This window comes from Bos grunniens, chromosome 9, assembly GCF_055505025.1.
Source record: "Bos grunniens cultivar Pamir isolate PY7600 chromosome 9, Bosgru_T2T1.0, whole genome shotgun sequence".
NCBI lineage: Eukaryota > Metazoa > Chordata > Mammalia > Artiodactyla > Bovidae > Bos > Bos grunniens.
Genome location: NC_141173.1, coordinates 102,938,154 through 103,079,298, shown reverse-complemented (window position 1 = coordinate 103,079,298; position 141,145 = coordinate 102,938,154). Strand labels below are relative to the sequence as shown.

The 141,145-nt window shown below is 52.9% G+C and overlaps 3 protein-coding genes and 1 long non-coding RNA gene across 25 annotated transcripts; 3 read left to right on the top strand and 1 right to left on the bottom strand.

Annotated features, from left to right (window-relative positions):
• Positions 1-28,584: 28,584 nt before the first annotated feature.
• On the top strand, positions 28,585-39,913 carry LOC147366495 (uncharacterized). Of its 2 annotated transcripts, none has more exons than XR_015132505.1 (3): positions 28,585-29,984; positions 31,866-31,974; positions 38,191-39,913. It is a non-coding gene; the product is annotated as an uncharacterized LOC147366495 (long non-coding RNA). The 2 variants fall into 2 exon arrangements; XR_015132504.1 differs by having other exon boundaries at positions 28,586-29,984; positions 32,347-39,913.
• A 36,200-nt stretch (positions 39,914-76,113) lies between these two features.
• UNC93A (unc-93 homolog A) lies at positions 76,114-111,604 on the top strand. Of its 21 annotated transcripts, none has more exons than XM_086316694.1 (10): positions 76,114-76,393; positions 82,792-82,895; positions 90,108-90,237; positions 94,761-94,942; positions 95,976-96,205; positions 98,111-98,236; positions 100,137-100,351; positions 104,226-104,361; positions 105,372-105,503; positions 110,858-111,604. In XM_086316694.1, exons 3-10 carry the CDS (start codon positions 90,151-90,153, stop codon positions 111,121-111,123), a joined length of 1,374 nt encoding a protein of 457 aa, XP_086172820.1. In that variant the 5' UTR covers positions 76,114-76,393; positions 82,792-82,895; positions 90,108-90,150; the 3' UTR covers positions 111,124-111,604. The 21 variants fall into 21 exon arrangements, with proteins under 21 accessions (XP_086172820.1, XP_086172829.1, XP_086172826.1 ...); XM_086316702.1 differs by having other exon boundaries at positions 76,163-76,393; positions 94,766-94,942; positions 96,145-96,205; XM_086316699.1 differs by having other exon boundaries at positions 76,163-76,393; positions 94,766-94,942.
• A 7,867-nt stretch (positions 111,605-119,471) lies between these two features.
• TTLL2 (tubulin tyrosine ligase like 2) lies at positions 119,472-129,740 on the top strand. The gene is made up of 2 exons (XM_086316692.1): positions 119,472-119,543; positions 127,202-129,740. Exons 1-2 carry the CDS (start codon positions 119,472-119,474, stop codon positions 128,804-128,806), a joined length of 1,677 nt encoding a protein of 558 aa, XP_086172818.1. The 3' UTR covers positions 128,807-129,740.
• Positions 129,741-134,682: 4,942 nt separating this feature from the next.
• Positions 134,683-136,608, bottom strand: LOC147366492 (centrosomal P4.1-associated protein-like). Its single transcript, XM_086316729.1, has 3 exons — positions 136,605-136,608; positions 136,313-136,430; positions 134,683-135,056 (listed from the first exon to the last, which is right to left on the bottom strand). Exons 1-3 carry the CDS (start codon positions 136,606-136,608, stop codon positions 134,867-134,869), a joined length of 312 nt encoding a protein of 103 aa, XP_086172855.1. The 3' UTR covers positions 134,683-134,866.
• Between the last annotated feature and the right edge of the window lie 4,537 nt (positions 136,609-141,145).

Genomic DNA, 141,145 nt, shown 5'->3' with positions numbered 1-141,145 from the left:
GAACAGGTGTGACGACACGAAGGCAGGCGTGAGTCAGACCCAGGCTCCGTTTCCCAGGTTTTACGCCATCGTCCCATGTCCAGGTCCCTTTCCTCTTGTGTTGAGAGGTGTGCCCCGGAATGTCTCATTCTTTTTTGCCACCACGGCCATGGGTCACAGTCCACCGTTCCCGTTTTCCTGGCAGATTGCTGGGCACAATGGTAACACCATGTCTCACCCACTTGAAGACATACATTTCCCTCAACTCTACTGTCTCCAAAATTGGATGTGTCTTATAGTCGATGGAGAGGCATTATTTAACTGACCCTTATTTTTTCCTTTCTTAGCGGTGCCCCAAATAATGGTGAGTCATGGAGCTGACAGCTGCCCGAGATCCAGAAAAACTGTTACTCATGCTTGCTGAGCGTCTATCACACATCGGCCATGGGTCTTCGTGTTCTAACCGCTGGACTCCTCCTAGCAAGCCTGCATCCCACATTCGGTTACTGTCCCGGCCCTGTAGACAGTCCCAGGCAGGGAGGGGAGAAGGAAATTCCTGTCTTCACAGGTCCCCAAGCTGGGACGTGTCAGGGCCAAGATTTGAACCTAAGCCATCAGGTACCAGACTGTAAGTAGTGGTTTTATTCAAAGCCACCTCACAAGGGTTTTTCTCAGGACTTTTTTGCATCCATGGCCTCACCCATCATGTTGCAATGTTGCCTAGGCTCGATAGTGAAGTGAGAAAAAAAATGCAGGTGCAACTCGGATGCAGCGAGATATTCTGCAAGTGTGTAGCTGGATTGTAAGCCTGTGCTCAGAAAACTTTGTGAGATCCAAGTCAGATGTTGAGATGGTACGGCATGCCTTGGGCTGTTCCTAAGGTGAGACAGAAGCCCCGTGGAGCTGGCAGGGAGCTGCCCTAGAAGCCGGGCTTGCCCGGATTGCAGGAGGAAGGTTCAGATTCCTGCGTGCAGGAAGCGTGAGGTCTCAGGGGCCTCGGGGAGCCTCACCCCATGTGACGTAGCTGCCGCGGATGTCACGGTGCCCTTGGTGACCATGTTTGCAGGCTCCGGGGGAACGAGCCGGGAGACCCAGGGCCGCATGGTGGCTAAGCGCCTGGACTCAGGCAGCCTGGATCCAAACCCCAAGTCTGCCGTCTGTTCCCGCACGCTTCTGAGAGGATGTTGGGCCTCTCTCTGTGCCTGGTTCTCTGGGCCTGTACAGTGGGAGTGACCATGATGTCTTCCTCAAGGTCGCGGTGAGAATTCAGTGGTAAATACACCCACCGTCCTTGACTGGTCCTGGTCCAACAACATCCGCACGGCCGTGATCACCACCGCCCAGCCTGAACTGTGGCTCCTGCTGCCTCTCACAACATCTGCACGGCCGTGACCATCACCGCCCAGCCTGAACTGTGGCTCCTGCTGCCTCTCACAACATCTGCACGGCCATGATCACCACCGCCCAGCCTGAACTGTGGTTCCTGCTGCCTCTCACAACATCTGCACAGCCATGATCACCACCGCCCAGCCTGAACTGTGGTTCCTGCTGCCTCTCAGACGGGAACCAACACTGTGCCGAGCCCGCCCCTGACGTCCTCAAACTCCTCGCTGGTTATCGGGTCATCTCTGTCTCCCCCTCGACCTCCTCACCGACCCCTACACCCATCCATCACTGCCGAGGGAGGGGGTGGGCATTTTCCCGATCACAGTGGGCTCTGTGGGCTAAGATAAATCCATGACATGGTGTGGTTTGGTGTTAATTTCAGGTCCAGGTCCCACTCTGAGAGCTTCAATCCCAGATGATGGTTTAGTTTAACTGGGAAGAGAAGCTGCTTTTTGTTCTTACCCTCAGCAGGTGGGACATGAACGCTGCAAAAAGCAAGAACTGACTGTGTGTGTGGACAGCAGGCAGTGATGCTGTTTACAGACTGTCTTTTATCCACTGTCTTTTATCTGTGGGCAACAAGCCCGTGTGGAAGGCAGCCCCAAGGGGGTCATAAGGGCTCTGCTTTCTGGAAATCCAAGCCCTCCTGCCACTGTATCGGGGCTGTTCTGCGTGGTCAAGGGCAGCAGGGAGACAGGTGTGCCTGAACGCGGAGGAGCCCCCACTTTGGGCTCCTGGATCAGGTGTCCAGGGAAAGCAGATGCCATGCACAAGGCATACAGTACTGAGAACAGCACCCAGACAGCTGCTGAGGTGGACAGACAGCCCCGCTTGCCGGCGATGAGAGGAGAGGAAATGTGTGCCAGGCTCCCTCCCCGACCCCGACAAGAGGCTCCGGAAACTCTCCGGACTTCCCGAGTGATAAGAACAGAGGGGACCTCTTCTGTTCTCATACTTGATCTTTGACCCCAGCCCCTACACAGAATTTCTAAGCCTCTTAGAATTTCCTGGGCGATGGGCGTGTCCTTTGGTCTAGGGAGGTGGCTCCAGGTGGGCATGTGGGTGGAGGCTGGTCACCAGAAAGACCCAGCCCAGACGAGAAGCTGGGAATTTTCAGCTCCCCCAACTCCTTCCCTAGAGAAGGGCTGAGAACAGAGCTTGTGATCCATCGTGCCTGAGTGATGAAGCCTCCCCAAATCCCAGAAGCAGAGGGGTCAGAGAGCCCCCAAGCTGGTGAGCACGTGGAGATGTGGGGCGCAGCCCCCGGGGAAGATGTGGGACTCTGGGCCCTTCCACACCTGCCCCACACACCTCTTCCATCCAGACGCTTCTCTGTGTCCTTATCACGTCTCTCTATAATAAACTAGGAAAGGAAGCAAATCTTTCTGGGTTCTGTGAGCTGCTTTAGAAATCAATCAGACCCAAGGTGGGGGGTGTTGGACCCTCCTGCCTAGAGCGGGTCAGTGAGAATCGCAGGCAACTGGCATCTGAAGCGGGGATGGGGGCGTGTGGCAGGGGGGTAGTCTGCAGGACGAGGACCTTCCCCTCGGGGTCTGCTGTGCTCCAGGCCATGTCAGAATCGAGTTAAACTCGGGACACCCAGCTGGTGCCAGAGACTGGCTCCTTGTTGTCGTGGGGGGAAAACCCTGCATGTGCACACACACACACGCACACACACGTGCACACACATGCATCACACACACACGCACACGCGTGCACGCATGCACACACACATCACATACACTCACACACATGCACACATGCACACGCACGTACACACATCACACACGCACACACACACGCACGTGCACGCATGCACACACATGCACACACATCACATACACGCACACACATGCACACACGCACACATGCATCACATACACACATCACATACACGCACACACACACGCACACACACGCATATCTCACACACACATGCACGCATACATGCATGCACACACATCACACACACGCACACACATCACATACATGCATGCACACACGCACATGCACACGCACGCACGCGCACATGCACGTGCACACACACACACACGAGAACTGGTCACAGAACCCATCCTGGGAGAGGGGCTCCCAGCCCCAAACAGCCCGTCAGATGACTACAGCCCCGCAAGCCTGAGATGAGCGCCCCCAGTACAGGGCCAGGCTGCTGCTGCTGGACTTCTGACTCATAGAAACTAGAGACGGTGTTTGTTTCAGTTCAGTTCAGTCGCTCAGTTCTATCTGACTCTTTGCGGTCCCGTGGACTGCAGCACGTCAGGCCTCCCTGTCTATCACCAGCTCCCAGAGTTTGCTGAAACTCATGTCCATTGAGTCAGTGATGCCATCCAACCATCCCATCCTCTGTCATCCCCTTCTCTTCCTGCCTTCAATCTTTCCCAGCATCAGGGGCTTTTCCAATGAGTCAGTTCATTGTATCAGGGGGCCAAAGTATTGGAGTTTCAGCTTCAACATCAGTCCTTCCAATAAATATTCAGGACTGATCTCCTTTAGGATGGACTGGTTGGATCTTCTTGCTGTCCAGGGGATGCTCAAGAGCTTTCTCATTTATCCCTAGAGAAATGCAAATCAAAACTTTAGTGAGATGGTCTTTCATGAACCACCAGAATGGCTTAAAAAACAAAATCAAAACCAAATGTGGCTGAAGATGTGGAGAAACAGAAAGCTCCCTCGCTGGAGGCAGGAATGTAAACAACACAGCCACTTTGGAAAACAGTTTGGCAGTTTAACAGTTAAACATAAAGTTCCTACGTGCCTGAGTGTCTCCACGCTCAGGTATCGACCCAACAGAAAGGAAAACACTGCCATTAGCCATCAAGAGTGATGGATAAACAAGATTCGATGTAGTCATACAATGAACTATTGCTCAGCAATAAAAAGGATTGAGTATCTGATACATGTTATCACACGAACAAACCTCAAACATGAGGCCAAGTGAAAGCAGCCAGACACAAGACCCCACGCACTGCAGCTCCATTTAGATGAATTGTCCTGAAAAGGCAAGGGAGGTGGATGGGGGTTAACTATAAATGTATGTGAGGAATCTCGCTGGGCGATAGACAGGTTCTAAAACTAATTTATGGCAACAGCTGCATAACTTAGCAAAGTGACTCAAAAATTACTGAATCACACACTGGAAATAAGTGGATTTTATAATGTGTAGAACATGCCTTAGTAAAGTCACTGTAAGAATCTGTTCAGGGATGTCCCTGGCGGTCCAGTGGTTAAGAATCTGTCTGCGGGGGACACGGGTTCCATCCCTGGTCCAGGAACTAAGATCCCACGTACCGCAGGGCAACTAAGCTCGAACCCGGCAAGTACCGAGTCCCACCCATTCTGGAGCCCTCGGGCCGCAGCAGGAACGCCACGGGCGCTGAGAAGCCCTCACGTGGCAGCTAGAGAAAGCTCGCGAGCCGCGACGAAGGGTCAGTGCAGCCAGTGAACAAATAAATAAAATGGAAGAAACTGTTTTAAAAAGACTGGTCCCAGGGATTATGTTTCCCACTAAAAGAAGTTCAACCTAGGATCTGATCATTTCCTCCTCATTTGTGAGTACATCATGTGACATGTTGCTGCTAAGTCACTTCAGTCGTGTCCGACTCTGTGTGACCCCATAGACGGCAGCCCACCAGGCTTCCCCGCCCCTGGGATTCTCCAGGCAAGAACACTGGAGTGGGTTGCCATTTCCTTCTCCAATGTGACATGTTAGTCATCATTAAAAGTAAAAACAGGAAAAAAAAAAAGCAGTGGGCTTCCACACCAGGTAAGTGCCCAGTGACTCCAGGGCCTCTGTTGTCTTTGGCTGCAGGTTGGGCGGGGCCTCCAGGTGTCGGAGGGGAGCTTGGGGCCGGCTGCTCCCGGAGAACACAGATCAGGCTCCCCAGACCCGCCTTCCCTGCGGACCCCTCTGCTGGGAACTCTGGAGCCTGGAGGGTCGGGGCAGGAAGGGGGCCTTCCAGAGGGAGGGCTGTCCCCAGGCGGGTGGTGGAGACCCCGCTGGGCTGGACACCCTGCCCCTCCCCGGGTCGTACCCCAGCAGCTCGGTCTCGTCACGGGGACCTGAGCAGAAGTGTGGTGTTAAAGAAGCAGCAGGCTGGCCTGCAAGGTTAGAGCAGCGCCTTGCCCGCTTCCCGGGGGAGTGAGGAGGGATGCAGGCCTGGGGTTCGGGCTTCCCCGCCACGTGTGTTAAAACTCAGGTCTCGAGGCTCCAGTCCGTGGTTTGTCTTTGTTCATCGTCAGATCAGAAAAATGCGGGGTTTCTGCGCCAGGCAAGGTGTGGAGGTCCTGCCCTGGGCCCCGGGCCCCCACCGCCCTGTGCCTCAGGCTCTGCTGCAAGGAGACTCTGGGGGGCAGACCCCTGGCCTTTGTCTTGGGGTCAGGGCTGTCTATGCAGGTCTGTGCCTGTGAGGGGGCTCCCCTCACAGGGGGAGGGCTCCCCTCCCCCTCCTGCCAGGACCCACCCACCCACGGGCTGGGGATAGCGGTGACCCTGAGCTCAGAGCTCTTCACAGCCCACATCACAGCCGGGCCAGCGAGGCCCAGGACAGGGGCCTGCAGGACCCTGACGGCTGTCACTTCTCCCAGGCTGGTGAAACCTCTGCTTGGTTCAGGCTGAGGTCGAGAGCCTCGTCTCTGGGGCAGAGGCGTCCTCTGTTATAAATCCTGGGGAAATGGCTGCTGATGCGGGGTGGGAAACTCGATGACACATAGGCCAATGCAACACCAGGCTCCTGCAGCTCTGTGGGGCCGGGGTGGTTCCCGCCGGCTTCCCAAGGCCGGAGCCCCCTCTCACAGCCCTCTGAGGGCAGAGCCCAGACTCGCCGAGGCCCGAAGCCCCCTTCAGGCCCAGACGCTCTTCCTGCTGCAGGGGCAGTGGGGCCCCGAGAGCCGTCCATCTAACGCGGGCACCGTGCAGAGGGCTCCCTGTCACCGTGGGACGGCTCGGGCTGCCTGGCAGAGTGAAAACCAATCGTAAACCAGGAGACCCACTGTCGTGAGGAACCGCAGGCCAGCCGCCCGCCTGCCTGTCCATTCGGGGGAGGGTGGCCTCCTGCCTTCAGCGCCCCTCCCGCCCTGGAGGCCCGTCTGACCCTTCGGCACCAGAGCCCATGGCTCCTGTCCTCCCAGGCCTGGCTCCGGCAGCCGCGCCTGCCTGACCCGAGTTTCTGAAGCGCTTTCTGGGCTCTGGGCCCCTGATGGCCACTCTGTGCTCACCCAACTCTCCCTACCCCATCAGCTGCCCTGGGCCCCGCAACTGCACCCGCATCCACCCGGATCCACTCAGATCCAGCCTGCGTGTTGTGGGCAGCCCAGACCCGAGAAGCAGCCTTTCTCAGGAAGAGCGTCCAGGGCCTGCACGGAGGGAGGGAGGGCCCCCAGCTTCGCAGGCAGGCAACCCTGGGCTCTGGGGCTTCCTGCGGGACCCCAGCCCCGACTCCTGTTCTTGAAACCAAGCCCCCAGGGACCCCCGAGGGACCCCTGGCCAGCATTATACCTACTTCGTCACTAAACCATTTGCCTAAGTTGAAATTCTTGACCTCAAAGAAAAGTGTAGGACACGTTCTCCTTTTCCTTTACTGAGAACCAAACCCAGAGCCTGCAGAACCTTCTTAGGGGCCAGTTTGCAAACTGCATGGGCAGCACCCCTGGAGACAGAGCTTCCAGCAGCAACGTGATCTTTTCTCAGTGACGGATCTAATGACCAGCATGTTGTCCTTCAGAAATAACCGATTTGGGAAAATCTGTGGGTTATAAAAAGAAAGTGGGAGCCCCACCAGAACAAGGACTGGGAGCAGAGCCGGCCAAAGTGCCGCTCAGGTGGAAGCTGCCACTCGCTTGAGCTGACGCTTAATTAAATGGACGCAACAGCTCGGGGCTAGGTTGATGGCCCTCGTTCGTAGAGCTGCGTCGGGACAAAAATGTAAGAAGCACTAACACGCTAAGCCTTCCCAGTAAGACCACCTGCATTTTTGATCCGAAAGGAGACGGATGGAATGAGCGGGTGTCCAGGACGCAGACCCGTCACCTCTGGCTGCAGCCTGTGCCATTTCTGTGGATTTCAGAATGCCCGTGTCCTTGATGACGAGACCGCTCAGCCCAGGTCTTCAAGCTCCAGCTTTAATAGCATGGGCTGAATCCCGGCAAGGGAGGGCTGGAGGCTGAGTCCCACCCTGAGCCTTGCGAAGTGTAAATCCATCTTTCAGATCCAATGGCTCTGAGGCTTCCCAGATGGCATAGAGATCTGATCATCTCCAGAAACAGCAGTCCAAGGAGACCGCAGGGCGCTGAGTGACGAGGGCCTGGACACCCGGCTGGTCTCCCAGACTCGCCTAGAGCATCTGTACACACACTTAACTGGCTGCCGGAAACATTCTCTTGGATTTGCAGGGATTTCAGGCAGGACTAAACCCCATGAGAGCTAGGTAAGGCCGGGGTGGAGGGGAACAGAGGTGACAGGCTAGCTCCTGGGAGCTCCACCCAGGGACTCCCCCCGACCCCTTACCTGTGGGACACTTGCAGAGAGCTGGAAGGAAGCAAAGATTAGAGGAAAAGACTTGTGGGAAATCCCCCAACAGTTACCAAGCTGACCCAGACCAGTAAACACGGGAATCAACAGGCGCTCCTGGGCCCCGCCCCCACCCCCGCTCCCACCCGCAGTGGCTCATGCAGGCGTATGTGCGGGGGTCAAGCCGTGCCAGGCGCAGGGCACCGCTGCCTCCCACAGGGGGCCCAGCCATGCCAGACGCGGGCACCTCTCTCTCCCATGGGGGTCCAGCCGTACCAGACGTAGGGCACCTCTCTCCCACTGGGACCCACCTGTGCCAGACGCAGGGCACCTCTCTCTCCCACGGGGGCCCCCCTGTGCCAGACTCGGGGCACTGCTGTCTCCTGCTTCCTCAGCCTACCCTGGCCCATCCTCACCTGGCTGGCGGGTATACAGTTGCCCAGGTAAGAACATGAGTACCTGACTTCTGGTCTGCTGAGCCCATCACCCTGGTGTGTAAAGATGTGTCAAGCTCCAGAAACACTGTTAAGTGCAAATAACTATTTTTGGCTCAAGGCTGGGAAAATCTGTCATGCACGATGAACTCCCCTAAGCATGACATCACAGGGTCACTTCAGACACGTGCCAGGGTGTGGATCCCACGCCCCACTTTTGGGTGCATGGCAGACACCCCTGCTCCCCTGACAGCGCTCTCTGCAGCGACAGCCCATCAGATGCAGACCTGAGAGGTAAGGCCTCCGGCAAATAGACGCCCAGAGTCAGGCCGCACAGCTGAGCCCTGCAGGGCAAGCACCATGGGCTCCCCGGAGTCTGGGCCATGGCAGGAGAGAGCATTCAGAGGGAAGCAGCCAGGGTGTCCCGCCCCGCTGGCAGGTGTGACGTGAGGAGCTACACAGGCCCCTGCAGCCTTCTGGACGATTCTGTGCCCACTGGTCTGCAGCCGTCCCAAGTCTCCAGAGAGCACTGAGCAAGTACCCCGCCTGGAAGTGGGAGCAGGGGGACTCATCCCTGCGCTTCCTGCCATTGCCTGCCCTGCTACAGAGACAAAGACGTGCAGGTCCCGTCCGCCCAAAGCAGGGACACACACCCTGGCTGGGAGGGCGACGTCTGCGCGGGGTGGGAGTGGGCACAGCGGCAGGCCAGGCCGTCGGTGGGGACCTTGAGCCTCTGAGCTGAATCGCAGAGAATGGGCTCAAGGGGCCCCATGTGGGATCGCAGCCACTTTCCAAAATGAAAAGGTGTGTGTGTGTGTGTGTGTGTGTGAGTGTCTGTACACCCTCGCCTGCCTGGAAGCAGAGCAGCTGGCAAAGCACATGCCTTGGGGACCGGGGAGTGAGTGGTACCCTTTGTCCGTCGTCAAGCTTTGCTCACAGGAGGCACTGATTCAAGCGGCCTGGCTCATCTTGACCTTCCTGTTGCCATTTCAGAGGACTTCTAAGGAACTGGGTATGTTTTTAAAAGTGTGTGTGTGTGTTTCTTATTAAGAACTCATAAAATGAGTAATTTTTTTCCCAAAAAGTAAGCACTGGACCAGCCTGTGATCACTTCTGGGCTGATTCCTGAATGTGGCTCCAGCTCAGAGCCGAGTGTCTGTGAACTTAGCCTCAAAGGGCAGGTGTGCATGCTCAGTGTCCGACTGTTTGCAATCCCATGGATTTTAGCTCACCAGGCTCCTCTGCCCATGGGGTTCTCCAGGCAAGAATACTGGAGTGGTTTGCATGCCCTGACCCAGGGATTGACTTGTGTCTCTTACATCTCCTGCATTGGCAGGCAGGTTCTTTTACTCAGGCAGCCCAAAGTGCAGGAAACACCCAGAACTGCCTTCTGCAAAAGGCCACCACTACAGGAGGGATACAGTTCATGCTGGTTAACCAGCAGTTGAATTAAAATCTTCCCTCCTACTCCCTTATTAGGGAAAAGAAAGTTTTCGAAAATATTAAGTTTTACTGATAGCCCAGAGCAGGCAGACTCTCAAGGATCCCATGGTCAGGTTTTCAGACATCTGGAGACATCTGCGGGTGTTTTCACAATAATGGGGGTGAGGCAGCCCTGGGGACCCTGGATCTCCTGCAGAGAGGGGCATGCTGCAGAGGGACGGGTGGGCCTGCCAAACGCCCACGGAGCTCCTGATGAAAAACACCAGCATTTCATTGAAAAAAGGAGTAAGGCAGAACAACAACAGCAACAACAAAACCAAAAAAGAAAGAAACCGTCGTCTTTCTTTCTCAGCACAGGAAGCCCTGGCAGTGAAACCGTCGTCCTTCTTTCTCAGCACAAGGAAGCCCTGGCAGTGGGAGCCCTGGCAGTGGGCAAGGCCACCGTCCTCTCTGATGGGCCTGGGCTGGATTTCCCCTTCCCCACCCTTCCTGTTGGGAGCCCCGTGACAGCGCCACTGTGCGGCCACCTTCACCCGGGACACGAAAGCTCGGCCGCAGCCACTGGTGACGGCCGCAGCGACACAGCTGGACGCGAGCTGTCCTAGGAGAGCCGAGGAGACTCCGCTTCTACCCGCTCCGCTCCACCAAGGCTGCAGCTGAGCTGGGAACGGCGACGGGTGGTGCAGGCCCCGCAACCAAGCTCCTCCCGTGAGAAGGTGGACGGTCCCGAGCAGCCTGCTCAGCAGGTGTTCAGAGGGACGGGAGGAAGCGCAGAGAGGAGGCAGAGAGGAGCGATCTGTAGAGAAGACGAGGGAACCGGGCGTAAAAGGAACGAAACGATGCTGTTTGCAGCAACATGGGCAGACCCCGAGACCATCACAGGAAGCGAAGGACGTCAGACGGAGGGGAGGACTATCGCTGCGTGCCGCTTACATGCGGAACAAAAAACGACACAGAGGAACTCATTTTCAAAACAGAAATAGATCCGCAGACTCGGAAAACAAACAGGATTGCCAAAAGGGAAGGGAGGGAGGGATACATTAGAAGCTTGGGATTAACACATGTGCACTACTGGATATGAAAGAATCAACAAGGACCCAGTGTATAACACAGGAAACTGTAGTCAGTGTCGTGTAATAGTCTGTAAGAGGAAAGAATCTGGAAATAGATACACGTTGGCATGTATAACTGAGTGATTTGCTGTACGGCTGAAACTAACGCAGCATTATACATCAGCTGCACTTCAATTTAGAAAGCAGACGGTGGACTGCTGACCTGTGACAGCACAGAGCGGGTGCTGCACGAGGGTGTCCTCACAGGGGAGAGGCAGTGCCCGAGGAGAGCTCCCAGTCAGGGCGGGTCCTGGACGCCCGAGGGTTTGCTCCAAGCAATGTCCGTGGGCCGTGAGTTGTGGGCAGAATGACGGCCCCGAGGAGACCAACACTCCAACCCTGAACCTGTGGCTCTGGGACCTCACCAGGCAAAGTGGGGTTTGCAGATGTAGTTAGGTCAAGGCCCCTGAGGTGGAGACATCGTCCTGGATTATCTAGAAGGGCCCATTGCCATCAAAAGGGTCCCTGTAAGCGGTGGGGAGGGTTAGAGCGAAAGGAAAAGCGCAGTGTTGGACGTGAGGAGGCGGAAGGACATCATGGTCTGTGAGCCAAGGAGTGCAGGCGACCTTCAGAAGCTGGAAAGGCAAGCCCTGCTGAAATCAAGTGCAACTCCACGCGGGAGGCTCCTTCCTAACAGGAGTGTCAGCGCTGCCCCGGAGATGAACACCGGAGAGGACATAAACGTCAGGATCTCAGTTCCCACGACTCGCGCGCCCCCAGCCCCCACCCCACCCCGCCAGTCGTTGCTGCTGTTGTGACCTCTCCCAGACACGCTTTTACTTTCTCATTTGGAAACAGTAACCAGAGGCTAGTGAATAATCCAATCGCGTCCACGAATCAGCGCTTAACGGGTTCCGGGCCAGATGCCCCTCACTCCAGGGTTTGCAAGGATCTCATCCTTTGTCTCCACGGAGTGCAGCCTGCGAGCCCAGCTCTGTACAGAGCTGCAGGTCTGTAAAAGGAGGAAGCGTGTCCTGCCCTCGGTGTCCGATCAATCGACCAGCTGAGAAGCAGAGCAGGGTGGGGTGAGGACTCAGCCAAGCGTCCTCCCGGGGTGCAGAGCTGGGGGAGAGGCAGACGCTGGAGGAGGAGGATGGTGTGAGCCGTGCAGGCAGAGGCAGCCCGACTGGGGCACAAGGGAAGCAGCAGAGGTCATCCTGGGTGGGAAGGGCTGGAGGACCCAGCCCGAGGGCAGCTCGCGGGGAGCCCATGGGGACAGTCCTGGGCTCCTAGGAAAGGATGTTCTGTTTCTCTGGCTTCCATAAACAATTGAGGCTGGTGCCTGCTGACTTGGGAGCACCCAGGAGCCTAGGACAACGCCCTTCAGAGGCTCACGTGCCACTGGATCACCAGAGATCTAGGTAGAATCCAGCTGGCCTGGAGATTCTGCCTCCAACAGCATCTCGAGGCCGAGGCGGCTGATCTGTGACCCCAGAGAGTAGCCAGCCCATCGTGGCAGCCTGCTCCATGTGTCAACAAGACACTGAAGCAGGAGAAACTTCAGCCATGAGACTAAGCCACCAGAACCACCCGAGATCCCTTGAGACCCACACTTCCCGCCTCTCCGTTGGAAGTCCCCGTTGGTGGAAGCCCCTGACCGGTGACACAGGGCCCCTTCTCGGCTCAACTCCCAAGCCTCCAAATCGCTTGAGATCCTACCCCCTGCCCCGCCCCCGCATAAGCCTCACTGCTCTTAGGAATCAACTTCTGAGAAATTGAAAATACTAGGGAGATGTCATTTCCAGAGTTAATACACCATAGCAGCAATCAGGACTTCTCAGCCTTGGCTCCTTGCCTAGAGTCCAGTGAAATTCACGTATTTCCTTTCTTTAATTAAGAAACTTCTAGAACTCTACAGATGAGTGCCCCGGAGGCGAACTCCAAAGGAAACACCTCTTTTGCAAAAGTAGCCGAGAGCCAGTTCGGAAGCCTGCTAGGGAGGAGGAGACACAGAGGAGGGGCTTGGAGGAGATGAGGGGCCATCTTCGTCCCCCCAGTCCCCCCTGAGTATCCTCCTGCCTCCCGCCCAGCCCACAGGGCCTTTCTGGCCAGGCCGGGCATGCAGCTGCCGCCGAGTGGCCTCTCCATGAGTCCTTGCCCACCTGTGGACAGCTCCCTCTCCCTGTTCCGCACATTAACGTGGGGTCCTGGATTTAGGTCCACCTGGGCTTCGAGCTGTGTGACCACAAGCAAAGTGCTGAACGTCTCTGAGCCTCTGTTTCCTCACTTGGAAAACGGACCTAATTTTATTCCATGCTTCATAGGATTACTGAGGGGCTTCCCTGGTAGCTCAGCTGGTGAAGAATCTGCCTGCAACGCAGGAGACCTAGTTTGATCCCTGGGTCACGAAGATCCCCTGGAGAAGGGCATGGGGACCCACTGCAGTATTCATGCCTGGAGAGCCCCGTGGACAGAGGAGCCTGGCAGGCTACAGTCATGGGGTAACAAAGAGTCAGACACGACTGACTTAGCACAAGCACAGGCTTACTGAGAGAATGAAACTCCAGTGGAATTTAGAGGAAGCAGAGTCCTTGATCTGAGGCTAACTTTCAAGGCTTTGAGGCTCTCTGAGTCTACAGGGCAGCTAAGCTCAGCTCATTCCGTATGGAGCTTGTGACTCTCGGAGGCTCCCGTAGTGGGACCAAGAAAAGACAAACCAGAACTGGGTCCTTATACAAGGTTTCCAATATCTCTGCACTGCCATGATGGGTTTTGAGAATTCTACCTTGGAACTCAAAAACAAAGAAATTATTTCAAGTGGATCTGCCCCATAAGAGAATTATTGAGAGAAAAGATTAATGTTCTGCAGCCATCCAAAGTTATCCACCTAAAGGCTAGCAAAAAATGAAAACCGGCAGTTGAGTCAATGCGTGGTTGAAATTTATTCTTGTCAGCTCATTAGCTTAGGTTAAACATGTGTTTGGTAGATTCAGATCTTGGTGCCCAATTTGTAAAGAATGTGTACAGTTCATAAATGGCTTTTTTTTTTTTTTTTTCTTTTTACAGGACTTAGAGCCCTGGGATTTTAAATGGTGGCAAAGACTTCACAGCTTTTACCTCTTCGCCTGTTTGTTCTATTATTCGTCCTGGTCACACGTTTTGATGGTGAAGGCATAGAGAGCAGAGCCAACCCCAATTATAATTGGGTCCCGGTGGGAAAACACACCCGTCGCTGTGCTCTGCTTCATAATGAGGATTTCATTAACAGATTTGGGAATCCTGAAGCCTGTCTGGTGGAAACCAGGCCAGAGAGCCCCTCCCGCCAAATCACTGTTTTCCTGCGGTCTGGCGGGCTGGCTGTAGTGCAAAGAGCCACACCCTTTCTCTTCCCTAGTCTGCACCCCCGCCTCCCTGCACATCCTTGTCTGCCCCTAGATAGATGCTTGAGTAGGGTCAACCCAGCCGCCCTGGGCGAGTTGGTAAGATCCACTCCTTCAGCACCCAGGGGAGAGGGAGGCTCTGCAGAAAACAGGCTTTGTTCTTTTAACAAAAAGCAGCAGCAAAGAATCAGTCATGAGACTGTCTGGATAACACCCCACCTCCCAGCGCCTTCCTCCTGGAACCCGCTCACCCTCAGCCCAGAACCACAGCCCAGATCCACAGTGGAGCAGGCTTCCAGGAGCCCGCTCACCCTTAGCTCAGACCTTCAGCTCAGACTCACAGCAGAGGAGGCCTGCCACCCTCCACAGACCTATAGCGGAGCAGGCTTCCTGGAGCCCACTCACCCTCAGCTCAGATCCACAGCGGAGCAGGCATCCTGGAGCCCAGTCAAGCTCAGCTCAGACCCTCAGCTCAGATCCACAGTGGAGCAAGCCTCCTGGAGCCCGCTCACCCTCAGCCCAGATCCACAGCTCAGACTCACAGCAGAGGAGGCCTGCCACCCTCCACAGACCTATAGTGGAGCAGGCTTCCTGGAGCTCATGCACACTCAGCCCAGAACCACAGCCCCGATCCACAGCGGAGCAGATCTGGAGCCCGCTCACCCTCAGCTCAGACCCACAGCAGAGCAGGCCTGGAGCCCACTCACCCTCAGCTCAGACCCACAGCGGAGCAGGCCTGGAGCCCACTCACCCTCAGCTCAGACCCACAGTGGAGCAGATCTGGAGCCCGCTCACACTCAGCTCAGACCCACAGCGGAGCAGGCCTGGAGCCCACTCATACTCAGCCTGGATTCACAGTGGAGCAGGCCTCCTGGAGCCCAGTCAAGCTCAGCTCAGACCCACAGCGGAGCAGGCCTGGAGCCCACTCATACTCAGCCTGGATTCACAGTGGAGCAGATCTGGAGCCCGCTCACCCTCAGCTCAGACCCACAGCGGAGCAGGCCTGGAGCCTGCTCATACTCAGCCTGGATTCACAGTGGAGCAGGCCTGGAGCCCGCTCACCCTCAGCTCAGACCCACAGCAGAGCAGGCCTGGAGCCCGCTCATACTCAGCTCAGACCCACAGCGGAGCAGATCTGGAGCCCGCTCACCCTCAGCTCAGACCCACAGCGGAGTAGGCCTAGAGCCCGCTCATACTCAGCCTGGATTCACAGTGGAGCAGGCCTGGAGCCCGCTCACCCTCAGCCTGGATTGACAGCAGAGCAGAAGACTGCTTGCCCTAAAGCTGGCGTCAGCTGCCAAACACGATGTTAGGACCAAGAGCACAGACATACAGGTGCTTCTAAAGCCAGCTTTTGCTCTTGAAAGAAGCCTTCTCTCATGCCATATAAAGTACTCAAGATGGTTCCGGAAAACAGGCTTCAAGAGTTCAGCCGTGGCCCGAAAGGGGAGCCTTCCATCTCCGAGGATTGCCTCTCCCATTGCCAACAGCGAGCAGCCTCTGCCGTGGCCCTCTCGTCCACCAAAGGCAGCTGGGCCTCCCAGCCGCTCAGACTCGTTCGGCTTGTTCCCTCGTTGAGCGGACAGTGCATCAGTGTGAGCCGTTAAACCACGCATCACTCTTCGTGGCTGGCTGACTGTCCGTCCCCACCTCCCTCCGTCCATCCAACCAGCGCGTCACCCGTTTTCCCGTCCATCCCTTCCTCCTCTGCACCTTTCTCCCCCTCCCCACCCTGCCTCGTCCTTCCATCACCCCTCCCTCCATCCTTCGGTCTGTCTATACATCCATCCGTCCATCCATCCTCTCCATTATTCCAGTAAAAACTCAAGCCGGCCTGCCAGTGTTGCTAGACCTGTTCAGACACTTGGAGAGAGGCAGAGAAAGAAGATAACAAAAGGGCAGGGAAAAGGAAACTGGAAGAGGAAATAAAGAAAAGATCAGTGAGTTTACGCCGGTTATTTTATTAGAAATTTTACTATGGTGCAGAGCATAGCAGTGAAAATCAACGAGCAAAGATCAGATGGTCCAAAAGATAGCTCTTCATATTTGTGAAATAAATCTAAGCTTGTTTTGTTTGTTGTTTAATCGCTAAGTCAGGTCCGACACTGCGACCCCATGGCCTCTGACCCCAGGCTCCTCTGTCTGTGGGATTTCCCAGGCAGGAATATTAGAGTGGGTTGCCATTTCCTTCTCCAGGGGATCTTCCCAACCCAGGGATCGAACCCACTTCTCCTGCACTGGCAGGCGGATTCTTTACCACTGCGTCAGCAGGGAATGATGTAAGCTACAGCTTCCCTGAGATAACACAGCCGGTGACCGTGGCGCGTTAGAAGGAGCAAGCAGCAGTGCGGACCTGTAGGAATCACTGGCAGAGGTGAGCCGGCCTTGTGTCTGCACAAGGCCCCAGCTGGTGTGCTGGGTGGGGTCTCTGCTGCAACCCCCAGCCTCTCTAGCCGCCCGAGCCCGTCTGGGGAACCATCGTCTGGGAGGGCAGGGCCGTGTCCCCCCAGCTCTGGGAGTGGACACACCGCCCACCTGCTCTGTGTGTCCTCCACCCCCAGCCTCGTGCGCGGGTGGCAAACGGTCACGTGACTGAGCCGTGCAATCCGCTTTCGCCTCGGGCCTTTGTCTGGAGCCGCCAGGAAGGAGATGAGGGAGGAGCCTGGAGTCCAGGAGGGCATCCTGCGGAGGTAAGTTACTCAAGAAGAAGGAGAAACAGACCACTGGGTCATAAAGACGTCATCTGAGCTTCTGGACCCAAATTCGTCCAGACTCTCAGCTATGGAGCTGAGGTCTCCCGCTCCCTTTGCTGACGTCAGCTAAGCCGGGCCTCAGCAGCTGGCAGTCCGGGTTGGTTCACACAGTGAAGGGGGGCTCCCTTGCCTTTGTCTGAGGGGGTCCCTCAGCAGTGGGGAGGGGTGCAGAGGAGGGCAGCTCTTGTCCCCCACTGCTCTGATGCAAGCCTCTGAGGTCAAATCCAGGGGTGCCCACGCCTCTAGAGAAGGGCCCTGGGACAGGAGCCCGACCACACCTAACCAGCAGGGCTTGCCACCCTCAGAGGCACCTGCTGAGCCCTTCAGTCGCTGGTACTTTTGTGGGAGTCTCATTTGGTGCCTAAGGGACACCTGCTATTTTGTAGCCAAGCATAGTTCCAGCCCCTTAAGGTAAAAATGTCAGAGGTTAAAAAATTCACAAACCCACAAGTAAGCATGTCTCATATCTTAGCTCTGGAAGTCTTAACTGTTTGACAGCCTAGAAAACTCCACCTCCACAGAAATAATGTTTCCAGTGTGCTCTTAAGCCAACGATCGATGGTAGGACTAACTGCCCTCCAGAACAGGAGAGACGGTTTTGTTTTATTTTTGGAAGCAAGATATCAGGGATTATATATACTTTATCTTAGTCACAGTGATTTAAGCAGCAATGAAACATTAATTTAATAAATAATGGAAATCCTATTTTTTACTTCCCTTTTATTCAATAGGCTGTCTAAAGTCTCTGAAAAATGTCTTCTTGGAATCTTCTCAAACTTTGTGAAATATAGCACCAACATTTTCAGAGCATTTTTCAACGTGCCAGGCATTATACTAGGCCCTTGGATTCCAATGAAAATATTGCCACTGTCTCTGCCTCCAAGGGGAAAACAGCTTAGCAGGAAAGGGGGTGGGAGGGGGCTGGACATAACGGATGTCAGTCGCTGCAGGATGGAGTGGTGGACGTCAGGGCGCAGGTGGGAAGGCAGACTGTGGAGCCGGGCCATCAGGGACCTTCTGCTAAACCAGAGCCCCTCCGGTGGGACTCTTGACACAAAGTGTTCAACAACACAGGGCTGAGAAGCTTGTACTGAAGACTCTGAGGTCCTGGCCCCAGTTTTCTGAATCTCAGCATCTCGGGGTGTGGGGTATCACGCCTGGGGGCACCAGCCCACACGATCATCGGGTGACACTTGGTGTCTGCAGCCCAGTGAGTCAGCCAGGACCAGCCAGTGCCCGTATGAATGCCTCTGAGTCCAGAAAAGGTGATTTTTATTTCTCTCAGCTGTTAACTGAAGCTCTTCGCCTACCAGGAGGGGCCGACAATGGAGGAGTGTCCAGTTACCACCCTGGGCAGGCAACTTCCCCATCACACCTCTGCTCTGAGCTCCTGGAGAAAAGCAACTTCCTTATTTTCTGTGCCGACAGCGGGAGGCTCTGGGGGACGCGTCTGAGGGCTTTCTGGGGTGGTGAGGTAGGGGTAGGGGACTAGAGGGCATGTATTAAAGCACCTTCGAGCCTTTGAACACAGCTGCATCTTCAAAGGCACCTGCCGAGGATCAGGGGCCCAGAACAACCACAGCTTCCCGCTGAGGAGAGAAACCCTCTTTGTACTAAAATCTACGGAGGCAGTTTCTGTGTGCCCCAAGGTGTTTCTTTCGGTGGTCCTCCTAAGTCTGGCTCTAGGATGTCTGTTTTGTGTAATAGATGATAGATTCCCCAAGTTAAAAATAAATCTAGCCTTGATCCGTTAAAAGAGGGAATTCTTTCCTAAAGTGTCCAATTCTCTTACATCCAATTTTCAGAACTGACAGCTTCAAAATCACAGCAGCAGAGCTTTGTAAAGTTGTCGACTGACATTTACGAATGGAATATTTCCGAGCTGATCACGTTCTTCCTTTGAGTTCCGAATCCTTTCTCCCACACTCAGTAAGCAATCATCGGCGGGCATTCTGACTACTTGTCAACTGCATTTCCTCTTTGGTGGAGCAGCGGGAAATCGTCACCAAGCAAAAGAGATCCGTCCTCACGTTAATTCACGTTGGAACTGAGTCATACACAGCTTTCCGAAGAAAATTCTGGAAATAGCTTCACTTTCATTAATTTTTATTTCAGAGAGTAATTGATTTCCAACGCGTGTTACTTTCAGGTATACAGCAAAGTGATTCAGCTACACACGCGCTTATCCATTCTTCTTCAGATTCTTTTCCTGTAGGTTATGACGGAATATTGAGCGGAGTTCCCCGCGCTGTACAGTAGGTCCTTGTTGATTATTACTTCACATATAGTAGCGAGCACCTGTTAATCCCAAACTCCTACTTTACCCCTCCCTCGCTTTTAAATAATAATATTTATTTTAAAATCCAAAGTAGCATTAAAGAGAAGTTTGTAATCTGCACGATTATTGCAAGGAAGCATGGAAAGGGCTCGAGCGGCGTGATCTGCTTTCTTTCCTTTACAACCAGAAGGGGGCATTCAGAGGGAATGTAAATTGGAAAGCCTTCTGGGTTTGCCTTGGGGTCACTTCTTATTCACCGTTGTTCCACTCTTAGCATCTACGCAGTTGACGTGCAGTAGCTTCAGGAATTAATGAATGAATGAGCCGCTCCAGAGAGGAGCAGACGAGAAATGTCAGCAAACAGAAGGCGGGCTCAGAGCGCGAGGGCAGGGCTTTAACAAGGAAGTGGCGGACTAGCTCCCGACTCTGAGACCAGAGGTAGTCAAACTGCTGTAGAGAAGACTCGATACTTACACACCAACGGGGAGAAGCCGGGGGACCTGTATGACGCAGGGTCCGACAGCTTGATGGAGAAGGACGTTTTGGCTCATGGTCATTCACCACATCACAGCTAATGGTATGTCCGACTCTGTGACCCCATGGACTGTAGCCCTCCAGGCTCCTCTGTCCAAGGGCTTCTCCAGGCAAGAATCCTGGAGTGGGTTGCGATGCCCTTCTCCAGGGGATCTTCCCGACTCAGTGACCGAACGCATGTCTCTTTTGTCTCTGGCGTTGGCAGGCGGGTTCCTTAGCGCCGGTGCCCCCTGGGAAGCCCCGACAGCTAATGGTGGTGGTCATTAGGTGCTTATTTTTACACCAGATGTTAAAAATGCAAAACAAAGTAATTTTGAATTTCTGATGGATAAGACATTTTCCCTAAATGGAGTCTTACATTTAGACTGTGATTGTTGAATATCATTGAGAAAGAAATATTAGCTGCCAGGCAATGGCACCCCACTCCAGTACTCTTGCCTGGAAAATCCCATGGACAGAGGAGCCTGATAGGCTGCAGTCCATGGGGTCGTGAAGGTCAGACGCGACTGAGCGACTTCCCTTTCACTTTTCACTTTCATGCATTGGAGAAGGAAATGGCAACCCACTCCAGTGTTCTTGCCTAGAGAATCCCAGGGACGGGGGAGACTGGTGGGCTGCCGTCTATGGGGTCACACAGAGTCGGACACGACTGAAGTGACTTAGCAGCAGCAAAACCTTACAGGTCTTATGAGTGAAACAGAATAATGAATTCCTGTACAGTAAGCAAGGACTCGCTGCCCATGGGCTGGCTGCTAGCTGCAGATCTAGGACGAGCACATGTGGGAAGTATTAGAAACTGGGGTGGAGACGAGTCATGGAGAAGAAGGAACATGCTGGAGGAGAATCCATGATCCACTCACTTCCTGGTCCCGGGCAGTGCAGGTACCACGCCCTGGGTTTTTGGAAGTTTTCCTTTAATGAGGATTAATCAGAGCCAAGGGGGAAGGAAAAGATTCATTTGATTTTGTCACCAAAAGATGTTTACATGAAATGTTAAACATTTGAAAATAAAAGCTCACCAACGTATTATCAGATTATCAACAGATTATCAGACCTGGGATCATCTCTACTCCCTGGAGAGATAGTGGGGAGTTCAGTGGCAATAAGGGGAGGCCCAGAAGTGTTGTGCTGGGGTGTTTTCTCCAAAGACCCTGAGAAATGGATGCACTGCATTTTAGAACTCAAATGGGTGACAAGAATGAGAAACACTTCTTCATAAAATAACTGTGATATGCTTGACTTTTCTCGTGCTACTTGGAGGATTTGTGATGGTGGGTGGAGCTGAAAATGTGAACAGATGTTTACTCAATGGAGACACTGATGGTCACTGCCTTTCTAATGCGTCCATCCATTCAACCATCCACCCATTCATTAATTCATTCACCCATGCATTCACCATCCATCCATTGATTCATTCAATAGACATCAAGCACCTATTAGGAAGGACGGGCAGGTGCCTTCATTTCGGGCTTTGTCACTCTCAGCTGAGCTGACTTTAACTGATTGACCCTGACACAGGGTGCAGCCCACCTCCCCCAGCATCACAGCTGCTGCTGCTGCTGCTGCTAAGTCACTTCAGTCGTGTCTGACTCTGTGCGACCCCATGGACCGCAGCCCATCAGGCTTCCCTGTCCCTGGCAAGAACACTGGAGTGGGTTGCCATTTCCTTCTCCAATGCATGAAAGTAAAAAGTGAAAGTGAAGTCGCTCAGTCATGTCCGACTCTTAGCGACCCCATGGACTGCAGCCTATCAGGCTCCTCTGTCCATGGGATTTTCCAGGCAAGAGTACTGGAGTGGGGTGCCATTGCCTTCTCCGAGCATCACAGCAGCAGAGAGCATTGGCAGCCAGGTAAAGGGAAAGGATGCCCCCAAAGGAGTCCCTTCTTTTCTTCTGCTGGAGCCGCAGGCTAATCCCTGGGGGCAGTGTTTGCAGAAAGGGCTCCTGGCCTCCCTGTGGAAGGGTCACTTCGGGGTCCAGTGGGAGCTGTGCTCTTCCTCACTTTGACTTTTTTGTTCATTCATTCATTCATCCGTTCATTCATTCCACAAATGTTTACTAAGTCCACAACACTGTGATTTTATTTGCTGAAAATGCCAAAGTTAATAGCAATACGTTAGTTTAAAAATAGCCCATAGCAGCTCCTGAGCAGAAGAGAGAGGCCCTGTGTGCTGAGCTAGTCAGTGTTTGGTGGACCTGGTTGGCTGGCTTATTACAGCAACCCTAGGCAACCGGAGTCCTTCTGGAACCTCGGCCGCCCTGTGCGTGGCTCGGGGGACAGGGGGACGGACAGGTCTCCTGGGGAGGGTGGGAAGGGGTCACTGCTGGCGCCGTGCCGACGTCTACCTCTGCTCGGGAGACGGGGGGCCGCTGAGAGCCAGCACCCACCACCCAGGTGACATCCGAGGAGAAAAGCCACGGTCCCGGAACGTGCTGGGAGCTCCGAGGCAGGGCTGGGGTGGAAGGAGTTTGAGGAAGGAACAGGGCTTGAAGGATCAGTTCTTTGTGTCAAGGACAGAGAACATCCGTGCTTTCTCTCATGTTCGGAGATTCTTCCTCTGGTCAGGGTTTCCAGAGAAAATACAAGACACCCAGCCAAGTGTGGATTTCAGACGGACAAGACGTAAGTGTGCACCAAACAGCCCCAAGGACATGTTCACACCAGACGTGCATTTGTTGCTTATCTGAAACTCACATTTAACTGCGCGTCCCGTATTTTTCATGTGCTAAATCTGGCAGCCCCACCCTTGGTTTCACATTTATTCGACGAGTGAGAAATGCAGGCACTAGGAGAATAGGAATCAGGCGGGGGGTTTTCCTGGAGGTGATTCACCATATTGTGTGGGGTTGTATTTAATTTCTGTGAGCTTTGATTTTTCAATAAATGGAAAATGGAGGCACAAAAACACGTGCCTCTAAGAAGCTCCTAAATCCATCACGAGGATGAATAGAAACAAGGTGGGTTGCGGTTCTCTGAGCACTCAGGGAAATCGCATCTTGTAATCAGAGGTGTTTGTGCCAGGAATGCCTGCAGACGCCGCGTCCCTGGAGTGTTGGCTGGCATTTTCAGCCGCCACTGCAACCACGCAGCCCTGGGAGAGCGGTTATGCCCTAACCTCCCACCCCAGGGACCGGAGCTCAGGCTCTGCTTCTGTCTGCCTTCCCCCTCGGCCCCCGGCTTTCTCCCTCTCCTCACCAGTGTGTATTTAACACTTTCATACATTGAAGGAAATCCTTGAACAAGCTGGGGAGAGACGCCACGTCAGAAGATTTAATGTCACGCTGATGTTGCTCATCCGCGTGCACTCAGAAATGTTCAGTTCCTTGTATCCAACCACCTATTACACGTCCGTGTTTTTATGTTTCGACTCGGAGAGAATTTAATAAAAACGGCTAGTTTGGTGGACAAGTGTTCAGCTCCCTTGCTACGACTGATTCCCTCGAGGGAAGGGGCCCGTGGGCTTTGGTTGTCCGAAGCCCCTTGTTACGACTGATTCCCTCGAGGGAAGGGGCCCGTGGGCTTTGGTTGTCTGAAGCCCCTTGCTCTGGCATCTTTCTTCTCAGCTCTGTCTATCCACAGGACCTGAATTTAATCAAAGGTGGTGAGCAACAGTGGTTTCTGGTTCTCAAAGCTCAGGAAATGTATTTCATTTCCTTTGGAGGTAGATCAGTCTTACCAAAACAAGGGGTGGCTTTATGATCACCAGCCAAGCTCAGCAGTGGAATCTTAAACAAACAAGAACCTAATACGCTATGGGTCACACGGCCCACTTTTTAAAGAAGGCATTGCGGTTACAATTTTTTAAAAAGCAACTGGAAGTTTTATGGTCCTTTATTCAAAACAGTAGTTACATCACCATGTCCCCTATCTGCTATTTCTTGAAGACATTTATAAGACAGTGATGAAACAGGTGATCCAACTTCTCACACAGGAGATCAGATCACATGTAGACTTTGAGTGGCAAAATTGTAAAAAACCTTAGCGATGATCACAGATAGAGGCTACATAATTAAATCCCAGTTTCTGCTGGGATTGGTATTTAATAAGTCAACTAAAAAGTAATAATCATCGTTACTAAAACACTTTTTAGAATTACTTGTCCTTTTTTATAAAACAAATTCAAATAGACTCACTTGCCCCTCCTCCAAATTTTTTTAGTAGTGTATATCCTTTGGTTATTTTACTTATATTTCTTCACTTCCTTCCATAGAAACAAATTTCTTGTTTAAACACCTCCATTGTTAGTAGCGACCTTTATTTCACATGTTCCAACAGTCGTTGCTGTGTTTTTGCCATTCTGAAAAATAAACCCAGAATTCCAGGAAATCAGCAGAGAAGAGAAGCCCTTCCATGCATGCAGGTCGACCTCGTTGCAGGAGGGTCTGGTTCTATACTTACAAGCTCCCAAATTTCCCTCTTTTCTTTGTAAATCAAATGATATTTTGCATATAAAGAGGTTCAGTTCTGTTCAGTCGCTCAGTTGTGTCCGACTCCTTGTTGTAAAAACCTGTAGAGGATTCTTTGGAAGAGCAAATACTCTTTTTTTTTTTTTTTAATGTGGATTTAATGTTGTTGCTGTTGTTATTCAGTCGCTCAGTCGTGTCCAGCTCTTTGTGACCCCTTGGTCTGCAGCACGCCGGGCTCCCCTGTCCTTCACTATCTCCCAGAGTTTGCTCAGATTCATGTCCTTTGAGTCAGTGATGCCACCCAACCATCTCATCCTCTGTCACCTTCTTCTCCTCCCGCCCTCAGTCTTTCCCAACATCGGGGTCTTTTCCAATAAGTCAATTCTTCGAATCAGGTGGCCTAGGTTTTGGAGCTTCGGCTTTAGCATCACTGATTGGAAGAATATTCATTCTTCCAATGAATATTCAGGGTTGATCTCCTTTAGGATGGACTGGTTGGATCTCCATGCAGTCCAAGCGACTCTCAAGAGTCTTCTCCAGCACCACAGTTCAGAAGCATTCCAGGTGCTGAGCTTTCTTTGTGACCCAGTAAAGCCGCCTCTTCATTCGCCTGTGCGTGCCCTTCTGTGACGTTTCTCGTGCTCTCTGGGAAAGGAGGCACCCGTGCTGGGCTTGTCCTCCTCCGTTTCCATCATCAGATGCTTCCACCAGGCAACGGTATCTTTTACAGATGCTCTTCCAAGAGTATAGTGTCCAAACCCCAAACTCCAGACTTGTGTTCGAGGATTGGTCTGAAAATAAACCAAATATTTAAAATCCAGAGGAGCTGGGATGTGAATCTCCACAAATACAGCCACAGGTGTTGCTACCTCGGGGTGAAGCATCAAGCGTAAGGTGAAGTGGTCTCAGTTTCAATGCAGTGGGAATTCTACCCTGAGACTGCGTCCCCTGAGTGTCCCACCAAACTTCTGCCCGTATTCCGTGATTTCTGAAACAGACTATGCTATGCAAAGTCACTTCAGTCGTGTCTGACTCTGTGCGACCCCATAAACGGCAGCCCACCAGGCTCCCCCGTCCCTGGGATTCTCCAGGCAAGAACATTGGAGTGGGTTGCCATTTCCTTCTCCAATGCATGAAAGTGAAAAGTGAAAGTGAAGTCGCTCAGTCCTGTCCGACCCTCAGCGACCCCATGGACTGCAGGCTTCCAGGCTCCTCCATCCATGGGACTCTCCAGGCAAGAGTACTGGAGTGGGGTGCCATCGCCTTCTCCGCTGAAACAGACTAGAGGTTCTTACTGTCACACAGTAGGCGAACGTGGTTTCTGGACAGACGTTTCTGCAGCCCATCTTTTTTGTTCTCTGGTCCCGCTGCGTCTCCTTGATTTCCATCTGGGTTCCTTGTCCTGCTCTAGCCATCATCTCTGGGGAAGCGAGGGTGTGATTGCTGACTGCTCCACGAAGCTGCAGGACGGACAGTCCCTCCCTACACAAGCCCGGGGGCCTCATGGACTTTCAGACGTTGAGAAAGCGCCTGGTATTCTTACTCGATCTGCCAAGGTCAGACCGATTCTCCTTGTGTTCTCCAAGATAAATAACCGAGGCACGACAGGTAAGCAACCTGCTCCATAAATCAGGGCTCGTTGCTGATCAATACTCTTGTTGATGCAGAATCCAGACCATCAGAAAGAGAGGGGGCGTGGCTAACTGCGGTACAAAGATGATGGTGTCGGTGAGGAGGCCCCAGAGCCGTCTTGCCGTGAAGCTGGCAGGGAGGGCTTGGCCACATCCGCCTGTGGGTCTTCACAGAGCTGGCCGGACAGAAGCCTCGGGCATATACACTGCACTGAGGTACATTTTTGAGATTGTGATGATGTTTCTGAATCATCGAATTCTATGAGATTAAACAATTTTTAGTGTCTTATTAGAGTATTTAACAAATCCTTACAGCTTAATTACAATGCAGGAGACCCAGGTTCGATCCCTGGGTCGGGAAGGTCCCCTGGAGAAGGAAATGGCAATCCACTCCAGTACCATTGCCTGGAAAATCCCACGGACAAAGGAGCCTGGTAGGCTACAGTCCATGGGGTCGCAAAGAGTCGGTCACGACTGAGCGACGTCACTTTCACTTCCACTTTACAGCTTCATAGTTGGGGACCCTTGCAGCATTTAGGATGACTTTTTACTCAACACCAAACTTGTTGATGCAAAATTTAACAAGGATTCAAATGAGATTTTTTTTCACTACAGGAATTACATGAACATTCAAGTCTTAAGACTCTCAGGAGTTGTCTTTAATCCACAACTCTCCCCCACAAAAATAATTTATTTCTGAATTGAAGGAAGCTCAGTGACATTTTTGCACTTCAATCATGGTCCACTAACTGCATCTCAAGAACACGGATGCCCGCTGAGCCCGATGGCGCCTTAAGTGTGGCTGCGTTCTTTCACGTTTATGACTTGGGATGATCCTGGATAGATCAGTTATAATGATACCCAGAAAGTAGGTGCATTTATTTTGGAAACAAAATCAGTGACTCCAGATAGAACATTTACTAATTTTGACTGTCTCAAACAGAAACAAAAATTATGGGTCACCTTTAGGGTATTTTTATTGCAGCGAAACTGACCCATGAAATTGTTCGTTCAAATTACTTTATGTGTGCTGTAGAAGGGGCTTCCCAGGTGGTACTCGTGGTAAAGAACTCACCTGCCAATGCCGGAGACGTAAAAAGACACAGGTTCGATCCCTGGGTTGACAACATTCTCTGGAGGAGGGCACAGCAAATCACTCCAGTATTATTGCCTGGAGAATCCCACGGACACAGGAGCCTGGTGGTCTGCAGTCCATGGGGTCACAAAGAGCTGGATGCGACTGAGCGCAGCACAGCACGCAGTGCAGGGGACGGAATGAAAGGAGACTGTTTATGAACGAGGGCCTCATCTCAGGTTCAGAATCTCTGACAGCGATGATCTGGACACATTTCCCGGGCTGGAGGTGGGACGAGGATTCAGTAGGAGGCAGCTGGACCCCCGTGGGGCGTGGACACTGAGAAAGCTCAGAAGTCACTGCTAAGCCTCCTCTTTGCTATGGTTACAGAAAATAAGAGCCTATTTTGAGAATTACAGTAATTTGGGGGAAATGTTTAAGGTAAAGGGAAATAAATTGCCCTTCTAAAAAAAGAATCTTACAGCGAATCAGGAACCAATTTACAAACCATCATAGCAGCTAACACCCAAGAGAACTTCCTCCAGCAGCGCAGCTCCATCTAAGTAGACAGAGTCATCCCGTGGGCCGGAGTCCCGAGAGAAGGTTCGGGGAGGCTGAGCCGGGCTGCGAGGGGAGAGACGAGGAAGGCAGAGAGCTGAGAAATACAGGAGAGACGTAACCTGGGCAGAGGCTGAGAACGAGGGGGGCCCACTGACCTGAAAAGTCAGGTTTCTGGAGGAAGTTTGCAATGTAACACTGGAAATGGCAATTCTCCTAAAATCCATCTATCATTTTAATGAAAACCCAAGCAAACTCCCACCGGGGTATTTTGTGGGTCTTTACAAGCTGTTTCTAAGAAAAAAGAATTATGAAATATTAAAGGTCCAGGAATAGTCAACACATGCAGGGAGAGGGGCCCCGACTACCAGACACCAGTATTTATTATGAAGCTGATGAAAGGACACGACTCAGAGACTGACCGACATTGTGGGGAAGACAGTGTGGAAACTGGAAATCCACAGCTATAGGAGCTTAGGGTCCTCGTGGTTCAGAGAAAGAAGAGAGTCCCGAGCAGAGATTATTCAGGTGGAAAAACTAATGACCTTGGATCCCTAGTTTACAGGGTCTATAAAGCAATTCCAGGTGGGTTTAGGACACGTCTAGAGCAAATCCTTTAAGGCTTTCGTGCAACATACAGGTGTATTTCTTTCTTCCTATCCTGGGGGTAAGGAAGAAATTCTTATATAAGACTCAACAACAACAACAAAATATATTTGATTATATGAAAATTGGAAGGTCTGTTCATCTTAAAGCCACATCGAGAAAGAACACACAGACTACAAAGGAAGAAAATATTCTCTGTGCACTTGAACTGAGAATCAGTGTCAAGAATATATAAAGAACTAAAAGCAATAGTAAAATGATAACCCAGTAGGAAAAAAGTAGTGGCAAAGCTCTGCCAAGCATTTCAGAGCAGAGACAACACAACATTCATCGAGGACATTGAGAGGTCGCCGCCCTCATTAGTGGTCAGAGAACCACACACCACAGTGTCTGATTCATGGGTGGGTGGAGGGGCAGGGGAGGGACTGCTCGAGAATTTTTGTGAGTTGCATGAGTTCCAGGTTCTCAGCTGCTGCAGTTTAGAGACTAAACTCTAGTAAGGAGTGACTTAAAAACTTGAAACATAAAGAACACAGGCAACAAAATCGGAACCAAACATTCCTCCTCAGACACACACACACACACACACACACACACATCCTGCTAACGCTGTTGGATGAACACATCAGGAGAACCACAGACAAGACTCAGGACAGCCTTGCCTGTAGCTGGGCAGCTGGGGTGGAGAGCAGAGGGGTGGGGATGGGGGAACACAGATGTGAGCTGCAGTGTGGCAGTCCTCTGCTCCAGTCGTATATGTCTTGGGTGTTAATCAAATAACTAACACCAAATGAATAAATAAAATACAAGACGGCTGGAGAGACAAGCGTGAACGGAAGGCAGGAAAATGTCATGACTCAGGGGGAACGGTTAGTTCCATTGTATGAACTTGAATTCTGCTTAAAAACACACCAAAGAAACAAAAACACATTGATGCCAGAATTGACAGCACGTGAAGACGTCTGCTGGCTCTCGGCAGGGTCTTGGGGAGCCAGTTCCAAGCTGGAGGCATCCAGGAACCCTGCTGGGAGATGCTGGGAGAAGCAGAGGCAAAGGCGTTTTGTATGAGCCCGGCCTGCCGTCCATCCAAGGCAAGTCACCACCCTGATCCAGTAAGGCTGATGCCCCTATGAAAGTGGATGTCTGGACGCAGGGGGAGGACGGTGAGAAGACCCTGGGCTCTTGGACTCCAGGCCTGCAGGCTGGGAGAAGAGACATTTCAGTGTTTGAGCCCCTCCCATCCGTAGCATTTTGTCAGGCAGCAGCAGCATCCTGAGCTGACTTACACGGTCACACCTCGTGACGTCACCACAGGGGCGGGGCCTTACAGCTGGTAGTGTGAGCTCCCTGCCACCGCCCCCTGGTGACTGAAGGTGGAAGTTACCTCTTTTCAGGGATGTCAGCCCTGCGGTTTGCAGGCTGGGCCCCAGGCCACGCTGGGGCTAAGTGTCACATGGGGATCTGAGCCGGGTCTGCACCTCCAGGTCCCAGCTGGCTTCGCTCCGACAGTCTGGGGTTGTTTCCTGAGACCGGCGGGGAAGTGCTGGTGCCTGTGGGGGCAGGGGGAGGGCAGTGGGGGAGGGACGCAGAGGCAAGGCTGAGGTTCTCCTCCAGGCCCTGGTGGTCTCTCTCAGCCCAGCCACGGCTTCTGGACCCTCTGGATCCCAATTCAGAGTCCACTGCTGGTGGTCTCTGCCCCTCTCCCCCACGGCTCATCCTGGGAACCCTGTTCAGATGGACCCAAACTTCCAGGGACGGTCAGGGCCAGCTGGACCTCCGACTGTTCCCTCGGGCGGGTGAGCACAGCCTGTGACCTGTGACCTGTGACCGTAGGAGCTTCCTCCCACACCGGGAAGCCCGCCTTGCTTTCCGCAGTGGAAGTTTATCTCTCCAGACCTTCTCTCTCAAGCTCGAGTCTCCAGACTACAATCCCCATCTCCAGGAGGGTGAGTTAATTTAGCCTGACGCTCTCTTTTTACCTTCCTTTTTTGGTTGGCTAACTTTTTCAACTAGGTCACTGCCTCAGAAGTCATCGGGCGGATCAAATGCAGCAAAAGCCAGCAATTAGTCAGGAGCTTAACCACTGTCCTGTGAATTGTGCTAAAAATCCATTGCTTCCTTCACTGTTTTGAAGACTCTGTGTTGCTGACAATGATGTGCTCGTTGTCATCCAAGCCTGTGCTGAAAGTATATCTGAAAAAAGGTTTTCGTTTGTACTAGCTTTGTTTATATAGCCCAGACGCTAAATAAAACTTTAGACTTGAAAGATCTACGTTTTTCAGTGACTTGCATATCGTGTTCTGGAATATCTTTGAATTGGCTCCAACCACCTTTCTGTGGACTTTGTAACTTAGCCGTGTTTGTTCATGGAATTCTTCTCTTAACTAAATTCCCCAAACCCTGGCCCTCCTCTCAAAACTGCATTTTTCCTCCTTTTGGGGCTTTAAAACACGCATCATAGCTCTGAACAGATTTTCCCTAATACCTGTAAGAACTGCTATTTTCGCAGCAGGAGGAGCCTGGACTTGGCTTCACACTCCAGCAGAGCAGGCTCCATTCCTTTCTGCCTGCTGGGCCACCTCCTCCCTGGCCTCACCCTCTGCCTTTGAACTCCAGACGTCCTTCTGCGGCTTGGCCTCCCCGGCTGAGCCTGGGCTTCCGGTCAGGGAAGTGCAGAGCCGCACCCTTTGTGTATTTACTGCAATTCTGGTTACAAGCACAAAGAGCTAGGAAAGCCTCGGCTCCGAGCCTGAGCCACGTCTTTGTACTTTGCTGGGTCTCGAATCCCTGTTACTTAGAACGGCAAGCATTTTGCTGTGAGGAACCAGCCTTCCCCTATTTAACGAGCAACGAGATGCTTCCCGGGTGGGTCAGGTGTTAAAGAATCTGCCTGCAGTGCGAGAGACCTGGGCTCGATCCCTGGGTCACGAAGATCCCCTGTAGAAGGGAATGGCCACCCACTGCAGTATTCTCGCCTGGAGAATCCCATGGACAGAGGAGCTTGGAGGGCTATGATCCATGGGGTCACAAACAGCTGGACACACGACATGAAAATAGGAATTTCTGACCTTTGCTAACATTGAACAGATGGTGCGTTCCAAAGTGAGATGACTGGGTACAGAGAAGGATGAACAAGAAAGGCAGCCAGGGGTCAGGAGTGGGGCGCCCTCCTCCTTGGGGGGAGGGTGCATCCCCTCCAGCTTCGTCCAAGGACAGCCTTAGGGAGGACCACGTATTCCTTGACAGGTCACTGGGCCTCGTGTCTGATCCCATCTGGGAACTTAGGACGAGGCCAGGCAGGGCAGCAAACCTGAATGGGGGTGAAGTCACGGTTCTCGGGACAGCAGCCTTCCTGGGGCCAGCTGAGCTTTTGAGGTGCAGACTCCGGGACGCTGGGTGTGTGCTCGTGTGTCGTGCATGCCCGCGTGCAAGTGCACGCTCACATGTGTCAGTGAGGAGGGCACAGGGGTGGGAGATAGGCTCGTGGACAGGACACGGCCGCGTGACTGTGGGCCTTCCCAGCTCCCATCCAGCGTGACTGCTACAGGGGCCCCGGGGCAGCCACAGAAGTGACCACCGTGGCGTCTTGCCACACAGTCACACCCCCCACGTCTCTGGAGGCCAGAAGTCTGAAGCCAGGGGGTGAGCAGGGCCGAGCTCCCTCCAGAGGCCCTGTGGAGGAGCCCTCTGCCTCTTGCAGGCCCTGGCGGTGGCCGCAGTCCCCGACCCAGGACGCACCCCACCCATCCCTGTCTGCATCTCCACACACTATCTTCCCTGTGCCCCTGTGGCTTGAACTCTCCTCTCCTTTTTTTTTTTTTTAACAGCCACCAGCTGCTGGATTAAGAGCCCACCCAAATCCAGGACTTCCTCTCGACATCCCTAACTTAGTGACCTCAGTGAGGGCGCCATCTCCAACTGAGGTCAGAGTCACAGGTACTGGGAGTTAAGACCTGGGCACATCTTTGGGGGAGCACGAGCCGACCTGCCGCGAATGCCTGGGGCTGAGCAAGAGGGGCGGACGAGGTCCCGGTAACTCAGGGTGGGGAACTGCCAGAGTCCGTGTGTCGCAGTGCTCAGCGCTCTGACAGCGAATCCCGTTAGTGGGCTCACAGTGGGCCCCAGGACCTGGGGGTGAGGAGGGGCCTACAGCAGCAGGTGGGGGAGGACCGAACACGGGACCCTTGGGACGCGGCCACTCCCGTGGACGCAGGGCCGCAGCTGGAGTCCCGGGGCGCCGTGTTGTGCCTCCCGTGGCGGGGCCCCCCGTTCTTCCTGACTGTCTGCATCTCCACCCCTTCCTCCTAGCGCCGGCTCCCTGCTCCTGGCAGGGACTCCGCTGGGGATTCCAGTCTGAGGAAGTCACCTGGTTTTCAGGGGAAGATACACTTTGTATTCTAAACCTCAGCAGCGGCCGGACCTCACTCGGGACACCCTGGTCCTGCAGGAGCACGTGCTGCCGAGATGCCATCAGGGGCCCTGCCCTGGGACCGTGCGCCTTCTGCTGCCACCGTGCAGGGCGTGGAGGGCTGTTCTCAAGGGGAGGGTCTGGAACGCTGCCCTTGGCCGTGTGCTCATCCGCGTCTTCTCCTTCGGTCGTCCTCAGAGCAGGACACGACTGGATTCAACACGCCGCGTCTCTGTCGGCTGCCAGGGCTCTGGGGGTGTGGAGGGTGAGCACTCACGCCCAGGGTAGAAGGCACTCGCAGCGCCAGATGGGCTCTGGGCCAAGTGCCCGCTTCTGCTCTGATCCCCCCTTCTCCAGGTCGGATGACGAGACACCAGTCCTCAGTGGGCCGGCCTTCCGGCAGGCTTGGTCACAAGAGAGTCACGGGTCTGCCAGGTTTCGCTGGCTTCGGGTCTCACAGAGTGCGGTCTCCTTTTCCTGCAGACACGCCAGGGCTCTCTGTCCCCACTGCTGTCGTCTGGGGGTGGCAGTGACCCATCTGTGGGGCTGGGTCTGTGCTTTTCCCAAAGTGCTTTCCCACAGAGTTCCCCAAATAACCCTCGACTGCCCTGTGAGTGCGTTAGAGCTCCTAGTGTGTTTACTTCAGTATGTAGATGTTAGAGTTCCATCCCTGGGAAGATCCCCTGGAGTAGGAAATGGCAACCCACTCCAGTGTTCTTGCCTGGAGGAGCCCGTGGATGGAGGAGCCTGGCAGGGTACGGACGCGATTGAAGCAACTTTGCACAGATGTTAGAAACTTGCTTAAATTTCCCTAGATTTCCACAGAAGTCATTCTGTTGGTCCCAGAAGCTGGGTGGATTTATTTCTGAAAAACCGGTGAATTCCTGTAACGTGAGACCTTTGTACATTTCGTTTCCTTACCGGCAGTCGTAGGAGGGGAGGAAGGCACGCTGTCGCGTGGTCACGTGACGTAACCTCAGAGGAAGTGGCTCCTCCCCTGCGCAGGCTGGTGTGGGGAGCGTTTCCTGCCCCTGCGGCAGTGCCGTGAGCCACGCAGGCTGTGGTGTTATCAGCCCCGGTTCTATTAGCTGCGCCTCTAATAGAACTCAGGGAGAGAGGCGATTTGGGTTCCCATCTGTGCTGTGAAGTTAGCAGCTCTCGCGGCCATGTGTTACACTATGCTCTTTTCTCCTGTGAATATATGTTCACAGATACATGTGTATGTGTGTGCATGTGTATCTACACGAACACACACATTTTCTTTCCTCAGCTTTACCACTTTCTGCTCTTTTCTTATAAAAGTTGCAATCGCTTACTGATAACGAGTCCTTTCTCTGTGAGATCTGTTCTGCGTGCTGTGTGCTTAACACGCACGCCGTCAGAACCAGTCATTTCTTTTACGCGTGATTCCACTGATCACAGCTAGGGCTGCAGGCTGCCCAAGAACATCGCAAAGTTTCCCAAGATGATAAAGCTCAGGCAGTCGAATGACCAGCCAGGGACTCCTTTCCTTGGCCCTTGCAGGGCTGGCTTCAGTTCTACACAGCCCTGCGTTCCAAGGCGTGTGCTGTGACCTCGCCTGGGTATCACGCTGACCCACAGATCCAGCTTTCCCCAGAGACCTCCTACCTCTTTCCACGTCCCGCTCCCCCCGACCCCCGGCCTACCTCCTTCTCGGCAAAGTGCTGCTCTGCACGAGGACCCACGTGCCATCCCCGTGGGGGTCTCAGGGCAGGTGTGCTTGGCCTGGAACCACCAGGCCCTTCTGTTGAGATCTGGATGCCGCAGGAGGGTGTTGACTTGGAAACTCTTCTCTTAAGGCCAATCTGGTTTTTTCGTGCCTGACGATCACCGGGCCGGCTTCTCCTGCACCGGCTCAGGGATCATCATCAACAGAGCAGGGTTGGAGCGCACTCCTGGATTGCTGAGATTCTAGGAAAATGCGGGATTTGCCCATGCAATGCAATTAGTAATTCCACAGAATGATGAAAGCTGCATGAGGAAAAAGAGAACCACCAATAATTATGGTCCGAGCTGTAATCTTCAAAGATGTTGAATGGAAGCTGAAGGAAAATATCTAAGACAGCGTGTGCAGAGCAGTGAATCACAGCTGGTAGTTGGGGAAATCGTGGTAAAATATTTAAAACCAAAAGTCCCCGGGGAGCCTGTGGTCATCTAAGACACTTTGTTAAAAGCCAGTGGAAGCAACACAATACATCTAAGTACCACGTGAAGGTCCAGCTAATTTTTTTATAGGTGTGTGCCACAGAGAAGGAAACCGAACAAAATCTACCCTCAGGTTGTACAGGAGGAAAATTCGCAGAGCTTTTTTCTTCAAACACGTGCCAGCACTTCTCACGTTCCAGGCTCTGTGCTGGCTGCTGGCATTAAGTCCATCCTCCGAGCCAGCCATGGTCTCTGCACCTGTGAGTCCTGGATCCCACGGAGAAGATTCACCAGAAACACACGTGGAGAGGAACCCACACCATGGAGGAGGTGGCACGCTGCTGAGAGGTGGAGAAGAGGGTCGTTGCGGATGGGGGGATGGTGGAGGGGAGGGCAAGAGTGAGCAGATTCCTGAGCTCTGGAGTGAGCCCAAAGTGAAGAGAAGCTGGTTTTCTGGATACAGACAGAATGCGGGGTTTACGTTCACGACGGGAGAGGTGCGCTGTCAGAGCCTGACTGACACAGACAGCGTAAGACAGCCACGTGGCTCCTGGCCCTCGGGAGACACCCCACGGACTGAAGAGCTGAATCCTTGAACAGGGTCAGGAAGGACTAAGAAGAACTCGTTAGCAATAGATTTATGACGACCTACCGATGATGCTGGAGAGAGCCTGGCAGCTCAGGCCCAGCTCCTGAGGTCAGGGTCACGGGCCCCAAGCTTGTCCTCCCCTGTGGGGCCTTAAGAGCAGGGCTCTTGGCCTCGAAGGGGGACTTGACTCTCTGCGGAGCTGGGTCTGCCTGCGGCCCTGTAGGACGGGACATGGCTGCCCTCCCGCCTGGCGAGATCCAGCACTGCCCTCTGCCTCACCATCTGGTCAAGAACTCCCAACCACTCCACAGGCATCATGCTGCCTCAGGCAAGAGCGTGGGGCTGGTTTCAGGATCCGGTGTCCTTTGAGTGCCCGGAGGTGAGGCGATAGCTGGAAAGAGCAGAGTCTGGAAGAAGAATCCCAGCAATACTTTTGCAGGACAGATACTAACGGAGTTTACTCTGTGCTAGGCTGGGTGTGTAATTGTTTCCAGGCCCAAGACCATCCTCCTGCTGATCACACAACAGGCCGGTCAACAAAGACACAGGCGGTCGAGGCGAGAAATAGCAACTTCATTCGGAAAGCCAGCAGAGCAGACTGAGAAGATGGTGGACCTGTGTCCTGAAGATCCACCCTGCCTCTTTTATACTAAAAGAAGAGGGAGTTAAGTCCTGGTTCTGGGCAGCCCCTGGAGGGAATGTGTTATTAATAATTTCTTCTTCCTTCAGCTATTCACAGGTGGGCTGGTCAGGAAATTTCCTGTGAGCTAAATAAAGATATTTTACTTCAACACCCAGGTATTGGAAGCAAGGTTCCCAGAGATGGGCCATTATGTAAAAGTTAAGCTTATAGACAGCATCTGTTGAGTGTTCCCTGATGGCTCAGTGGCAAAGACTCTGACTTCAGTGCAGGAGATGCAGGAGACACTGGTTCAGTCCCTGGGTCAGGAAGATCCCCTGGAGAAGGAAATGACAACCCACTCCAGTACTCTTGCCTGGGAAATCCCATGGCCAGAGGACCCTGGAAGGCTGCAGTCCATAGTACCACAGAGTCGGACACGACTGAAGGGACTTAGCCCGAGGATGGTGTGGAGCCTCCTGCAGGCTTGAGCTGGGGTGCGTGCGGGACATGATTTCTTTGTCCTTCTGTCGACATGAGGTGCAGGGATTGTTGACAGAACGCAAGCCCTTTCCCCCCAGTGAAAATCCATCTTTCAGATTATAACAATTTTCTACCTGGTAACAAAAACGTCCACGTGCCTCAAAACACGTAATGTGTATGTTTCCTGAGCTGTTGCTTTTGTTTTTAGTCGCTCCTTCGTGTCCAACTCCTTTCGACCCACAGACTGCAGCCCGCCAGGCTCCTCTGTCCATGGGAGCTCCCAGGCAGGGATCCTGCAGTGGGTTGCCACTTCCTCCGCCAGGCGCCTGCATTAGAGGGGTGCAGAATGACTCCCCCAGCCCTTTTCTCTGACTCACTTCGTGGAGCAGACAGCCTGGTCCTCTCCTCCCCGGGGCTCAGTCAGCTATTGTTTCCCTGTCCTGAAAACACTCCCACCCCAGGCGCCGAGGGTTCCAGGCCAGGCAGGAAATAATTCATTGTCTGGTGCCTCAAAGCCACAATAATCCAAAACATGACTTGCTTTTCAATACCGACTCCGCGCCTGTCAGGAGTCGCTGTGCGTTTGGGCGCAGAGGCTGTCGGGAGGGAAGGCGGCGATGCAGGCGGGATCCTGCGTCAGGAGGTGGAGTGACGACGCAGGAAACGTGCAAGGGGCCTTCTGTCCCCCGGGGGGGTGGGGTGGGGGGCAGGGCTGGCAGACACAGCGGCACAGTGGTTTCTGTCTGAGCGTCAGCTCTTAAACCCTCCACGAGGCACCCGGTGGATGCCCAGCTTCTTACCTTGCTCAACACGTATTTCCCATTTGTGTTTGTACAGCGCATATGCTTAGCTGCTGGTGGGACCCCATGACTGCATGCCATGTTTTTTTTTCCATTTATCTCACAGGCAGATTTCATGTTTTTGAAGGACTCTGCTTCCCTGTCAATTTTAACGATGTTATTGCTTCAGTCCACCGTAGCTGGTGAATCTGCAATGACTCAGGGGTTAAAACTAAGCTCATCATCCAGGGAGCGTTCAGTAACGGGGAAGGGTGCAGCATCCTTGACCTTGAAGGCGGTCCATCAGCTGCCGCCCCGCCCTCCCGGGGGGATGGAGCTGCTTCCCCCCACCCCCTCCCAGACAGGAGTGCCTCCCGATTCCACTGTCTAATCTGCCTTTTCTTACATCAGATTCACCTCCCTTGGTACCTTGTTTTCCTCTGGCTTTCCGTTGCCTAGGATACCAAATAGGGCCGTGGCAGGGGCTGAGTGAGGGCGGGGGGCTGCGTGTTCTCCGGGGCTCGCCAGGTGGAAGGGGGGGGCTGCCTCTTTATCCGACAAGAATTTCTGCAGCCGCCGGCAGCCTCATTAGGGCTTTCCCATGCCACCTCACAGAGGACGGCAGGCGCAGACAGAAGTGAGATGCTAACCCGCTCTACCCTTTGTCCAGGCCCGGCGGACCTTCTGGCTGAAGCATGCATAATTCAGAGCAGCTGGTTCAGTGCATGGTGCTCCCCTTAAAGAAAGGGTGGCCCTGGGGAGGAGGGGTCGAGGGACAGAGGCTGGTCTAATTAGGAAGACCCAGTTGGGCTTAATATTTACGTAAGGCAGAGCTAAAAATTTCTCAGGTTGTTGAGAAAGGGAGAATAACCTCTCAGAGCAGCAAGATAAGTGGAAGGGAAGCGCTTTTTAGTTTTCACGGCATTTCGCCTCTGAAACAGTCTTTGGCGGGTATGGTCAGAACACAGACTTTGATGCACACGTGGGCTAAGGCTGCCTCTTTTAGAAAGATTTCTGAAATCATCAGCGCTTTTTCCCGGGACCTGGTCAGGTCGCATTATCTCATGGGATTCACAGGACCGTTTCGTCCCTGTTTTCCTGCAAGCAGACCAGGCTGATGGAGCTGTGGTCACGGCCTCCCGATCCTGCAGACCCTGCCAGGGACCCAGGCAGGCGTGCCCCTCGGTCCTGCTTCAAGCCACTCGCCCGTCAGCTGGCCCTGGGGACGCCCACCAGAGCAAGCCAGAGGCCCGGCCGGCCTTGTCACCAGTTTCCTGCTCATGACCTTCAACCTCCGTAATTCAAAGAACCGTGCAGGAAAAGGGAAATAAGAAAAAGAATTCTGGTCCAAAATTCTGTAGTAATTCTAGTGTCCTGCAACGGCAAGGATGTGTGTGTTTTCCATCTCGAGAATTCAGTGGAAGGTGGGGCTTCTCTGCTGGTCCTGTGGGTAGGAATCCACCTTGCAACGCAGGGGATTCGAGTTCAATTCCTGGTCGGGGAACTAGGACCCCACATGGCCAGGTGCAACTAAGCCCAAATGCCCCAGCTCCTGAGCCTGTGCTCTCTGGAGCCAGTCCACAGCAAAAGCTGAGCCCCGGAGCCGCAGCTGGAGAAAGAAGCCTGCCTGCCACAGCGAAGAGCCCGCCCTCAGCAGCAAAAGATCTGGCGTGCGGCAAGGGAGGGCCCGAAGGCCGCAACCAAGACCCAGGCCGCCAGATAGACACATGAAGTTGTACAAGCCGCATTCCATCCAGAGAAAAAGGATGCAGCAGAAGGTGACTTTGCTCCTAGAACAGGGTGTCCCCAATTCTGATTCTTCTAGTCGTTCTTAAAACCCTCGACCCTCAGAGTCACCTGTGACTCCTGACTGCGCGGTGGGGTCTCGCCCTGCGATGGGGCCTGAGGGGGTGCTGGAGGTCAGGTACACCTGCACACGCGTGCACACACGCACACAAGCACACACACACAAGTACACACACACACAAGCACACACACACAAGTACACACACACACACAAGTACATACACACAAATATATACATGCAAACACAAATATACACAAAAAACACATACACACACAAGTACACACACAAATATATACACACACACACAAGTACACACACACACAAATACACACACACACAAGTACACACACAAATATATACATACAAATATATACATGCAAACACAAATATACACAAAAAATACACACACACACAAGTACACACACACAAGTACACACACAAATATATACATACAAATATATACATGCAAACACAAATATACACAAAAAATACACACACACACAAGTACACACACACAAATATACACATACAAACACAAATATACACAAAAAACACATACACACAAACACACACAGAAACATGCACACACACATACATACACGTGTGCTTTTTGTGTGGGGTGTGGGGTGTGGATTTCATCAAACCTATGGGTCAGTTGGGAGGAATTATTAACTCATTCAACCCGTGAACACTGTCTGTTTCTATCTCTTCGTTTGTTGAAATCATCTATTGTCTCTTTCAGCTATGTACTGTATTTTCATTTTTTTAGGTCTTGCACTTATTTTGTTAAAGTTCTCCTTAAGCATGTTTTTTGTGCTTTTGTGCAAGACTTTTTTTAAATTTTTTTCCAATTTTTACATTGCTAATGTATGTAAATATAATGGACTTCTGTTGGTATTGTTGGTGTCCTACAATTTTGTTCAATTACTCCATACCTCTGGAAGGTTTCTGCGGCAATTCCTTACAATTTTCTATGTACTTAGTCATGTCATTTGCAAATAAAGGCAGATTTTAGGCTGCCTTACCAGTGTGTGTAAGTTGTATTTCCATTCTTGGCTTAGCTCACTGCCTCGTGCAGCCTTGAACAGAACTGGGAGGGACACATATTCTGCCTGGTTCACAGTCTTAGGGAGAAAAGCGTCTTCATGGTGACCCTCAGGGAAGGCCACTGGTCACCCCGCCCTGTGACACTGCCCCCTCCAGGCCCGGCGCAACTCCACGCCCTCATCTGGGCCCGTGTGCAGGGCCTGGGGCTGCAAACACCACACCGCGCTCGCAGCTGGGGGGACCCCCCACACAGGTGGAGCTGGAGACAACAGGCACGCTCTATCTCAGTTGCGTCTACATGAGCTTCCATCCTGGAGACAAAGCCACGGTGAGGTGGCTGAGCAGGGCTGTGGGATGCCTGGGCATTGTGGCTGTTTGGGGGAGGTCCGCATGGGAAGCTCTGGGGGTCCAGACTCCCTCACCTGCATGCAGTCGGCCGACTCACCAGGCACCTTGAGGGATCCCTTTCCTCGCCTGTGGCCCGGCCAGGACAGCACCCCAGCAGTCTGAGGACTGAGCGACTTCCTGTGGGGACACGCCTAGGAGTGTGCACGCACACGTTAGCTGTTCCTGCAAAGAAAGCACGCGTGTTTCCCAAACTCTTCAGACCAATACAGCCTATTTTTATGAATGTCTTCTGAAACTAATGTTTCTTGGAACGTATTTTTGAAAAATCTGTGCAGTGGAAAAACAATGGATTTTGGACTTAGACTCTAAATCTATGGGGAATTTTCTTTCATTCTTGGTGTGGGTGGTGTATTTCACTGAGTAATTTATTTGTTTTCAAACAGAGTGCATGGGAGGTAAAATATCTTTCTTTTACTCTCAAAGTTAAACAACAATTTGGCTGACAGGTTCTCATACTCTTTCCCTCGGGCTTCCCAGGTGGAGCCATAGTGGTAAAGAATCTGCCTGTCAATGCAGGAGATGTAAGAGACATGTGTTCGATCCCTAGGTCGGAAAGATCCCCTGGAGGAGGGGATGCCAATACTCTTTCTCTCAAATTCCCTATCCTAACTGCTTTTTAAACTTATTTGTTCAATTGCTAAGATGTGTCCGACTCTTTGTGACCCCATGGACCACAGCACGCCAGGCCTCCCTGTCCATCACCAACTCCTGGAGTTTACTCAAACTCATGTCCTTTGAGTCAGTGATGCCATCCAACCATCTCATCGTCTGTCATCCCCTTCTCTTGCCTTCAATCTTTCCCAGCATCAGGGTCTTTTCCAATGAGTCAGTTCTTCGCATCAGGTGGCCAAAGTATTGGAGCTTCAGCATCAGCATCAGTCCTTCCAATGAATATTCAGGGTTGATTTCTTTTTATGATTGACTGGTTTGATTTCCTTGTTGTTCAAGGGACTCTCAAGAGACAAATTTCCTATACTAACCACTTTTTAAATTTAGTGTCACAATAAGGGCCTTGGTCTGGAGAGGCCAGATTCTTCCTCAGTATGATTCTTCTTCATAAATCACTTTCCGCCACACAGGAATTGTAGCATTTCCTTCTACACAGTCAAGAGAATTGACCAGTTTGCATTTATATGTGTATTCTGCGCACCCCTAGTGGAGGGGTTCAGGAATGTTCCTGTTACACTTTTGGCTACGGCTCCCCAGGCCTGGCACACCTTTGTGAGTCAGTTATTTTCACGCTAACGCTTTGTAACAAGCTGCCCCGACCTCCACGGCTGCAGCCAGGCCCACGTGTTCCCCACGTACCGGTCAGCGCGGACTCCAGCTGCAGGGCTGAGGTCAGAGGGGCCTCGGCTCACGTGCTCTCCTGTGACCCGTTGCGGGGCCGTGTGCCTCTCCCCCTGGCTATGGAAGACGTTCGGAGCAGAGTGAGTCTTCCGAGCAAAAGTGACTAACAGGATGGGGACACGCTCTCCCTCTAGCCGGGCAGGTCCAGAGTCCGCGCTGGGGCTGTGGGGCAGGCAGGGCAGGCACTGGTGGTGACTGGAACACTTTCCTGGTTAAAGTCACTGTGCCCCTCGCTCTGGGTTTCGAAAAATCCCTCTGTTCCTAATCTCTCTCTCCTGCCTCTCTCGCCTTAATGCTAGGCAAGTTATGTATGAGAGTCTTCTAATTCAGTAGTCTGGTTTTAAGCATAAAAGCAGGAGTAAAATTAACCTATAAACCAGGGAGAATCATTCAATGTCACTGATGATCAAAGAAATGCAAATAACAACCCACAGAATCGGACTGTCCACTGGATCCGAGGTGCTGGGGGGCCTGAGCTGCCTCCCACACTGCCGGTGGAGGTGTCGGGCCCTCAGGCTGAAGCTGAATCAGGAAGAAGGGACCCGCGTCCCTGATGGCTCCAGATGCTGGAGGCCCCACCCCGACCCCGTCCAAGCCACCGGGTCGGTGCTGCTGAACTTCCAATGCGCTGTGGCACCGAGCTTTCCCCTTTTATGCTGAGACTCAGCTGTCCAGTGGGCCGGCCACTTGTCAGGTGAAAGTGGCTCGTGCAAGCTGTGACAAATCGCGAGAGCGAAATACACACCAGGTTAGAGATACAACAACAAAAAATATCTTGTCATTAGAGTCATAGTGGTTCCATGTCGAAATGATGAGCTTTGGATATTTGAGTTACATAAAATTTGCCATTAAAATTAATTGCAGCTATTTATTATTTTTTTTTAATGTGATTCCTAGGAAGTATACTATTATATATGGAGTTTGCATTAAATTTCTACCAGACCCTATATTTCTACAGCTGTCTGTATTATATGCGACACTGGAGGCTACCAGACACCATATCAATACTCTACTGGACGTTACTGCCTTAAAGTCATTTAGGTTTAGACAAAGGCTTCGCCCTAAGTTTTATTGTTCTTAAAAAACAAAAATAATTGTATTATGCATATCTATTTGGCCTTTTATTTTCCTTTACTTGACCTTCTGTTGTATTTTATCTTATAATTCTTAGTCTTTTTTACAATGATGTATTTATTTTTATCTCTGGTTTATTTTAAATGGAAAAGAGGAAATTACACCTCAGAGAGAGACTGTTGGTGTTCAAAAAGGGTTGCTAGTACTTTTTAAAAATTCCTCCCGTTTCCACCAAGGACTTTCCGGCACAGAGGGGCTGTGTCTCCTCCCGTGAGGACGACCCCCATGTTCAGCCTCAGGGTTTTAGCACCCCAGCAAGCCCTCTGCCTGCCCGTCTCACAGGAGGACTTTGCAGGCCCTAATGGGGACTCCTAGGAAACTTGGACTGTGTCCTGACTGCTCAGCTGTGCCTCCATGCAGGAGTTCCTGGGGCTGCACCACTGCCCTCGATGGCTGGGACCCCCAGGGACCCCCGGGGGGTGGCCGAGGCTGTGCCAGGTCAGAGCAGGGAGCCTGCTTCTCCAGGCCCACCGACGTGGCTCGCATCCTCCCACCTTGCCACCCCCAGAGGCCCCCTCCTGGCTCACTGACCACCGTGGGTGGCGGGCAGTGACTCCGTTCTCAGACCCCTGGCCGACCTCCCTGTGTGGGCTGGGCCCCCACCTGGCCTCCGGCCCTAGGACAGGAGGGGTGCCATGCAGGGCAGGAAGGGCCCTGCTCCCCTGAGCTCCTTCTCGGCAGCCTGGGTGGGCCACGTGGATCCGGCACAAGCCAGGTGCTCTGGAGGGTACAGGGTCACTGGGAGCACAGGGGACTTCAGCTTCCCTGTCTCTGAGCCCAGAAATATCCAGAGGCACATCCTTTGGGACCATGAATCCCTCCTTGGGCAAGTCTAAGCCCCTGCATCATCCCAGCCTCCACTTGGCTGCAAAAGCACCTTTGGGGGAGGGTCTGCGGTCTGCCGTCGCCTTTGGGGGAGGGTCTGCGGTCTGCCATCGCCTTTGGGGGAGGGTCTGCGCTCTGCCATCGCCTTTGGGGGAGGGTCTGCGCTCTGCCGTCGCCTTTCGGGGGGTCTGCGCTCTGCCGTCGCCTTTCGGGGAGGGTCTGCGCTCTGCCGTCGCCTGTACGTTGGGCGGGATGGCGCTTTTGTCAGCAGGAGCTTGAGAAAAGGCCGGGGGCTCTGGGGCGGGGGACGTGGGGCCCAGGAACTGGCGAGGTTTCCACTCATTCACAACTCAGTCTCCACAGCCCTGAACACACAAAGCCAGCGGAACAACCACAATGGAACAGGACGCAACTGGGGCCCCTGTTAGATGTGCGCTAAGGATGCAAAGTCCATGCGTTTCCTTTTGATCCACGAGCGCACATTCCCCAGTCCTAGACAGGAAGGAAACCGCGTGCGGAGGCGGTCTTAGGAGAAAAGAGGGGCGGGGCACTGGCCCCAGGACAGTGGCCTGCCCACTGCTAGGGGACGGGAAGGACAGCAGCGTCCTGAGGAGACGCGTGCAGTCAGGCGTGAGCACACGAGGGGACCTCGTACTGATTGACACGGCCCCGGCACAGGTCAGCGGGGAAGGTGCGGTCATTCGTAGGTGGGGTCAGGGAAAGAGGCGCGGAGGTGGAGAAGGAACCAGCCTCGCCCTTCCTCGGCCCATACACAGAAGGAAACGTCAGACAACCCCAGACACCAACGTGCAGGGAAATGCTCTGAGTCCTGCAGAGGGAAGAGCAGCAAGTGTTCTTGCTGGAAAGAAAATGAAAGTGAAGTCGCTCAGTCGTGTCTGACTCTTTGCAACCCCATGGACTGTAGCCTACCCGGCTCCTCCGTCCATGGGATTTTCCAGGCAAGAGTACTGGAGTGGGTTGCCATTCCCTTCTCCAGAGGATCTTCCCAACCCAGGGATCTTGGAGAGAAAAGAGATTTTACATAAGATCCCCAAGATCCAAACCACAGGCAGTAACACTGAAGGCTTGATGGCATCATAGTTACACAGGAGGCAGGGACAGAGTTAGCACGTGGATGGCAGCAGAAGGAAAACAGCTAAGAACTAACATGTCCAGGGGAACACTTGCCAATCAGCAATATGACCATCAGCTTGAGAGAAAAATTGGCACGTTCTGCACAGTTTTAACAAAAAGGAAGCAACCTCAGCAGCCACCAGCAGGTGAGATGTTCAGTCCCTCCCACATTCAGAGAAAAGCACACGGGATGACCAATGAGCACCAGGATTGGCACAAATGCAGCTCGTTGATGGAGTCACAGCGGTGGGTCAAGACACTGTCCCCGAGACCAGCAACGCCTCCTGGCACAGACTCCGGGGAGCCTTGTCCATCTCCGCAAGGACGCCCTCGTTAGCAGGGAGCTCGGGGGGCAGAGGGGAAGTCACGGTGTCTGTGAATGACGGGCACGTTACAGGGTTCCAGGAATGGGTTACAGTAACAGGCAGCAGCACGGAGAGAGCTTTTCCAATGCATTTTATTGAAGTTGACTTATGACATGTTAGTTTCTGCTGTACAACACAGTGATTCAGTTTTACATATATACGTTCTTCTTTAAAGTCTTTTCCATCACAGCGTATCCCAGGGCACTGAATGTAGTTCCCTGAGCTGCCATAGGACCCTGCTGTCTACCCATCCTGCATATAATAGCGCGTATCTGCCAACCCCAGACTCCCAATCCTTCCCTCGAGAGATTTCAAAGCACAGCATGAGTGGGAAAAAGCAAGACGCTGATTGATACTTAAAGTACAATATAATTTATGTAAATTAAAAGACCTGAAGACAAGATAGAGTGTATTACACTTTCAGGGGCCCACACGCGTCTGAAGGTATCAAGCAGAGTAGTTGGGGCCCAAGACAGGGAAGGGGGTGAGAGCAAGGGCAGAGTGTGGAGGAAAATAATGAAACAGCACTGCTCACAGCGTGTCAGGATGATCCTGAGTGTTTTGTGGGTATTATGTTGAATTCCTATAGCTTTTACTTGGCAGGAATTATGGAAATGGGAACAGATACAGAGTTCAGTGAGAAAATGTGTTTTCCTGTAGGAAATTGTTTGAAGAACTTATTTAAATAAAAATCTTAGGTTCGTCAGAGGAGGACATTCAAAACCTTCTCAGAGGACATAAAAAACCCCTCATGCTTGGTGTGCTTGATTAAAAAGTAGGTCACAGTGGGTTTGAAGACGTTTTCGGACGTTCTCCTTTGACTGGAAGTCTCGTGGGAGTGCAGCCACCTGGGCTGTGGGGACCTGGGAGCCACGGGGAGCCAGTGGATTGGGAACACGGAGATGGAGGCAGTTCAAGGTCTTAGGGGCGGGCCGAGTGGTCACGTGGGTCCCTTAGTCGGCAGGAGGAAAGCCTCCTCTCACCTGTTTTTTAATTTTTGCTTTTGTTTTGCTTTGTTTGGACTTCCCTCGTAGCTCAGCTGGTAAAGAATCCGCCTGCAATGCAGGAGACCCCGGTTCGATTCCTGGGTTGGGAAGACCCTCTGGAGAAGGGATAGGCTACCCACTTCAGTCTTCTTGGGCTCCCCTGGTGGCTCAGCTGGTAAAGAATCCGCCTGCAGTGCAGGAGAACCTGGTTTGATCCCTAGATCAGGAAGATCCCCTGCAGAAGGGAAAGGCTACCCACTCCAGTATTCTGGCCTGGAGAATTCCATGGACTATACAGTCCACCGGGTCGCAAAGAGTCGGAGGCGACTGAGTGCCTTTCACTTTGCTTTGTTTTTTTACTGTTAAGTTAGCACAACAGTAAGAAGCTGGGACTATACTGGGAAAATAAAGACGTGAATGGAAGCAGCCGCTGATGTCCTCCTGGAAGCCCTGCTAGGAGCCTGACGTATTTGCTTTGAGAAAATGTCCACTCCTAAGTAAAAATTAAGGAGGGAGGGAACAACATTCTCCACTGAAACTCGTTCCTCGTGGAGAACCACGTCTGCCTTGGCTGGAGGGACTCAGGCCCTGGGAAGAGCCCCTCCGAGGGGCTGGGGGTGCTGGACCCAGCTCCCGGGCGGGGGCGGGGGCAGGCTGGCTCGCCAGGGGGGCGTCTGCAGGGGCCCCGTGAGGACACCAAGGCCGGGGGTCCCCTCCGCGTCCGCTCTGCCCTGGAAAGCAGGAGACCCGACTGCCTCCGCCGCCCCCCGACCCCTCGACGCCACGCTCTGGTCCTGGGGCTTGGTGAGGGCCCGGGGCCTGGAGACGGGGGCCACCGTGAGGCTGCCGTGATAGAGGGACCCCGGGCTCTGACCCCCGTGGAGGGGCCGTGGCTCTGCAGCACTGGAGCGAGAGGCCTCGCCCCTTACAGGCCGCCTGGGGGACCTTGCACCCTCGCCAGCCGCTCTGTCGTGGCCCCTGCGGGCCCCTCCGGGGCCCGGAGCCCCCACCCCACCGGGCTGGAGAGCGCAGCGGGGGCTCACCGTCCTGTGCGGAAGCACCAGCCCCTCCCTCTCCGAGCTCGGCACCCAGGCTGCTCTCACCGGCAGGAGAGCGGGGTCCCCGCCCACCGCGCCCCCAGGCCCGCCTCCAGCGGCCCGCGGCTCCCCAGGGTCCCCCAGCCCCCGCCCCATCCCCACCCGCTCCCCATCCCAAGAGCTCCCTCTTTAGTCCAGGGTGTGTTTCATCCCAAAACGCACCGGGAGAGAAGCCGTCAAAGGGCTTGAAAGGAGAAGGAATATGATGGCCTTTAAAACGAGAGACTTCTGGCTCTTCTTTAGGAAAAGTGGGAGCAGAGGCGCCAGCGGCGGAGTGTGGGAGGGAAGATCTGCCTGTCTTAATCCAACTCTTTCCAGCAGCCGGAGGAGCCGCCCGAAAACAGCCGGAAATGAAGACATGCAGGAGAACAGAGCAACATCTCCAGCCCAAGGAAACATCCTAGAGCCTGAGTGCTGATGACCAGCAGGGAAGATGAGAACAAACACCTCTGAACAACACGTCACGGCTTCAGGCTTTTGGGAAAAGCGTTTGTGGCTTTCATCGTCTTTCCTTTGACCAAGGTGCTAGCTGGCTGCTGCTGCTGCTGCTGCTGCTGCTGCTAAGTCGCTTCAGTCGTGTCCAACTCTGTGCGACCCCATAGCCGGCAGCCCACCAGGCTCCCCCATCCCTGGGATTCTCCAGGCAAGAACACTGGAGTGGGTTGCCATTTCCTTCTCCAATGCATGAAAGTGAAAAGTGAAAGGGAAGTCCCTCAGTCGTGTCGGACTAGTTGACTAGTAATACAATAAATGTGTGCTTTAGCGGTAAACTTCCTTGCTTTTTGCAAATGGGGCATTTGAATGAAGGCTTAAAATTAACAACAATTCAGAGCTGAAGCCAAGTTATGGATTCTGTATAAATATGAATCGTTGTAAGGAAATGTTTTCTACTTTAAAATCATATGTCAGGAATTAGAGCCTAAAGGAAATGCTGACAGTTTATATATGTTAAAACATTTCAAGTAATTGGTTCATTCTTTGTGAAGATAAAATAAAGAATGCTGTGAGTCTGTATGACTTTAAGTAATCTGGCCAATTGTTTTAAATGTAACTTTCAATAATTAATACATAAGCCTCCATGTTTACAATTAGTTTTAAGAAGCTCAGAACAAGTATGCTTGTTTTATTCTGAGATCAGCCAAACAAGAACTACTATTTAAATGATGTAATTAATCATAGAATGATGTAATAATAATTCCTTTGTAAAATAAAACAATTGCTAGTATGTTAAATCAGTTACGTGCACTGGGCATTTGTTTCAAGGTGTTGACATTAATAATATGGGCAAAAGTAAGGGGCAGACACATCTGTCAAAACTATGTAGGGGTTTTGGAAAGAGCTTTTCATTCTCCAGGAAGATCCCCTGAAGGAGGAAACTCACTCATTTGCCTGGGAAATCCCATCAACAGAGGAGCCTGGCGGGCTGCAGTCCCTGGAGTCGCAAAGAGTCAGACACGACATAGGAGCAGTGACGAGTCGGATGCCCTGGGCCTGAGCACGGCCTTTCGCTCTCCGGTGAAGGAGCTGTTTCAGTCCGCTTGGGCAGCGGCAATGAAAATGCACAGGTTCAGGTCCCGAGTGAGGGCCCTGAACTAGAGGCTTCTCTAGTTGGTAAAGAATCCATCTGCAATTTGGCTGCCTTTGACTGTCTGGTGGGCCCACTTGCTGGGTCGTAGCCGGGTCTTCTCACTGTGTCCTCGTGTGGGTCTCTCCTTAGGGCACTAATCCCATCAGGAGGGCTCCACCCTCCTGACCTCATCACCTCCCAAAGACCCGCCTCCTGACACCATCACGGTGCGGGGAGGGGGTGGTTAGGGTTTCAGCGGATCGGGGAGAGGTAGGCTCAGCCCGCGGAAGGTGCTCTGAAAGTTGGTGGAGGTGCTGGGTGTGGGCTGGGACGTCCGAGGGGCGTCACCTGGGACCGTCGCCTACGGCCAGGTCGGCTGACAGGTGCCGTTCAGAACAGGTGTGTGTTTAGTCCGGTCGTGGGCACTTATGAAATGAGAAGCCTCATCACTCTTGCAGGAAAACAGCATCGGTAAGAGGTGGCGGTTGTTGCTGATGTTGAGTCACCCAGTCGTGTCCGACTCTGTGTGACCCCACAGATTGGGACTCTCCAGGCAAGGAGACTGGCGCGGGCTGCCGTTTCCTCCTCCGGGGGATCTTCCCAACCCAAGGATCGAACCTGCATCCGCTGCATTGCAGGCGGACTCTCTCCCCCAAGTCACCAGGGAAGCCCAGAAAGGCTGGCAGGCCTGCTCACGGGTCTCGGCAGATGGAGCCCAGAACACCTGAGCCCTGCAGTGTGTGCCCGGTGGGGGGTCGCCCCTGCTGCCCATCGAGGGAGGGGCCCCTGTGAATCTCCACATCCTCCCATCCGAGCTGGCTCAAGACAGTGAGCAACTCGAAAGCAGAGAAATCGTGAAGTGTAGAAAAACCTGTAGGAAGTGATGATCTCTGGGTAATAGTTGCCTTTTAAAATGCAATTTGCATAGTTGAAAGTTTATATAATTTCATTTTTAATAATGGTGGGGTTAAACAATAGGCTTGCCCAAATCCTGAAATTTTAACAACCATGACCACTCTTGCTGTTACTATTATTTTCATATGGGGTGTGTGGAGAGGGGCTGGTAGGCATGGAGATGCAGAAAAAAAGTAATGTCTGTGACAAAACACAGCATCTTTAAGGCAAAGGGTTCTGTCGATGTCCAACGAGGGAAAGGTTTGGAATGCTTTTTCCCTGAGAAGCGGGTCTGTCTTTGCTGACAAAGGACCACAGCACTCTCAGGCCGGCCAGCTGTCGACCTGCACGCTCCGCAGGAAGACCGTCCCTGCGGCATTTCCAGTCTAGCGGATTTTAAGGCTGCAAGGAACCGGGCCAGAAATGGTTTGGGTTTGTGATCAGTCATCTTCACGAGCAGAAAATCCAAATGCCACCCGTTTCTGAAGACAGATTTGAGCCTCAGGTTGCAGGTCGTTTCCGATCACACGTTGGAAAGTTGTCACAATGAGTGGAAGGGGGTTGGCACGGATCCCAGATGGTGCTGACGGGCTGGCAGCTCTTCTCTGCCCCTCGGCTGTCTGCTCCGCGGGCGGGTAGGCGCGCAGCCCCGCTCACTGCCCGGAAGGCTCCCCCGACCCCGATACAAAGCGTCTCCCCAGCTGGTCTCCAGCTGGCTCCACTCACCCTCCAGGTGTGTACACAGCGTTGCCCTGGGCCCCGAGCCCCCACCACGGTCCTCTCCCCGCTTCCCCATGTTCTTCACATGCACCACACACAGCACACACAGGCACGCGCACGCACACACACCCCACTCACACACGCACAGCACACGTCACACACGCACCACACGTCCACAACTTTGGTGAAATCTGTCTCCTCCTTTTGCAGAGGAGCAGAGCTACAGCCTACAATGTCCTGTGAGCCGAGGGCGTGAAACAGTCCATCTAGACTTTGGCACACTATGGGAAAAATATTAAGTAGGCAAATTTTATTTTCTCCCTGACTTCCCCTTTGGGGCTTCTCTAGTTGGTAAAGAATCCACCTGCAATGCAGGAGACTCCAGTTGGATTCCTGTGTCGGGAAGATCTGCTGGAGAAGGGATAGGCTACCTACTCCAGTATTCTTGGGCTTCCCCTTTAAAAACACGCCACTGGGGGTCCCAGACCCCTAGCCGCCAGGCCCACATCCATCTGCCCCGGGTCCTCCTGTGTGACGCTCAGTGATCTGGTAAACGTGTGGTGGGAGAGGTCCCTGCCGACAGCTCAAACCCTGGAGAGTTAACACTCACATTTGAACAGAGGGGGACGGGATTATCAGGGCGGGTTTTTAAAAGAGGAGCGCGGTCCGAGTGATCTCAGATCATACTGACCAGAAGACCACCTGAGGACTGCCTGGGCCCTGGGCTCCCCTTCCTGGAAGGCGCCCGGCGTGGGGCTGAGACACCGCCCAGGGAAGAGGCTAGTCTGCGGCCGCAGAGAGGGTCCCTCCGGGTCTGGAAGACGCAGCTGCAGAGGTTCATCTGGACGTGCTGGTGGCCAGTGTGGCTGTCCAAGCTGCGAGCAGGACAGTGATCACATCCCCAGCGAAGGTGGGGACTCTGCGGTCAGAGGCTCCAAACGCACTGCTGAGCGAGTCCTGCCAGGGAGTCCAGTCCGGCCGAGGGCCAGGCAGCTGGGCCAGGGGTCACTGCTGACCTCCAGGTCCCGTCTGCACACGGGGCTCCGTCTCATGGGGCGAAGGCAGAAGGGGAGCATCCAGTGGGGTTGCCACGAGGACACAGCTCCGTCACTGCCATTGCCGCGAGCCCCCCTCAGCCAGCAGGTCTGAACATGAACAACCTCAGGGCCCAAAGCAAGCCGCCCGCCGCACTGTGGGGGAGCCACTGCTTGCGGGCGCCTCGAAAGCCTCCTGGGCAGCTCCGCCGTCCTCCCCCCGAGTCTGAGAGAGCGGCCGGGGGCAGCTGCAGGCTCACCAAGGCCGCAGGAGGGCGGGGCGGGTGCAGAGTGCGCTGGCCTCTCTGCAGGGCGGGGAGGGGGGTCAGCACTAAACACAGGGGGCCTTTGCGGCCCCGGCTTGTCGTGCCTGTCAGCTGTGGGCTCACATCGCCCTCTGCCACGAGCCGAGTGCCGTCCACCTAAACCCAGTTTCCTCCTCACACAGCTCTGTCCCACGGGACGTCCCCCTGCAGGCACGGGGGCCGGGCTGGGAGGCCGTCATCGTCTGTGAGAGCCCTCAGTGCAGATTTGGGGGTTTCTTCCACAGAGGAGAAAGTGTCGCTCAGTTGTGTCCCCCTTTATGCGGCCCCGTGGGCGGTAGCCCACCAGGCTCCTCTGTCCATGGGATTCTCCAGGCAAGAATACTGGAGTGGGTTGCCAGGCCCTCCTCCAGGGGATCTTCCCAACCCAGGGATCGAACCTGGGTCTCCTGCATTGCAGGCAGATTCTTTACTGTTTGAGCTACTGGGAAGCTTGTGAGGAGAAAATCTGAGTGTAAAAGCTCTGATAGGCCCGTGGGAAGAAAAACAGGGAGACGTTTACTTCTCTGCACGCCTTGGTTCCCCCAGCGGCCCCTGCCGGCCAGGCCAGCCCCTGCGCAGACCATGCCCACTTTCACTCCTGATACCCTGAGGCCGGGGAGGCCAGCAGGGACCTGCAGGGAAGGGAAGGGTTTAGAATCACAAGGAGCATCAGCCTAGCGGATGGGGTCTCCCCCCCAGGAGCCCTGGGGACCCCGCCCCTGCTGGGGCCCTGGTCCCGGTGCCCAGGGCCCACATGGGCTCTGGAGTGTCACGTCCCTCTGCCGTGTGGCCCTCTGGGTGCTGAGTTCCTCCTGTACATGGAGAGGCGGCACCACGGTGACCCTGGGAGGCACACAGCCTCTCCCGCGTGGGGACCCACACGCCAGGCGGGGAACGATGGCTGTGTCCACGGGACTGCCGCCCGGCTGGGCCACGCTGCCCTGTGATCCAGGGCCACTCGCGGGGCTCAGGTGCAAGGGGCCAGCTGCTGGGCCAGGGCAGGCGTGGCATTCACGAGGCCTCTTCTAGGACCAGAGGGGCCAGCGGGGCCAGAGAGCGACGAAGTCTGCGTCTCAGAGGACTGTGCGGGGCCGCAGAGGCAGACGCCTGGATCTCAGAACCTGTCCCACGGCCCAGGCGTGGCTCTGACAGCCTCACGTGGTTTAACTCGCTTCATCCCCCAAACACCGAGCAGACGTCACAGCCATCACCCGCTCCCAGTGCCGGGAGCTTCCTGCCGAGCGGCTCGCTGAGCTGGACCCGAGCCCCAGGCCTGTGTCCGGCTGGCGCCCCCAGCACCCCGCCGCAGCCGCAGGAGAGACCCCAGAGCTGGGACAGCCGTCGGCGCCGGGAGGCAGGGGCCTGGCCTCAGCTCCGCTGAACCAGAAAGGATGCCCTGGGCAGGGCCTTGTGTGCTAAGTTGCTTCAGTCGTGTCCGACTCTTTGTGGCCCCACAGACTGTAGCCGTCCAGGCTCCTCTGTCCATGGAATGCCCTGGGTCAGAACACTGGAGTGGGTTGCCATTCCCTTCTCCAGGGGACCTTCCCCACCCAGGGATCGAACCTGGGTCTCCCGCATTGAGGGCTATTTCTTTACTGTCTGAGCTACCAGGGAAGCCCTACCCCCATCCCAATGATTCTGTAAACGTTCATCAGATCTCACCCTGGTGTGAAGCCCTGGGCTGGGGCCCCTCATTTTAAGGCCCGTCCCCAGGTGGCCGTGTTACCACATGCATCCCCCCTGGGAGGCAACGAGATGACTTGCTGGTTCTGTGACACATGCTCGAATCAGAATAACTCACTTCGATCAACAACAAGCAGTCAGTTGGGGAGGGCGTGGGATCCCGCTGGATGATGACCAGCCTGACATTTTACACGAGAAAAAATGCAAAAGGGCGCCGTGTGTCGGGGGGGGTCACTGCGGGGCCTGCCGTGTATGGACTCAGGGGAGCAGGGATGGGGAGTCAGAGGCGGCCCCCACCCCACGTGTGCTCCGCCCTCTCCGTCTTCACGAGGGCCTCCTTCCCGGACCGATGCAGTCTCCATTCCCCAGCTCCCGGCTCCCTGAGCCCCAGCAGCTCGGGGAGGGGGGTTCCAGGCTAGACGAGGGATCAGGGCCCCCTCCACTCCTGCAGCCATCCCAGCAAGCTGCCCAGAAAATCAAGGAAGGCGGGCTTGGCCACCGCTGAAGCTGTGTGTGTTGAGCGACCTTGCTGGATGGAGGACGCTCCTGCCCTGGACTGTGGGCGCCAGGCCGCCTGTCCCCATGGTACCCCCACGCCCTTGAGCCGGGCAGCTGGGACTGGTCTCCCAGCGGGGCGTCTCTCTGGGAGAAGGGCCACGCGCGCTGTGCTAAGTATCACGGAGCGCATGCTCAGGCCAGAGCCGTCCCCTAAGGCTGACGACGTCCCTGGGAACAGTACTCGGGCTGCAACGTGGCTACGGGCCGCCTCTCATGTTCTCGGCAAGGCAGCAAGTTCCCTCCCTCGCAGCTGCAGCTGTTGGGTAGATACTGGGATGGAGTGGAGCGCCGACCGTCTTTCCTGGAAGAAAATGCCATCTCCCACCCAGCGCATACGCTCACTGCAGTCCTTCCACCAAACCCGGAAGACTACCCTGGCCAAGAGGAGCTCCAGGGAGGCCCTTCCGGGCGGCACCTGGAGAGGGGCGCTCTTCAGAGAGAATTCAGCACGTAGCACCGGGCCCGGGGGGTGCGTGGTCCCTCCTGGGTCGGTGCTGGCGTCCCCTGCGCCTCCTGGCGGCCCCCGAGCTTGCAGCCTCTATTTCCCCACCTGCAGCGAGAGGCAACGCCCTGGGGACTGTGACTGTGTGAAGACCCCAGAACGAGACCCGGACGACAGCCATCGCTCCCGTGGCCCTGAGTCAGCGGAGCGTTTGAACCCGAGCTCTGACCCCTGTGCCCCTGAAACACAGGGTCTGGGTGTGAAACCCTGTCCCCGCCCAGTGACGCCGACAACAGGCGTCCCTGGAGTTCAGAAAGGGCGGCAGGTGGACGGAGCAGGGGCAGCCGGGCCACGGAGGGCTCTGCATGCTGCGGGGACAAGCTCGGGTGCAGAGAGGGCGCCCCGCAGCCCGCCTGCCTCGGGTGCCCAGGGCCTGCGCTGGGGCCGTGCCGTCCTCTTCGCCCAGCGACAAGGACTGGGGATGCTCCGTGGAGGACCGTCAGAGCGCAGGGCCCAGGTCTCCACGCTGAACACAACACGGGTCTGCAGGGGGCGGGGCTGAGGCAGCGCGGAAACCCACACTGGACGCGGCGTGGCCTCCAAACCGGTCGTTGTCGGCCCAACTAGGGGACACACAGCCCCTGGACCCCGAGGGCCTCCAGCCCTTCCCCTCTGGCTCGAGACTGGACCAGCACAGACACCACTGGTCATGCGGCAAAAAGCAAGCAGAGGGCAGCATGTGGCCCCAGGAACGTCCAGTCCAGGTTTAGGAAAGCTTTCAAAGGTCATAAAAAATAGCAGGAGAAACAAAGCAAGCACCCAGCAGCTGTGTGCTGGGTCGCGTGTGGGCTGCTCAAGTCCTCGGGCCAAGATGCAAAGTCTCCCTTCATCAGGTAGCATGCTGTGCACACTCCGGCCTTCGAGACTCGCAGGTGTCCCAGCAAAGACGCTCGAACACACCGTGTTAACACTGCCCAGGGCACCAAGGCTGTGGGACGAGGGAGTGACGGGCACATCACAGCCAGCATGCCAGCAGACGGGAACTAAGCTTTCAGAGCAGGGGTTTCAGGAATGGGCTTCCCACTTTGACCCCTAGAGTCACAGACACCGCTTTCAAGGAGCAGTGCCCTAAGCCAGCGCGGTCACAAAATGGTTCAGGTAAACTCAGAATCTCACCCTTCATAAGGTACAGAGAATACATTTCAAAGAAGCTGGAACTTATCTAACCCAAACTCCCTTACTTTATGCTTTGTCCAAAGTCCCATCAAGGAGCAAGGCTTCCAGCCCATATTCTTGAGCCCCAGGTCCATGAAGCACACGTTTTGTGTACAGATTCGACACAAACGGAATCATTCTCTCAAAGCTCTCTTTCTTGTCTCCCAGAGCATGTGAGTCCCCTTGTGGTTGCGAAAGATCTGTCTCTGCATAAACAGAAGATAGATGGGTGGGTAGACAGACACACCCACACCAGTGCAGCCTCTGCAAATGTGCTCAGGGCTGTATTAGTGCACATGTTTGGGTGTGTATCTGTGTGCCTTTATTTTATGAAAGACATTTTTTGGGGGGACAGAATGCTAGTTTCAGTAAAACGCCTAAAGTTTTGTTGAAGGGTGTAAATTATCCATGGGTCAAAGTGGGAAATTCATTTCTTAGACCCCTGCTCTTACCTCTGATTTTCTACAGATCCTATAATCATTCCAAGTATCTGGCTTCAAACGTCATCAAATCATAGTGTTACCAAAAAAAAAAAAAATCACCTTTCTCAGGGATATTTATATTAACTGAAATGAATTACTTAAATCCAAGAAAAACAGTGCCTATAGTAGAAATTCCAGGGTTCATACACATATATGTGTGTGTGCTAACTCGTTTCAGTCGTGGCTGACTCTTTGAGATCCCTTGGACTGTAGCCCACCAGGCTCCTCTGTCCACAGAATTTTCTAAGCAAGGATACTGGAGTGGGTCGCCATGCCCTCCTCCAGGCGATCTTCCCAACCCAGGGATTGAACCCATACACGGATATTTTCTATCAAAAATCCACCCATCCATTTGTACCAGGAGCTCTTCTAGGTAAAGTAACGAAAGTTTCTGCCTTTAGAGGATTCGTTCCAGATGAGTGTCTTTTTTAAAGCAGATTACGAAGCACTCTCATGCTCATTGGCTTAGGAGATGCTCACAGGAACTTCTGAGTGTATTTGTCCACAGCCATCACAGTAATGCTGAGTAATAAGCCACCCCCAAGCTCAGGGGCTCCCAGGAACACACGTTGTGTTTCATCCTCGTGAGTGTTAGGTCACTGGTGGCTCAGTTGGTCCACACAGGGCTGGGCTGGCTGTGGGGTGGCTTGGCTCCAAGCTACGGGTTGAATTTCTGTCTGACCCAAATGCTATTCCGGGGCCATAGCTGAAGGACAGCAGCTGACCAGCTGTTCCTTTCATGGTGGAGTGTGAGAATTAGCAAGGACCTCTAGATCCTCCTTCCAGAGCCTCCACACTGATGTCTCTACCCGTATCCCTGCCAGGCAAGCTCGGTGGGCATGCCTGATGCCAATGGGCCAAGTCACATGGTCAGACCCTTCCAGGAGGCCTTGCAAAGTCACAGGGCAAAGGGCAGGTGGACACTCTTTCGTAGCTAATGAAAGAGTGGGGACCAATTATCCAACCTGCCGCCCTGTGGAAGTAGTGAGGCCTCCATCCCACAGAGGAGGGGCTGGGCCTCCCAGGGGTGAGGGGCTTGTTCAAGCTCACGTCACCACTCATGGGACAGCCAGGCCTCTTGGCCCCCGCGTCCATGCCCTGTGGTTATTGCACTGTTTCAGCTGCATAACCTCTGCATCTTTCTTACACACCGATTAGGCTAGCTTACCTGCGATGCCGAAAGCTCAGCTTCTCTGCGTACTGGTGCTAAATAAAATCTCAGACACAGAGCTTTGGGAGAAGTAGAAAAGGGTGCTTTATTGCTTAGCCAGGCAAAGGGAGCCACAGCAGGCAAATGCCCTCAAATCCAAGTGGGCACACCTGGGGAGGACAGTGAGAAAGTCTATGGCAATTGTTCAAAGGGGGCGTGATCACTTGGTGGGCACTCTTCTGATGGGCTGGTGGTGGTGCCGTGAGGCGGGGTCAGCATCACCAACCTTCAGGTCAACTGGTCTGGTGTCCACATGCCTATGGGCAGCGTACCTGTGACTCAATAGCTTCTCCCCCCTGGAGGGGGTTTCAGTATCTGCAAAATAGCTGAGAGATCCTGTTGTGTGCGGTCAGTGGTGGGGAAACAGAAGGTTTCCCCAAGGCTGCTCTTGACTCTTTGTTTCTCCCTGGTCTTATCAGTTCAGTCACTCAGGCATGTCTGACTCTGCGACTCCATGGACTGCAGCACGCCAGGCCTCCCTGTCCATCACCAATTCCCGGAGTTCACTCAAATTCATGTCCATCGAGTCAGTGATGCCATTCAACCATCTCATCCTCTGTGGTCCCCTTCTCCTGCCCCCAATCTTTCCCAGCATCAGGGGCTTTTCCAATGAGTCAGTTCTTCATATCAGGTGACCAAAATATTGGAGTTTCAGCTTCAACATCAGTCCTTCCAATGAACACCCAGGACTGATCTCCTTTAGGATGGACTGGTTGGATCTCCTTGCAGTCCAAGGGACTCTCAAGAGTCTTCTCCAACACCACAGTTCAAAAGCATCAATTCTTCTGCACTCAACTTTCTTTATGGTCCAACTCTCACATCCATACATGACCAATGGAAAAACCATAGCTTTGACTAGACAGACCTTTGTTGGCAGAGGTGCTAAAAACCCAAAATACTCCCCTTTATGCTGTAATCTTTTAGAAAAGACCAGGGCATCTCTCAAGAGACATTAACCTTAAAACACAGCAGCCTCGAGGAAGTCATTAAAATGCTTCTCTCTCAGTAGGCTTGTTGGTACCCTGGCTGCGCAGGCCCGCGGGGAGGAGGTGGTTCTGCTGATGCTGGTGCTCTGCTTCGGCCCTGAACTCCACCTCTCTTTTTGCTCTTGACAGAGAGGCCGGGTCGCATGTCTCTGGTCGGAGAACAGGGTCCCTGGACTCGGTGCGCCCACTCCCCGCCTGCGTGATTACCCAGCTGCCCTGCAGGTCTGTCTCCCCTTCCCCCTCCTTTCTGTCCCAGGCCTCACAGGCTGCCTTCCTCATAGGTGTCAAGGATGTTTTCTGTTGTACTGCCAATTATAAACAACCTTTAAAATGCCATTAAATATAAATCCATCCATGAGTAAGATCTGATCCATCCATTCTGCAGACCAATTTTCAACTTCAGCCAGGAAGACAAGAATACAGCTTTAAACACTGAAACCAGCCCTGCAAGCACGTGGGGAGCAGGCTCCTTTAAAGGCAGCAAGCCGATGCGCTGCCCCTTCCTGTGTGGAGTTCATGGCCCCACACAGAACACGACGGCATTTTCTCAATTCTCTGATTGTATAGTTTCTTCTGGTCTCCAAGCAGACTGCCCTTGCACTTGATTTCCGAAGATGTGCTAATTACTTGACATAATTAGCTTCTTATAATTTTATGCTGTCTACATAAACCAGAAAGCTTTAATTATTCAAATTTCAACTCGATTGACTTTCACATTTGCCTTTCAAATGTGGCCTTGCCTTGGTCCGATCATTTTAAGGACTGGCATGTTGTCTTTGGGCTTCCCTGAAGGCTCAGCAGCAGAGTCATCCTGCAACGCAGGACACTTGCAGGAGATGCAGTGACCCCTGGGTTGGGAAGCTCCCCTGGAGAAGGAAATGGCAACCCACTCCAGTGTCCTTGCCTGGAGAATCCCATGGACAGAGGAGCCTGGGGGGCTGCAGTCCGTGGGGTCACAATACGTGGGACACGATTGAGGGACTAAACAAGTGTTGTCTTTGGCAGGTTAGCAAGTGAGCTGAGTTATGATTTAATTTTTTGCTGAAAGACATGCATTTATCTGTATGAATAGGACTGTGGGAAATGTAAATAGAGTAGATAGGGCATTTATGAGAGCACATTCTTTGCCAAAGCCACTCAGAACATTTGCACAATTACATGCCTTATCAAATGCTTGATTAAGTTATAGGGCATGATTAAAAACCCAGATCAGTTTTGACTCCAAGAATGACACCCTACCCCCCCAAAATGGCAAAGGCTTAGTTTATTCTCTTTCTAGAATCAACCATGTCATTTTGATAGTTATGAGAATTGTTTTAACATTAGAAACCAAGCTATATTATTTCTCAGGCCCATTTCCTAAAATAAAGCACAATTTATAGGTGTGGGCTGTAGAAGCTTTGATACTCAGATACAATTAGGAATTGTAGACACTTGGAAAATGAACCGGCCTCTATTCTGAAATAACCAAACAAATCTTTATTTAAGGATTTAGAATGCAATGAAACAAAGACTTCCAAATACCCAAAATTGATCAATAAGGACTCTGGGGATATCCGTTTCCTGAATATTTCAAGGGCTAGGAAAATCTTACTTTGTAGTTTAAACCAAGGATGTGTCGTCTCAAGGTCTAGTTCCTAATCCCCTAACCTGGTTTATTCATGAAATAGGAAGAAGCCTAACGCTTGAATTCACACGCTATAGCCAGGTCTCGCTCAACTTTTTCCTGAAAGGTAATTACACTAAGAATGAAAAAAAATTCTATAGCAGGGTTTTCAAGAAAGGTGCTATTTTAAAGCACGTTCGCACCTCTTGATGTGAGCTGGACACTGTGATTCGCTTTCCACGGGTGGAGCACGGTGGACGTGACTCACGTCACTCCCCTGCAGATCACCAAGGCAGGTGGCTCCTCCTCACGCTCCCTGGGAGCCCTCGCTGGGGACAGGCCAGCACTGTGTCATGAAGGCAGCCAGCATCCCTTTAGGAGGGCCGTGCGCGAGGTGTGGAGGCCACGGGAGGTGCCACTGAGGAAGGCCAGCCTTCATATGGCCTCCAGAGTCCTCACCCGCCGACTCAGAGACACACACTGAGATATATTTACGTGTGTGTGTGTGTATACATATGCATACACATACATACATACACACGTATATACACATGTATATATATGCGTATATACATAAACATACACACACACACATGTTTGCATGTACATACACAATGAAAGGAAATGGTTCACACGGTTACAGAGGCTGAGAAGCCCCACCACATGCCGTCTGCAAGCTGAGACCAGAGGATGGTGCAGGGCAGTTTGGTCTGAAAGCCTGAGAACCAGCAGAGCGGAAGGTGTAAACCCCAGCCAGGGGCAGGAGAGGCTGAACGAGCCAGCCAAGCGTGTCAATGAGCAGGAGAAATGGGGGATCCTCCTCCCTGCACCTTTTTCCTATTGGGGTCCCAGCTGACTGGACGCTGCCCACTCACAACGGGCGGGGCCCAGGGATTTACTGAGTCCACCTATTCAAATGCTAATCTCATCTGGAAACACTCTCACACACACTCAGAGTCCTGTCTAATCTGGGAACGTGTGTGCTAAATTGTTCAGTCATGTCCAACTCTTAGCAATCCTGGGGACTGTAGCCTGCCAGGCTCCTCTGTCCATGGGATTCTCCAGCAAGAATACAGGAATGGGCTGCCAGTTCCTTCTCCGGCAGATCTTCTTGACCCAGGGATCGAACCCAAGTCTGTTGAGTCTCCTGCGCTGGCAGGCAGATTCTCTACCAACTATGCCATTTAGAAAGTCAGCTAAAGGCCTTAAGATAAGCTGTGTCTGGTGGGGAGATTTCATAAACTATAACAGAGAAAGAGTCAGGGACAGGTGGGGGATTTTCTGGTGGCCCTGAAATCAGAGCTCACAGATGGCTTCTGGATTCTGCCTTTTGCAACCAAAATGCCATGTTAATAAGCTGAGTCCAGGCTTACTGAGTCTGAAATAATGATGATTTTTGAGCCAAGCACGGGATTAAAGCCATGATCACTGGGCCTGAGGGAACTGCCCCAGGCTCAGGCCCTTCGCCGGGCAGGGAACGGTGTGTCCCTGACCACAGGCCAGAGGCTTCCTGGCTGTCCCTGGCTGGCCTCCAGCCATACAGGCTCTGCCTTCAGAGTCTCTTTTCTCTGGGTCCTCACTGCTGAGTGGGCGAACTCAGAGGCCAGAGCATGGCCCATGGCCTGCAGGCCCTTCCTTTACTTCCCACCGCCGACATCTCAACACTGACTCTGCATTCAAGAGCCTCGTGCTAGATTTGAGCCTCGTGGAGACACTGAAGTCTGACCTGGGGGTCTTGAAGCTGTTCACCGCCCCCTCCTTCCTCCACAGCATCCCGGGGCCCAGCCAGGAGGGAGGGGAGCATGGCTTCCCCTGCAGCCCATGAAGTCAGGGAACTAAGACCATCCCTGGGGCTCCAGGAAATGACCTGTTCTCTCCAAGTTCACTGGGATAGGAATAATAACCCAGAGCAGCCACTTACCCTGCTTCAGCCAGTCAAGCCACTGCTCCCACTCTTTGCTTTTCTTTTTGGGGTAAATTGAAGAAAGGGAGAGAAACAGAAATATTCAAACCTACAACGGCTGCTTCCAGGATCCTCTTGGAGAGCTGGACGATCCCGAGCCCTTGCACGTGGGTGTGAAGGGAACCCCGGGCATTTCTGGGGACTCCAACATCAGAGGAAGGCATTCCCGGCCACGGCCACTGAGGAGTTTGGTTTCTGAAAGCTGCAGCCTTGAAGCTGTGTTACGGTTGCTTACTGCTCACTTGCAGACGGGAACTTTATATTCTTTTCTCTGTTCCAGGTTTTCCTGCTCAGTTAGTAAAACTCCCTTTTCATTTGCTGCCACCTCCGGTTCTGCCCTGGATTTCAAAGGACACCTCACCAAACGGCCTGGCTGGCATGAGGTTGGATGCCTGCTCCTGCTGGGGGCGGGGTGGCGGCAGCAGGAGGAGCGGCTCTTGTCTGGTGAGGATCCTGGTCCCCAGGGCGAAGGATGGAGCAGCCACAGCCCTTTCTCGTCATGCCCCTTCCACAGTGGTCTTCTTTTTCATTCTGGAATGGTCCCCACTCTGTGGGGGAGGCCCCTGGTTTTCAGAAACCTTAAGTCCAAGAGAAAGCACGGCTTGGAGTCTGGCTGACAGAGGTTGGTGGGGACCTTGACGGCCTGGCCAGGTTTGCTGAGCCCAGGACTCTACCACCCACGACCCCACTCCCAACCACCCCCGGTGGGCCGGCCATGTGGCCGATTCTGCCCGGGGAGGGCATGGATGAGCCCGGGGACCCTGGCAGCCTGGCTCTGGAAGCCTCCTCCCTCCTCTTTCTCTGGCTGAATGGGGAGACCTCATGGCCTCCAGAGGCAAAATGGTGCCGGAACCAGGGGCCCGCATGACCACAGAGAAGGTCACTCACCACCAGGAACTCGGCGATGAATGTTTTCTAAGCAAAAATTAGCTTTCTGAAATTCAGCTACAGAACTGGGGTGTCCGGTGAGTCAGTATGCCCTGAGAAACACGGGCCAGTGGCCCCCACTCACGCCCAGCCCTGGATGTCTCATCCACCCAGTGAGGAATGATACTCCTTGCCTCGCTGTGTTCAAGCCAGGATCGCAGGACAGGAAATCTGGGGGCTACTCAACCAGGGTCTACCCTCAGCAGGTCCTCGATCAATACCTGTGTTCCTGCTTTTCAGACCGGCTCTCTCTGCCCTGAGTCTCCCTGCTGCCCGTCTCTGAAGCTCCATCCCTTCATCCATCTGTGACATAGGGGTCCTCAAATTGCCCCTGACAGTCGGTGAGGGGGGCGCCCTCACTCAGCAGTCTTCAGCCATCGGGGTCGGCATTCCTGCCGAGTAACAACCCCCACCCCGCCCCGTTTCCTTGGCTGCAGTGAATGGGACAAAATCAGAGACCAGGACTTGAGGGTCTGTCCGTCAAACAGCCACCTGATCCCAGGAGGGCTCGGGTCCCTCAGTTGGGACGGTGGAGGCCCTCCTGGTTGGAACCAAGGGAACGGCTCTCTGATAGCTCGTAATTACACATCAGCCGGCTGCACGCGCCGGCGCGGCCCGGGAAGGAAGCGGGGGCCCGCCAGGGGTTCTGGTCCTCAGCTCAGCCCTCAGCCTGGGTCTGGGGCCAGACGCCAGCCTCTCCCCATGTCCTGGTCCTCCTTTTAAGAAGCTGATTTATTCTGCCCAGCTTGTTTGAGGTAAACGTGACAAATGGAAATTGCTTCTGAAGGTGTGTGGTGCGGTGTTTTGCATACATGTGACATGTTTCCCACACCAGGTCCATTGACGCGTCCAGCATGCCCACAGACACCTTTTATTCCTCATGATGAGAACACTTACATCTCCTCTCTGAGCACGTTCCAAGCAGACGCAAGAGCGTTACCAACTGCAGGCGCCAGGCTGGGCATCGATCCAGAGCATCTTCTCCTTCTACCTGGAGGTCTGCATCCTCTGAGGAACACCTCCCCGCCCCCACTCCACTTCACCCCCCCCGCCCCGCCCCCGGAGACCACCACTCTGCTCTGGTTCTGGGAGTCTGGCTGGTTTTAAGGTCACGCAGTGTCTGTCTTTCTGTGTCTGGCTCATTTCAGCCAGCTGGCTTTCTGTCTGTCCGTGTGTCTGTCTGATGGAGTGTGGCCTCCTCACACCCCTCCATTTTCCAGGTGATTCTCACGGTCGCCCAGAGAACGCAGGCGTCTCAAGGACAAGCTGCAGACGTGGACTCTCCTGACACCTGGCGGCCACTCGTTGTCTCCAGGGTGCCTCAGTTCTCTCCTGTCTCAGGGGCACAGATGGGGGCCGCAGAGGAGGCTCACTTGAGACAGATGGACGGGAGAAAAACAACAGGAGCTTCTAAGGCGTGCACGGCGCATCTACACGAGACCTCAGTGGCGCGGCACCGGGGTGCTGGGCACCACAGCTTCCACAGCGTCCCAGCAGAAGAACAAGGGGCTGGGAGAGAAGGGACACGACAGAGGCCTGGGACTCGAGCCCCCAGAGATAGCGAAGACGGGCTGGCACAGGCTGATGGAGGCAAAAGTGTTTCAGCAGGGTTTGCGATCAGAGTCCTAGGTGCCGACTGTGGGCTGAGAACAGTCTAGAACTGCCAAATAATTAAGAATCGTCCAGCCCTTACTGACAGGGGGTGGGGCAGAGTTTATCTTGTATTTCCTTTGTCTCACTGTTTCAGCTCAGAAGCCTCCCTGTGCAGAGTGGTGTGCTTGGGGTGGCATCTTCCAGCCCCTCGAGAAGCCAGACCTAGGGGCTGCAGCCCAGGGCTTTCGGGGCCTGGCTGTTCACCGTCTGGAGAGGTGGCTTTCGGGTGTGTCTGTGCATGTGTGGTCGGTCTCAGGCTCCCCGGAGCGGCAAGCCCACCAGGCCGGTGGTTTCCTCCCCGGCTCCTTCCCCAGCAGAGCCTGGGCGCAGCTGGGATATCCCACCCGGGACATCCCACCCGGGTCAATCCCTCTTGGCGACACTCTGCCCCTCCTGGAGGATGTGCTCTGGGGTCCCAAGAGTGAGTCATTCCTTGGATTCGGATCTGAGCTGGATTCTCCAGAATTAGCGAAAGCAACGAGTATGGGCTCTGGTGTTGGGGTTAGAACGTAACAGTATCGGTTGTAGGGAAGATAAAACCTTTAGGACTTTCGCCAGCTGTTCTCTACCAATTAGCCTTGAGGTGAGATGCTTGGGGTTTTGTGACCCAACATTTATTCCCCTCTCAAGGGGATACTGAGCTCTGAAAAAAAGTTGGGTTTATCAATACAGCCAACACTGGGAAGCAATGTAATTTTTTTTTTTTTAATATACTGGTTTGACTTTTAAAAATTCAACTCCTTAGCAGTTCCTACTTGCTCTGGCTCTGGTGGGGACTTCTGAAGAAAGTGAGCTCCTGAGGGCCTCTCCTTTAGCTTTCTCTGAAAGGATGGTGAAAACTTTCTTTCTCCCTGACACATTATGGTTTCCCTTTCTCTGCAAACAGCCTCTCAGATAGAACACACAGATGCCTGCGCGGAATGTGCTGGGGATAAAGAATGGTTAGGACTCTAGACTCTCACTGCCGAGGGCCCAGGTTCAGTCTCCGGTCAGGGAATAAAGATCCCACAAGCAGAGCATGGCCAAAGGAAAAGAAAGACAGAGAAGAAAAATGTTGCCATGTCATAAACAAAGGATGCTGAGGCCCTCAATCCATCAGCCACTACAGCAGCAAATAGATGCGGAAACGGTGACAGATTTTCTTGGGCTCCAATATCACTGGGGATGGTGACTGCAGCCATGAAATTAAAAGATGCTTGCTTCTTGGAAGAAAAGCTATGACAAACCCAGACAGCATGTTAAAAAGCAGAGACATCACTTTTCTGACAAAGGTCTGTTTAGTCAAAGCTATGGGTTTTATAGTAGTCATGCACAGATGTGAGAGTTGGACCATAAAGAAGGCTGAGTGTTAAAAGTTGATGCTTTTGAATTGTGGTGCTGGAGAAGACTCTTGAGAGTCCCTTGGACTGACAGATATCAAGCATGTCAATCCTAAAGGAAATTAATCTTGAAAAATCATTGAAAGGACTGTTGCTGAAGCTGAAGCTCCAATACTTTGACCACCTGATGTGAAAGCCATTCATTGGAAAAAACCATGATGCTGAGAAAGATTGAAGACAGTGAAGAAGGGGGTGGCAGAGGATGAGATGATTAGGTGGCATCACTGACTTGATGGGCATGAATTTGAACAAACTCTGAGAGATGATGGAGGACAGAGGAGCCTGGGGTGCCACTGTCCGTGGGGTCACGAAGAGAGGGACATGACTTAGCGACTGAACAAGAGCATCTGCCAGTAACTGAACAACAACCAGGGCATTTGCCACCTGCCTCTGTGGGGACCGAGTCCTGAGCTGCTGCAGATGTTGATCTTCAACCTGCCCTGAAGGGAGTTCTAGGTGGAAAATAGGAATGAGCTATCTTGTGCTTCAGAAAACTGGTGGAACAGGCCTTTAGATAATTACAGATTTTCAGGAACTGATTTTATGAGTCCAATCCTGGCATCTCCTCATATCCAGGCAAGCACTGAATCGTGGTGACATCAGCTTCTCGTGACTAGCAGAAAACCTTTTGCAAAGAGAAGCGCCTGACGGTATGAACTTCCCGTTCAACAGAGTCGCCTCTGCTGGCCTTGGCCCTGCCTCTCTGGAGAAGTTTCTCAGAGCTCTGGCTGCTGTCCTCATTTGGCCCAAATAAAACTGAACTTGAAACTCTCACATGTGTGTGTGTGTGTCTTTAAGTTGACAGGTGTGTAAACAGGGGAAATCTGTCTACAGCATTTTGTGTTGTTGCTATTATTATTTGGGCAAAGAATAGCAACTGTATTCAGAAAGCCAGCAAACCAAGAGAACAATGGACTCATGTCCCAAAGAAGCATCTTGCCTGAGTTAGAGTTCAGGCTTCTTTTATACTAAAACAGGAGGAAATAAAGTCAGACATTCCCTCGCTGTGGGCAGCCTCCAGAGGGGAGGTATCCTTTCTCCCCCCCGCAGTCGTTCACACGGAGCTATACTCGGTTATATCCATGGTTATCCTCAGGATGGCTTTGCTAAAATTCCCCTCTATGCCCCATTGTTTCTGCTGGCCAAACGAACACTAATTTACCCAACATTTGTTTTTCTATTGTCAACTAAAAAATGCACAATGTGAGAGTTTCGAATCAAGTTTTATTTGCGGCAAATGAGGACTGCAGCCCGGGAGACAGCACCTCACACAGCTCTGAGTCTGCTCTAAAGAGGCAGTGCGGGGAGGTCAATACGTAAGATTTTAGTGAAGGGGGAGTTCAGTGCGGTCAAGCGCTTACTTTACAAGAGGCGTGCTGCTAGTCACCAGGAGCTGGGGGATTCGGTGCTCTTGTAGACATGATGCAATGCAAGGACTGGGATCATGAAATCAGTTCCTGAAAATCTCTTTTTAAAGACCTGTTCCGCAGTTTCCTCGGAGCATGGAGTGCCTCCTTCTCCACCCTGAATTCCCTTTGGGGGTTGCTGTAGGCTGGCAGCCGTAGTGACACAAGGTTCGATCTCTGCAGGGCCAGATGGCAAATGCCCCGGTTGTTGTTCAGTTACTGGCAGATGCTCTTGGCAAGTGCCAGTTTCTAGTTGACACTATCTCCATGTGAATTGCCTTGCTCCCTTCATAAGTCTCAAATACCCAACATCATCTTTTGCATTTAGCTGAAAATGGTATTTGAGGTGAGGACTCTGGCAATTTTGGCGAATTACTCAGTTTTCTTGTGTTTCTCCCAGCTGGCTCAATGGTAAAGAATTCGCCAGTCAATGCAGGAGCCACAGGAGACGTCGGTTTGATCCCTGGGCTGGGAAGACCCCCTGGAGAAGGAAATGGCAACTGACTCCAGTATTCTTGCCTGGATAATTCCATGGGCAGAGGACCCCGCAGAAGTCTGTGGGGTCACAAAGAGTCTGCCATGACTGAGTAACTAATTAGACATGAAAGTGAAAGAGAGTGAAAAAACCGACTTAAAACTAAACATTCAAAAGATTAAGATCATGGCATCCACGGTCCCATCACTTCACGGCAAATAGATGGGAAACAATGGAAAGAGCGGTGGACTTCTTTTCTTGGCTCCAGAATCACTGCAGCTGTGACTGCAGCCTGGAAATTAAGACACTGCTCCTTGGAAGAAAATCTATGACCAACCTAGACAGCATTTTAAAAAGCAGAGGCATTACTTTGCCAACAAAGGTCAGGGAGTCAAAGCTATGGTTTTTCCATTAGTCATGTATGGATGTGAGAGTTGGACCATAAAGAAAGCTGAACACTGAAGGACTGATGCTTTTGAACTGTGGTGTTGGAGAAGACTCTTGAGAGTCCCATGGACTGCAAGGAGATCCAACCAGTCCACCCTAAAGGAGATCAGTCCTGGGTGTTCATCGGAAGGACTGATGCTGAAGCTGAATCTCCAATACTTTGGCCACCTGATGCAAAGAACTGATTCATTGGAAAAGCCCCTGATGCTGGGAAAGATTGAAGGCAGGAGGAGAAGGGGACGGCAGAGGATGAGATGGTTGGATGGCATCACCAACTCAATGGACATGAGTTTGAGCAAGCTCTGGGAGTTGGAGATTGACAGGGAAGCCTATCGTGCTGCAGTCCATGGGGTTACAAAGAATCGGACACAACTGAGTGACTGAACTGAACTGACTGATGTATACACGTTATGTAAATGTGTGATTTTCTCCGATTGATCTGTCTCGTGTTAATTCTTAGATTAGCCAAATGAACCTAAAAGGGCAGAGGACAACTTCTTCCTCCACAGCAGTTGGCCGTGTGGGTGGCTGAATTCAACTTACTGATGGAACACTCCTTGCCCCATGGCTGATGGGGCTCAGAGAGCCTGAAACTCCTGATAAAAGAAGGCATGAGGTAAGCATTTTTATGGTCAGTCAGCGTCTTCACGACCAAGATAATCACGATGGTATGATCACTAACCTAGAGCCAGACATCCTGGAATGTGAAGTCAAGTTGGCCTTAGAAAGCATCACTACAAGCAAAGCTAGTGGAGGTGATGGAATTCCAGTTGAGCTATTCCAAATCCTGAAAGATGATGCTGTGAAATTGCTGCACTCAATATGCCAGCAAATTTGGAAAACTCAGCAGTGGCCACAGGACTGGAAAAGGTCAGCTTTCATTCCAATCCCAAGAAAGGCAATACCAAAGAATGCTCAAACTACCGCACAATTGCACTCATCTCACACGCTAGTAAAGTAATGCTCAAAATTCTCCAAGCCAGGCTTCAGCAGTATGTGAACCGTGAACTTCCAGATGTTCAAGCTGGTTTTAGAAAAGGCAGAGGAACCAGAGATCAAATTGCCAACATCTGCTGGATCATCAAAAAAGCAAGAAAGTTCCAGAAAAACATCTCTTTCTGCTTTATTGACTATGCCAAAGCCTTTGACTGTGTGGATCACAATACACTGTGGAAAATTCTGAAAGAGATGGGAATACCAGACTACCTGACCTGCCTCTTGAGAAATTTGTATGCAGGTCAGGAAGCAACAGTTAGAACTGGACATGGAACAACAGACTGGTTCCAAATAGGAAAAGGAGTACGTCAAGGCTATATATTGTCACCCTGCTTATTTAACTTATATGCAGAATACATCATGAGAAATGCTGGGCTGGAAGAAACACAAGCTGGAATCAAGATTGCCGGGAGAAATAGCAATAACCTCAGATATGCAGATGACACCACCCTTATGGCAGAAAGTGAAGAGGAACTAAAAAGCCTCTTGATGAAAGTGAAAGTGGAGAGTGAAAAAGTTGGCTTAAAGCTCAACATTCAGAAAACAAAGATCATGGCATCTGGTCCCATCACTTCATGGGAAATAGATGGGGAAACAGTGGAAACAGTGTCAGACTTTATTTTTGGGGGCTCCAAAATCACTGCACATGGTGATTGCAGCCACGAAATTAAAAGGCACTTACTCCTTGGAAGAAAAGTTATGACCAACCGAGATAGCATATTGAAAAGCAGAGACCTTACTTTGCCAACATAGGTCCATCTAGTCAAGGCTATGGTTTTTCCTGTGGTCATGTATGGATGTGAGAGTTGGACTGTGAAGAAGGCTGAGCACTGAAGAATTGATGCTTTCGAACTGTGGTGCTGGAGAAGACTCTTGAGAGTCCCTTGGACTGCAGGAAGATCCAACCAGTCCATCCTAAAGGAGATCAGTCCTGGGTGTTCTTTGGAAGGAATGATGCTAAAGCTGAAATGAAACTCTAGTATTTTGGCCACCTCATGTGAAGAGTTAACTCATTGGAAAAGACTGTGATGCTGGGAGGGATTGGGGGCAGGAGGAAAAGGGGACGACAGAGGATGAGATGGCTGGATGGCATCACTGACTCGATGGACGTGAGTTTGAGTGAACTCCGGGAGATGGTGATGGACAGGGAGGCCTGGTGTTCTGCGATTCATGGGGTCGCAAAGAGTAGGACACGGCTGAGCGACTGAACAGCACTGAGCATCTTGGAGCTCTGCCTGCAGGATCTGGTGGAAACTGAGTGGTAAGAGTCCTTTATCTCTTTTCTAAAGTCATATTAGCAGGAGAAAACATGGTGCTAATTTCTTGGCTCAATGACTCAGGGGACATTTGGTAAATTACTCTCAGTTTGCAGATTCTCTCCTCCCAGAGGTGGCAGTTGTTTGTCTGTTATCCATTTTTCACAAGGAAAAAGAACTTTGGTCTGGTTGGTCTTCCCCCTGTCTTGTTCTGAGTCTTGAGAGCTTAAGGGAGCACAGAGGTGGGAAGAGTGCTCCCTGACCAGACCTGGGAGGGATGGGATGGAGGAAAGGCAGGGGCAGGGGAAGGACTACTGTGCTGGGCTGCAGCTGAGAGCCTTGCTGGCTGGCTGTGCTCAGCTTCTCTTAGAACCTAGATCCTGTATGCCGCAACCAAAAAAAAAAAAACCTTGCATGCCTCAACCAAAGACCCTGCATGCTGCAACTAAGACCCAGCACAGCCAAACAAATAAATAAATATAAATATTAAAAGAAAAAGGAAGGAGAAGGAAATAGCAACCCACTCCAGGGTTCTTGTCAGGATGTCTTGTGGACAGAGGAACCGAGTGGGCTTCAGTCCATGGGGTCGTGTCCGAGAGTCTGCTCCGAAGCGGAGTGGGGGACGGCCAGTGTATAAGGTTTTGGTGAAGGGGGAGTTCGCTGCCATGAAGCATTCATTTTACAAAAGGATTTTTGGTCCTTAGTCATGAGGATCTTCTCTAGATATGAGGAGATTTAAGGATTGAGACCATAAGATCTATTCCTAAAAACATCCAACTATCTAAAGACCTGTCCCACCTGATTTCCTGGAGCACTGAGTGCCTCCCTCCGCCCTGAACTCCCTCAGGGGCTGTTGAAGGTCAACAGCTATCGAAACACGGGGTTCAGTCTCCATAGAGGCAGATGGCAAATGCCTTTGTTATTCAATCTTTTATGATGCAGTCAAGGATAAGAGCCAATTTGCAGTTGGCCGTTGCATAGAGTCGTACACGATTTAGCGACTAAACAACAACTGCTCAGCACAGGGAACATAGTCAACATTCTGTCATAAACCATAATGGGAAAGAGTATTTTTAAAAGAATAATGTGTATATGTATGTATGTATCTGAATCACTTTGCTGTACAGCAGAAATTAACATGGCATTATGCATCAACTATATTTCAATAAAATTAAAAAAAAAAGAATTCATCAAATTGAGGTATTTCTCTCTGGGAAATTTCAAAGTCAATTTGAGGTCTAAAGATTCCATTTAGAATCTGATTTGGGGAAGTTGTCCAAAATGTCAACAGTTTTGAACATTTGATGAAATAGGATCATAGATCATTGGTAAATAATGTTTAATTATCTGTTGGAACAAGGTGACAATATGAGATTTTAAAGGCAAATACAGAAGTTTGGGGGGTTTCCCTGGTTACTCAGAAGGAAAAGAATCTGCCTGCAATGCAAGAGACAAGAGTTCGACCCCTGGGTCAGGAAGATCCCCTGGAGAAGGAAATGGCAACCCACTCCAATATACTTGCCTCAAGAATTCCATGGACAGAGGAGCCTGGTGGGCTACAGATAGGGTCACAAAGAGTCGGACAGGACTGAAATAACTTAGCACGCACAAAAGTGTATATAATTATGAATAAAACTTAGCTCTTTTAATATGGAGAAGACTCAATTCTCCCAAGTAATCAAAGACCCGAGAAAGACACAAAGCATAGGAGATTTTTATGGGATGCAAAACCTTTGCTTTCCAGGCAGATAACCCGAAATGTAAAGAAGAACTCTTCACAATCTCTTATCAAGAGCAGAACAATAGTCGAAGAAAATCTTGTTGTTTCTAACAAAGAGAAAACTAAATTCTGATTTTGCACCAGATTGCACTCGTACAGTTATCAGAAGCTGCTCTGTGACTTGAAAGTTGGAACGCCAAGGGCATCTAAAGGACGATGAGAGCAGCTCAGAGACTGGCCGAGAATATGATGTGCTGGGAAGGGCAGGGCTCTGGTGTCAGGGGCAGAGTCTGTCCCCCTACCTTAAGTTCGAGGGCACACACCGCCTGTGTCCTTGGGTCTCATTCTTGCAAAGTGGACACTATAAAGTGTTTCACAAAACACGAAGTGCCACAGAAACAAGAGTGAGGAGCAGATCGTGAGAGTGAACTGAATTTACGGATGCAGAGCTTTTACCACGGAGACTGGCATGTACTGGATGAGCAGTGAGGAGAGAGTGCCACGCTCACTGACAAACCCCCTTGCTGCTCAGTGATGGACACAACAGACTCATTGTTACAACAACGCTGGGAGAAAGAACACACAAGGCCTGCTCGGGCTGCAAGAGCTGGAGATGCTTTGAGAGGAGGAATGGGACCTGCTGCTGCCCACCTCTCTCTGCCTGGCAAACTTTCATTTAGAATCTAAGCTCTGGCGGAAAATAAATGTTCTCTAGAATTATATGCCCAGTGCCATAAATACAGTTTAAGATTAAAACAAACAAACAAACAAAAACTGGGAGGTTTTACCACCCTAGAACTCACTAAAGCAAATTCTATAGAACAAACTTCCAGAAAAGGGAAGTTATCCTGTAGGAAGGGCTGACACTTAAGAAGGAATGATGAGCAAAGACATTGTTGAGCATACAGGGAAATGCAAACTAATATCGTCCATGGAAAAAAAGTTTAATTTGGGAGATTAAGTTGAAAACAGTTAATACAAAACAGCAACATATAAATTGGGAAGGATGTTCTTAAATTCTTATTATTCAAATGGAAAGTTTAAGACATTCATTAACTTAAGGTAAGTTAAAAGTCAAGGATCACTATTAAAGGAGTAGAAAAAGAATACGTAACATCTAAAATAGAAAATGGAGTATGAAAACAGGTATTCAGTTCAGCTCAGTTCAGTCGCTCAGTCGTGTCTGACTCTTTGCGACCCCATGATCCACAGCACGCCAGGCCTCCCTGTCCATCACCAACTCCCGGAGTTTACTCAGAATCATGTGCATCGAGTCAGTGATGCCATCCAACCATCTCATCCTCTGTCATCCCCTTCTCCTCCTGCCCTCAATCTTTCTCAGCATCAGGGTCTTTTCCAATGAGTCAGCTCTTCGCATCAGGTGGCCAAAGTATTGGAGTTTCAGCTTCAACATCAGTCCTTCTAATGAATATTCAGGACTGAGTTCCTTCAGGATGGACTGGTTGGATCTCCTTGCAGTCCAAGGGACTCTCAAGAGTCTTCTCCAGCACCACAGTTCAAAAGCATCAATTCTTCTGCACTCAGCTTTCTTTATAGTCCAACTCTCAAGATCTTGGGTGAATCCAGGCAGTGGTGCCAGAGGGCGGGGGAGGGCCCTGCCAGCCTCACACAGCAGGGGGCGTGGCTGCGGGGCCGGGACTCTCAGGGCCACCAGGCCCGGGGACCACACGTGCCCTGCTCCTCCCTGCCCCGTCCCAGGGATGGCCTCTCGCCCACCAGCGTCCTCTGGAGTCCTGCCCCACCCCTGTGCATGGGTGAACCGGACCAGCAAGTGTGGTGGGTGTCCCTCTGGAGTGGGCCCCAACCTTCTGCCTTCCTGCCCAAGAACTTTGCTTTGGCGCTCTCGGAGTCGGGGCCATCTTTTCCAGGAGTGGGACTGAAGGAAGACATGTAAAAGTGAGTCTTTGTTGTGAAGGAGGCGGAGCAGTGGTTGAACCGGGCGAGCTGCCCAGGCAAGGCTGGTCCCACGAGCGCCCTTCAGCAGGCCTTCCTGGGGCTCCCGTGACAGAGGGGACACAAACGACCTCCGGTCTCAGCAGCACGAGGCTCAAGTCCTCGTTCCTCGGTAGTGGGTCTGCAGGACCAGAGACCCCTCACAGGGAGAGAGACGTTACAACCGTGGTCGCAGGAAGGAACTTCCAACGAGAAATGTCAGCGTCACTTAGGAGGCCAAAGATAACAGTCATTTGCAAACCTTTCAACCATCGCGGTCTCTTCTGGACCCCAGGGCACTTCAGGAAATGATTCTGTAGAGTCAGAATCTCCCAGAGTGTCCTGGGGGTGTGATACCCACAAGTCAGGCATCGTCTTGTTTGGTAGAGTCTGTCTGTTTTACTAAATCCAAAAATAGGTAGCAAAGGCTGAGTGCAAAGCGTGGAGAGCAATGCCCGTCAGTCCTAGGGATGGGGCTACAGATGGATGGATGGACAGCTGTGGTCCCCGGCCTCGGAGGCCCCCCAGCAACACACCTCAAGCTCCCCTAACCCCGAGGTGGGGGTGAGACTCGGGGGGTGTCCCCTGACCTCTGCGAACCCATGTACCCCTTCTCCTGCAGCCCAAGGAGCCCCTGTCCGTGTAGTTTTCTGCTGAGGCCCCTGGACCACGCCCCCACCCCCCCAGCCTCCCAGGCACAGTGAGATGCTCGGCAGAGTTCATAACCAGCTCTTAAGACACAGGGTTCTCAGCTCCTAGGAAATAAAGGAACTTCAGTGTGAGCACCATGAAGGAAAGCTGTTGAGAACAGGCCTGACGCATCTATGCTGGGGAGGGGCAGAGGAGAGGTGGAGACGAGAGGTGCTCGTCGCACCACCCCATCCCTACTCTAGCCGTCCAGGTGAGCGGCGCTTCCCAAGCCGTGGGTCAGACACAGTGAAACGTCACACCGTTATTCAGCTGCACCCAGAGTTTAAGAAGCAGGATGTTTGGGATTCCCTGGAGAATCCTGCCTTTGCCTGTGGTGCCCACGTCCAGACCCTTCCCCAGGAGGAGCTCGGGTCCTGGTGCAGAGTCCCATCCCGGCTTGGACGGCCATTGATGCAGTGGGCATGTTGCTGCCTCTTGGCCATGAAAGACTGTTCAGGAGAGATGCCAGCCATGGAGGCTCTGCGAACCCCCAGCTGGCTGTCCCTCTTCGGGGGCGCTGGACACTCGGCTCACCCAGACCGCAGAGGCCAGGGCTGCAAGCGGCTCACTGTCTGCACAGAACTCTCCCGCCTTGTGACTCACAATCCCATCCAGTTCTCAGAGCTCGTCATCAACCTGCCCTCACCTGGCCTGAGCAGGAGTGCCCCTCCCCGGCCTGCTGCCACCCCCGGGAGGATGGGAAGTGACTAGACTGCTCGAGATGAGCAGGTACGTGGCGATGCCCTAGAGACAGGCAGCTCTGTCTGGGGGCCGAGGGAGGGATGCCCAGTCCAGCTCTCTCTGGGGCAGAGGGAGGGACATCTGGTCCAGCTTTCTCTGAGGCAGAGAGAGGGCTGTCAGTCCTGCTGGCCGGGCCCTCAGCGCCATGATTCCCGGCTTGGAGGCAGCCCTGCTTCTCCTCTGCGTCCAGGCCCCTGCAGCCCATGCAGAGTGCAGCCCCAGGAAAGTTTGCTGGACATGGGGAGGCCGTCTGCACCTCTGTCTGCCAGCCTCTCCAGGGCCCCACCACATCTCTTGCTTCTTTCCAGCCGCCTTTAGACAGGCAAGGCCTCAGGGAGTTGTCCGTCCAGTGGGCAGGCAGCGGGAGGATCGATGCCCAGGGTGGGGCGGTGGGACCACTTCACCCCCGAAGGCCGGCCCGTGCGTTGGTGGGGCTCAGGGAAGGCGGGGCTCGTCGGGGAGCTCAGGAGGGTATGAGCGGCCAATGATTTCCTGCCATTTTTATTTAGAACCCACACAATCATTTTCAGTAGCAATCTTTACACAATGTTCTCATTTAATCACCCCCAGTCTCTCTCTAGTCTCTCTACATCTTGCCAGCAAGTTTTTTTTCCCAAAGAGTTCAGAAGTTTCCAGGTCAGCAGCTGCCAGGGGCTCTGCAATTTACAAACAGGTCCTGCCTCTTACTGGAGCGAAAACAAGCATTACAACACACCTGCCCACGGTACCATTGAAAAGAGCCATTCCCTTTGCAACCAGAAGCCAACCAGGGAAGCATCTCAGGGTTCAGACACTCTCCAAGGGTAAGAAGCCGTGTGCTGCGATGGAACTGAGGAGGCCACGGAACTAGGTAAAATCAATGGAGGGTGGCGTTATTTAGTTTGGGGGCAAGATTCAAATTGTACGGATGTTTGTGCGCTGTGGAGCAGAGGCGTGCAGTCATCTTTGGAGATCTCCCCACGTGCCATTGCCCGCCGCTGCCTGGCCTGCAGAGAAAATGTGCCGTCAGCATCGCCACCCTTGCCCGCATCTGGGCTTTGGGAGCCCGTGGGCGCTGGGCCCTTGCTGTCCAGCTGTGGCGTCCGGCTCCTCGGCTCCTCAGCACTCTGCCTGCCTTGCCAGTGCCGCCTGCTCTCCTCCGCGGGGCTCGCCGAGCCGGTCTGTGAACGGCAGACCTGGGGCTGTGGGTTTCCACCCAGAGAAATCTGCCTGGGTTGGTATCCGGGGAGCTGAGCGGCTGTATCAGGGGCTTGCAGTTACTTGGCCAGCTTCATGGAGACGTGGGGGTGGGATCCTGGTGGGACACGTGCCCAGGCTTTCGGCCAGGCTCCCTGCTCTGTTTGGGGGATGACACGCACGTCTCCCCTGCCTTTTTCTGATTTCTCTCTTTGCCTAGTTGTCTATTTCCCGTTCCTCCTCTAGGACAGGGGCTCTCACCATGCCAGCAGTGCGAGAACCCGGCTCCTGGGGGGCACCTGGCGTGGGATGGGCACCCAGCAGGCACGTGGGAGATTGTGAAAGCAGTTCTCTGTCTAAGGCAGCAGAGGGCGCCTTGGGCGGTGAGAAAGGTTATGCCTTTGGGAAAGGAAAGGTGTGCATGCGTGTGTACATGGCGTGTGTGTGCGTGTGCGTGTGTGTACATGGCGTGTGTGTGCATTAGTGTGTCCTGCTCCAGCAGCCCCCATCACAGTGCCCCCGCTGACCCATTCTGTTGCACGCCTGTCACGGCAGATGTGAGGCATGTCAGAAGTGCTGGCCGTGCCCTGCCGGCCTCCTCCACTCTGGTTCCGAAACCGCCCTCCTCTGGATGATGTCCAACCCACAGTTATTGGGGGCCAGTGTGAGGTACTCCGCCCGTGGCAAAGGTCATGAGGAAGGAGGCTCGACATACACAAAGGCGGGATCAAGCCTCAGGAGTCCCCCTGGAAATCCTCGATCATCTACCCCCATAACCAGAACCTGCCTGCTTTACTACTTTGTGCTCTCCCCTACACCTCTGAATTTACGGGGGGCTGTCCTCCACCACCTCTTTTGGAGAAGGAGTTAACTTTGAGCTCCAGTTAATAAAAACTCCTGGGCGTGACAAGAGTGTTTTAACCTACAAACTCCTCTGAAGGTTCCCTAGCCTGCCTGACGGGCTTGTCCGGCCACATGTGATTGCTCACAGCCTCCCAACCGTGAGAGGCACGAGATGCTTTAAACCTTCTAAAAACAGGTTCCTTAGAAAAGTTAGAAAACTATTAGTATAAGTATAATGGGCTGATTAGAAATTGTATTGGTGAAGGGTTTTTCATTTGTTGAGCCAATGTTTGTTGCTAAGTCTCCATATCCCCTGCCCTTACACACATTAATGAATACATAGAAGAAATAAGTATTAACCTTTGATATTAATCATGTTAGACCTTAGGCTAAGTAAATTCTTTCCTTAACTAAAACCCACTACACCCTCACCCTATAGGAATGTAACTTTATTTGGGTGGCGTCTGTTTTAAGACTAATCACCCCTGGAGAAATAAGTGTCCTGGTTGGCTGACCGCTGTCACAAGGAGAGGGTCATAAATTGTCAGCAGGCCCCCTGGCCAGAAGATGATGTAACACCCCTAAGACCTCTGTATACATTTGTATGAAGCACCTGACTTTGATAAAAGTCAGGACAGCTGACCCCACGTGACTTTTGCATAACATCTCAGTGTATAAAAGTAGACCATGGAAAATAAAGAATTGGGATCAGTTTCTCGAAATACTGGTCTCCCCATGTCGCGCTCTCTCTCACTCTGGCTGAGTCTCCATCTGGAGCGTGGAACCCACCATGCTTACTAATTGTGCCTGGGCTTCTAAGATCTGACTGGGGAGGCCTCAGTGTCTCCTCTCCTTCGGGAGAACGGAAGGACGCCTGTGGCCTACGTAAGTGGTGCAAACTTCTTGTCTTGAAGTTTTATTGGTCTCCCGCATAAACCAAGCTACTCAGCCTCTTTTCTCCACTGAATTTTCCTACTGAGCTATCCTTATTCTATTACTCTTTATATCTTTAATTAATATCTAATTGAAGCTATTGTATCCTGACCCTCGCCGACGCCGTCCCCTCTTTGAATACCCTGGATCAGCCGGGGCTGGACCCCGGCACACGGTGTCTGCCTTCCGGGGGGACTTGAACTCAACTCCTCAGCCGGGACTCGAACCCACAATCTTCTAACTGAAGTCATACGCCTTGTTTCAGGACTTGACGCTCAGGTTCTTTATGTCTCAGCCCAGAAGGAATTAAGCGAGAGGCAAAGTGATATGTGAGAAGTAGGTGTGTTAATATAGGACACTGGGAGGGGTACAAGCAGGCAGGTAAGGGGGCTCTGTCCAGAGAAATAAGTGGGCTACGCTTTTATAATGACAGGGAGAACGAGAGAGAAGGGAAAGGCCGTCTTCTCCCTCTTCCTTTGTGAAGATGGTGCAAGATGATGGGGCCTGAGAGGATGCTCTCATCGCAGGCCTTGGCTGAGCCCCGGGACGGGCTGCCATGAGGGTCCTTGGCTCCCAGCCGGGAAGAATTCAAGAGCAGGCCGCAGTAAAGGGGAAGCAGGTCACCGAGGGAGGGGCTCAGGCCATAGACAGAATGTGTTCCCTCTGACAAGGTGGGAGCGCCCGAGGTGTGGGGTGGTTCGATTCTACGAGCTGGGCAATTTCATAGGCTAATGACTGGGGGCTCTGCCCTCTGTTTTGGGGAAGGGGCCCCACTGCCCACTTTCTGATCTTTCATGATCAGCCCGGGAACTGGGATGCTGCCCGTGGGTGTGTCGTTTAGCTGATGTGTCAGAGAGAACGTGTAGTGAGGCTCAAGGACCGCGGGAAGCTGAGTCTTCCGCCATCGCGGGCCCAGTCGGTCCCACCCGCTCATGCGGTGTCCTCGATGGCCGTGTCGGTCCTCTGAGGCCCCCTCTCCCTGCTGCCTCCGTCCAGCGTGGGGGTGGCCTCTCCAGTGCTGCAGGCCAGGGCCTCTGCAGTTCCCCTGGAAGGTTCTGGCTGTGCAGTCAGGCAGCCCAGATGGACCCGGTGGAAATGGATGCTAAGAATCCAGAGGGCAGAGGAGAGCCGGAATCTCGCGAGGGCGGGGCGCTGCTCCCATCGCGAGTGCTGTGAGGGCGAAAGCATTTGGGCTGTTTCTCGTCGTCTTTTTCTGCCCCGTGTCAGCAGAGGCCCCGGCTTGGCGGAGGCGGGGCTGGACCCAGGAGAGGCCCCTGCCAGCCCCGTGTCATCGTCCCCGTGGCCCAGACCATCTCAACGTGGGGCCAGCAGGAGGGCCTGCTGCTCTAAAGGTTTAGCTGCTTTGGAAGACGTGCTCTGAGAAGATGAAACCGTTTCCCTCAGACTGGGGCTTGAACCCAGCCAAACCCCACAGTCTTCCAACCGAGAGCACACGCCTGGTTTCAGGACTTGATGAAACTCAGGTTCCTGATGTCTCATCTCAGAAAGAATTCCGTGGGAGACAGTGAGAGGCAAGAAGTGGGTTTATTCAGAGAGAAGCACACCGCACAGCCCAGAGAGTGGGCTGCCACAGAGGGCGAACGCAGCCTCGACACGAGGTGTGGTAGCTTGTATGGGCTGCGTAACTTCGTAGGCTGATGGGTGGGAGGATTACTCCAATTATTTGGGGGAAGGGGTGGAAATTTCTAGGCATTGGGCCACTGCTCACGTTTTGGTTTTGATGGCCCACCTTGCAACCGTCATGGCACTTCTGAGTCATCTTGCTTGCTGAGGTGCTGAGAGAACCCCATGAACAGTAAGAAAAGTCAAAAAGATATGACACTGGAAGACGAGCCCCCCAGGTCAGCAGGCATCCAGTATGCTGCTGGGGAAGAGCTGAGGCCAATTACTGATAACCCCAGAAAGAAGGAAGCGGCTGGGCCAACGGGGAAAAACACTGCGCTGTGGATGTGTCTGGTGGTGAAAGTAAAGCCCGATGGTGTAAAGAACAATGTTGCATGGGAACCGGAAACACTAGGAACCAGACGTGGCTCAAGCAGGAGATGGCGAGACTGGACATTGACATCTTGGGAATCAGTGAGCTGAAATGGACGGGAATGGGTGAATTTAACTCAGACGACCATTGTATCTACCACTGTGGGCAAGAATCCCTTAGAGGAAATGGAATAGCCCTCATAGTCAACAGAAGAGCCTGAAATGCAGTCCTTGGGCGCAACCTCAAAATGCCAGAAAGATCTCCGTTCCTTTCCAAGGCAAACCACTCGGTATCACAGCAATCCAAGTCTATGCCCCGACCAGTAATGCCAAAGAAGCTGAAGTTGAATGGTTCTATGGTGACCTACAAGACCTTCTAGAACTAACACCAAAAAAAAAAAAAGTCCTTTTCATTGTAGGGGACTGGAATGCAAAAGAAGGACGTCAAGAGATTCCTGGAGTGACAGGCGAGAGTGGCCTTGGAGCACAGTGAGCGTAATATTGCTGACTCTGCCGCCTTGGACCCATTTGAGTCTAATCAGTTTCTGTTGAGTCCCCGGGCCCTGTCATTATTTCAAAGGTTGTACCCCACCCCCTTCCCTCCTGTTTCAAAAACACTTTCTCAAGTTAGAGTTGTGCTAACATAAATTGCTTTTCTTTTTTCTTAAAAAAAAAAGCACTAAGTACATTTATTTCCAAAGTGTAAGAATTTAACTTAGGCAATAATTTGTTTCAGGCCCTACATATACATTTTTAATTCTTTATGTAGATTAAAGTGTAATTAACGAACAGGACAAATGCAAATTTATTTGGTGCTGTTTTTATTAACAAAGATGTCAGATTTAAATGTCAAAAAAGTTGATATAAATTTCCTTACATAAACAAATCCTTTAAAAGAGCAAATCGTTGATTAGACTTCCCTTGAATTCAGAGCAATGTTTAGCTTCTTAGCAGAAAGTCTGCTCATTTAAAATGTGATTCTTGGACTTCCTGGGTGACGCAATGGATAAGAATCCATCTGCCAACGCAGGGAACACAGGTTCCATCCCTGATCCGGGAGCATCCCTCACGCCTCGGAGCAACTAGGCCCGAGAGCCACAACTCCTGACGGTGGTGCTGCAGCTGTGAGGCCCGAGCGCTCTAGAGCCCGTGTTCCCGTCAAGAGAAGCCACTGAGCGAGACGCTCAGACGCGGCTAAACGATAGCCCTCGCTCTCCACAACTAGAGAATGCAGCAACAAAGACCAAGCACAGCCAAAGTAAATACATAAAATTAAAATGTGGCTCTTTAGCTCTCAAGCCCTAGTTGCTTTTGGTGAACTTGGGCAGCAGAAGGTTTCCCAGGTGGCTCAGTGGTAAAGAACCTGCCTGCCAAGCAAGAGACGCGGAGACTGGGGTTCGATCCCCTGGAGTAGACAATGGCAACCCACTCCAGTATTCTTGCCTGGAGAATCCCATGGGCAGAGGGCCCTGGGGAGCTGCAGTGCCTGGGGTCGCACAGAGTTGGACGGGACAGAGCTCGCCCACACTGGCAGCCAAACAGTGACACCTAGTTACTGGTAGAATCACACCAGCATCGGCCATCACCCAGTTCTCTAGAACATTCCATCACTTTTATATCTAGCAAGTGATCACGAACATTTAAGCAGGTCTGCAAAATCATCCTTTTTCTGCACGGTGGCAATGCTCAGTCATGTCTGACTCTGTGTGACCCCATGGACTGTAGCCCACCAGGCTTCTCTGCCCATGGGATTCTCCAGGCCAGAATTCTGGAGCCGGTTGCCATGCCCTCCTCCAGGAGATTGTCCCAACCCAGGGATCGAACCTGCATCTCCTGCATTGCTGGCAGATGCTTCACACCTGAGCCACTGGGGAAGCTAATCAAAGGGTCTGGTATTGATGTTAACACTGGGAGTGAAACAATGGCTGATATCTTCTGAGTCACTTACACCGCATCTCTTTAGCCACTTGACGTTTGCCCCGTCCTAGGGTTCAGGTTCACGATTCTGCCAACACATCACTGTTGCTGCTGAAAGGTCGAGACAGCTTTCCTTTCGGTTCCGGAAATTCCCCTGCCCTGCCCGTCGCCACCACACGTCTGCAAGTAGGCATGAGTTGGTAGGGACACACCTCTGAGCCTGGGCCCCTCTGATCGTGGGGAAAGTGTCACATGACTGCCTTCCTCACAGTAACAGTTTGGAAGCCCTCCTGGCGGACGTCTCTTCTAAGAAGTATTTTGGGAGAGTGATGTCACCACGATGGTGACACAGGTCCTTCCTGACTTCGCTCCCTTCACAAGCAGGGCAACTGACCACCTTGGAGAGCGGGACAACACTGAGCAAGCCCTGGAAGTCTGGGCAGAGGCTACAGCGCCCTGACCCCAGGGACCGGGAGACCGTGCGCCGGGTAAGAAAGTGGCCACAGGCTCGCGTGCTGCCCCTCCCCCCGCTGGCACCACGTGGAGGGACCCCTTCGAGCCTCCAGACCCCCGAGTGGGACAAGACCTGGGGTGGGGGCAGCCTCCCCCCACCCGCCCCCAGCACTGTGCGCCGTGTTGCTGGGTGTGGTTTCGCCTGATTTAGATCCTCAGACTGGAGTTTTGCTGACCTAAGAGCTGTTTGCCCAGGTCCAGGCAGGAGCTGAGTCACGGCCCCGCCCGCTAACAGGCAGCCGGCCAGCCCTGTCTGACCAGGAGGCTGGCAAGACTCCTGCAAGCTGTGCGCCCAGCTGCACTCAAGCTGGGAGGCAGGCAGGCAGAGCAGGTGGCCCCCAGAGCAAAGCTGGGGACCAGTGTGGCCTGCCCCCTGCTGCCCACAGGCAGGGGACAAACTCAGGGCCAAGGTTGACGGCAGCTCCTTGCATCTCCAGGCTGGAGAGCCGACTAGGAAACTGAGGGTGGCCAGGAGCAGCCCCTCCCCTCCCGCCCAGGCAAGGGAGCTGGGCATACCCCCACCCACGTGCAGGGTGCCTCCCAGCCCCATCTGACTGGAGGACCAGCAAGGGCTCCTGGAAGTTGTGTGGCCCAGCAGGCCTTGACTGAGAGGTGGGTGGGGCTGATGGTTTGCCAGTGACTGATCAGGAAGCTCGGGGTGCACGTCGGCTTCAATTAAGAAAGCCCAGCCCTTTCCTGGCCTTAGAGCTGCTTTTCCAGCTGAGCCAGGGCAGGGACCCAGAGGCCTGCTCATCACTGAATACAGGCTTCAGCCTGAGTGACCAGAGACCCACCCAGAGCACCCGGGAGCCACAAAGCCCATTCAACAGCCCCACGTGCAGGGGTCTTGGACATAGAGCACAGCCTGTAGCTTCACCTGTCGGCAGACCAGAGAGCTCAGTGCATGTTCAGACCTGACTTGGGTCCCCAGGCTCACAGCAAGCATCATACTCAACGGTGAAAGGTTGAGAACTTCTCTAAGATTAGGAATAAGGCAAGCCTACTCTTCCCACTCCTATTCAACATAGTGTTAGGAGCCCTAGCAGATCAATCAGGCAAGAAAAAGAAGCAAAGTGCATCAGAATTGTAAAGGGGAAAGAAAAACTGTCCTTATTTATATTTGATTTTATGTAAAGAAAATTCTAATGACTCAACCAAAAAAATTTAAGATTTCAGTAAAATTGCAGGATACAAACAAATAACATATAAAAATCAGCAGTGTGTCTATACACTGACAACAAATTTTCTGAAAGAGAAATAAAGAAATTGATCTCAAAATAGCATCAAAAACAAAATCTTTGGAAACAAACTTTACTAAGAAAGCAAAGGATCTCTACTCTGAAATCTACAAGACATCAACGAGAGAAATTAAAGACACTAATAAATGGAAAGGTATTCTGTGTTCATGGATTAGAAGAATTAATTTTGTTAAAATAGCAATATTATCAAAATCTACCTATAGATTCAATGCAATCCCTATCAAGATTCCAATGACATTTGTTTTACAGAAGTAGAAAAAACACCTCTAAAATTTATGTGAAACCACAAAAGGCCTTGAAGAGCCTAAGAAATCCTGAGAAAGAAGAACAAAGCAAGGGGACTCACACGTCCTGATTTCAAGCTATACTACAAAGCTATAGTCATCAAAATAGTGTGGAGCCAACATAATAACAGACAATTAGACCAACAGGACAGACAGCCCAGAAATAAACCAAATCATATACGGTCAATATTTGACAAGGAAACCAAGAATACTCAATAGATGGTGCTGGAATCATTAGATATTCCCAGGTAAAAGAATGACATAGGATCTGTGTTTTACACCATTTCCCAAAACCAACTCAGGTAGATTGAAAACTAATGGAAATTCTGAAACTACAGAACTCCCGGAAGGAAACACGGGGACTCTCCCAGATGTGGGTCTGGGCAATGATTTTTCGGATATGCCAAGGGAGGCACAAGCAACAAAATAAAAATTAAGCAAGTGGGAGGACATTAATCTAACAAGCTTCTGCACAGCAAAAGAAATCATCAACGAAGTGAAATGCCGACCTACGTGATGGGAAAGTACATTTGCAAACCATATATCTGATAAAAGGCTAATATTCAAAATATATAAAGAACCCATATAAATTCAACAGTAGAAAATAAAATAACTCAATTAAAAAATGGGCAAAGGAACTGAGCACTCCTCCAGAGAAGATGCACGAAAAGTGTTCATCATCACTAGTGTTACGGAAATTCAAAACCACTGAAAGCTTGTTGCTGAACCACAAACGACACCGGGATTCTTGCCCTCTGGAGGAGAATTCAATCCGGGGCCAGAGACGAGGCTTGATCGCTCAGAGCTTTTGTGTAATAGAGTTTTATTAAAGTATAAAAGAGATGGAGAAAGCTTCTGACACAGACATCAGAAGGGGGATGGAAAGTGCCCCCTAGCTAGTGTTAGCAACGGAGTTATATACCTTTTAATTAGTTATTACAATGAATCAAAAGAATGTCTGGAGGTTGTAAAGATTTTACTAGACCTACTCCCATAATTTACACTTTAAGATAACAGGTTTAGCCAGAAGGTTTTTTCCAGAAACTGTCCTCAAGCAGGATACATTATTGTTATATAATTCTAAGGAATGTAGAGGGGGAAAAAAACGTTTTCCTTTCCTCCTCCTTGAGAATTCCAGACCCCTCTCTCCTTGGGGACCCCTGGACTTCTTATCCACCTGCCTAGGAATTGACTCTCTCCCCACAAAGCGATATCAGCTCACACCTGTTAGAACCACCATCACCATCAAGACAGGAGGTGGCAAACACTGGCAAGAACATGAGGAAGAGGGAAGCTTTGTGCACTGCGGGTTTTGAACTGGTGCAGCCACCATGGAACGCAGAGCAGGTTCTCAGAAAATCATGAGCAGAGCTGCCCTTTGGTCCAGAGATTCCACTCCTGGGTATTTACACGAAGAAAACAAAAACACTGACTTAGAAAGATGCCTGCACCCTCAGGTGCCCAGCAGCGTGACTTACCAGAGCCAGGAAGTCAGGTACGTTTTTACCAACAGACAGATGAGTGAAGTTGTGGTATATATAATATGCATGTACATATATATACCTGGAGAAGGCAATGGCAACCCACTCCAGTATTCCTGCCTGGAGAATTCCACGGCCAGAGGAGCCTGGTGGGCTACAGTCCATGGGATCGCAAAGAGTCGGACACGACTGAGTGACTAGCACAAACACAGTATACATTTATATAATATATATATATATACATACAATCAATATAATGTCATACGCAACGTGAAAAGCAAAGAGGTCCTACGACTTGTGACAGCGTGGACGGACCTTGCCCTCAATTATGCTAAGTGAAGTCACGGAGAGAGGAAATACTGTATGAACTCACTTACATTGGGAATCTTTTTAGAAAAATTTAAAAACAAACTCATGAAAAAGAGGTCAGACTTATGATTACCCGAGGCAGAAGGTGGAGGGGGAAGGACTGGAGAAAGGTGGTCTAAAAGTTCAAGCTTCCATCTACAAGATAAGTGAGTACTGTGATGTAACGTACGTGATGACTCTAGTTTTCACTGCTACTTGATACAAAGGAGTGTTATTAAGAGAATGAATCTTTGGGATCTCATTATGAGGAAACCTTTAATTTTTTTCGTTTCTCTTTTCTTCTTATTGTATCCATATGAGAAGACGGGTGTTAGATGAACCTATTGTAACCATAATTTCACAATAGATGTAAATCAGACTGCACACCATCAGCTTACACAGTGATGTGTGTCAATTATTTATCAATAAAACTGGAGGGGAAAAAAGAAACATTTTTGTCTTGCTAGAGAGCAAGGTTGATTGCAAACCATGTGTTTCATTTTAAAAATCCCTCTTAAGACAAAGGGGAAACACCAAGAGGGAGACTGAAAAAAAAAACCTGATAAAGCAATGATTTCAGTGATTGATTCCTGATTAGAAGAGGACAGTTAGGGGGCGGGGTGGAAGAGACCAGAAGCAGACCCCCGACGTGCCTCTGCACAGACTCACAGCTCCTCGGGAGACCCTGGTTGAGGGTGAAACGGCTGGATCGGCAGCTACTTGGAGGTGTGCATGGAGCCAGTTAGAAAGTCCAGAAGGTCATTCTGGTAACTTTGAACAGCGAGTAGCAGAAGAAAACCCTAGGAAGGTCTTCTGATATCAAAAGATAAGTCTTTCATTGCTAAAGACAGATCGGAATAGAAGTAAGCTAGAGTTGCTGACGAATAAAAAGGATGTCAGATAATCGATAATAAGATTGGTGTGAAAAGTCCATGTTTTGCTAGGTATGACATTTTAAAAGACTTATTGGAGTGTAGTTGCTTATGTCAGTTTCTACCACCCAGTGAAGTGAAGCAGCTATGCTGTGTTCAGTTGCCCAGTCGTGTCTGACCCTCGGCAACCTCATGGACTGCAGCGCGCCAGGCTTCCCTGTCCTTCACTTTGTTCCGAAGTTTGGGTAAACTCATGTTAACTGAGTCGGTGATGCCATCCAACCATCTCATCCTCTGCCGCCTGCTTCTCCTCCTGTCTTCCATCTTTCCCAGCATCCCAGGGTCTTTTCAAATGAGTCAGTTCTTCTCCTCAGGCGGCCAATGCATTGGAGCTTCAGCTCTGGCGTCAGTCTTTCCAATGAATATTCAGGACTGATCTCCTTTAGGACTGACTGGTTTGATCTCCTTGCAGACCAAGGGACTCTCAAGAGTCCTTGCCAGTACCACAATTCAAAAGCATCGATTCTTTGGTGTTCAGGCTTTTTTATGGTCCAAATCTCACATCCATGCATGACTACTGGAAAATTGACTATTAACATATAGCCCCTCTTTTGGGAATTTCCTTCTGATTTAGGTTACTGCAGAGCACTGTGTAGGAGAAGGCCATGGCACCCCACTCCAGTACTCTTGCCTGGAAAATCCCATGGATGGAGGACCTTGTGGGCTGCAGTCCGTGGGGTCACTAGGAGTCAGACACAACTGAGCGACTTCACTTTCACTTTTCACTTTCATACATTGGAGAAGGAAATGGCAACCCACTCCAGTGTTCTTGCCTGAAGGATCCCAAGGACGGGGGAGCCTGGTGGGCTGCCGTCTGTGGGGTCACACAGAGTCGGACACGACTGAAGCGACTTAGCAGCAGGGCACTGTGTATGTTCCCTGAGCCATACAGTAGGTTCTCATCAGTTATCTATTTCATACGTAATGTCACTAGCTTATAGGTGCGACGTTTCTTGGAATATTGTCCCCGCCGATATCTTCAGTGAAAGTTGACATGTCATCTTAGCCAGTTAACATTCACTGGTGATCTGTGTCAAGGCTGCTCCAAGGGCTTTCCCAGTGATTAGCTTCTTGAACTTCTGCAACCCTCCTTTTTCAAGAGGAAACGGAGATTTGAGGAGTCAGTGATCCGTCTGAGATGGTCCGGCTGAGAAGTTACAGGATCAGGGTCAGACCCTCAGACCTCGCTCGTCTCTGTCGCCACCATCGCTTTTCGTAGACCTTGCTGCTCTCACGTCTTTGTGGGTGTGATAGTTCATGCTCAGTCAGTCCCCAGAACTGTCATTTTCTGCAAAATGTTATTTCCATAGGAATAAGTTAAGCTGCAAGGAGAAGAACTTCATCATGCTGTTCATGTGGTATGACTTGCTTCCCTGAACTGGGTCACCACCCCGGGTAACACTTACCTTCACTGTAAGGTTTGCCTTATTAATCCAAACTAGATTAAAATAACTGTCTGCACAGAGCTTTCAAAACAGTCTTCAAACTCCAAGTTTTACTAATAATTGAATAGAATGACACACAATCAGAAAGCAAGCGATTTTGCTTGCTTATTGGCTGTGAGATATGAGATAAGCTCTTTAAACTCTAGACTGACCCCATTCTATACGATCACACTGGCCACATGTGGCCATTTAAATTTCTATTTTAATCAATTAAAATGAAATGCAACTATGGATTCACTTCCTCAGTTGCAATAACCATGTGACTTTCAAGCACATAAAACATGGCTAGTGCCACTGAGGGGAGAAGGCAATGGCACCCCACTCCAGTACTCTTGCCTGGAAAATCCCATGGACGGAGGAGCCTGGTGGGCTGCAGTCCATGAGGTTGCTAAGAGTCGGACACGACTGAGCGACTTCACTTTCACTTTTCACTTTCATGCATTGGAGAAGGAAATGGCAACCCACTCCAGTGTTCTTGCCTGGAGAATCCCAGGGAGGGGGAGTCTGGTGGGCTGCTGACTATGGGTCTCACAGAGTCGGACACGACTGAAGCGATGTAGCAGTGTCACTAAGGAAGTGTACTCACAGTTGCATTTAATCTTTTTTTTTTTTTCACCTGACCATGTTTCTCAGCAGTGGGCTCTCAAGGCCTCCCTCATTTCTAAGGCAGGTCACCCGCCCCTTCACTGTGTGCCCGCCTGTTGCAGTGATTCCTGAGACCCCGCCTCATTTCCACACAGGAAAATGAGGGAAGTCTGCATTTAATCTTAATTGATTAAAATAGAAATTTAAATGGCTGCTACATTGGATGGTGCAGAAAGTTCTCTAAGACAGCACTGGTCTAAATCTGAAATTCAAACCCCTCAAAGTCTTCTGATGCTGTTCCCTGTCTGGTAATGGGTCTAAGATCTGATGATAATTATCACTGTACCGTAAGTAAGATAGCGTATAAAAGGCTTTGCAAGCTATAAAGTGTTATATAAATTCTGTTACCTTATTGCAGTGCTATAAAGTCATTTAGTCTTTGACATACTAATACTTTGGCCCTTGGGTCTTACAATCATGTCAGCTCTTTTTCAGAAGTTGAATTATGGATCTTGAAGCTGACATGTATACTTTGTTCTTTAAGATATTCACATATATCTAATTATGTAATGTAGGCAATTATACCATGTGATATGAAAATCATCACTTTCCCACATGGACATATCTACTGGAAATTAACAGAAAAAAGTTCTGGTGCACACAAGCTGATGAGAGTCCTAAGTGTTGCCTGGTTAGCAATACCAGTGCTGGGGTGCCTCGTGGAGTCGGCGGTTATCAAGCTCATCAGTTCTCAGCAGCCTGGGTGACTATCGCACGCCTCACTCGGACTCCAGGACAGAACGTGACTTCTGGGTACCGGCTGCTGTCCCTGAGCCGGGCTGGTGTCTTTCAGGGAACTGCAGAGCTGCTTGGGCGTGACGCTTTCGGCCGGCGCCATGGAAGGGAACCTGAAGAACGTGCTCGTGCTGTCCTTTGGGTTTCTGCTGCTCTTCACTGCCTACGGAGGGCTGCAGAGCCTGCAGGTAGGTGTGCGACGGCCGCCTGACCTCCCCTTCGGGACAGCGAGGAACGTGGGGTGTCTGTCCAGGTCACCCTCCCCAGTCCTCTGCACAGACGGTGGCTCTACACGCAGCCTCCGCTCCCAGTTCAGCGGGATTGCACAACTGCTGGTGTCTGACCCTTGGACGAGGAGAGCTGGACTTGGGTGAGGGCTTTGATAAGGTCTGCCTTGCCTTTTGTGGGTGAGAGGAGACAAGACTAATCACTGTGAGTCTGTGGTCAGGGCAGTAATGCGAACTCATCGGAGGTCCACACGGATTCCTGCTTGATCTGCCCCGGGGTAGTTCCACTTTAAGTCTGACTTTTCACTGTGAATGAAGCCTCAAGGAACCGCCAGGGCTGGGCAGGAAGGGGCCGGTCATCATGCCCCTGGCGCCGCCTCCAGCAGCTCTGTGCCTTGGGTGCTGCCCCCAGTGAAGCGTTTGTAAGGTTTCTGATGACACGTAGCGTGGTCTCGCAAGGTCTGTCGGTCATGGACAAGGAGTAGGCAGCTCTGAGCGTGCGGTATTGAACCAGAATAGCACACGGAAGGGGCTCCGAATCGGAGGGTCAAGACAGGAGTAGAGATTCAAACCTGTTCTCATTGTTAAGGCGCAAACTCTGGACTTGTGGTTGATGAGGAAGCTCAAATTCAGCCCTGAACTCCAAGTTCCTATTTCCTCTTCTGGTCTCTATTCTGCTTAAGCTCGCAGAGAGTGAAATTTCAGCCCGGGTGATGCCCAGAGTCAAGTTGAAGGGGAGGCACAGTCCCTTTCTTGCCAGGATCATCTGTGACTTTGCAGACATTGCTCAGAGCTCTGGGATGTTGTAAAGTGCTAGCATGTATGAACTGCCTGCATTTTTGTGCTGCACTGAGCCCGTGTCGGTTGTGGTGAGTGGCGTCTGGAAGGAGAGTTTAGCGAGAGTGTAGACCCATAGGTGCCACCATCTGCACAGGAGGAAGTCGCCCAGGCCACTCTCCTTGGGCGCTGGCATGGGCTGATGGGGTCAGAATTCTCAGGGAGCAGCTGTGGTCCCAGTGACAGCCGATTGGCCCCTGGACTTAGCAGCCGGGCGGAGAGGGGAACATGCCTCAGGGTGTGCCAGGACTCCTAGCTCTCGGGCTGGGACCGCGAGACTAGAGAATACACGCTATCTGAGGGCCTCCCCAGGAGCCTGTCGGAAAGGCCTCTGTGTGGGGAGAGCGCGCAGTTGAGGGGAGGCCACGCTGGCCTCCCCATCTTCCCCAGGGTGCCCGCTGGGGGCCCGCTGTCACTGGTGTGGCCTCCTCCTCCTCAGAAGACCAGAGATGTTGGAGAACCAGACCTCCGACGTGTCATGGGAGGAGCCCACCTACCCCCAACCCCGCTCTGTCCCTGCTAATCGGGCCGTATCTCCTCACCCACTGATCCAGAGCATGTCGTGTCTGAACGCTTGCAGCCGGGCCTGGCTTAAGAAACAGCATGTAAGGACAGCACGGATGTGGCCTTCGGGGTGGCTGACTCCCACGTTGGAGGGGTCTGCCTGCCTCCATCACTTCCTTCTGCTTTCATCTGCTTGGCGTCATTCTCGGGCCCCAGAGAGGTACCAGAGGCGGCCGTGAGCATGCTGGAGTCCCAGCCCTGGTCTGGATGTGGTCGTGCGCTTGCCGGGGTTCCCGACACAGGTCTGCACTGCCTCCCACACGAGCAGTCAGTCTCCTGTTTATCGTTCAGGTTGCAGTGTGAATGTCACCTTTCTCGTCCTCCTTCCCCGTGCCCGGGGCCCGCGTCTGGGAGAGGCAGCCCTGTGTCTGCACCCGGGGTCCTGCGGTCCACCCTGCACTGTGTGTGAATTCCATGAGGCCGGGCCCCCCACCACTGTGCCACTGGGTCCCTGCCTCAGAGAGTGCTCAGCACGCCTGATGGCCATTTGAGGAGTGAAGTCGTTGATATGTGCTCATCTGCTTAAGCCCCCTCTGGGGTGCTCCACGGGCTTACAGATCCACTCCAGGTCCCCAGGACGGGGTCTGGGTCTCTCACGGGTCTAGTCGTCCAGCCACATCTCCCTGGAAGAGAGCTTAGTGGCTCTGGCTGAAGCATCTGACTCTTCTGGGGTCTCTCCTCTCAGGATGGGGCCTCTGTAACCCACCCCCTAAACATCCACCCCCCCTACACCTCCTGACATTTCCCTGGTCACCCCCACGTCCTGCAGGTCTCACGTCTTCCAGAAAGTCTTCTGGCACGAGAAGGCCTGGCCTTCGTGTCCTCCTAGGAGCTTGGCCCCCGAGTCTCCCCGGCAGGGCTCACTGTCCCCTGCTGTGGCCTTTTGGGACGTCACTGACATCTGACACCCATGCAGGTGCTGTCTTTTCCTTGAGCAGCCCTGGAGCCGCACATCAGTCGCCACGGTCCACGCTTGTGACTGATCAATCACCCGATCGACTTGCAGATCGAGCTGAGCGACCATTCTCGCTGTTGAGTACGGGTCACTCCCACGGGCTTTTTCTTGGGCATGTATTTTGCAAGTTGGTTCTCCTCACATTTGCAAAGACAGGCCTTTGAATACGGTCGCTCATTAAGAGAGAGGGATTTGCTTTTGAAAATCATTTCCCGTGTTGAATGTTGAGATCCAGCTTCCTTCCCAGAGGTGGGCAATGGAGCGCTATGGTCAATAACAGACATATTTGCTGATTGGCCGTGGGGCTGTGGGGCGGAAGGACATTCTAACGCAGAGCCCTGCTGCCAGCTTCTCATTCGCACACGAAGGGGAAAGCTCACCAGTCAGGAGGCGTCAGGCTCAAGTGTTAAGCAAGTAAGGGGCCCTCACCGAGCCTGTTCTCTCTCTCCATGCTCCAGGAGACTAGTTATGAGCAGAAATTTCCATGTAACCCTCACTTCACAGCAGACTATGCGACTTCTGACTTCCAACCAGATTTAGAATTTTAATGGGTTCTTATTTTCAGTGTCAGTTACTTGGCCAACACGATTAAGTACCTACTGGGAGCAAGGCACTTGGGGAGATTCAGAAAAAGCTCACCCCGCCTTGAACTCAAGACCCTCGAAGACCCTTGACCTGCGCTTGGACAAAGGGCACCACCTGGACAGAGGTGGATGGTCAGAGGGCGGGGCGGCTACCCTGAGGAAAAGAGCCCGTCCTGGAGTGAGAGCAGGCCTGCGGGCCTGCAGTCTGCGGGGGGCTTCAGAGGCCTGTGGGTGGGTGGGGCCTCTGCCGTCTGTCTCGCGGGGGACCTGGTGGGAAGAAAGGTGAGCAGGGCTGCTGTTCACGTCCGGGTTTAGGGTTGTCTGGACTTGTTAGCCCGGTGTGCGACTCACACGGTGTGCGTGTTTCCCGAGGGGGCAGGGCCACCGTCCCCGCCGGAGGAAAAGGAACGCGGGGGCTCTCAGCTCAGTGTCTGCCTGCTGCTGACACTCAGGCCGAGGCAGTTTCCTGAGTCTGGGGCTCTGGCTTCTGCGGGGGACGGACCCTGTCGGGGTCATGTTTCTCCTCTGCTGTCTGGTCAGTGGCCTGAAGCCCAGCAGGCATCCCTCCACGAATGACCGCAGGGTCAGGCTGAGCAGGACATGGAGGAGGAGAAAACAGGGCCGGGAGGACCCTCGAGAGGGATGGTCTGGCTGCCGGGGGAGCACTTGTCTTCTTCCCCCCTCCTTCCCTCCTCTCTCCCCTCCCCCTCCTTTTCCTCCCTCCTCCCCACCTCCTCCCCCTCCTCCCCACCTCCTCCCCCTCCTCCCCACCTCCTCCCCCTCCTCCCATTCCCCATCCTCCCCCTCTTCTCTCCCCTCCTCCCATTCCCCATCCCTCCCTCTCCTCCCCCTCCTCCTCCCCTCCTCCCCACCCCCCCTCCCATTCCCCATCCTCCCCCTCCCCTCCTCCTCCTTTTTTCTCCCTCTTCCCCTCCCCCTCCCCTCCTCCCCTCCTTTCCTTTTATAAGTGAAATAAATAGAAGAAGCAATCGGGCTGGTTCTTCTTTCACAGCAAAAACCAAACGTCACCCCTGCCATGGCCCTTGCCAAGCGGGTCTGGTACCTATCTGACCTTTTGACCCCTTCACACTCAGCTCGCTAAGCACTCAAGTGAAAAACGACAGCACTGAGAAGCGTGCATCTGTGTCTACACAGCTTCAGACTGGAGCTCCTTGCTCAGCAGCAATGCTCATCTCCCGAGTAGCCTGGGGCCACCAGGGCTGCTGGCGCCTGGACGCCCTCTCCCCTCTCACCAGGGGGCGGGGTTGGGGGTCGGGGGTGGGGGAGGTGCTGCGGAAGCCTAAGGCCCCTACCCCGGCCGGATTGGGGGGTCGGGGGGTGGGGGAAGTGCTGCGGAAGCCTAAGGCCCCCTACCCCGGCCGCCCCGCGGTCTCTGGGCTGCCGGTCCCTAACCCACTGCCATCTCCTCTGCCCCCGCCCCTCGGCTGGAGGAGAGGAAGCCAGCCGCTGGGCCTCGGGGGTGGGGGGCGGCCCCGAGTGCCTGGCCCCGGCCTCGGACGCCGACGGCCGGTCGTGTCCCGCAGAGCAGCCTGTACAGCGAGGAGGGCCTGGGCGTGGCAGCGCTCAGCACGCTCTACGGCGGCATGCTGCTGTCCTCCATGTTCCTGCCGCCCGTCCTCATCGGGAAGCTCGGCTGCAAGTGGACCCTCGTGCTCGCCATGTGCTGCTACGTGGCCTTCTCGCTGGGCAACTTCTACGCCAGCTGGTACGCCCGCTCCCAGCCACTGCCCGCACCCTGCCCCGCGCCTGGGGCAGGCCGTGGCCGCATCCCCTGCTTTCCCCTCTGCTAGGCCGTGCTCCCCTGACCGCCACCCCCCTCCCCGCCTGATCTCTCCTCGGGCCCCCAGCTTCCCTCCTGGGCCAGGGAGGGCACTTTCATGGCCCCAGCAACAAGGGGGAGAAGCTGCCTAAGCTGTGGAGGGTGAATTTCAGGGAGACCGAGCAGAGTGTGACCTGGGCCAGACCTCACACGCTCACCCCATCACAGAGAGCGCATGTGACAGGGCTGGAGCCGGTGTCCCGGGCTGCACCTGAGCTCTGCCTGCTCCAGGATGGACAGGGACCCTCAAGGGACCCTTGTTCCCAGGGGCACGCTGCTCAGGCGTCTCCTAGAGGGACACCCCTTGTCATCCAGGATGTACTCATGTGCTGTGACGTCATGTCCCACTCTTTGAGACCCTGTGGACTGCACCCCACCAGGCTCGTCTGTCTGTGGGATTCTCCAGGCAAGAATACTGAAGTGGGTTGTCACTGCCTACTCCAGGGGGTCTTCCCACCCAGGGATCAGACCCACTTCTCCTGCACTGCAGGTCCGTCAGAGAAGCACATGGATATGATGGCTTCACATGATTCCTTCTCTTGTTACCGGAGTTCTCAGACGGGATCCTTACTGCAGAGAGTGACAGACAGGGAGATGGGTGGATAGATGGATAATAAACCAGGTTTAATCTTCTGCCATTAGAATATCTAGAACCCGCCCAGTATTATCTGTGGTCCCAGCTCGCTGTAGCTGCATCCAAGCACAAAAACACTGACACCAAATTTCACTCTTGCAAATGATCCTGAACCAGAAAACTGTCTGATTTTCTCATTCATCTGAGTCTGAGGACGACTCAGTCAAGCTGACCAACCCAACAACACAGTGACACTTCCCTGGGCCGGGCCAGGAGCTTCCTCCTCCTCGGACAGAGGGAGGGAGGAAAGGGCCAAGGCAGCCCAGGTCCACTTTCGTCTCTCAGGTACACTTTGATCCCCGCCTCCATCCTGGTGGGGCTCGGAGCCGCCGCCCTGTGGTCGGCACAGGGCACCTACCTCACCATCGTGGGGAACATGCAGGCGCAGAAGACGGGACAAGTCGGCAAAGACGTGGTCAGCCAGTACTTCGGCATCTTCTTTCTCATATTCCAGTCGTCTGGCGTGTGGGGCAACCTGATCTCGTCTCTCGTGTTCGGCCAGATGCCCACTCAAGGTAATAGGAAGTGGGGACCACCCAGGGTCCCTGGTCCCTCCCCTCATGTCCTCATTCAGGACATGAGCAGTTGTCACGTGGGGCCCCAAGACCTGGTTCTCAGACTGTCTGGACCCTGGCTCCTCCCTGGACAGTCTGGGTGGCTCTGAGGGCCCATCTGGTCCCCGGGTGCCTTGGCCGCCACTCCTTAGGGAGGGGTGCCCTGGGCAAACTGAGGGTCACTACCTGTGGAATGCAAATTCATGGAGTCCTTCAGTCCAGTTCGGTTCAGTTCAGTGGCTCAGTCGTGTCCGACTCTTTGCAACCCCATGGACTGCAGCATGCCAGTCCTCGCTGTCCATCACCAACTCCCAGAGTGTACTCAAACTCATGTCCATTCAGTTGGTGATGCCATCCAACCATCTCATCCTCTGTCGTCCCCTTCTCCTCCCGCCTTCAATCTTTCCCAGCATCAGGATCTTTTCAAGTGAATCAGTTCTTCACATCAGGTGGCCAAAGTATTGGAGTTTCAGCTTCAGCATCAGTCCTTCCAATGAATATTCAAGACTGATTTCCTTTAGGATGGACTGGTTGGATCTCCTTGCAGTCCAAGGGACTCTCAAGAGTCTTTTCCAACACCACAGTTTAAAAGCATCAATTCCTTGGTGCTCAGCTTTCTTTATGGTCCAACTCTCACATCCATACACATCCATGGAGTCCTTGCTATCCTCTAGACTAAGAATGGTTTCCGTGAATTTATTTTCTCGCTGAATCGATTCATTCACCAGCGTTTTCAATATTACACAAAAGGCCACTGTCCCCAGCAGATTTGAACACTTGGTGACCAGGGTCTTAACTTTTCTCTCTGCCCGGCCTCACCCAGACAGAGTTACAGACTGTGCGTCTGTTTTACACCTGCACACTTTGCTGTCTGAAGACTTCAACCAAGGGCAGAGGAAATGCATGTCTTCAGTTCTCACAGGAAGCTTTATTAGAGGGGAAGAAGTGCTAACTCTCCTGTTATCAGGAATCTGTCTCTCTGCCTTGATCCTCTGTACTGCTCATCCACTCAAGTCCCAGCTTTCGGAAATAAGAATCTTTCCTCCCTTTTTGCTCACATGATGTCATCCTTGCTGAGTACATCCGCAGAGGGAAATCACAGGGTTGATAGACACCAATCATTACTCAGAATTGCCAGAACCAGCAGCAATTGACCAACGGAACCATGTTCAGGCTCTGACATGACTGGTGTGGGGCGTAAACAGGTTCACTTTTAAAGATATGCAGACAAGTAAGCTTAATCTCTCACTGGTCACTGGACACAGAATTTGAGGGCTGGAAGGCCCGCTGGGAGCCTTGCTAGGCTTCTCCACCTCCCTGTGCCTCCAGCCTCCAGGCTGCCACCTTGTCCCCGGCTACACACCTCCGGAGCCACAGGGATGCTGCGGCATCTCGTGCGCTGAGATCAGTATTACGGGAACGATGAGACCCCGAGGACGCTTGTCTGTGACATGTGTCCCCTTTCTTCAGAGATTTGATGTAGGTCTACTGAGTCACTGATCGCTCACATGTCATTCTTTTTACAGCTAAGAAAACAACATTCAGAGAAAACACGAATGAACCTGCCCACAGTGACGGGTCTCTTTACAGATGAGTCTGAGAACCCAGTGGGCCTGACACCCAGTCTAACATACCCTATTTATAATTCTGAAAAGTGGAAAACTTTTAATGAAGTTAGCAACGCAGTATAACCAGTAGCCAGTATTTAAGTGTCTGACACTGGATGGAACAACCCCCGTGGTTGGCTCTGACCTGTGGTGGGTCTTACGCTCCGCGTGGCCACACTCTCCCCGGCGCCTCCTTCCGCGTGTCCCGTCTCCTGTCGTGAGTTCCCCGTGTCCTCAGTTGGCCTCTCTGCTTCCACAGGGACCATCCCGGAGGAGCAGCTGCAGGCCTGCGGGGCCAGCGACTGCCTGATGGCCACAGTGTCCACCAACAGCACGAAGCGGCCCTCCCAGGACCTCATCTACACGCTCCTGGGCATCTACACGGGTACGTGCTGGCCCCAGGAACCCGGGCAAAGCAAGACCTTCCCAGGGCTCCGATGAGCTGAGCTTATCTGCACACGCCCCTCAGAATGCGCTCAGCTGGGTGGTGCCCGGGGCCTTCCCACATGAAACCCAGGGCAGCAGCCTCTGCTGTCGGAGGTCTCGCTTGATGATGGAACCAGCCCCACGTCTGCACCGTCCAGGCCCACGGTCATCACGCGTGCTTACTGAAATTCTAATTAACGAAAGTAAGATGACTCTTCCGAGGTCACACAGCAGCCACATTCCAAGTGCTCAGTGGCCACTCGGGGCTGTGGCCGCCCTGTCAGGTGGCACCGAGATGGCCCACGGCCTTGGTGAATCAGCTACTTGTAGGGCTTCCTTGGAGGCTCAGATGGCAATGAATCTGCCTGTAATGCGGGAGACCCAGGTTCAATCCCTGGGCCAAGAAGATCCCCTGGAGGAAGGCATGGCAACCTACTCCGGTGTTCTTGCCTGGAGAATCCCATGGACAGAGGAGCCTGGTGGGTACAGTCCATGGGGTCACAGTCAGACATGACTGAGTGAATGTCACACTTCATACTTCAACTACATCTGGTTGGATTTGGAAGTCCCAAATCTTGGGCTTATCACCTTTTTCTGAAGCATATACTTAAATGACTTCTTCTGAGAGGCTGGGGTTGGGCGGGCATCTCCCAGTGCCCACCCTTGGGTATCTGTGAAGCCTTGTGGCTCCCACTGCTGGTCACAGGGCAGCAGAAGGTGTTGGACACTGGAAATTTGTGAAGAGATGGCTACCCAAGGGGAGTGAGTTCCTATGATGGCTCTTATCCTTGCTGTTCAGACAATTAGTCGTGTCTGACTCTTTGCGACCCCACAGACTGCAGCACGCCAGGCTTCCCTGTCCTTCTTCATCTTCTGGAGCTTGCTCAAACTCATGTTCATTGAGTCGGTGATGCCACCCAACCATCTCATCCTCTGTTGTCCCCTTCTCCTTTTGCCTTCAATCTTTCCCAGCATCAGGGTCTTTTCCAACGAGTCAGCTCTTCGCATCAGGTGATCAAAGTATTGTAGTTTCAGCTTCAGCATCAATCCTTACAATGAATATTCAGGGTTGACTTCCTTTAGGATTGACTGGTTTGATCTCTTATCCTTAGACACTTATTTGAATGAAAAATTTCTAAAGGACTCCACTACTTTGAGCGTACCTTTAGATCAGGTGTTTTGGGGTTTTTTTGGTGTCCATTTGAAGAAAATTTAAGGATATTTTTTATCATTCTTGAATTTTGGAATCTGTGAAGGTCTTGGATTGTGTCCTTCTTAATGACCATGAGTCTGATAAGAGTCAGATTTGATGGGACTGAGTGCAGATGCCACTGGGAATCAAAGGCCAAGAGGCCACGTGCACGGTCAGCTTGTCTCCACGGTGAAGTCAGCTGCCACCAATACTCCGGTCTCTTTCACAGTCACTTCCACATCAGAGGCACCAAGGGGACCCTTTACATTGACAAACCAGAATGAGGACTAGAGGTGGGGCCCAGAAACCAGGCAGATGAGGTCCTGACTGTTGGTGACCTTAGAGGCCAGATGTGCATTCAACTAATTGAAATTAGTTGAACAGGATGAGAGTTTTGAACAAAGCTCTCAGTTGAGGAGTAGTTACATCTTCTTGGGAAATTGGGTTCTAGGGCAGCTCTGATGGGGAGATGGTATCCAAGCCGGGTACTGAAGGATGAGTAGGAGTTTACCAGGCAGAGAAGGAGAGATGAGTGGGCGCTGAAGGCAGAGAAGCCCCAGAGGGAGCCAGCAGGGCTGGAGGCCAGACGGCAAGGTGGGGAGCCTGCGTGCGTGTGCGGGGCCCCTGGAGCCCCGCACGGCAGCCTGTCCCCTCCCTGTCCTTTCAGGGTGCGGTTTCTTGGCGGTCCTGCTCATGGCCGTGTTTCTGGAACCCGTAAGAGATGCTCAGCCGGAAGGTGAGGGCGAGAAGCAGGCGCCCCCTTTCTGGTCCACTTTGCTGTCGACGTTTAAGCTGCTCAGAGACAAGCGCCTGCGTCTCCTGATCCTGCTGCCGATGCTCAGTGGGTTCGAGCAAGCCTTCCTGTCGGGCGACTACACGCGGGTAAGAGAGGGGCTGGCTGGCGGGCGGCTCGGGGCTCCCCGGGCTGCACGCTGCCCTTCCGGCCTCGGGGGAGCTGCCCGTGGGGCTGGATGTGAGCTCACCTGGCCTGGGACCTTCCCAGGGACGCCTCTCGCTTGAGACGTGTCTCCAGGTAAAGGACCAAAGCCGCTCGGCAGTCGTCGCAGTGACCCTTATTTACCTGCATCTCGCCCTGTGTCCTTGTCTTGGAGTGGAAAATAGAGAAAACACTGAAATTCCTTACTACCTAGCTTTTAAAAATTTTTTATTCTAAGGTCTAGTTGATTTACAGTGCTGTGTTACTCTCGGGTGTAGAGCGGAGGGGTTCAGTTATACATCTATATGTGTACATTCTTTCTCAAACGCTTCTCCCATTTAGGTTATTGCAGAATCTTGAGCAGAGGTCCCTGTGCTGTGCAGGAGGTCCTTGTTGGTTATCCACTTTAAATGTAGCGGTGTGCACATGTCCACCCCAGACTCCCTAACTGTCCCTTCTCCCCATTCTTCCCCTGCTGGTTACCAGAAGTTCGTTCTCTGAGTCTCTGAGTCTGTTTTTGTTTTGTGAAAGAGTTCATGTGTATCATTTATCATGTGATACTTGTCTTTCTCTGGCCAACTTCACATAGTATTATAATGTCTAGTCGCATCCATGTTGCTACCAATGACGTTATTTCATCCTTTTTACGGTTGAGTAATATTCCATCTATTTCTGCTTTATTGACGATGCCAAAGCCTTTGACTGTGTGGATCACAATACACTGTGGAAGATTCTGAAAGAGATGGGAATACCAGACCACCTGACCTGCCTCTTGAGAAATTTGTATGCAGGTCAGGAAGCAACAGTTAGAACTGGACATGGAACAACAGACTGGTTCCAAATAGGAGAAGGAGTACATCAAGGGTATATTGTCACCCTGCTTATTTAACTTCTATGCATCATGAGAAATGCTGGGCTGGAAGAAGCACAAGCTGGAATCAAGATTGCCGGGAGAAATAGCAATAACCTCAGATATGCAGATGACACCACCCTTATGGCAGAAAGTGAAGAGGAACTCAAAAGCCTCTTGATGAAAGTGAAAGAGGAGAGTGAAAAACTTGGCTTAAAGCTCAACATTCAGAAAACGAAGATCATGGCATCCGGTCCCATCACTTCATGGCAAATAGATGGGGAAAGAGTGGAAACAGTGGCTTTATTTTTTTGGGCTCCAAAATCACTGCACATGGTGATTGCAGCCATGAAATTAAGACACTTACTCCTTGGAAGGAAAGTTATGACCAACCTAGATAGCATATTCAAAAGCAGAGACATTACTTTGCCAACAAAGGTCTGTCTAGTCAAGGCTGTGGTTTTTCCAGTGGTCATGTATGGGTGTGAGAGTTGGACTGTGAAGAAAGCTGAGTGCTGAAGAATTGATGCTTTTGAACTGTGATGTTGGAGAAGACTCTTGAGAGTCCCTTGGACTGCAAGGAGATCCAACCAGTCCATTCTGAAGATCAGCCCTGGGATTTCTTTGGTAGGAATGAGGCTAAAGCTGAAACTCCAGTACTTTGGCCACCTCATGCAAAGAGTTGACTCATTGGAAAAGACTCTGAAGCTGGGAGGGATTGAGGGCAAGAGGAGAAGGGGACGACAGAGGATGAGATGGGTGGATGGCATCACTGACTCGATGGATGTGAGTCTGAGTGAACTCCGGGAGATGGTGATGGACAGGGAGGCCTGAAGTGCTGTGATTCATGTGGGTCGCAAAGAGTCAGACACGACTGAGCTACTGAACTGAACTGAACTGAGTAATTAGCGATGTTGAGCATCTTTTCACGTGCCTCTTGCTCCTCTGTATGTCCTCTCTGGAGAAAAGTCTATTTGGGTCCTTATCTAGTTTTCGAATATTGAGTTACAATCTAGAAACGGAGGTGGCTCAGCATGGTTGCCCTGGCTACTCAGATGACCTTTACCTGGATGCCCACCTGACCCCTGCACTGTCTGCCCACTTTGTTCCTAGAGGGGGTCCTTCTTTAGGCGTGGCTGGAGCGGAGCCCCTTGTCTGGCTGGCCACCTTTATCGAGGGTCTCTCCCCGAGCCCCTGTCTCTGGAGCCCCTGCCCAGGTGCTGTCCTGGAGACCCTGGTGGGATGCTGTAGAAGGGATGTCACAGACAAGGATGGTAGGGAGAAGGTTTTTGCCCAGAAAGTGTGGGAGAGGAGCTGGGCATTGGAGGGAGACAGCCAGGGCCAAGGCTGGGCCCCCCAGCCTGTCTCGAGAGGCCCCCTAGGACCCCCACTCTTCCCCGGGAACTCCCACTCCAGCCCCGCTACGGCTCCTTCCCAGGACGGGCTGCCAAACTGGCAGGAGAAAAGGCAGGGTACGGATTTGAGTTCCATATAAACCGCAAACTCCCCTTGGTGTACAGCCCTGCAAGTTCGGGCACCCGGGGCTGCCTGTGGCCTCCGCTCTGAAGACTGTCCCGTTGGAGACCTGGAGTTTCCAACAAGCGGGATGTAGCAGAGTCCCTGGGTCTGGATGCAGCCACTCCCCTCAGACTTGTCACAGACCACCGCCCATGAGCTTAGGCGCGGCCCGCACCATCCGGGAGCCAGGGGCCTCCTGATGCGTCTGTCCTGATTGTGCGGGGACCCGCACCATCCGGGAGCCGGGGGCCTCCTGATGCATCTGCCCTGATTGTGCGGGGACCCGCACCATCCGGGAGCCGGGGGCCTCCTGATGCGTCTGTCCTGATTGTGCGGGGACCCGCACCATCCGGGAGCCGGGGCCTCCTGATGCGTCTGTCCTGATTGTGCAGGGACCCGCACCATCCGGGAGCCGGGGCCTCCTGATGCGTCTGTCCTGATTGTGCGGGGATCCGCACCATCCGGGAGCTGGGGGCCTCCTGATGCGTCTGTCCTGATTGTGCGGGGACCCGCACCATCCGGGAGCCGGGGCCTCCTGATGCGTCTGTCCTAATTCTGCGGGGACGGGGACGATGTGAGAGCTGCAGCCCTTGAGCCCTGGTCCCCCTGGGCCCCTCCGCCCCCCACCTCCGGGGCCTGGGGCAGGAAGTCTCTCTGTTCTTCTCATCTCTACGGAGATTCCTTTCCTGCTCCTTCCATCTTCTTTTTCATTAAGACCTTATTTTTTAGAGTAGTTTTAGGTTCACGGCAAAACTGAGCAGAAATTACAGGGATTTCCTGTACCCGCCCCCCCGACCCCACCTGGCCACGGCCCCCCCCCCACTGTCTACAGTCCATCTGTCCATTGTCACAACTGGCGCACCCACAGGGGCACGTTCTCGTCACCCCGCGTCCAGCGTCTGCCTGGGGGCTCGCTCTTGGTGTGGGTGTTCTCGGGGTTTGGACGCAGGCATGATGACATGAATGCATCATGACGGTACCATTCAGAGCAGCTTGAAGGCCCTAAAGCCCCCCGAGCCCCCTGCTCACCCCCAGGTCTGTCCTCAGCCAGCCGCCCACAGGCAGGAGGGGCACGGCCCATCCCAGGAGAAGACTTCAGACTCGGAAGGGGAGTGCACCATGCCTGCGGTGCAGGGACACGGGGAGGAGGTCTGTCCAGACCGTCCCGTTAGCTCTCGCTCAAAAGCTGCGCCAGCACTGTCCTCGCCCTGGGGACGGAAGGCCCGTCGCCCTGGGGACGGAAGGCCCGCCAGCTCAGCAGGCCAGCTGTCACACTGCAGACGGCGTTATAGCACAGCCTGGACTCCCTGACTCGGATGAGCCCCCAGAGCACTGCGGCTTCCACGCCGGCCCCGAGTGGGGCGAGGCTGAGCCCCCAGAGCGCTGCGGCTTCCGCGCCGGCCCCAAGGGGGGCGAGGCTGGCACGGGTGACCGTCTGTCCTCTCCCACAGTCCTACACCACCTGTGCTCTGGGGATCCAGTTCGTGGGCTATGTGATGATCTGCTTCGGGGCCGTCGACGCCCTGTGCTCCGTGCTCTTCGGGAGGCTGGCCCGGCACACCGGCAGGACCGTGCTCTTCGCGCTGGGTAGGCGGGTGCTGGGCGCCGCCTGGGGAGGGTCCGCTGCACTCTGGGCGGTCGCAGCCTGTGTGAAGAGGGCCAGGGTTGGGGTGAGGAGGGGGGTCACTGGAGGCACACCAACTGGGGAGATGGAGGTCAGGCGGGAGGCAGGGGGCCTCCCAGAAGGAGGAGATATTGGTTCAGGTGCCGGATGAAGCTGGTTGTCTAAACACACACCCCCTTCTGCTTCCCCTGGGGGACCAAGAAGCAGCAGAGACAAGGTGAGAAATGAGGGTGTTCAAGGAAAGAGCTAGCTGATGGTGACAGTCCCGAGGGTCTGCGGTGACGCAGGGAGAGGGAGAGGAAGCCATGACATAGTGCCAGCCGAGGCCCGAGTCATTCGCTTCTTACTGAGGAACAGAGACGCCTAGTAACTCGCCCAGGGTCACGCAGCCCCAGGAAACCCCGGAGGCACCTGCTCCACATGCTCCTCGGCCGCCCCGGAGGGTCACAGGCTGCTCTGTCCCCCAGGTCGGGGGGCATCACAGGGCCTGCAGACTCACGAAGCCGAGACCTCGGGCCGTGAGGACAAAGCCGGGAGGAGCGAGGAGGCCCTGCCCCCAGCCCCTGCTCCCCGTCCTGCTTGGAAGGCCGCTCCCAGGCTGGGGCACCCTCCTCCCCTCCCCTCCCCATGCCCCCCACTCAGTGAGAGAAGCAGGGATCCCCACTAATGAAGAAGCCCAGTGTCTCCCACCCTGAGCCCCCACAAGCTGGGCCCTCCTCTGCCTAGCAAGATGACACTTTGCTCTAAGACGCAGAGGTGCGTCACCCCAAGGCTCCCCCGCCGTTGCCCCTGTGGAGGCCAGAGGCGGACAGAGTCCCATACCTGCCAGGGGTGCCCCCGGCAGCCGGCACGGGTCAGGTCAAAGGCACCGGAGAAGGCGGGCGGCAGTGGTCTAGGGAGCAGGGGCTCGGAGGCTCGGCCCGCGGCTCCGAGGGTCTCAGAGGAGCCCCCTGTCCCCTGCCCCCACCCCCAGGGGCCGTGACCCAGCTGGCCTGCATCATCGCCCTTCTGCTGTGGAAGCCGCACCCCAGCCAGCTGCCCGTGTTCTTCGTGTTCCCCAGCCTCTGGGGCATGGCCGATGCGGTCTGGCAGACACAGAACAATGGTGAGTGCCTGGCGCACAGCCGGCCTGCTCAGGGGACCCCAGCTTGGCCGGCTGTGCAGGGCTCAGGGCCGCTAAGGGAGATGGGGAGACACGCGTCAAGGAGCAGGGGCCGGAGGGCGGGCCCCACTTCCTCCTGTGGAATTGGATCCACGATGCCCGGGAGAAAAGGCAATGGAGTGCGCAGCTGTCCTTGCTAACATGACTGTCCCAGCGTGGCACCCCCTGGACGAGCTCCTCTGGGCAGAGCGATGTCCTGCCCGTCTGTCTGGGCAGAAGGGCTTCTGTCTGCTCTCAGTGGAGGTGTGGGGAGGAGCCAAAGCTTACAGGTTACCATGACAACATCCCTCAGTGGACGGGGAGAACTGAGTTGGGGGTGGGAGGGGTCAGTTTCACTTCATCTTGGGGGTCACCCCCAAATCCCATCCTGTCTGATTGTCCTCTGCAGCGGGGAGCCTGGAGCAGGCCGGAAGGGAGCCGTCTCTAACAACATCCCGCAGAGGGGGGTGGGGCTTGTAAACAAGACATGTACTGCTCAGGGTTCTGGGGCTGGGTGTCCAGGATGAAGGCACCACGGATTTGGGGTCTGAAGGACCTGCCTCCTGGCTGATAAACATCTCACTGAGTCCTCGGTGGACACAGGGGCGAGGGGGCAATTGGGGGTCCCCTTCACAAGGGCACTCTAACCCCGAGAGCTCCCCCCACCACCTCATCGCTTCCAGAGACCACCTCCCAACACCATCACCTGGGGTTTCAGCCTCTGTATTTAGGGGGAACTGTGAGGCCAGGCTGGCTGCAGTGCTGAAGGTGTGGGCGGTGGCTGGCCCGATCTGGGGCCGACCTGCCTGGTGAAGAGGCCGGGTTCACCCAGCACCCGCGGAAGCAGCAGCAGGGGTTTACAGCTGGGGACGGGGGTAGGGCGAGTTGCTGCCGCAACACAGGGGGATGTGGGGATGTGCAGGGGTGTGCCGCGCAGAGGGCCGTGGTGAGAAGGGGCTGAGCGGCTGAGCTGCTGGACACAGGGAGGAAAGGAAGCCAGGACAGGCCAGGACCTGGCGGTCCCGGGGCCGGGCTGGACATCGGGACTCCCGGGCTGCAGGCGGCTGGCAAGCCCCCAGACAGCAGGGTTGGAGGTGTCCACTGAAAGGCTTGGCTTGGGCTTGAATAGGACAGAGGACCCCAATCAGGGGGACACAGCCCTGAGAGGGATTGCCCTGGGCTTGTGTAGCAGTAATGTTGTTGTTGCTGTTATTGTTCAGTCGCTCAATCACGTTCAACTCTTTGCAATCCCATGAACTGCAGCACACCAGGCCTCCCTGTCCCTCATCGTCTCCCAAAGTTTGCCCAAGTTCATATCCACTGAATCAGTGATGCCATCCAACCATCTCATCCTCTGTCATCCCCTTTTCCTGCCACTGCCAATCTTTCCCAGCATCAGGGTCTTTTCCAATGAGTCAGCTCTTCCCATCAGGTGGCCAAACTATTGGAGCTTCAGCTTTATCATCAGTCCTTCCAATGAATATTCAGGACTGATTTCCTTTAGGATTGACTGGTTTGATCTCCTCACAGTCCAAGGGACTCTCAAGAGTCTTCTCCAACATCACAGTTCAAAAGCATCAATTCTTCGGCGCTCAGCTTTCTTTAGGTCCAACTCTCAAATCCATACATGACCACTGGAAAAACCATAGCCTTGATGAGACGGACCTTTGTGGGCAAAGTGATGTCTCTGCTTCTTAATGTGCTATCTAGGTTTGTCACAGCCTTTCTCCCAAGAAGCAAGCATCTTCTAATTTCATGGCTACAGTCACCATCCACAGAGATTTTGGAGCAAGAGAAAATCTGATTATTAATCTTCGATGCCAAGTGAAGGGCTGTGAGGAGAGGAGAAGGGGCGCAGGGGGCAGAGGGCAGCTGAGAGGTGGGGAGTGCCCAATGGGGGCAGGTGGGGACAGGGGCTGAGGGCCTCCAGGCCGGGAGGGGGGGTCCCCTTTCTTTGGAAAGTGTGGGAAGGCAGTCAGCATGAAGGACAGGAAGACTATCACTCTGGGGAAAGGAGTTGAGTTCAGGCCTGAGAGTCCTGGCTTCGTGACAGAGGGCACTGACTGCGGGCCGGTGGGTTGATCCCGTGAGGATTCACTCACGATGCGGCCTGGCGGGTGGCGTCACCCCCACAGCACCTCACCCAGCAGAAGGGCAGCGCCTGAAGAGGTCTGGGCTGGAGCAGCAAGGGGCTCAGGAGGGCAGGGTCTCCCAGGACCCACCAATGGCCCTGGCTGGGGGGGCGGGAGTGCCGAGGCCCCAGGAGGTGAGCCATCTCTGCAGCCAACAAGCCACCGAGGGGTAAGCCGGGGCCCCAGGGGCAGATCCGGCTCAGAAGGGAGCTTCTTCCCTTGGAAACACCACCCACTGTCCAGCCCTCATCAGGGAAGCACCTGGGACTGGAAAGTAGGTCAGGCCCAGCCACAAACAAGCCAGCAGCAGCCATTTCCGGGGACGGGGGCCTGGCTGCTGTCCCTGCACCCAGGGGTGTCACACACGTGGCCTCGGCATTCCGGGACGGCCCCTCCTTAGCATCTGAGTCGGTGCTGGCCTGTGAAACAGCTGAGGAAACATCCCCGAGTAAACCCAAGGCCGTTGGAATCAAGGGGTTTGGCTTTCACAGCCTTTCTCCTGCCTCCACAATGCAGGACGTGCTCCTGGAGTTCTGAGCCAGATGACAGAGGTCTGCTTGGCTCAGCACAGACTGCTGTGTTTGGACAAAGGGCAGCTGGTGGAAGCGGTGACAGATTAGCCGCAGGTGGGTCTGTTGCTCAACAGAGGAAATGCCTGAGTCGGTAGAGGAGACAAACAGAAACCACGCTTGCTTTTCTTGGCAGTCCGAACTGTAAGTCTGTGAGGGGTCCCGACAGCCCCGGAGGACTCTTAGGCTCATCAGGAGAGAGCACTTCCACGTCCCCATGGACAGGCGAGGGGGCCCCGCTGTTTATATCCCAGTGCTTCTGCCGACTTGCTCTCTCATTAACTGACTTCCCTGAGCTCAGCTGAACTTTTTGAAGTGTTTACACGAGGAATTGATGCTTTTGAACTGTGGTGTTGGAGAAGACTCTTGAGAGTCCCTTGGACTGCAAGGAGATCCAACCAGTCCATTCTGAAGGAGATCAGCCCTGGGATTTCTTTGGAAGGAATGATGCTAAAGCTGAAACTCCAGTACTTTGGCCACCTCATGCGAAGAGTTGACTCATTGGAAAAGACCCTGATGCTGGGAAAGATCGAGGGCAGGAGGAGAAGGGGACGACAGAGGATGAGATGGTTGGATGGCATCACCGACTCAATGGACATAGGTTTGGGTGGACTCTGGGAGTTGGTGATGGACAGAGAGGCCTGGCATGCTGCGGTCCATGGGGTCGCAAGGAATCGGACAGGACTGAGTGACTGAACTGAACTGAACTGAACACTTAGAAGTCAGGTCAGGGCCTGGGGTGCACAGCCGTATGCATACAACAATTCCCAGGTGTTTGGAAGGCTCACAGTAAACCTGTTTGGTTTTTCTGTCCCTGAGACATCGGAATAACTGCCCCAACTCTTCCTTCCTTTCCATGGACACGAGAGACTATCAGGCTGAGCCCTTGTCAAGTTGAGCAGCTACATGAAGTCCAGTGAATGACTTGGGTTAAGTCCTTCTTGAATAAGAATATCAATTTAAAATGAACTATCTCTGTCTTTTTGTTCAAATTAAGTCTTTTTGAGTAACACTCAGTTCTTGGGGGGAAACTGTTCTTCCCATCTGTGGTTTGTGACTTTCACAACCGTCTTGCCCAGGAGGGCTGTTTTAACAACAGAGCTCCCTGCGGGCTCCCCTCCCTGCAGTGTGATCCATCTGTACTGTCTCTGTGTTTTCAAAAACTGCACATTTTGTGTGGCTTTTCCACCTACCAAGACCAGCAATCTCACTTCTGCTGTCTCAATAGTAAGATGGATTTCTAATGCTATTCTCCCAGAATGTGTCTCCCTGTTAAGAAAAGACGTGAGTCACGTACATTCCTAGTTATGTACATTCCTAGTTAATGAGACAATACAATTGAGTACAGTGTAACCCTCCTTTGCAGTCACCACTTCTCAATGGAAAAGCTGATTGCTACACCTGGGCGGACCATCCCAGCCCTTCCTTCCTGGGGCAGAATCCTGCCTCTCCCTGCTCAGGGTTCCCACTGGGCTCCGGGGAGCCCTCTCGCCTCTGGAGCCATTCATCTTGGCTACTCTCTGTTTATCCACCCTGACAGTCCTGTTGCCATGGCAACACTTGCATGCCAGTGCCTGAATCTGAGACAACTTGGAATGCCTGGCCTTGAAATACTCTTTTGCCTCATCAGCCACAAAAGGGGCTGCTTCCAGGCTGATAGATTCAGAAGATCTGTCCTTTCTTATGTGCCCAGTTCATGCATCCTGTCGTTTCCAACCAAAGACTTGACCTCATCCTGGCATCGGAGGTCAGGGGTTTGCATCCGGTCCCTTTCACCTGGTGTGATGGCCAGGTCGGACTGCGAGCAGGCTTTTCTTCTTTTTGTTTTATAATAATTTAAGATCGACGGAAAAGTAGCCAGTAGAGTGCAGAATTCCCACATACTGTCCACTCTGTTTCCTCAATTCTAACATCTTACAGACCTGTGGTACATTTGTCAAAACCAAGGAATTAACATTGCGAAATAACGGAACTTCCGATTTTATTCCGTTTTTCCAGCTTTCCCCCCCTTTCTCTGTGAGCTCTGAGACCCCAAGCAGGAGGCCACGTTACATGCAGCCACCACGCCTGCCTTGTTGGTCTGTGCCAGCTTCTCTTTCTCTCTGCTTTGATGACTGTGGCCCTTTTGGAGAATACTGGTCAGGGGTTGTGTAGACCGTCCCTTAATTCAGGTTCATCTGATGTCTTCTCATAACTGGGCTGGAGGTATGGTTTTGGGGAGGAAGACCCGAGTGCAGGGCCTTTCTTGTCATGTTGACCAGGGGGACAGCACACGGCCGGCCCACCTGTGGACCCTGCAGAGGGGGCCCCTCGCCCTCATCTACTCAGGTCCCGTCTCCCAGCCTTGCTTTCCTGACCCGCGAGGTACGGGGCTGGCTCACGGCCCCTCCGGCGGTGACTCTCCTCTGCTCTGTTTCTCGTCTACGCGATGGTGCTTCCTTCGCAGCAAGAGGCCCACTCACCGGACTGGTCATCGTCCACAACGTGAAAGCCTTCTGATTTCCAGACAGGAAGGTCCTGGGTGGTTACCTGGGCCTCGGGGAAGCGGCAGCGTTTTCTGCAGGAATCAGGAGGGCTGTCTGCTGTCTCACAGCCACGTTTCCGCCTCTCCCCGCAGCTCTCTTCGGGGTTCTGTTTGAGAAGAACAAGGAGGCCGCCTTCGCCAACTACCGCCTCTGGGAGGCCCTGGGCTTCGTCATCGCCTTCGGATACAGCACGTTCCTGTGCGTCAGCATCAAGCTCTACGTCCTCCTGGGTGTCCTGAGCGCCGCCATGGCCGCCTACGGGGCCGTCGAGTACACGGAGTCCAGGAAGGCGGACGGGCCGCTGGCCGCAGGGCGGACAAAGCCCGCCGAGGAGGGGGCGACACAGACGAAACTGTGAAGCGACAAAGCCCGTGGTGGGTGGGCCCAGGGCGGACCCAGAGCAGGGGGCCTTACCCGGAGCCGCCGCGGAGCCTCCAGGTGATTCTTTACGACCGCTTCAACGAGGTTTCACTGTTATGTCACGTTTTCTCTATGTTATCAGATTCTTCAGTCCTCCATCTCTTCAGTGGAGATGCAGAGTGTACATGGAGGAATCAGTTCATTCAGATACAAAAGAAATAAGCTCAGGGTACCGCTAGGGACATGCCTAGAGTCACGGGTCAGTAGCCTAGGCTTGTTTGGGGTGGTGGTTAAGAACTAGAAGGTTGCTGAAAAGACGCAGCCCAACGCCAGCACTTTACAGACGGGCACACTGACGTCCAGGCAAGTCAGTGACTGCCTCCTAGAGTCAGTGAGGGACAAAGCCACACTAGGCTCTCTGTGTCCTGAAGCTCTTGGGTATGAGTTTCTAAATAAATGCAGTCATATTATGGACCTAACTCTCGTCCACATACTTTACTCACTCACCTGGATCACACACACAAACGTCATCACATTGGCTTGTCGGAGGCCACTGACGACGAGAGACACGAGTTGCTTCCAGCGGGACTTGACACGTGGGGCTGATGACACATGAACCCGGACGCGGGCCCACCCGCCTCCTGCCCTCTGCCCGCCTCTCCGGCAGGTACGATCATCCTGCTCCTTCCTCCTCGTCTGATGCCCAGTAATGCAGGCACGGCCCTTCTCTGAGCCCAGCTGTCTTTCTGAGACACCCCACCACAGAACCTCTTGGGCAGGGCTCCCCATGTCTCCTCTTTTTTCCTTTCACCCCACCTCGCCTCCTCCTCCCCGCCTCAGTCCCTGCTCTTCTCCAAGCTTCTTTCCACGCGTCCCGTGGCAGGGCACCTGCCTGCCCTCCTCCAACCCTGAAGCCAACCTGTCTGCCAGACCCTGTGATCCTCCCAAGGCCATGTTTCCGAGTTGTGTCCTGCAGCCCAGCCCAGGGCCTTCCACCTTCCAGGGGGCTGCCCGGCCCCCTCTCAAGGGCACTGTGGCCTCTAGAGCTTTGCTTACGGGCCTCCTCGACCTTGAGCACCCTCCTGCCCTCAACACAGACCCCTCGGGCTTGTCCGGGCTGTGCTCGTGCTGCGTGAGCAGGACGCACACTTCCTGAGGCTGGCTTTTGTGTGCGCCCCCTGCTCAGTACTGTGGCTGGCGGTGCTCGGTCCTCCTGAGCCTGAGTGCTGGAGCTGGGGGACACTCTGCTTGCAGAGACCCAGCGGACTCACAGAAATGTTCAAATGTGGGCAGAGGGGCTCGGCCGGGAACATCAGGCCCACAGCCGCCCCTTCTCCTGACTCCAGGCTGAGATGCCGCGGGAGGCCCCTGCATCTCCGTGAGATTCGAGGTCAGAGGCCAAGGCACCACAGGCTCTGGCGGAAGGCTGAGCTCCTTGCTGTTTGCGGCTGTTGCTGCTCAATGGAAAATGTGCAGGAGCCCCAGCCCCTCGGGCGACGGGAGGGCTCCAGGTCCAGGGGATGAAGGCCTGGGTCTGGCAACCGTCTGGAGAGTGGCTGCTGGGGCCACTGAAGGCTCCCACTGGACGGCACGCTCCTGCCTGCCAGCCGGCTGCTCCCAGAAGGTGGCCCGTGGCACTCAGGCCTTTTCTTTCCTGCTCATCCTCTGAACTTGGCCTGCGCCCTTTAACCTGGGTGTGTGTTCGGGTACCTTGATGGGGGCACGGAGACAGAACTACCAGGGCTCTCGCTTCCTCCTGGGCCTCGGGCTGGGGCGGGGGGTGAGCGGGGGGTCCCTGGGTCATGTCAGTGTTGCTCTGGGAAGGCTGAATTGTAGCAGAAAGTGAGGGACTTAATCTTGAGCGTAGTACTCCATTTGCTAAATGGGAATGTTCCTCCTCCATAAGGAATCATTGAGACAAGACATTATTCAAAGGGGAAAAGCAGAGGAGAGATAAATTAGGAGGTTGAGAACAACACATACACACGGTTACATAGGGAGTGGATGGACAGCAAGACCCTACTGTACAGCACAGGGAAATAGACTCGGTATTTCATAATAACCTATAAGGAAAAGAATCTGAAAAAGAAAAAAGAAAAATAAAAAAAATATATATATATATATATAATGCTTAGAATTTTTTTAAAAAAACACTGTGGGTTATAAAACACTGACAAGCACTGTACAGATTTCCCAAGTGGCTCAGCGGTAGAGAACCCGCCTGCCGATGCAGGAGACACTGGTTCAGTCCCTGGGTCGGGAAGAGCCCCTGGAGAAGGGAATGACAACCCACTCCAGTGTTCTAGCCTGGAGAATCCCATGGACAGAGGAGCCTGGCGGGTACAGTCCATGGGTCACAGAGTGGACACAATTCGAGTGACTGAGCACACACAGAGTACTGTGCACAGTGAAATGAGAATGAACACTGCAGACTAAGGTTAAAGGCAATGCTTTGTCCATCTCTAACCCCCAGCAGGGCTGTTATGAGCCTCGGTTAGACTGGATCCAACAACCGTAAGTCTCTCGTCCCCTCCCAGGGCTCAGTAACAAAGGCACAGTCTTCCTCTTGCTCAGAGTCACTCACCAGGGAAGGATTTTCAAAAATAAAAAGTACCAATGCAGGTCACAGTGTACTGTTAAACTTTTCCTAAAAGTTAAATGTGTATCTAAAATAAAACGCTAAGTGTAAAAATGAAGTTAAGAGCACATAATACTAAAGAGAAAGTGGCGTGGTAGGAATCTAGGCTCACGGCTGCAGGAGTCACCATCATTGTCTGAAACGAGTCCTGAGTTTACTGGCGGCCCAGCCAAGAAGAAAGAACACAGACAGCCTAACGGCCGCTATTTGATGGAAGGGGGCTCGCCAGTGCTTTAAAAGAGAACAGCTCTCCAGGTCCTGAGATGTAAACCAGCACCCTCGGGTCACTGGTGAGGAGCACAGACGAGCCCACGGACACCGCCCTGACCGACGGCTGGGTGTTTTCTGCAGGTTGGTCCTGGAGACAGTGACGGCTCAGGGATGCCACCGGATGGTCGTTCTGTGGACGGGCCGGGGGCCCCAGGAAGCCAGGAGGGCGGCCTTCAGTGAGAAAGGCCCGTCACTTCACACCACACCCTCCAGGAGCCCGGAAACTTCTACTCAAGTAGAAGCGTTGGGCCTTGGGAGACCCTTGCCCTCACCCTGGCTCCGACCAGGTTTATGCAGTCGGTGAGTAAGGCAGGCTAACTAGTCTAGTCAGAGAGGGCGACAATGTAAGTCACATGCAGTGAGAGGGTTAAAAAGCACTCAGTGGTTTGGCAGCCTTTTCTAGTTTCACATCCAAATCAGAAACGGAGATTTTTTTTTTCCTCCTGAGACCCTTTCCAGGCCCAGGTCATGCTTCTCCACATCTCTGAGCTCCCCCTCCAGTCTCTGCCAAACAGGCTCTCAGAACCTCCATCCCCAGCTGCACAACCCTTTCCTGGCCTCCCCCCGCCCCATAATCTGTGCTCATTTCCCGTCTCCCTGCCCCTTTAATCGCCTCCCTTCAGCTCCTGGGGCCCAGGCTTCCTGGTTTTCTCTTTCAAATACTGGGACTAAAAGTCCGACACATTCATCTACCTGCAAAGTCTGTCTCCATGGCTTCCTCTCAGCTCACGGGCAGGTCTCCGCCCGTCCGTCTGCAGGGAGGTGAGGTTTGCAGACGGAAAAGGCAGGACGAGTTCTCGGGTGGTGCTGCGTCCGCCGCCTCCAGACTTCTGGCCAAGCGTCGGGGTGACCCAGCTACTGGGGGAGAGCCTTGTGCGCCGCAGGGTAGCCCCTAGTCCCGGGGACATGGTGGGCCCTCCACAGGGCCGTCACCACTGCTGCGCTGGGTCCATGACCAGTTACCAGGCTTCCTCATCCCGTCCTCATGGCTGGGTCACTGGGTTTATCTTTCCTGACCTCTGACCCAGGGGTTCAGCCTGAGGTGGGGCCTGGTCATCCGCATTTTGGAGAGCTCCCCAGCGTTGGAATGTGTAGCTGGCGGGAGTCGAGCACTGGTTTTAAAGCCATGTCACATCGCTGCTCTTGCAGCAGCTCGCCTACTTAGCTGGCTAACAGCATATAAAGTACATTTTTGAAAAGAATTTCTAGGAGTAAGCATCACTTATTGTCGTCACTGCAGCTCATGACAAGTGACATCACGGAATCCCACTGTCCCCTGGACGCCATGAGGCAACATGAAAATAGTAGCAGCTCCACTGACACTCGGCCAAACAGCCGAGTGAAGCACCGGCCGCTGTCTGCACCGCTCGGCCCCTGTCCCATACCCGCCACCCCCCCACCCCTCAGTCTCCAGCACCCCGCCCCAGGGGCCTGGCCTCCCCTGCAGGCCTCTGCCCTCTGACGCCTGCAGACAGCGCCTGTGGCTGCCAAGGACTGTGCCCCGGCTCTCGGCTGTCACTCACCCACCCCTGGACCGGCCTCTGTCTCCAGCATCACCTCCCATGGGGAGCAACCCCCGCCTCCACGCACCTGCCGGCTGCCCCAGACTAACCCGTGCCCAGCCACCACTTCCAACAGGCACCCGCCCCTGGACAGGGCTCTGTGTCCAGCATCACCTCCCATGGGGAGCAACCCCTGCCTCCACACACCCGCCGGCTGCCCTGGCCTAACCCGCGCCGGGCCACAGCCTCTGACAGGCACTGGCCCCATTGGCCTCGCTTCCGGGACGTCTTCCAGCCCTGCGCTCTCTGTGGCCTCCTGTGGCTCTTGACCTGACAACCATCCTTCAGAGAGTCAGACTCACACGCTGCTTCCTCTACTCACGACTGGCCACCTCTGGCCACTGTTTTTTCAACACCTTAGCCGGGCATGATGGACCCTCGGTGAGGCAGTCCCGACTCATCCTTGCCCTCACCCCTTCTCTCCCCAAAATACAATATAAAGTTCCCCCAGTACAACATAAATTTATAAACATATTGCATATAAATATAATCTCTGCGCCTCAGCAGTGATCGCTGGCTTTATCAAAAGTCCTTTCCTCCCCCTGTGCTCAAAATTCACCTCAGATGCCTTTTCTCAGGGGCACTCTTTCAAAACTGCCTTGCGCCCCCCAGGCAGAGACCCTTCCGCAGAGGGTCCAGCGCTTCCTCCCACGCAGGCACGTGAACCGCCGCCCGTTTCACCAGTCTGTCTCCTCTCCAGCAGGGACAGTGAGGATGGAGGCAGATCCCACAGCAGGAGGAGCCTGGGTCTGTGGCAGCAGTCAGCAGTTCGCCTGTTCCCCGTCTCCTCGCCGGGGCTCAGCGCCCCAGGCCCGAGGAGGCGGGCAAGAGGGAGGCGCCTGTGTGTCCCGTCTGTCCGTCTGGGGCCGGGGACCAGCGTGCTAGCATCACCTGGACCACGGAGGCCGAGCGGCTGAACGGCGCCCCCTGGCGGGCGGGGCGGGCGCCGACCCGCACCTGAGCTCCCCAAGAGATGCTCCCGCCGCAGGTGACGCCCACCTCCCTCTGGCTCCAGGAACCGCGTGTTATTTCTGTCAGAACATCCGTCCGACTGTCACGCAGTGCTCCTTCACCTCTGCTCCCTCATTTCCTTACAAAAAATAAAACAAAAAAGCCGCAAGAGGGCTTCCCCGGTGGCTCAGACAGTAAAGAATCTGCCTGCAGCGCGGGAGACCTAGGTTCTATCTGGCTCACGAGTGAGTGGCTGGAGGAAAGCAAAGATCTGAGGTCTCAACACTGGCATTTTCCAAGGTTTAAACATCAGGATGAGGACGAGGAGCTGGGGGAGTGACCAGGGAGGCTGGCTGAGCGGGGCTGCAGGGTCCAGACGGAGACCCGGCGTTGGTGGGACGAGGGCGAGGCGGCCACTGACTTGGCGGTCTTGAGGCTGCTGGTGTCCATGATTGCAGAGACTGGGCGGACTTGGAGATGAAGATGGGAGCACAGTGGCTCAAAGAGAAGAGAAGTGTAGACGGTGGGGTCTCCAGCCCCACCCAGAAGTTTTCTCCAGAGAAGAGGCCACGGCTCCAGCATGGCCCTGGGCACAAGGGTCATTATGTCACCAAAACTGAGGTCCAGCTGCTCGTGGGTCAAAAATCAGAAAACAGACAAGGTTGGTGAAAAGGAAAGTCTCCTTTATTCTGGATGCTGGAAACCAGGGGGGAGTGTGACTCCTGTCCAAAGGCCAGCTCCCACTCCTACTGACGGTCAGTGGGCAAGAGCTTCTAAGGCGGAGTTTCAGGGTGTATAGATGGAAGGAGGAGGCTACATGCAGAACAGCAGTCAGCTCTGGCAGTCACTGGTGGTCTGAGCAGCAGCATCTTGACTGTTTTAAGAACAATTAATCTTCAGTACAGGGTTCCCTAACAGCTCAGTGGTAAAGAATCTCCCTGCCAAGCATAAGACGTGGGTTCGATCCCGGGGTTGGGAAGATCCCCCAGAGAAGGAAATAACAGCCCACTCCAGTATTCTTGCCTGGGGAATTCCATGGACAGAGGAGCCTGGCAGGCAGAGTCAGATACAAGCTACTTGGGGGTGGGGACCATAACGTTGAAATATTTGGGGGTTGGGAAGGACAGGACTTTAGATGATTCTAGATCGAATTCCTCCTGTGAAATGGATGAGAAAAGCAGGACTAGACAGCAAGGTTAGTGATTAGTCCTGGACCACACAGCTGGTTAATTGAGGAAACGGTACTATAACCTGGTTTCGTAAGTTACGGTGGAGGATGTTTTTCTACTAAAAGGCAAGAGAGTGATAAAGAATTCCCAATGCTCTCCAACTGAGATAGATGCTCAGTTTTTAGAACTTTTTATTGAAGTGCAACGTAAAGACAGAAAAGGTACAATTACATGTGTACAGTTTGGTGAATTTTCACAAACAGAACACACCGACGTAACCCGCACCCAGATCTAGAGACAAACCAGCGCCAGCGTGGCCCCGGGGACGCATTGCCATCACCTCCTCCAAGGGCAACAGCTCCCAAACCATAGGCTGATTTTATGTGCTTGCTCACATGTGATCCTCTGAAGTTTTTCTTACAAGAGTATCTTGTTCATGTAAGTGCTTCAACAGTACTTAAGTGATGATGGTAATTAACAGCAGTCCATTCTCAATAAATGCTTACCATCCTTCCAATGAGCCAGGCAGGACCCAAGTTTCGATTTCCCATGCATTTTAACTGGCAAAGTGTCAGCAGTGTGGTTACTGGTTGGCACGTTCTTTGGGGTCCAGGAAAGACTTCCACATTCCCATAATCATGCTGCTTTCCCTGCCTGCCTCCCTCAGGCTTGGTAGATGGGGTTGCTTTTCTATTGACCACCTCGGGCAAGGGTCTTGGGGATGGAACTGGGGTGTAACAAAATAGTGAAAATTCTATTACGGATTCAGAGTTTCCTTGGACTCCGTGAAAATTCTAGATTTTAAACATCATAATACATCCAGCTTCCTCCTGATCCTCTCAGAGGGCAGAATGTACAATAAGACTGTCTGGTTGCAGAGAACAGACTTGCGAGCTTGAGGGTGAGTTTAGCAGACGCTGTAAACAGTGGATGCTTATGAGGTCCACGAAACTGGTGAGAGAAAGCCTCAAAGGGTTTGGCGTGGAGCTGGGCAGACGGCAGTCCTGGATCAGCCCTGCCCTGGAGCGCGGACACCCCTTTGAGTCGGTTTTGCATGTGGGCAGTGACCAGGAGGCACTCACTGAGCCATCCTGAAGCCTTCCCATGTCTGAGGAGGCCCAGGGTCCTCTGGAGAACTCAAGCCATGGAGAAAACTGAGCCCAGTGAGAAATGATCAAAAGGAGGCCAAACGTGGAAAAGACAGTTTGGAGAAACGCATGTTCTCATTTGGAAAAGGACAATCACTGTCATCAGATAAGCGCCCCCTGCACTTTCCTTGCTGTCATGGGCCCTTAGCAACCATCTCTCATCAGAACCATCACCTCCTTTCCCAGCCCCGACACTCAGCGGGGCACTCAGCATCAAACTCTAGAAGCTCAAGTGACCATCTCGAACTGAACGGAACATCTGCAACTGTTGATCCAACTCAGACAATTCAGGTCCAGACGCCTTCACTCCAGCCCAGAGGCCTCCCCCAGCATGCACGTCCCTGACATCCTCCCAGGCCTGCCCTTGCCTGCTGTGCCTCAAGACAGTCAGCCGAAGGACTTAATTACTCTTGGTTTTTAGAAAACTTACCAAGTGGGTGGCTGGAGGACGGTAATGAATAATAACAAGTGAACACAACAAATCGAAAAAGAAAGATGCCTTCTAGGCTCCATACAATGACCGATTTTATTCTTGATTCGCCAACTAGAAAATCTGCAGTGATTCCCTTTTGCTTGACACCACTCAGCCGACGTCTTCAGCTGCCGGGATGTGCAGCGTTTATACAGTTATGCGAAGCAGTTTATTGGTCCTGAGTGGTTATAACCGGGCCTGTAATGAGGTAGATGATGGGGAAACGGTACACATTAACAGTGAGGTGTTAACAGGCCGGAACCTGAAGGGGCTGAGTAGAGAGTTTCTGTGCGAGGCCCCGGCTTCGAGATGGCTCTCTTGGGTTGAGGGCTAGAGTCCACAGGCCTGGCCCACAGGCCCCAGAAGACGGGGCGAGACTCTGGGGCAGCGTTCAGCCTTCCTGGAGGGTGCGTCCACCTGGAGTCTGCTGTGGCTTCAGTGGATAAAAAAGGCTTACTTTGGAAATGCAGATGTTTTATGTAGAAATAATATTTGTTGTGGTCCCACTAGAGTAACGCCCAGGAGATCCCCAGGGGCCTACCAGAGGCGCCCACCGCCTCTTCTCTGAGTCCTCAGGAGTGTCATCGATGGGACCACTCGGCCTCGGCCTTCATGGTCTCCTGCAGGGAAGGAAGCCCTCCAGAGTGCGGGTGAAGGAAGCTGGGGGCCCACACCCTGACCAGGCCCTGAGCCCTCGGCCTGCGTGGTCTGGAGGGAGGGAAGCCTGGGGCCCCCACCCTGACCAGGCCCTCAGGGTTTGTGAGGAGAGCAAGCCGCATCACCAGTGACCCACACACCAGCATCCGGTCCTGCACCTCTCAGCTGGGCTCTGCAGCTGCCAAGGGAAGACCCCAAACCCACCCCCGGATGAGGGCCTGACGACACAGCGTTCCGTTCCCACTTGGTGCCCAGCGTTTATATGCAGCCAGTTCAGGGGCCATCGCACCCACACCTGGACATCGCAGCCACGCCTGGACATCAGCCACGCCTGGAGGGTGGCCCCTAAGTGCGCCGGCACCCAGGACCTGTCCTCCTTGAGGTGCTGGGTCCAGGGTCACTAGGATCGGTGAGCAGACATCCTGTCCTGCTGGCATAGCAGGCGGATTCTTTACTGTCTGAGCCAACAGGGAAGCCTGGGACATGGTAGAATTTCCATTTCCAGTCTGTCCCCTTCCAGCAGCATTTATGAACCATGAACACATTCTAGGGAGGCTGGGCCCAAGAGGTGTTTGGAAGTGGCCTTTGCTTTCAGGAAACTGAAGGATTTAATGATTAAATAGACTTCCTTACAATTAACACCAAAACTGGCACATGGGTGCTGTTTGAGAATAATGAAAAATTGTTCTGGGTTTAAACGATGCCAACTTTTCCTGAAAAGAACATGTACGTATGTAGTACATAGGAACTCTTTTAAAAAGTTATTATTGAAGTATAGTTAATTAACAATATCAGTTTCAAGTGTAAGAAGGAACTCTTAAGTTGGCTGACTTAAAACATAGGACAAATCAGGGACTTCCCTGGTGGTGCAGTGGTTAAGCCTTCACCTTCCAACACAGAGGTTAGGATTCAGTCCCTGGTTGGGGAGTTAAAATCCTACATGCCTTGGGGCCAGTAAATCAAAACATAAAAGAGAAGGAATATTGTAGCAAATTCAATAGACTTAAAAGAGTAGGGCAGGTAATATATAGGGAATTTGTTTAGTGTGAGAGGCACTCCGTGTTTCTATAAACTATAAACCATGACTGAAGTCTGTAGACTAAGCATCAGGAAAGGGGGATAAACAGGATGGTGACGTCTCTAAGACAAACGGTTGAGGTTGACTCGCCCCCATAAACTGGCTTCTCCATCCAGAAAAATTACGCTGGAGCCTCCAGCTAGTGCTCATTCCTGTTTGATAAAAATGGAAGGTTTTTTAAAGTTTAACTAACTTCTCAACTTGAAAATCGCTGTGCTAAGCCGTGTGAAGTGTCAGCTGTGGGTACAGATTCTACCTGCACACCAAGGTGGCATTTTAAAATATACTGACTGTGACTAATGCTAAGCCGTGTGAAATATCATCTGTGGGTACAGATTCTACCTTCACACCAAGGTGGCATTTTAAAATACACTGACGTGTGACTGAAGGTAATGCTATTAATAATAAGAAAGAAAAGGAAATCCCATTGTCTTAAGAGACGCATGAAAGTGAAGGCTTTGTAAAGGAACTCTCCAGTAATTCCCAAAAAAGGCGGGGAAAAGATTTTTGGATTTAACTTTTCAAATTGAAGTTTCAAGGCCTTTCTGCAGAAATACAGTTTTATGACTTGCATCTCGTGCACATACACGCTGTAAACAGGCTCGTCGGTCATGTCCACTGACCGACGTTTCTTATGGAACCAGACTCTCCACTTGGGTGAATCAGGGTCGCCTGAGAAGGTCCCTCTCCCCGCCCCCACACCTTCCCTCTCTCAGTTCATTGGCGAATGAAGGGCATGGTGTTAATTAGATGGTTTAATAATTTAGTGGGATCTCGTTCCCATGGAAGCAGCCCCGGGGGCAATTTATCCTTTAAGCAGTGAAAGTGCTAAAAAAACTGTGGGGTGGGGGAAAACTAACTCCCAGTTCTTCGCTAAGGGTCTACTTTGGGAGGAAGGGAGCATGAGAGCTGGCAGTCTGACGGGCCCTGGGGGCCAGCCCTTCCTAGGAATGCTTGTGCAGAGACCGGTCTTTCGGGAGAAGCAGTGGGCCCACAGGGGCATCCCGGGAGCTGTGATTCCGGCCATGACAGAAGTGCTGTCTGGCTGATTCCCATCCCCAGAACCCATTGTGTGCTGGGATATCATCAAGGTCTAGGAAAGAGAAGCTTCCTTTATGGCCAGGACTATGTGTGACCAGGGCTGAAAGTGAAAGTCGCTCAGTCGTGTCAGACTCTTTGCGACCCCATGGACTATACAGTCCACTTCTCCAGGCCACAGTACTGGAGTGGGCAGCCTTTCCCTTCTCCAGGGGATCTTCCCAACCCATAGATGGAACCCAGATCTCCCACATTGCAGTAGATTCTTTACCAGCTGAGCCACCAGGGAAGCCCAAGAATACTGGAGTGGGCAGCCTTTCCCTTCTCCAGGGGATCTTCCCACCCAGGACTCGGGCCGGGGTCTCTTGCGCTGCAGGCAGATTCTTTATGAGCTGAGCTGTGACATCACGAGACTGGAATTACGTTCACGACCTCCTGAGCTGTGACATCACGAGGCTGTAATTACGCTCACGACCTCCTCTGTGTCTGGAATCGTCTTGCTCCTGGGCCAGCTCGTGCTCTGACAAAGTCAGCGTGTTACCTCCCACGGAAGACGTGGGACTCGGCGTGTCTGAAACGTCAGTCTCGGGGAGCCTGTTCCAAGGTTCCCTAGGCCTTGAGGCGCTCTAGTTCACACAGCTGAGTTCACGGCTGGTTCCGGCCCTGTGTGCTCGATCGTCCATCCAGATGAGGGCTTTTCATCTCAGGGACCGGGCAGCAGTGGCGTGGGGCACACACAGAGGACGCTGGCCTTGGCTGCTGCGGGGTCTGCGGAGCTCACAGCTCCCCAGAGCTGAGGGGGCTGCTGCCCGCCTCCTCCTCCAGGGACAGAGACCCACCCCTGGCTTCCATCCTCGGGGCCGGGACCCCTCTGCTTGGGGTTGCTGGCTTGGGAGCATTCCAGGATGTACCAGTCTCCAAGGGACTCTCTATGACCCACGTCCCTCCTCCCACAGAAGGGCCTCAGAGTTTGTCTCCAACCTGTTTTTCTTATTTAAATTAGAGTCTAGTTGATTTACAGTATGGTGTTAGTTTCAGGTGTACAGTGAAGTGATTCAGTTATACACACACACATATATATATCCACTCATTTTCAGATGCTTTTCCCACATAGGTCGCTGCAGAGCATTGAGCAGAGTTCCCTGAGCGGAGCAGTACGTTCCTATCGGTCGTCTATTTCATATGTAGTAGCGTGTGTATGTTAACCTCAGCCCCCAGATTACCGCTCCCTCCACCGTAACCATGTCTGTTTCTACATCTGTGGCTACTTCTGTTTTGTAAATAAGTTCCTTTGCACAGTCTTATTTAGATTCCACATGTAAATGACATTATGTGGTATTTGTCTTTCTTTTTCTGGCTTGTTTCACTGAGTGTGACAGTCTCTAGGTATACCTATGTTACTACAAATAGCACAATTGAGTTTCCTCCCGTGGATGAGTAATGCTCCACTGTATGTATGTATCACATCTTTGTTGATGCGCATCCAGGCTGCTCCCATGTCTTGGCTATTATAGGCAGTGCTGCAGTGAACACTGGGGGTGCACGCACCTTTTCAAGTTAGGGTTTTCTCTGGAACTCTGCCCAGGAGTGGGACTGTGAGATCATATGGTCACTCTATATTTCACTTTTTAAGGAACCTGTTCTCCACAATGGTTTCACCAATTTGCATTCCAACTAACAGTGTACCTTTCTCCAAACACACCCTCTCCAGGATTTACTGTTTGTAGATTCTTTGATAATGGTCCAACCTATTTTTAATCCCTACACACATACCCTACACATATTTTTTTTAAATTCAACTATTTGCTGCTGTCAGCACCTGTGAAAACAAGGCAGGATAAACACATTTCAAGTAGCTCCAGAAGGACTTTTATTCAGGAGAAAAAGCTAAAATATGCATTTAGTTTCTCAGTGAAATTTTAGTAGAAAAGTGGATGCTTAACTGAAACGGGGTCCGAGACAGTGTGTGCACCCCCCGGGCAGCCTGCCAGGACTCGGCCTCCTTAGACGACATTCCCCCAATCACCCCACCCCAGGATGAGCCATGGCCTCCTGGGCTCCCCGGTGGGAGCAGACCCAGGCTGACAGAGCTGCCTGGGAGCAGCGTTTCCCATTTCTGTTCTCCTCCAGCTTCTCTGACCACCCCCTGCACAGGCTGGGGAAGGCTGACTCCGGCCTCTGAGCCCTGATTCCAGGTGAAGTGGGCTCTGGTCAGAACACACCTTCCTCTCTCGAGCCTCTGAGAGGTTTACTCCCAAGGTGGGAGAAGGCAGAGCTGCCAGAACCTGGACACCAGCCCAGCTGGTTTGTCTGACTCGGCATTTCTTACACCGGTTTTGTGAAATGCTACCATTAGCACGGCACACACAGCTGAAGAGGGCATCCCGCTCAATAACGGCAACTTTCTCGGAGATAGAAAAGAAGATTTTCAACTTTGTTTAATCCAGCTTCCATCATTATTTGAGCCAGCCTCACCCCTGCCATGCACGCACACAAGTGTACACACACTCACACACACACACGGCTTGAAATACATATTAATACCATTGAACACATTTTGAGAACATCACAATCAGTTCCAAAGACTGAATTCTGTACCAGCCACCACGGTACATGAATTCTACACGTTCCAGGTCAAAGCAGCAACGGTGCTGAAGGCACGCACGCTCGTTTTGTTGACTCTGCTCTGTTCACAAGTCTTTTGCACCCTCGTTTGGAAGCCCCTTCCTAGCCGGTTGCAGCCTTGATAGCAGAGGCAACCCACGCCCTACAGGTGGCTTCAGTTCCGAAACAAGGTCACTTGGCAACAAGCATCTCCTTTCCTCCTTGACACCTTCTCGCAGCTTCAAATACGGAGAAGAAGGTGGGTGGGCAAGTCGAGTCTCCCCACCCCTTCCTTCCTTCCCTCCCTCCTTCCATCCTTCTTTTTTTCCTTCTTTTGTTGATGAAAATTCAATTAACCATCAAGTTAGGAAGAAGAAGAAAGGGAACCTTTTTGGAGCCGAATTGAGGACTATAACCCAAGAAGTAGAGGCTCAGAATGCTCAGAGAACCAAGGCACAGTCGTGTGTATTTGAGACAAGAATTGTACATCATGACAACACACTGCTACTTTACATAAAGTTCACCAAGGAGCCATAGTCCAAGTAAACATACAGAGCACACAGCAAGTCTCCATGGCCCTCGACAGAGCTGGGAAAGAACACTCTGCTTTTATGAAGTTTCACTGCTAATGTCAGAAGGAAGTACTTTTATGAAGTTTCACTGCTAACGTCAGAAGGAAGGAAAAACTGACCTTTCTGGTTGCCCAGGCCCTCCCGTCTTTGAGGAGCTCTGGTTAACATGTAATGCGATGCACACGGCCCAGACACACACACGCACGGAATTTTATGCTTAATGTTTTTCTTGTCCTGCCTTAAAATAATAAATCTTATTTTATCACTTTCTTTCTTCTTCCCTTCTTGCCTTCCTTCCTTTCTTGTCCAGACTGGCTGCCCTGAAAATAGAGTGCATGTCACATTTACTCCTGTTCCATCAATCGGAATCTCCCAAACGCCACAGAATTTCCAGCAAATAAATTTTTGTCACTTTACATGATTAATTATGCGTGAATGATACAAATATGGTCAAAGAAACGTCAAAGTGGCCTGAACTTGGAATTTTTGGTGAGAACATAGGACTTTGGAATACTGACGTTTTCTCCCAGAGGCTGTGACTATTTTCACCTTTTTTCTAGGTCATACCAAAGCCTCAAGCTTCATCATCAGTTTTGGTTTTTCTCATAAATGATCCTTTTCTCTTTCTTTGAAAGTTTAGAAAAATGCTGAATCTTCACTTTCTGTTTCTCTTGTAAAATGTGAGGTGCAATCCTCAGACAACCATTGCTATCACAGAATGAGTTTTTAAAAACTCCAATTTTCTTTCTCAACTCTTTCTTGCAAATGAGCTGATATTTGAACAAACCGGGGGCCTCTGAAACACTGCCAGGCCCTGGCAGTATGAGGTGGGCCCTAGGAGATGGTCACAGGGGCCCGGCCCAAGTTCCTGAAACTTCTCAGGCCAAGACCCTGGCTAATCTCATAACACCACTGTTCCCAGCTTTTTACACATGCTCAGATTCACTTAACTGTAGAAACTTGGCCATTTTTGCTCTGAAGAGTGCTCGCTTTGTAGCCAACAGGGTCCACTGTGGCTCTGTGGAAGTGTGGCGGTGTCCCTGAAAGCACATTTAACTAGTTCTCGTAGAAAGAGGTGCGCCAGTGAGCTCCGAGGAGAAGAGCGTGGGGACAGGTGGGGCTGGGTCTGTAGGCAGCAGAGATGGACGCGTTTGTGCAGAGGCAAGTGTCAGCAAGAGCGGATGACGTCCTGGAGGGTACAGACCACAGGTGACCTCCGGACCCGGACTCCTGGGTGAAATCCCCACCAGGTGGCCATCAGTCCACCCAACCTCTTTTCTAACAGTATATTTTATTTTTTATTATTGACGTATAGTTGCTTTACTTCCTTCCCTGAAGTTGGGGCTTCCCTCATAGCTCAGTTGGTAAAGAATCTGCCTGCCATGCAGGAGACCCCAGTTCAATTTCTGGGTTGGGAAGATCCACTGGAGAAGGGATAGGCTACCCACTCCAGGATTCTTGGGCTTCCCTGGTGGCTCATCTGGTAAAGAATCTGCCCACAATATGGGAGACCTGGGTTTGATCCCTGGGTTGGGAAATCCCCTGGAGAAGGGAAAGGCTATACCCACTCCAGTATTCTGGCCTGGAGAATTCCATGAACTGTATAGTCCATGGGGTCACAAAGAGTCGGACACAACTGAGTGACTTTCACTTCACTTTATAATTGCTTTACAATGTTGAGTTTCTGCTGCACAGCAAAGTGACTCAGTTATATGTGTGTGTGTGTGAGTCGCTTCAGTCGCGTCCGACTCTGCAAGTGCATGGACTGTAGCCTGCCAGGCTCCTCTGTCCATGGGATTCTCCAGGCAAGAGTACTGGAGTGGGCTGCCATTTATGTATGTTTGTTAATCCCGAGCTGCCTCTCCATCCCTTCCATCATTCCCTTCCTCTAACACTTTTCTGGTCATCCATTTCTAGAAAAGAAGACCTTATCAGATGGCCGAAGATGAGCCTCCAGGGGCCAGTCTGAAGCCCCTGGTGTTCCGGGTGGACGAGACCACCCCCGAGGTGGTGCAGAGTGTCCTCCTGGAGCGCGGCTGGAGCAAGTTTGACCAGCAAGAGCGGAACATGGAGGACTGGAACCTCTACTGGAGGACCTCCTCCTTCCGGATGGCCGAGCATGTCAACGTCAAGCCCTGGCAGTGCCTGAACCACCACCCGGGCACCACCAGGCTCACCAGGAAGGACCTCCTGGCCAAACACCTGCGCCACATGGAAAGGCTGTACGGCGCCCCGCTGTATGAGTTCCTCCCCCCCACGTTCGTCATGCCCAGCGACTACAGCAAGTTCGTGGCTGAGTACTTCAAGGAGAAGCAGGCGCTGGACGCCAAGCTCAGCTACTGGATTTGCAAGCCCGCAGAGCTCTCTCGAGGACGCGGAATCATCATTTTCAGTGACATTAAAAACCTGATCTTTGCCGACACGTGCATCATACAGAAATACATCTGCAACCCTCTACTTGTCGGGAGATACAAGTGTGACCTCCGCGTCTACGTGTGCGTCACTGGCTTCAAGCCGTTGACCATCTACATTTATCAGGAAGGCCTGGTGCGCTTTGCCACAGAAAAGTTTGACCTCGGCAATCTGCAGAACAGCTATGCCCACTTGACCAACAGCAGCATCAACAGGTCGGGGGCCTCGTATGAGAAGATCAAAGAGGTGGTGGGCAGCGGCTGCAAGTGGACCCTCAGCCGCTTCTTCTCGTACCTGCGGAGCTGGGACGTGGACGATCTGCTCCTCTGGCAGAAGATCAACCGCGTGGTGATTCTCACCGTGCTGGCCATCGCGCCCTCCGTGCCCTTCGCGGCCAACTGCTTCGAGCTCTTAGGATTCGACATCCTCATCGATGACAACTTGAAGCCGTGGCTGTTGGAGGTCAACTACAGCCCGGGCCTGTCCCTTGACTGTTCGGCGGACGTGTCCGTGAAGAGGAGGCTCATCCACGACACCATCGAGCTGATGCACTTACACAGTCTCAGAAACGAGCGGAAGGAGAGCTGTAGTGCTGCAAACGGAAGTCCCGGCGTCTCCCTCGCTCGGAAAGACAGAGGTCGGGGCCGCGACCTTCCTCACGAGTCCTTCTCGAAACCCGGGAGCAGAAGAGCGTTCAGTAAGGATGGAACTCCTGGGGAGAAAGGGGTCACAGCGTGCCCTGAAAACCAGCACACCTGCCAGCCCCGAGCAGTGCTGAGCAGGCAGGAGGTACGTCCGCCGATGAGGGAGCCTCCCAAAGCCAAGCCGAAGGCCAGGGCCAGGCACCCGGCCCTCAAGACGCTCATCCCCCGCGTGTCGCTCATCCAGGCCCGCGGCCGGGAGAAGGGCCTCTCCCTGTGCGTGCAGCCGGACAGTAGCTGGGTGCCCGGTCCCCAGGCAGGCAACTTTGTTCTCATTTTTCCTTTCAACGAAGCTACTTTTGGAGCGTCTAGGAACGGACTCAATGTCAGGAGGATAATTCAAGAGCTCCAGAAACTAACGCATAAGCAGTGTTCTCAAGCGGCAGAAGAGAAAACAAAAAGAAAATAGCATGACTTCTTGAAAAGCAAGAATTCCTCTGCTGGGGAAGGCAAGTGGTTCTGTGCCCACCTCAGTTACTTCCCTGGGATTAGAGCTGTCGATTCGTACATAAATATAAAACTCACAGCAGAGCACACGCGGGTGTGGTTCCGTTCCATCACATCACCGGTCTCTGCTCGAATCTCTCAGAAGAACCACACGACCCTTACCTGTACTTGGAAATGCCTTATTACAGTTATACTGTGCATTTTTAACATGAAAAAACATTGTATTTAAAAAGGTTCTTTGGTGAAAACAGTACAAGAAAGGCCAAGGGTTAGCTCTTTCTTTCTTAATAGACCATATTTTGTTCACAATTAATCTTGTGAATGATCAAACATTCATCTAGAGTGAGTTACTGAAAGCTTCCCCACAAACAGTCAAATGACTGTTCTTTATGGATCCTAGGCCCTAAATCAGACACTGTACCAAACATCTTCCCACCAGGGACGTCCATCAGCCATATTTGAAAAGTGTCCCCTCTCTGCTGGCTTTACTACTGTTGGATTCCCCTCCAGCCCTGCAAAGTCCAAAACCTGCAGATTAGGCAAGTTACCATTCCTGCCCGATAGGAGAGACATAAAGCTCCAGTATTTACTGTAAACGCTGTGCTGAGGAGCCAGACACGAAGATCTCGTGCTGCATGATTCCATTTACACGAAATGCCCAGAGCTGGCAAATCCACAGAAATAGAAAGTAGGCTGGTGGTTCCCAGGAGTTGCTGGGGGCGGGGAATGACAGCTAAATGACCGAGTTTCCTTTTGGGACAAAAATTTCCAGAAATAGAGCAGTGATGGTTGCACAACGTGTGTAAATGTTTATAAATGTGCTGAATGTCCCTCATGGTAAATTTCATCTTGTGCTTGTTTCACCACAATAAAAAAAGTTAAAGCAGGAAAAAAAAGAGACAAGATTAAATTATTGAGAGTCGGGATGCATAGCGCGTGCTGCAGGTATCGAGAGCCAAATTCAAGGAAGTAAGGACTCGGGGCTTTCCTGGCGGCCCAGCGGTTAAGACTCCACACTTGCGGTGCAGGGGACACAGATTTGATATCTGGTCAGGGAACTAAGATTTCACATGCCTCGCAGCGGGGCTTAAAAAGGAAGTGAGAAGCGTCCATTTCGAGGTAACGATGACTTCCTGTCTTGGGTGCGCGTGGAGGGGCTTCTGAAACGACCAATAACATTTTATTACTTCACCTGGACGGTTGAGAGGAAAAGACTGAAGGAAGGGAAAAAAATTACAGCAGGGTTAGTCCCGATGCTGCGACGCATCTCTTATTCACTGCCTGATTTCAGGCATCTGTCCTTTATTGCCCTCGCCTTGTTCCAGGAAAGATCGGAAGGAGTCGAGAAGATAAGTGCATCAAGGTGGTTTTGAGCTACATGTCGTCCAGGCTTCCCGGGTGGTGCTAGTGGTGAAGAACACTGCCCCCCACGCCCGCCGATGCAGGAGATAGGAGAGACACGGGTTCAATCCCTGAGTCAAGAAGACACCCTGGAGAAGGGAATGGCTGCCCACTCCAGTGTTCTTGTTAGAGAATCCCATGGACAGAGGAGCCTGGCGGGCTGCAGTCCATAGGGTCACAGAGTCAGACACGACTGAAGTGACTCAGCATTCCTCAGCCGGGCTCCTGTATTACGTCTGGCAAATAAAGACAGGAGCCTTTTCCGCAAACGTCCAGGTCATCTGATGAGACCAAAGTATGCAACATCCATCACTCAAAAACCAGACATCTCAGTCTCCCTCAGTGTTTGAAATGCTGGCTTCTCTATTACAAGCCAGCTTTTAACGACTCTTTAGAAGTGAACACGAATCTTACACAGGTGAGCAGAGCATGTGTTATTAACAAAAGATGCTCTTGTTTGTCGGAGAAGGCAACGGCACCCCACTCCAGTGCTCTTGCCTGGAGAATCCCAGGGATGGAGGAGCCTGGTAGGCTGCAGTCCATGGGGTCGCTAAGAGTCGGACACGACTGAGCGACTTCACTTTCACTTTTCACTTTCCTGCATTGGAGAAGGAAACGGCAACCCACTCCAGTGTTCTTGCCTGGAGGATCCCAGGGACGGGGCAGCCTGCTGGGCTGCCGTCTGTGGGGTCGCACAGAGTCGGACACGACTGAAGTGACGCAGCAGCAGCAGAGCTCTTGCTGGTGCATTCGGAGTTTTTCAGGCTAGAATAGCCTTGGGCCATTCAAAAATCCCAAACCTGGGCTGTACGTATCTTATAGTAAAGGGTAGGCCAATTAAACTGAAATAATAACAGACTAAGAATTTCAAAAGAGATAGGAGATGTTTTTGCTCATTTCCTAGAATGGGCATCAGGAGCACAATGTCGGGTGGGGTGGGGGGGGGGATGTGGGAGGAGAGAACACAGCATCTTGCCCAAGTGGAACAGCCAGGCCCAAGTCAGGAGACTGAGGAGTTCTCTAGAAATACGTGGGCCTCCACTTTCCGAGCAGGAAGCAGGCGTGCATTTCCCTGTTTCTTCACGACGGACATCTGCAAACCTTGAGCAGAGCGCGTATGTCGGGCAGGGGAGCCCCTGAAAGGTGGGAAGGAGGCAGCCCACCAAGGACCCAGGAAACCCTGCGTGGGGGATGTCGGGGGTTCTTTTTGGCCTCATAGCCCCAAAACAACACACCAAAGGAGCGGGCAACCCAGAGAGGGAAGTGGACGTGGACCGAGGAGGCCCAGGCCTGCTCTCCAACCCGGGGACCGGTGACCGAGCAACTGCAAGAACTGTCAGTCACAGAGTCCGGGAAACAGACTGGGATCTTTGGTTCTGAGAGCCCTCCGGGGCCTGGAAGAGTCTTACCGCTGAAAGGCAAGGTTCTTGGTTCTTCTTTCGTTTCAAAACTGGATTGACTTGGGCTTAGAGGGAACCAGCAGAGAGGGAACAGGAAATCAGGATCAGGATCTTCTAGAAGGAATGAGGAACAAAGGGGTTTGTTCCCATGACCCCGAGGTCACTCTGGGCTGTGTGGGACGCCCACCTGCCAGACTCCCCTGAGCAGAGCCTCTGCGGGCACACTCCCGCCACCGCTGGACCGCAGGTGGGGAGGCCGCGGGGGCCCAGGGGTCAGAGCCCCAGGCCGGTGCATGGACAGTGGACGCTGCTGCCGTCATGGCTGCGCGGGGCCCTCTGCCCACCTGTCTCCTCACGCCTCGCCCTCTTGCTGTTCCCCGGCTGGCTGCTGACATAGCGGCCGTGGAGGCGGGGGAGGATGCCGGGCTGGGCTTCTCAGCTCCCCGAGGGGAGGACCAGCCCGGGAAGTGTTAGCTGAGCCACCCTGCCCCGCCCCCCTGCTCCTGAGATGCGGAGAAGCTGATGTCCCGCCTGAACAGGGAACAGCTGAAGTGCCCACCATCAGCCCTCCACCCTTCCCTGGAATCCATCAGAGACCGCAGCAGGACCGTGTCTTGGACCCTGTAAGTGATGCAGACTCACCTGGCCGTACGGCAGGGACACCTGTGGTCTCTCATTAGCGTGGGGAGAGGGCCTCGCGCAGAAAGGCAGGGCTCCCGTGTTCCCTGCAGGGCTCCGCCCTCCTCGGACATGCAGGCTGGACCCAGGAGTCCTTCCAGGCCCAGGGCGGCCGCGCTGGGCTCCGAAGGACAGCAGTGGTGACCGGGGTGAAGATGCGGCAGGTCCCAAGGGAGGGGAGTGTCCCTGGGTGGGGTGGGGGATGCTCAGGGTGGGCTGTGGTGAGCGAGGAGGGAGCAGCCAGGAGGAGCAGCTGGTCCAGGGTCTCGGGAAGCCCAGAGCCTCACTCTGAACACACACCTTTTCCTTGAGGGACACATGGAACCGCTGAGGGCTCCCCATGGAAGCTGGGCTTTGGGGAAGCGTGCATTCTTGAGGCAGCCCCCTCCCAGGCTAGCCATGGAGGGGACCGGTCTGCTGCTGACCCTCGTCCCCACCCTCACCACACTCCTGTGACGTGCAGGCCACACGTTCAGGCAGGACGAGCTGGAGACTAGTGGGCTGCCTTTCCCAGGACCACAGAGGACCGGCCTGGGCGGGGAAGCCTGGCTCCTCCTTCAAGCCCCACTCTGGAGCCTGTGGCTGGCTCCTACTGTTTTCCCCACATGCTCATCATCCCTGTGCTGTGAGGTTGTCGATGCCCTTCCAGCCAACTCAGTGTGCTGCAGACTGCTGCAGGTATATGGATCTATGCATGCATGCATGCTAAGTCGCTTCAGTCATGTCCGACTCTTTGCAACTCTATGACCCCCCCGGACTCCTCTGTGCATGGAATTCTCCAGGCAAGAATACTGGAGTGGGTAGTCATTTCCTTCTTCAGGGGATCTTCCTGCCCAAGGAATGGAATTCGAGTCTCCTGCCTCGACAGGCAGACACTGAGCCACTAGGGAAGCCCAGATTTAAAAGTATGTTCTAGATTTTGGAAATCAGAAGGAAATGTTTTATAAGCTTGTTATGCAGCATACCAGAACACACAGCACACACAGGCCTTCTGGGTGACCTGTCTTATTCTGACCCACGCTCTCACGTGCGTGGCTGTTGGGAAGCGTTCTGCTGGTTCGGCAGATTATCTGGTGTTTGAACAGTTTACCCACAAAATTGTATGTTACTTTCTTCCCTGATCTCCACAACAGCCAGAAGTCCTTTAACTTGGTAGAGCGGGGTTTTGTTTTGTTTGCTTTAATGACAATTTCTAGGATAAGCCAACTCAAAATAGTTGAAGCAATGAGTGGGTACATTTCTGGCTTTTCCCTGGTGGTGGTCAGAAGGTAAAGAACCTGCCTGCAGTGCAGGAGACCTGGGTTCAATCCCTGGGTTGGGAAGATCCCCTGGGAATAGCAACTCACTTCAGTACTCTTGCCGGGAGAATCCCATGGACAGAGGAGCCTGGTGGGCCAGTCCGTGGGGTCACAAAGAGTAGGATACAGCTGAACAGCTAACACGTTCACCTTTCACTTTTTCTATTTTCGGCTTTTCAGCAGTGGGTTGGTTTGGTCTGTTACATCTGACAAATGACCTCACCCCGTGGTGGCTGCCTCCTGGGTGGAAAAGGCCCGATCCAGTGTGATTGCTATAGGATGCTTTGATTTTCAAGTCAAAGCCAAGACCACACGTTGCTCTTGAGTTACTTCAAAAAGCCTCACCCAACCACTGAGGCTACCGTGGTGTGGGCACCATAGACTTTAGGACTGAAATGATCACAGGCACTAACAGATGATACTTCATTTCTGTCGCATGAAGACATGGGCACCTACAAACATCTCGTCATAAGATTTTTCAGGAAATTATTCCTTTCTTGTATTTTGGGACTCTCCATTTTAGTATAAAAATCAGTTAAATGCCAGTTTGTGTCTTATTTTCTAGGCCGCCTACAAAACAATAAAAGGGGCAACTGTCATTGCCTTGACTGTGAGATTTAAAAACACAGAGTTTCAGGAGGTGGCTTACCACCCACACAGCCGTGGGCATGAGGCCAGGTCACTCAGACCCTGGGTCGGGCTCCCTGTGGGTGCTCCTGTAGTGGTGTGAACTGGTGCCCTGAGGAAAATGGACGGGATGGTCAGGCTAAGCTGGTGTAATTCAGGAGGAGAGCACCAGGGGCCAGCTGCAGGCCGAGGTGGAGGCGCCCAGGGCCCAGGGAAGGCTGCCCGTCACGTGTAGAGCTGGTTCTTGTGATGCACAGAGAGAAAGGGGTCTGGCCGGGGCCCTGGAGTTGTTGTCGGGGAGCTTCCTGTTCTCTGGCTGCTCTAGTGTTGATGCAGCCACCTTTCCTAACAAGGAGCCCTGGACCAGGCTGTCTCTTCCTTTATAATTTCTGGATGACTTGGGTAGTCCTCAAGTTTTACACGATTTTTCATCATTTAGGGCCACAAACATTAGTTGTTTCTTTGTTTTAGCAAATAATGTAGTTGGAAGGTTACACGTAATTTGGAAGTTCACAAGTAATGTTGGAAGTTCACAGGTAAGGTTGGAAGGTCAAGGTGATGTTGGAAGGTCAAGGTGATATTGGAAGGTCACAGGTAAGGCTAGTTTTGAAGCAGAAGCTACTTCCTGTCCAGGACGATGTTTCCAGCCTCATCCCTAACCCTGACCCTCCCAGAGGCGTCCTTGGTCTCCTGGTGGCCGTCATGGTACACGGTCTTGGTGGTGCCGTCGGGGTACTCCCTCCTCTTGAACTGGGCTGTGTGGATCTCCCGCTGACCGTTGCTGAGCACGATGGTCTTGTCACCATTCCTGGTGGAGAGAACAGCCTTGTCAGTGGCCAGCACGTCCCGTGGGGAACCCGTGAGGCCAAGGGGTGTGACCACCCAGGTCTGCACACCCTCACCCCCAGATCTTGGGAGACAGGGGTACAGATGCCGCCAGGGCGGGAGAGGGCAGGCACCTGCAGAGTCAGGGTATAGACAGGAGCTGAGCGGGGCTCAGGGCGGCCTGGGGAGAGCTCAGGACAGAGGCCGGGGTCACGGGCCTGTTTGGGCAGAGCTGCTCCGCGCGGAAGGTAGCTCTGAGGGAGGAAGGAGAGGCCGCAGGGCTCCACCGGGAGAGCAGGGACCTGAGGCAGAATCACCCGGGGAGCAGGAGCCTGAGGTAGAATTACACAGGGAGTGGCAGGAACCTGAGGCAGAATCACCCAAGGAGCGGGGACCTGAGGCGGAATCACCTGGAGAGCAGCAGGGGCCTGAGGCGGAATCACCCAGGAGCGGGGACCTGAGTTGGAATCACCTGGAGAGCAGGGGCCTGAGGCGGAATCACCCGGGGAGCGGGGACCTGAGGCGGAATCACCCGGGAGCGGCAGGGACCTGGTGTAGCGTCACTTGAGCACAGTGACTCCGGCGGTGATGGCGACACTTGTGGCTTCCATGACAGGAGAGGGAGCCCACGGAGGCAGCAGCCCACCGGTGCCGGGGCCCCTGCGCTGTGGGGAGGGGGGCGCTCGAGGGCCTGAGAGTCGGCTCGGCGGTAAGGTCTCCCTGCTCATCCCCGTCAGGACGGCACCTCCCCGTGCGTCTTAGCACCACGTGAGTGCTGCTGCAGGCTCGGGCTGCTACACAGCGCGGCCTCAGTGGGCACACACCAAACGCCGGAGATTATTTTCATGGCTGCAGTTCAGTCGTGACCAATGTCAGCGAAGGAAACCCTTAAAAATGCGCATCTATGGAGTGGGAGGTGGGAGGGAGCTTCAGGAGGGAGGGGTGTACGTACACCTAAGGCTGATTCACGCTGAAGCATGGCAGAAACCTACACAGTGCTGAAAAGCAACTATCCTCCAATTAAAAAGTAATATTTTTAAAAAATGAGTGTTTAGATCCATGTTCGCTATGAAATCAATCAGATCAAAGTTACAAGACCAAACCTCTAGGGTCAACGATGTTTTGTATTATACAAATACTGCAACTTTTACAAAAATTAAATTAATCCAGAGAATTGACAACTGCACAAACCACAAATCCTGGAGACTTCAGACTGACACCGCCTGTCCCGGTACCAACCTTTCCACACTCACAATGGTCCCATCTGGAAACACAGTCTCCTCGCGTCCATCATTCAGATGCTGCACCGTCCCATCTGGAAACACGATTTCCTTTGAGCCGTCAGGGCAGACTTTTTCTGAAGAATACAGGTTAAGTCAACAGATCTTCATAACTAGAACATTTGTTGCATTATTTAGCTGTACAAACATATTTTACAGTGATCCACTCCAAGAGGACTAGTATTCAAGATGTTCTTGTAGCCTACTCTCTCATATTTTATTTATATTTGAATATCTTGCCCCAGGCAGGCCCATCTCCCTGGTCTCATTAAAATACATAATTTATATTCTCCCAACTTCACTCAAATTATCTCCCTAATTAAAAGTTTTCTTTCCTTCCATATGCTCTCTGGCTCCCTAAATCCTGCCTTTCAAGACCGTCATCACTCATCCCACAGCACGTGGACCTTGGAAGGCCTCGGACCCTCGGTATGGTAGAGTTCACTGTCACTGTTTCCTGTTGACTTGAGGGGTCACGCCAGATGGTGAATGTTCAAGGGGAGAGAGATGTGGAAAAGCATCAGACTGGAATTCCAGAAGAAGAAGGAAAGAGCACAGAGGAATGCAGATATGATCGAAGATAGTGACTGAATTTCCCAGACTGGATGCAAAAATGTGGCTCCACAGATCTAAGAGGTCCAGCTTATTCCAAGCAGAATAAATGAAAAGAAATCCAAGGAGCATGTTACGGCTTGACCTGTCCCCCACCCCAGAGTTCCTGTACTGATGTCCTGGCCCCAGCACCTCAGAACATGGCCTTATTAGGACATGCAATTAGTCAAGATGACGTCATGCTGGAGCAGGGTGAGCCCTGCCCCAACAGGACTGGTCATAGGAACAGAAGTCTTCATGGTCAAAGGGGCACTGATCTTAATATATGCAGCTTATCCCCAAGGAGAATGGAAAGTATAAACAGTGGATGTGTGTGTTTGCGTGTATACATACATGCACACAGAGAATGCTACAGCAGATGTGGCAACAGGTAAAACTTGGTGAATCTGAGTAAAGAGCATATAGGAAACTTATGTCAAAATAAATGTATATTTTTTTAATTTAGGGCAAACAAAAAATAAAGGGGCTGAGTAACAGTTAAAGAGTTTGCTCTAATGGATAAATACAGAAGGCAGAGCCCAACAGAGTTCACATTCCTCTCAAGCTCACAGAATCAGGACATTTAAATAGGAGTCGAACAGAAGAAAGGAGTCATACATAGGAGTCATACTCCTATGGTGGTGGTGGTTTAGTTGCTAAGTCGTGTCCGACTCTTGCGACCCCATGGACTGTAGCCTGCCAGGCTCCTCTGTCCATGGGATTCTCCAGGCAAGAATACAGGAGTGGATTGCCATTTCCTTCTCCAGGGGATCTTTCTGACCCAGGAATCAAACCCAGGTCTCCTGGATTGCAGGCAGATTCTTTACCGACTGAGCTACCAGGGAGGCCCTCCTATAAAGAAAATTAAATCAGCAAAGATAAAATAGAAGGAAAAGTCTCAGACTGAGATTCATGTCCAGGATCACACACACCCGATAGAAATATTTCGTCCCACCGGGATCCTCTGTCTTACTACCCTCAACAGAACATGAGGTTCTCTGCCCCCAGTCAGTACTCATAACCAGCTGTTCCTGACACACCCTTCTGGGGTGATTAGCCGTATTTCCCAGACAGAAAAAGAGTGACCACCTAAATGTGGGAGAACTAGACAAGGAAACGCACTGGGGTTGTTTGCATGATAGTCAGCGAGCCTATACTGAGGGCGGTTTTGGTTCTGTGGGTTACAAACTCAGAGAGATGGACTCCCTGTCTTAGTGAGGGAAGGACGCCTTGGTTTGGTATCATTTTAACATCTTTGTTTTGAAAAGCTGAGGGCAGTACTAACCCACCTCCAATTATGTGTAGGGAACAACAGGATTTTAAACGCTTGACAAATAGGAAATAACTTTTTGGTTGGAAAGTATAAAGACAAAGCAATGAACCTCTTGAATTAAACAGGTAAACTGTCACTGGCTCATTCATCAGGGACCCTGGTCCTTCAATGCAGACATTGGTGGGTATTCACAAACTGGATCTACGGTCCCGGTGACCACAGAGAGCATGTTGTAATTCCACCCTCTCTCAGGACAGCTGTGAAACCATGAACAGTGGTCAGGAAGGATATTAAATGATGGCACATGGGAAGTGTCCAACCCAGAGAGGGATCTATTTTCAAATCGGTCCCAGGTCAGGAAGTGACACTTTGTGCAAAGAAGTCGAGATGGTGACCACAAGCCTGACCCTCCTTATGTGACAGCTCTGGAGACAGTCAGCCCCATAATGGGGTGGAGGCTAACCGGCTGCAGTAAAGCCATCCCAGGGAAAATCTTTTGGAAATCTACAAAGCTCAACGCAAGATCAGGACTTTGTTAGTTTCAGCAGCAAGAGCAGGAACTCAAGAAGGCAGAAATGTCCATTTCACACAGAGCCTCAGTAGCTACAGGCGGCAAGAAAGACCTTGGGGGTGCAATCTGTACACTCTCTTAAAAATCCACTCCAGAGGCAAAATTCTCAAAGTTCGGGCTGTAATGCTGATGTTGGTTGTTCAATTGCTCAGTTGTATCCCACTCTTTGTGATCCCATGGACTGCAGCATGCCAGGCTTCCCTGTCCTTCACCATCTCCTGGAGCTTGCAGATGGTGGACACGATGCTGAATGGGAGGTCTGTCCACTAGCTAGCACCATTTAGAGAGCCAGGTCCTCTGAAGATATTCAAACCACTAAAATGGAAAATACAGGGATTCTAAATAATGAGGATCACAATAAACTGTGGAAAATTCTGAAAGAGATGGAAATACCAGACCACCTGATCTGCCTCTTGAGAAATTTGTATGCAGGTCAGGAAGCAACAGTTAGAACTGGACATGGAACAACAGACTGGTTCCAAATAGGATAAGGAGTACGTCAAGGCTGTATATTGTCACCCTGCTTATTTAACTTCTATGCAGAGTACATCATGAGAAACGCTGGGCTGGAAGAAGCACAAGCTGGAATCAAGATTGCTGGGAGAAATAGCAATAACGTCAGATATGCAGATGACACCACCCTTATGGCAGAAAGTGAAGAGGAACTAAAAAGCCTCTTGATGAAAGTGGAAGTGGAGAGTGAAAAAGTTGGCTTAAAGCTCAACATTCAGAAAACAAAGATCATGGCATCTGGTCCCATCACTTCATGGCAAATAGATGGGGAAACAGTGGAAACAGTGTCAGACTTTATTTTTTGGGCTCCAAAATCACTGCAGATGGTGACTGCAGCCATGAAATTAAAAGATGCTTACTCCTTGGAAGGAGAGTTATGACCAACCTAGATAGCATATTCAAAAGCAGAGACATTACTTTGCCAACAGGTTCGTCTAGTCAAGGCTATGGTTTTTCCTGTGGTCATGTATGGATGTGAGAGTTGGACTGTGAAGAAGCCTGAGCGCCAAAGAATTGATGCTTTTGAACTGTGGTGTTGGAGAAGACTCTTGAGAGTCCCTTGGACTGCAAGGAGATCCAACCAGTCCATTTTGAAGGAGATCAGCCCTGGGATTTCTTTGGAAGGAATGATGCTAAAGCTGAAACTCCGGTACTTTGGCCTCCTCATGCAAAGAGTTGACTCATTGGAAAAGACTCTGATGCTGGGAGGGATTGGGGGCAGGAGGAGAAGGGGACAACAGAGGATGAGATGGCTGGATGGCATCACGGACTGCATGGACGTGAGTCTGAGTGAACTCCGGGAGTTGGTGATGGACAGGGAGGCCTGGCATGCTGCGATTCATGGGGTTGCAAAGAGTCGGACACGACTGAGCGACTGAACTGAACTGAACTGAAATAATGAACGATAAAATTAGAACATCATAAGAGAAGCAAATTCACAAGGCCAGGTAGCTCAGGTTTTAATTCGAGCTTTGCATTCCAGAGTCTATGTAAACTTGGGAAAAGAATTTGACCTTTTAAGAGGGTGAAGGTGCAAAGCTAAGCGTCAGGCCCTGTGGCTGGTGACTTTGTTCCTGATGCTTGACAGGCCCAGGCAGAAAAGCTGACTGCAAGCCCACTGACTAAAGCTCTCAAACTCATGTCCACTGAGTCCCTGATGCCACTACCCCAGCATAGTTTGACCTCAGGCCAAACTACAGGGAAGGAACACAGCCCCACCCATCAGCAGAAAATTGGATTAAAGATTTACTGAGCATGGCCTTACCCACCAGAGCAAGACCCAGTTCACCCCACAGCCAGTCCCTTCCATCAGGAAGCTTCCACAAGGTCTGATGCTTATCCATCAGAGGGGAGACAGAATGAAAACCACAGTCACAGAAATTGTGATCACGTGGACCACAGCCTTGTCTAACTCAGTGAAACTATGAGCCATGCCGTGTAGGGCCACCCCAGATGGACAGGTCATAGAGGAGAGTTCTGACAAAGCGTGGCCCACTGGAGAAGGGAATGGCAAACCACTTCAGCATTCTTGCCTTGAGAACCCCAGGAACAGTATGAAAAGGGCTTTTATTAAGTGAGTTAATTGCTGAGTCATTTGGCCAACGTCTGCCATGGAGAATTTGCTCTAAAAGCACCCACAGCTGGTAGAGTTAACCTTTCCCCAGACAGCGCCCTGCGCATCTCCTGCCCACGGCCAGCACCTCTCCCCAGAGGTGCTCGTGGCATCACTCACCTGTCTGTTTGTTGGGAACGCGCCCGACTTCCAGAGGGTGGCGATGTGCCGTGCGTGCTCTCCCAGCCCCAGCAGAGTGTGTCTGCAAGCACCAGAAACACACCTGTGTTGG

Coding starts and splice junctions, on each gene's coding strand:
- UNC93A (XM_086316695.1), top strand. CDS start 90,151: ATGGAAGGGAACCTGAAGAACGTGCTCGTGCTGTCCTTTGGGTTTCTG. Junction 96,206..98,110: donor CGGCCAGATGCCCACTCAAG/GTAATAGGAAGT, acceptor CTGCTTCCACAG/GGACCATCCCGGAGGAGCAG. Junction 104,362..105,371: donor GACCGTGCTCTTCGCGCTGG/GTAGGCGGGTGC, acceptor CCCCACCCCCAG/GGGCCGTGACCCAGCTGGCC.
- TTLL2 (XM_086316692.1), top strand. CDS start 119,472: ATGTGCAGCGTTTATACAGTTATGCGAAGCAGTTTATTGGTCCTGAGT. Junction 119,544..127,201: donor ATAACCGGGCCTGTAATGAG/GTAGATGATGGG, acceptor ATCCATTTCTAG/AAAAGAAGACCTTATCAGAT.
- LOC147366492 (XM_086316729.1), bottom strand. Junction 135,057..136,312: donor ACCATTGTGAGTGTGGAAAG/GTTGGTACCGGG, acceptor TCTCTCCACCAG/GAATGGTGACAAGACCATCG.